General features: G+C 42.6%; 4 protein-coding genes across 7 annotated transcripts; 2 read left to right on the top strand and 2 right to left on the bottom strand.

Moving 5' to 3' along the window:
• Window positions 1-2,097: 2,097 nt before the first annotated feature.
• LOC112990737 (proprotein convertase subtilisin/kexin type 5-like) lies at window positions 2,098-22,853 on the bottom strand. The gene is made up of 13 exons (XM_064511529.1): window positions 21,084-22,853; window positions 20,243-20,647; window positions 18,902-19,095; window positions 17,736-18,033; window positions 17,103-17,582; window positions 12,924-13,400; window positions 11,528-11,663; window positions 10,233-10,321; window positions 8,979-9,042; window positions 7,762-7,850; window positions 6,486-6,598; window positions 5,330-5,486; window positions 2,098-2,425 (listed from the first exon to the last, which is right to left on the bottom strand). The coding sequence occupies exons 5-13, from the start codon at window positions 17,155-17,157 to the stop codon at window positions 2,274-2,276; spliced, it is 1,332 nt and encodes a 443-aa protein (XP_064367599.1). The 5' UTR covers window positions 17,158-17,582; window positions 17,736-18,033; window positions 18,902-19,095; window positions 20,243-20,647; window positions 21,084-22,853; the 3' UTR covers window positions 2,098-2,273.
• Window positions 22,854-24,812: 1,959 nt separating this feature from the next.
• NELFA (negative elongation factor complex member A) lies at window positions 24,813-54,318 on the bottom strand. Of its 2 annotated transcripts, none has more exons than XM_064511528.1 (12): window positions 54,220-54,318; window positions 53,126-53,390; window positions 45,381-45,552; window positions 44,105-44,266; window positions 43,058-43,147; window positions 39,989-40,119; window positions 39,731-39,800; window positions 38,757-38,845; window positions 35,051-35,162; window positions 31,916-32,172; window positions 30,689-30,788; window positions 24,813-29,198 (listed from the first exon to the last, which is right to left on the bottom strand). In XM_064511528.1, exons 2-12 carry the CDS (start codon window positions 53,375-53,377, stop codon window positions 29,014-29,016), a joined length of 1,620 nt encoding a protein of 539 aa, XP_064367598.1. In that variant the 5' UTR covers window positions 53,378-53,390; window positions 54,220-54,318; the 3' UTR covers window positions 24,813-29,013. The 2 variants fall into 2 exon arrangements, with proteins under 2 accessions (XP_064367598.1, XP_025968522.1); XM_026112737.2 differs by lacking the exon at window positions 54,220-54,318 and adding an exon at window positions 53,628-53,803.
• Window positions 54,095-90,179, top strand: LOC112990793 (NELL2-interacting cell ontogeny regulator 1-like). 3 transcript variants are annotated; one of them, XM_064511532.1, is made up of 6 exons: window positions 54,095-54,110; window positions 61,291-61,375; window positions 61,931-62,009; window positions 80,766-80,910; window positions 82,769-82,857; window positions 87,531-90,179. In XM_064511532.1, the coding sequence occupies exons 4-6, from the start codon at window positions 80,787-80,789 to the stop codon at window positions 87,600-87,602; spliced, it is 285 nt and encodes a 94-aa protein (XP_064367602.1). In that variant the 5' UTR covers window positions 54,095-54,110; window positions 61,291-61,375; window positions 61,931-62,009; window positions 80,766-80,786; the 3' UTR covers window positions 87,603-90,179. The 3 variants fall into 3 exon arrangements, with proteins under 3 accessions (XP_064367602.1, XP_064367601.1, XP_064367600.1); XM_064511531.1 differs by lacking the exon at window positions 54,095-54,110 and adding an exon at window positions 54,322-54,443; XM_064511530.1 differs by lacking the exons at window positions 54,095-54,110; window positions 61,291-61,375; window positions 61,931-62,009 and adding an exon at window positions 78,532-78,631.
• A 7,242-nt stretch (window positions 90,180-97,421) lies between these two features.
• NICOL1 (NELL2 interacting cell ontogeny regulator 1) lies at window positions 97,422-111,188 on the top strand. The gene is made up of 4 exons (XM_064511527.1): window positions 97,422-97,551; window positions 97,740-97,897; window positions 103,929-104,017; window positions 107,954-111,188. Exons 2-4 carry the CDS (start codon window positions 97,765-97,767, stop codon window positions 108,017-108,019), a joined length of 288 nt encoding a protein of 95 aa, XP_064367597.1. The 5' UTR covers window positions 97,422-97,551; window positions 97,740-97,764; the 3' UTR covers window positions 108,020-111,188.
• The last annotated feature ends 10,708 nt before the right edge of the window (window positions 111,189-121,896 follow it).

The raw sequence follows: 121,896 nt of genomic DNA, 5'->3' as shown, positions 1-121,896 counted from the left end.
TCTATTTTCCTTGCTTAGTGCTTTTTTTTTTTTTTTTTTTTTTTTTTCCCCCCCCCCCCCCTCTGAGGTCTGGTTTCACTTCAGGTGTGAAATCTGTCTGCCAGGGCCTGATGTTTTGGGGGTTGGTTGTTTTTAGAACATTTCAGAAAAGTGCTTCAACACCATTAGGAAAAAATAACTTGTTTTGTCCACACAAAAAAAACCCACTGTTCTGTCAAGGGAATCTGTGCCCTGTATCAGGATTGGGTCCTTTTGCTGCTATTGTGAAGCTGTGGTTTTTGCCAAGGTAGAGATTTTGTGCCTGCAGACTGAAGAGACAGCATGAGTGGTGACCGGCACGTGGGGATGCTGCCCGCACTGTCCATGCTCTGTCCCGCAGCCCTCAGGGCTGAAGGGCCAAGGAGGGCTGCAGGGGTCAATCCCTGTTGTCCTCCCAGGCGGAGGAGACCCCATGCCAAGGCTGAGTTTCTTCCCAGAGCTGGGAAAACCCCAAGAGCTGTCTTCAAGCATCATTCAAGCAGGTTGGTAAGTGTGAGAAGGACAGGAAGAGTGAGAATAGGCGGGAACCAGGATTTGGCAAGAAACCTGGCTTGGGAGCAGCAGGACAAAAATAAGCTTGAGTGATACTTGCAGGGCAAGGACAGGGCAGTCCTGAGGGAAGGGGTGATGAGGTGGCTGGGCTGGAGCCAGGGTACAGTAGTTAACTGCACTACTCAGGCTGCTGCTGGTGCAGGCTGAAGGGCTACCAGCAGTGTTCCTGCTGACCTCAAGGGATTACGCACCTCCCCTCCTGCCCTTCGTGCTCACAGGGAGGTGAGAGGCAGCAGCTGCTTAACCCCTGCCCCTGGCTGCTGTACCCAGCTGCTGGGCCAGCTGAGCTGGAAGATGACTGAAGTGAGAAGTAACACCTGCCTCCACCTCAGAGCACACAAAGGGGAGGCCTTTAAGAGCATGGAGCTTTCACTAGGAAATACTATTTTTGCTGGTGCTCTCTGAGCTGGTGAAATGCAGCACTGTGGTGAAGCGGCACAACTGGCTGGTCTGTTTGGGGTTGCACAGCACCCAACACATGTATGAATTTCACCTTAGGGGGAGAAGAGAGTCAACAAGATGAGAAAGTTAATAGGTGTCAGGTGCTGACTTCATGGAGCAGCTGAAGTTGACTCTGTTGCAGCTGATGGGTGTTTCTAAGTGCCTGCTATGATGGCAAGACCTCCGGTGGTAATGAAGACAAGGTGCAGAGAGCTAAACATAACAGTCAAAAAGCAGGATAGGGAGAATGTAGCAAAGTAGAGCTTTAAAAAGGAAAGAGTAAACCAGCCTACATGATTTGAAATCATGCCTGCAAAATACTAATCAAATCCATGTAACAGATGGCACAGTCATCTGGACCAGCTACGCTAGAGCATGCTTGGAGGTAGGGGTGGCTGCAGCTCCATGCAGTGAGACCAGGTACAAATTACACCTACTGCTAGAGGAGGCAGAGGGGGCATTGGCTCATGATGAATCAGTTGTCAAGGATAGGATTGGGAGCTTCGTCATGGGCATTTAAGCAATGGTGTTGAGTACACAAGTGTGCAAGGCACACAAGGGGCTTGGCTGAAAACAAAGCAGGTGCCACTTGCCCAAAGCTTTGAGTTGCTTCTGTAGTCATAACTTGAGGCACTGCATTAAAGACTGCAGCGGAAAACAAAAGGGATGTATTTGTCCAAGACTTAACCATTATTTTATGTGCACATATTTTCCCACAGCTGAGAGTAAGGGGAAAAGTTCCTTGACTTACCTGTGCTTAAGGTAATGGTAAAATTTTGAGAATGGTGAAAAAAGAATCTGCATGTTCTTAAAAGGACGTATATTCATATTAGTGCCTGCCGACGTGGAAATGACTTACATTGCAGGAATCCTAATACCTTGCGTAGCTGATCTTCACTCACTCTGAGCTGACTGTTAAAATGGAGAGGGATATGGTATTTATTCTTGAGGAAAAGAGAAAACTATTCATTTGTGAGTAAAGTCAGGAACTGAAGGCAGACACAATTTTGCTATTCAGTCTATTTTAGAGAAGAAATCATCTGGGTTAGCACAAGTAGTCACAACTGATTGTGAAATGATTTATTTGCATTTCTGTGCATGTGTGGTTAGTATAATTAAATATTTTAGCTACAGAGGTTGAAATAGGTTGATTGTGGTTAACATTTTGCCCATATACACACATCCATATTGCCAATACAGAAAAACGAACAGAAAGCTTGCTGATAACATTTCACAGCTTGCTACCAACCAGCGTACACTGGTTCTGTGTGCTCCATCACACCATACGTTGTGTGTTGTCCTGATCCTTTTGGTAACAGCAGAGACTTCAAAGATTTCTTCCTATATTCTTGCCTTCTCTTCAGAATTATCAGAAAGAGGACAAGGATCCCACCTGGAATATAAGGAATGATAATTATTTTCAGATGGGAAGGTAAAATGGCAGGTGATATTTGTTTTAGGACTTCTTGATTGAAATACTATTTTTTGGTTAATGCAGGTGCAGGTTTGTTTTCCTACATCTTGCACACAGAAAAGTTTTGGATAGCTATAATAATTAGTACTCAATTTTGGCATTTCAGCTTTACTCTGAAAGCTGTTGAGAATAGCAGATTTTAATGAAATAATTCAGTTGCTTGCCTTTGTGTTCCTATTTACTATCTACTCTGTTGAACTATTATTTTCCACAAGCCATCTTCATCAATTGCAGGCTAGCTGCATTTGTGCTAGCCTACTGAAGGACCTTGTTGAGAAATTAGTTTGCTCTGTACAGCGCTTATAATGAAGCACCAGAGGTAAATGACCTAGATTAACTTAGAGTCTAGACTGAGATCAGGACTGTCAGAAAAAATTACTTTTAGGTTGGGCATAGGCATGGAAATAATTGGCAAATATCAAGTACTGTGACTTTTTGTGTTGCTTTTTTCTGGCATAAGCCTAATCAGAGAAAATTGATCTCAACAGAATAGCACAAATCTGTCACTGTGATGCAATATGGCCAGACAAATATGTCCAGATTTAGATTGCGTGAGCAGACAGTCTCATGGTAAACAATTGATCTGTTATACCAACCATGAATTTGATCCCTGAACTCTTACAAAATGCTTACTCGCTGGTTCTTGTGAGCATGGGCTGTTTCTTTTACTCCTCTTCTTAGCAAACTCTTTGATATGCAGGCCTTAGCTAAGGAATGTTGTTTCCCGATGCTCAGACTTGTCTATCAGAAATGCTGGTTACGTAGGCTTTTCGTACACCACATGACTTGTGAGAATAACCCCTGTAAGCTCCTACCCTGACAATAGCTGTCTGAGGAAGAACAGTCAACCAGGGTTGCTAAAGCTGCAGCTTCTACAGACTCTCTACTGTCCTTTCTCCTCTTATATATCCATACAGTCCTCGATGTTAAGAGAGGATTTTGAAGACAGCAGCTGATGCTGATTAGTTATGGGAGAAGCAGCTTTGCCCTTGCTCTTCATTGCAGGGGTAACACATCTGTCTCTTATCTCCCCTTTGCCTTTTGACAAGGTTGAGCCTGGCATGGACAATGGATGTTCAGGAGGCAGAGGTAAAGGAGGTGCAGAACGGTTGACGTAAGGCTTAAGCACAGACTCATGAACATGTGTCTTTAATCCCTTAGACTGTCTGGAGGATATGAAAGCCTTGTGTCAGGATAGCTGGTAACAAACAGAAATCCCACAGTAATGCCGCGCGGGTACATGTGCGTGCAAGATCTGTCTTGGTTTAAACATCTTGCTTCCCAGCTTGCACTTCTGCCCTTTTTACCACCCATAGCTGAAACAGTTGCTCATTTGCATCATAACTGTTAGCTTCGGTTGAACCCTCTCCCAAACTTCATTTAAAAACTACAAAACTCTTGGATTCCCCCCCCCCGGCTAAAACTCCAAACGCTGCATATTTGTTGTTTTGGAATCTGTGTTCACCATGGAACCTCGCTGTAGAGAAGCTCATCTGCCTGTTGGCTTCCAGCCTTTTCTCTAATGAACCAACTATAGCAAGTTGCATCTTGGACTGGGGGTGCCCCATGTGCTGAGTCTGTGCTGATGCCCTTCATTCCGTGTGGGAACACTGCTGGTTGCAAGGTGCACCATTGCCTCCGCACAGCCAGCACCCCACAGGCTGACAACACCCGTGCCTACAGGCTCTGCTGTGAGAGTCTGCCATGGACTAGTCCTCTCCCTAGCAAAGCAGCTATTTGCTCCATTCAGGAAGAGTCAGTAAAGAGCAATAATGGAGCACTTCTGTCTTTGCATCTCCTTCTCTCAGGGGACACCAGCAGCTGCCCAAATGCTTGTTCCAGGTGCTGCATGAGCTGCATGTAACACAGAGCAGGAAGAGACCTGCTAGCCTGTACTTTCCAGGTGCCTCATGTTTAAGTATTTGGTAATATCCCAAGTCATCTGGAACATCTCAAGATGTTGCTGTAGCACATTTCCTTTGGCCTCCCCTTTAAAACCTCATCTGTGATAGGTTGTTATCCTGTTTTCCTACTTTGGGGCAGGCAAGATATTCCACATATGCCTTGGGGGCAACCCAATACAAGCTAAGGCTGACATCTTGAGATGCAGGTTTAACCAAAACACTGAGATGCCATGATGCCTAAGTTTACTGCAGCAAAGTAACAGCAGGGCACATTTTAACACACTTGCTCCAGTCGTCGTAGAGCTAGACCTTCACAACAGCCACAGACCCAGCTGATGCATCATACCTTGCTGTGGTGTCTCTGAGCCGCTTTTGAACTGTTGGATCCAATTCCTCAACAGGCCCGAGTCTGAGGGCTCAGCCAGCTCACAGATCATATATTTCTCTACAACAGTGACTGGGGAACAAAGTGCATCACAGACATCACCCACACACCTAAAGTGGTCCAAGTTTCAACTGAGGGAGTTGAAACTATCCGTTTCTATTTGGAGCTGCATGTGCTTTTAAACCGTATTTGACCTGTTAACAATATTACTAAGGTCTGTCTTCAGCATTGTCTTTATATTTGTGACACCACGCATCACTGTGCTTTTGGGCAGTAAGGTAAGGGCATGGGAAAACCTAAGGAAGGCAGTACAACTGAGATTAATTAGAGATCTCCAGCCACTTTCAGGAGAGAATAAATGAAGTCATAATAGATCAAAGATTAAAAGATTGAGCTGTTAGATCATCACTAGAAAAGCAGGTTTCAGGAAATCCAAGGTACACCAGCTAGGGAATACTGCTGGCATGACCAGAGGCACCCTAACTGCAGCGGGGTGGCTCTTCTTACCAGAGCACAGCGATGACTGACACTCACCTGCTGCGAAAGCGGCCAGGAGGATGATCGTCAGAGGGGCCAGGTGACAAGAGTCTCCTGACTTGTAAAGAAACACCTCCATGCAATACTCAGGCTCGGTGCTGCCAGCAGGGCAGAATGCATCAGCAGGGCACTTGACTGGGTTCACATCTGGGCTCTGGCCAAAGGCAGAAGTGAGTGACTCAAACAGGGAAGACTGCAATAAGTTAAGAACTGTCCCTGCACTAAGCATAGTGTGATAAAAGCATCTTTGAGCTGGGGGCATGGCAGATACATGCTGGGAAAGACTGCTTTATGAAGTACCCCCTGCCTTGCTGTCTCAGAGGGGAGATTTTAGGAGTGACTTGAGTTCCCACATGAAGCTCTTGGTGAACCAAAACAAGGCAGCGGCAGGACTAGCGATGGGCTGCTACCACAACAGTCTGGCAACCAGCAACCTTACCGTATCAGCAGTTTTAGGCGCTGGTGCTACTGCTGCTTCTCTTTTCCCCCTCATCCTCCCAAGCCCAGGTGGAGCTACCTGCACGCAGGCTGGGGACCAGAGCTGGGCAATGTTATCCCTCGCTCTAGCAAAGGAGCAGAGCCAGGGCTGTTGCATGCCTGGGCTGTTTGTCCTGCAGAGCTGGGGGCTGTGCCGAGACCAAGGGTTTTAGGTGTGCAGCTGGGCTCCATCACTACCTTCCCCCCACCGGGGCAGAGATTAGCCTTCAAACAGTGCTGACACCATCGCAGGAGAGGGCTGCGGGCACACGGAAGGTGCATAAGCACCTCCAAAAATGGCATTACAGGAAATACCCAGGAGGTAACAGTTCAGCACTGGAAAAGAGAAGAAAACTAACCAAGAAATGGTCAGCCTGTCCACTCCTATGGTGTTATTCAGAGTAGGGTGAAGAGCAGCAGGGCTCCATATAAAGCATGTCCATGCACCAAATAGCCTAATTAATGGATACACCATCCTCTAACTTCGGCCTATTGGGAAACTTCAAGTGCAAAACAAAGACCAATTCCTGGTATCACAATTTTAACCATCTCCCTCTATAAAGTTAAAAAAGGAAACAGATTTAGATGAAAATGGTGTTAATTAAAGTGTATTAACTTGTTACAGGACAGCTATATTTATTAATCTAGACTGTCAAATCAGCTAAGGGAGACTCACGGGACAGTAGTGATTTTCTGGGCACAGGTCACAGCTCTCCTTGCCCTGCTGCAATTGGTATTCTCCTGCCTTGCACAGCTTGCATCTGTTGTCATTGGGACCTTTGAACATACCTGAACAGCAAATAAGCACAAAATTAAAATGCGGGAGCAGACCCTGGAGCCTTTACAATCACATATGGATGATTTGTCTTTGAAAGTCAGGTGGAGAAAGACCATCAAATGCTTCATGTGCATCACAAAAGCTGAGCACGGAATTTGGTCCTTGCTCAGAGGCAAAGGGGGAGGAAGGTGCAGGGGAAGAGGGAAGAAATACTATGTGGTTTTAGATCCAGCAAATACTGCAAGTTTGAGTAGGTACTTTGAGTAGTGTGAGGTGGGTTTAGTACGAGCTGTGGCTCTAAAACAGAGGGAAGGTTGGAGGTCAGCAAGTTATTTCATACTTGCTAATTCTGGATTCAATTTCTAGCTCTTTGAAACTTGCTGAGTGAAGTTTAAAGCACAGTTCAATTCTCACGGCTTCGTAAGGACGATGGGTCACTAAGCCGTGGGTCTCAGAGTGACTAATGTTTTTTTTGCATGTTTAAAACACGACTACAAAAATTCTTTCCAGAGGGGAGGCTCTCCATCGGTGGTTGTGTGGATGGCTGGAGCACTCTGCCGCCTCACTGCCTCACCGTGTGCAGGCTGATGTTATTTAAGACAGCAAAGAAACAAGTCGGTTCCTCATTTTTCCTCGCTGACTCCCCCCTTCACCACTGCTGTTTCCCGGCCTCAGGCTATGCCCTGCCCAGGAGCCGTGGCCGTGCAGAGCGCACACCATCCCCTAGCTCTCCAAGCACCCCTGCAGCACCAACACATCTGGTTTCATCAGCAAAACAAACACCACTGGCAAAAAACCATACTTTTCCTAGAACAGTATCTACCCAGGGCTCCCGACAGCCCCGTCCTGCAGATGGAGGGTGTTCCTCAGAGAAAGGAAGACCTAGCGCAGATGCGGCTGCAGAAGCATTTTGAGTCCATGGTGCCAAACCCTGCAGCCACAGGCAAACAGGCCCTCGGCTGCTGGCGACTCCAGGCCCTGGCCAACTAGGAGGGACCAAAAACCACCAGCACTTCTCCATCACTGATGGCAAGGGTTTGCTCTGCGGATGTCAGTGGGGCGTTCACGTTGGAGGAGTCTCGGACGTAAAGCAGCCCTTCTGCAGGCTCCGGTGTTGAAGCCGTGCGTGCTCAGCTAGGCTCCCGCGGTCCCCGCCCTCCGCTGCACGCGTTACCTGGGAGGCAAGGTGTGCACTCCTCGGATGCCTCGCGAAGAGCCTCCTTCCCACCAGGGCAAGCCAGACACGTGGTGCAGCTGGTGGTGCTTGGGAGAGGAGAGGAGAGACAAAGCAGTACGGCAAGCAGGCCCAAGACCAACCCAACCCACCAAAGCCCACTTATTTATATATGCACTTATTTATCTATGCCCAGGCTGAGGCTCAGTTCTCCGGTGTCTACCAGGAGATAAGCCTCTGCCACTTTGCAGGCATCTATGATGCCTCTCTCCAGTGTGGTTTCTCCCATATTGAATCAGGGTTGAGCACATGATGGCATGTCTGTCCTCTCTTTAGCTGCCTATCTGCATGAAGCTTGGAGGAACTTTGTATCTCTGAAGTTCCTATCTTTTAGCAAATTTGACTGGAAATGGTCAAGGGATACTCAAGTTAGTTAGGAGAGCCGGACACACAATACAGTTGCATAAGCCCTGGAGTATATGGCTTCGTGGCAATTTAACCGTGGTTCAGCAGAGATCCGCTGGGTAACGTGGCACAAGCAAGCTCCAGGTAAGGGCAGGAGCAGGGTACACATTCATGCGTCAACCCATCTACTTGGAATTTAAAATCCGCACCCCTAGAGCAAGCATCCTCACCATGGCAGCATGCAGACCCACCTCTAGGTATTGCCACCGGCTGGGAAGCACCTTCTCCTCCATCGTGAAGGTGACTGCAGCCAGCAGAGTTTAGCTACTGCTTTCTGCACATCCTGACTCAGAATAGACAAACTATTGGCTAAACCTATAACTATAAAACCCAGAGCGACTGCCAGCTAAATCCACATCCAGCATCAGCCTGTTTGTGGCAATTGCCGTGCCACCCAGCAGGGCGGGCAAGGGGGCATTTCTGAGGCTGGCCCGGAGCTGGAACTGCTGCGTGGCACCTGGGCCACCTCTGCATCCAGCCAGCCCCTGCGACAGGTAACAGGGTTGTTGGTGCGACTGATCCCAACACACACACACAGGCTAACGAGCCTAAAAAGTCACTCCTAGCTCATGCAGCGCTATACCTGTTGGCTGTATCTCCCCCGCTGCCCCATCCCCCTCTCCCCAGGGCTCAGCAGCGGTATCTGCTCAGCTGGAAAGTCACGGCGACTTTCTGTTTGCCAGTACAACGGCGCTTTTTAGCTCAACGACTGCTACCAGGAGGAAGACCTGGGTCACATGTGGATTTCTTACTTGCAAAATGATCCGGGCAGGCAAGGCAGGCACAGAGCTGCAGTCTGCTGCGAGCTGAAGTACCCTGAGAAAGAGAAGGGTAGGTTTTCAGGATCTTCCCTCCGTCCTGGCGGGATGGACCAGGCTCGCGCGGCCCCGGGAGCCGCTGAAGGCTGCGCAGTGCCATGCCGGAGGGCAGGCGGGCGCGCGGTTTTGGGAGGGTGCCTAATCCATCGCTGCCCCCGCCACCACGGCGAGGGGACGGGATCAGGGCGTCCGCATTCGGAGCGGAGCTGGAAGCAGTGGGGGCAACAAGATTCACCAAACGCCCTGGAAACCGGCCCGGATTTGGAACACGTGCCGTAGCCCCCGGCTGAGCTGGGAGAAAACAGAGCAACCTCCCTCGCCTTGCCAGCAGAAAGCAACTCATTAATTTATGACTGCATGGTTTACGGGCCCCCTCGTGACTCCTCCGTGGCCCGACAGGCCGTGCCTGAGTTTGCGGAGTTAGGGAAGTGGCATGCTACATCACTGCCACCGAGGAGAGGCTCCGCTGCTGTCTAAACACTCCTTCCTCCCAGACTTAGCTAAATCGTGTCTATCGTTCGCTATCAGCCAAGCAGTTTGGTGGGCGGGTTTTCAAAAGAACAGTTGCGCGTGTGTACGGAGCGCTTCATTTGTGTACGGAATAGCTGCCGTGTCGCATGTGCTAATTAGGCTTTTGCATAAGTAAAGGCTGGTGTGTTTTGAACACGTTGCTGCGCTGTCTGAGAACACAGCGTACGAGGCTGGTGCTGCCTGCAACCAGGCGGGCGAGACAGCTTGCCGAAAACCCGGTCTTTAACGTTTGGGGAGGAAGGAGCATTATGCTCCATCCTCAGGCTACAGAAGACAGACTAAGCAAAAAAAGACGTTTTAACTTGACTTTTCACTATTGAAAATATGGGAAATGCTATTTCCCGCCCTGTAATTTGTGCTGCAACTGAACCTTGGAAAACTTCTTTCCTGACTTTCTGCAATGGGCTTTCGTTGTACCATTAGTACTAGTTTATTGCAAATGGGAACATGACTTGGTGCGAGAGCAGTTCTTTCCTTTTTAATAAAAACGTCAATAACAGAACGGGAAGAGATCTACTATTCTATTTTTGGCCTGAACAAAATAACCTGTTTACTCTTCAGCGCTTTTAAGTCACCTGGTAATTGCATCTGGCTATGGTAAAAGCATCGTTGATTTTGATGAAAATGCATTTGGACTGGACGCAAATCCAAGCCTACCTTTCTGGCACGCGCTGCAGGCTGCAGCCCCGGACTCGTTGGCGTAGGAGCCAGGCGGACAGGGAGAGCACGTGGTGCTCCTCCGAAAACTGGGAGGGAATTGAAAAGACGTTTAGTGCTATTTTAGGTCACTGCAGCTTCTATTCTCTTTAGCTGCTTAAGAGGAGACAGCAGAACATAGCTCTTTGTTCTGCTGCCTGAGCTCCTTCATTTAAAACTACTCTATTTCCAGATTTAGTGGAACAACAGCTAGAACTTGCCTGAATGTTAAAGGTCCAAAGAAAAAAAAGAAGTTTTCCATTTCGTTAATGCCAGCGATGTCCTGTACCCCGTGTGGGCTCTGTGGAAAGTTACAGGTTTCTGATTCTGAAGTTCTAGCCTCAAAAAACGTATTGTAATGAGGTTTTTAAATTTAGTGTTAAAGTCAGGCTCTTAAATCCACACATTGGAAAGATGCTTGATGTTCAGCACCTATTACTGATTTTAAAGAGAGCTGCTCCCTCCCTTGTTGGAAGTCAGGTCAGTTAACAGTCGAAAAAAGGAGCCGGACTATCGGCACTGCTGTGTGAGAGTCCAGACCTCAAATGTCAGGGACTGTGGGAAAGGGGACACAACAACCTAGACCTTGGGGAGGAGAGGGAGAAAAATAGGGAAGGCAGAGAAGGAGGAAAACTATTGCATTTGTCACCAACAGAGCCAAGTCCTCACCAAGAAGTACGTGCGTGTAACAATTTGTTAACATACCACGGGATACTTTGGCAGAAAACAAGGTCACGGTCTTTAATTCCTTTGGAAACCCCAAGGCTGAGGGATATTTGTCAGTTGGAAACGTAGCAAATGCTTTGCTTAAAACAAACCAACGCGGGGTCTGCATGAGCTGGAGCTGCTCACAGCTCAGGGGACACCGGATTCTCCAAATGCCACAAAAACAACCCAACTGGAGCCCTGCACAGTGCGGCCATGTGCCACGGTGATGGCCACCACGTGCACGCTGCACCTGGGCAAGGCGACCCCGGCCCCCTCCCACCCCACCTCTCCTCTGATCCGCGTTTCTAAAGCACCTGGAGGCGTGGGGAGAAATAAGGTATCGGATGAACGGAGGGAAAAACGGGAGGGGAAAGAGCCTGAGCAGCAGGGGAAGTAAAACCTTGTACTTTCCGCCGAGAAACAGCCACGGCAGCCCTTTTCCCGCAGCCCAAGGGAGGAGATTTTGCAGGGAAGCGTTTGGAGGCAGACCACGCGCGATCCACGCTTCCAGCCGCGTCGGCCACCGCGGCAGAGGCTCGGTCGCTCACCTGGCGTAATACCCCTGCGGACAGGGCAGACACGACCGCTGGCCGCTCAGGGGCTGGTAGTGACCCGCCGGGCAGGGGACGCACTCGGCGGGGCCCGCGCAGGAGCCCTGCGGGCAGCACGAGCAGCTCGGGGTGCCTAAATCGGAACAAAAAGGTCGAGATGAGGCCTGCGACACGTCACTTAGCCCCTGATCCGGCCGCTCTGCTCAGAAGTGCTGGTCACGGCAGAGACTGCAGAAGCATTTGTCTTGCTGGAGGAGTTGGGCCCAATCTTAGGGGTGGAAAACCAGAACATTAATGCCAATGATGCTGTCGTGCATCATTAGCAAGCTGAAGAACAGCCGTAAAACAATCTCGAGTTTATCCACGTGGATTTCTGGTAATTACCAAGACTGCTTTTTCCTCTTTTAATCTGAGGCAACAGGAGAGTTTCTCCTTGTTCCTCTCCCAAAAGCATACGCTCTTTTTGATTTCTGATTAATTTAGACTTGTGAAAAGCAGAACTAAAGCAGAAAATACCAGAGCAGACAATCTGCCTTAAACAGAAACAGCCTCTCTCTGAGCACGAGTAACACAGTATTCCCACCGGACACAAGCTCTAGTAGTTTTTGCTCCACAAAACAAGCCTGATCCACACAAAACAAGCCTGATCCACACAGAACAATTGCGTGGGATTTGCTATAACGGCCCACACCAATCCATCATCCCGCTTCTTGCGGGAACCAGCCCCTGGTACTGCAGCAACGGCGCACGAGCAAGAGGAGGAGATCCTGCAATAAGCACCCAGCACACCAGGGCGGTGGGAAGTGCCTCCTGCCCTCTGCAGAGGTGCCCTAAAGCATCCACGCTGGTTATTCCTCTCTTCAAAAGTGCCCTGCAGAGGGGGGAAGTAAGTGGAAAGTGCATTGCTTTTATTTTATTGTTTAAAACCACCTCATGATAACCTCTGAGAAACATAATGCCACGCACTCCTGGCTACAACAGAGTGGTAGTTGGTACCAGCCGGGTGGTTTCTCGAGCCCAGGTGAAAAGGCTGTTTCTACAGCAGCAATTCTCTTTTAACCATTTGAGACAGAGAATTAGAAATTTTTCCTGTATTTCTTGTACATAGTAACAACACCCTCCTGCCAATAAACCAAGCTCCACTCGTGCTACGCTTTGCAGTCGCAGTCCTGCCACTTCTTCATCCTACTGAGGAAACTTTGGGAAGACCGATAAATAACAAGCCCAAAGTCTTTATTTCATGAGCCTTTAACTTCGGAAAGCTATAACAAGTCAATTCCCATTCCTGCTCCCTGCCCAACCCTCCGGGACAAGGACACGCACCCTTTTTACCTCCCTTTACTTTCCGCTTTTGCACGTAACGCAAGGAGCTGGGGTGAGCACGGACTCCTACCGTCGTCGGGAAACGTCCCTGGGGAACAATGTTGGCACGCTGTCACGTTCACCCTGCCGCAGCCCGAGGGCTCCGAGGTGGTGAGGACCGGAGCTGCCGAGGGGACGCCGGGAGAGGCCGTCGCAGCCGGCGGGGAGGACAGGGCGGTGGCAGGCGCTGCGGTGGGCGCGCGGGAGGTGGTCGCGCTTCTGGAAGCGACCGCTGTGGCCTCTGGGGTGGTGGACAGAACCGGAGCTGACGTTCCCACGCCTGGGTCAGCAGACGGTGCTCCCGTGGACGCGGCAAGGTTTGGCGTGGTGGACGCTGCTCCGGCCGAGAGCGTCACAGCAGAAACTGGGGGTGCAGAGGCCGAGGCAGCAGTTGTGCTGGGAGGCACTGGTGTTGAGGCAACAGGGACCTGGGCGGCCATTGCACTGGGAGGCACTGGTGTCACGGCAATAGGGACCTGCGTAGTGCTTGTCTGGCCTAAAGCGATACCTAAGAGAAGAAAAAAAACATTGTTAGTGGCCGAGTTGTTTTCTCCCTTTAATAGAGGTTTCCCACTAGAGCTTTACCAACTGCTTAACTGGCGTTTCCTTGCTTGGTGCCCAGAAAGCCTCCTCTGCCACATCTGACTAGGAGTAATACAGAAACTAGGGAGTCAGCATCACTGGCAGCATCCAAACATCACTGGCACATGAAAGATGTATCAAGGAAATAACTTAGAGGGTTTCTGAGGTTGCAGCTCAGTAGGTACCAGTGTTGAGGACATCCAACTCTCCGAGATAAAAGGTTGTGAGAATGACTCAAAGCACTTGATTTTGCTGGCAGCAGCTGTTTGAGACACATGACAATCTGATCTAGGATGCTTGTCCAGTAGCTACTTGTTTTATCCTATCTCAGTCAAAGGGGTCAGGAAAGAAAAGTCATGGGTTTGGGATTTTTTTTAAGCTGTTCTAGAGATCCATCCAGTGACCAGAAGGGGACCTGCCTGCAGGCCACAGCTTCCTTCGATTCTGTGAAATTCCTCCTCCTGGAAGAGCAGGAGCATTTCTTCTCAGCCAAAGATGTAAAGCTGTAATCTTAAGAGAATTTGGGTTATTACTGCAATTTGAGTTGTTTTGCTATGATCTGTAACAGACTGAAACGTTGCCCGCTGATGAGAGCGAGATCTCCTAGCACGCAACCATGGGGGATGGTTCCCTGTCTCAAGATGGAAGAAAGACCCATAGAACTAAAACTGAAAAGATGGTTTCAATTCAGCAACGCAGTACTAAGCAAAAAACAAAATAGCCAGCTCCTGGTGCAGGAGCTGTCACATCGGCTTGGTTCAGAAAGTCAGGGCAGGGGGTTATTTTACTCTGTGCAATATCTGCAGCTTCTGAAAACATGCAACCTCGTATAGCATCAATACGCAACTATTGCCTTAAATGAGTTTTTTTCCCCCTGCACGCCTTCTTAACACAGTTCTTTTGTCTAAATTTTGTGTCAGTTGCTGGAAGTCAGAAGTCTCAGACGGACAGGTGATGCCCAGTCTCTCTCCTGGAGGTATATTATATTGCACACAACCAGCTGAAAAACAAGCCAAATAGCTCTGAAAGTAAAGGACTGCCTGAATTGCTGGGAATACCGATTTGAATAAAGTAGCAAAGCTGGCGAGAAGTGTAACAGGCTTTGAAGCACGTCGCACAAGAACAACTCCAGGTTGCATCAGGTTTTCTCCTCCGAGCAGCGGGGTGACTCCGGCCGGGCGAGCGCGTGCGCCCAGAGCCGTTTCTCCCCGCGCGGGCAGCGTCTACCTGCCGTCCCAGCCCACGCGCGTGCGCTAGGCCACCGCAGCAAGCGGGCTGGCTGCATTCAAGTGGCCTAGCAGGGAAAATTAGAGGGTTATTTTAAGAAACTGCTCTAGGGGTTTCAAGGGAGATAGCAGCAGGCGTGAGAAGGGTGAGATACAGGAGCAGGGTGAACACCCGGAGAGGCAACACCGTCTAGCAGCTGCGGCACGAGTGCCAGATGGCTGCAAAAACTCGTGTGGCTGCAAAATCTTCCCAAGATAACTTCTCCCTGAGCTCTTACTTCTCTTTCTTGGGCCGTGTCTGCTGTCCGTCCACACGGCGCTGGGCACCACGGATATTAGTGCTCAGCACTCCGGTGGTGTGAACACCACTGCCCCAGAGACTGGGCACCTGCGGGGAGCGGTGGTGGCTCAGCCCGGGGCTCAGATAGGAGATACCTCGTTGGACTCACCTGCCTCAAGGGCTGAGATCAAACTGCTTCCCTTTTCTCATATCTGGCAAGAAGCCGAGTCAGTCCCATTTTTTTATTAAACTAACCTCAAAGCAAACATTAGCAGTAATTCCAGGAAACCACGAGGTTCTCCTGGGCAGCTCTCAGGAGGACCACGATGGTCACAGCGTCCCATCTCCCACGCAGCAGCCAGGCCCCAGCGTCTGCTCAGCTGTCAGCCGAGACCCAGCAGCGGATTTAAATACCTTGGACTGCCCAAAGCTGGCTGAATATGTTTTTAAACAAGATTTTGTTTAGCTGAAAAGTGCCTCTTCATAAGCTTTCATTATTGGTTTATTTGGTTTTGCTGATAAATCATGGGACTGTTAAGATGGACTTTTTTAATGGAAAACATATTTTCATAAAATTTTACTAAAATGGTTACTGAAGGGTTATTTGCAAAACTTCAGTAGTCATCTCAACAACATTTGAGGGCAAATACTTTATAAGTCACTTAAACAAGTTTTGGAAAAAAAGATGTAGTGAGGCTGGGTAAAATTAGTTTTGAGCACTTAGTGAATGTGGGCAATGCTTTGTTTTACTAGTTATAGTATCACAGCTATGAAAAACCAGTACTTAACCTGCTCAGCTACATCTGACTGCATCTCTTCTGCGGTTACACCGTCTGCACCGGGGAGCACCGATTTGGCTTTCTAGAGGCTTTTTTCCTTTTTAAGGGGCACTGTATCAACAAAAATATCTCCATAGACACTTCAGGGATGGGTCTTTTTGCTCTGACTTGGCACAAGATCTTGTTTGAAGAGCCTTGAGGATGCCCCGGGTGGTTACTGAGCTCTTAAACACAGCACGAAACCTCCCTGATTTACAAGACAGGCAGCCCCACCGACTTGAGGCACACGGATGCTGGCTGAGAGCTCACAAAATGCAGAAGTATGACGGACACTCCCTTAATTTCTCTTCCTTTGGTCTTGCACAACGGCACAGTATGCTGTTCTGGAAAAACTAACCATTCAAGGGAAACAACACAGAAACAAGTCAATAGGTACGTATCTAGGTGAAGTTAATCCTTGTGCAACTCAGTAGGTGAATAACTGTCTTCTGAAATGGAGACTTCCCCCAATTTAAGTTTGAGAGCGCGCCACACTGACGTCAGTAGTTTGCTACATGCCCAGGCTGTGCTGGACACGCGTGGCTAAGATAAGGCCCGCCGGGCGATAGCTCCGAGCACCTTCGCCCGGTGCCAGGCAGCGCTCTGAAGCGCAAACCTGCCCGTCCGAGCGAAGCAGCAGGACCGAGGGGCTCGTCCTCGTCCTCCCGCCAGGCAGGCTGCCCCCGGTCGCGGCCGAGCACAAGCAGGCTGCTGCTGGGGACGGAGCAGGACGGCACCGTACCGCAAGGGCTCCCGGCTGCACGTGGCCAGGCGTGTCCTGCAGCGAACGCGACCTGACGGCTCCAGGCCATCGAGTTGGCAGACCCTACGTAGCAGGGTTATTTGCTGGACAAGCGGTACGAGGGGATGAAAAGAGCCAGGAAGGAGTAGATAGAGGCATGATTGCAAAAGCGTTTCAGACATTTTTACATGCCTCACTTTCCCTCATAATCCAAAACGCCTCCAGCAAGGGACCACGTAGCTGGTCATCCTGTTCCTTTGTCTTTCAGGCTATGGAAGGGCCACCGCAACTCCTCTGTCTGCAGCATGATTAGGCTTTTTTTTTTTCTCCTTCTCTCAAAAGCAAGCTTTGATATCTACCATGTTCAGCCCACTTCAAATGCTGCATATCTCTACCTCAGTTTCAACCACGGATTTCCTCTCCTGGGTTCCCCGCTCCCTCGCCCTGCCCTTCCACAGCACCCAGGGATGGGGAAGCCGGGTGGTTTCACCAGCACGTTACGGCTTTACCCAGCCCTGGGGGCTCAGCCAGCGAGGGCGAACGCCGCTGCAGGAGGACTTACCTGTCAGCCACGCCGCGGTTAAGCTCCAACGCAGGAGAGGGGGCCAGGCACTCATTTTTCCCTGAGGAGCAGCACAGCTTGTCAAAAGGCAAGATCAGCGGCTAATCTCCTGGGTCTCACTGCTTATTCCACTCCGTTTTTGTGCCCAACGTTGTCACCTGACTCTGATCATGCGGCTCAGTCAAATCACACACACACCCCAACAAAGACAGATTTATATTCAGAGACTGCGATAGGTCTTGCAGAGAAGTTACTGGCTTTTCCGGAGTGTGGTGCAAACTAAAATACTGGGCAGAAGAAAAACCTAACCCTCTTTTTGCAGCGCACAGAAATACATGCAAGAGAAATCCCCCGGAGGAAGCACAGGGCCGAGTTAGGCGGTGCAGACGAGTTGCACGGAGAGCCTTGTGCCTGGCTGCCAGCCAGTCCCCCATGATCTCATCAAAATACAAGACTTCATTTCTCGACACCCAGGATTTCCTGAAAGGAGAAAAAGAAGAAGAAGAATAACCCAAGAACCACCCACGGTTCAAAGCAGTGCTCGCTTTGACTGCGGCTAACTGTGGTGCAACCAAAAATTCATCCTTGGGGCAGTTCAGAGCACTCCCGATTAGCATTCCCAAAATGTCAAACCTGATAATTCTGGTCACAGCAGCTGGATATAAGTTAATTGATCCTGATGATGATTTGGAGATGGGGGGTGTTGCATTCAATGAGGTCCTATCCCCTTTTCCATGCGTCTTCACTGGTGACTGCTCTCCTTGCTGTCTGTGCCCCAAGGCCAGGTCCTGCTGTTTGCGCCTGCTCGCTCTCCTGGACTCCAGCCCCTCTTGCTTCCCATTTAGATGTTTGCACATCGCTCACAGGGCAACTGCTCCGTCATGAGATCACAACTGTAGGGATTTTGCTGAAAAAGCATTGCCTGCACGATCTGAAAAACGAGTACAAAGCAGTCACCCAGCTTGAAACACTGTGAGCTGACGGTTCGCAGGCTTTAAGCCAAAACCCCGGGTGTCCCTTGCTGCCCCGCAGGCGTGTGTGGCTGCTCGCCCGTGTTGCACAGACGCTGCCCACGCGGGCTGGAGGACGGCACAAGGGAAGGTTTCCCACGAGACCACCATCCCACGTAGCCCAGCACGCGAAGATGCGTAGCCCCCTGCTAGGAGATGCAGGGCCCCCCCAGCAGCCTGCTGGACCCCGTGCAATTGCCTTTTCCAGTGCGGGCAGCTCTGCTGAGCGTTCCTCGTCTTTGCGTCTCCAGCGATAAGTCTGTTGATGCCCTCGCAGGACTAACGCCTGGCGGGAGCTGCGGGGAGAGAGGGCAGCCGCCCTCTTTGCTGCCCCGGCAGAGGCAGCTCTGCCCGCTCCCTCCGGCAGCGGCTGCCTTGCAGCCCAGCTGTGTGATCCCGGCCCCCACCACGGGCAGTGCTTTGGGGACAGGGAGCTGCCCACGGCCAGCGGGTGAGAAGCAGGCAAGTGCTTGCACGTGTCCCCAGAAGGCTTTGCACGACAGGGCTGTGCACACACGTTTCGCTCACCCTCTCTTCACCTTTGATATCCCTGATTTAGGTGGGTCGAAGCTAGCTGGCTTCCAGTGTCAGATATACTCTCAACCTGAATCGCTCACCCCTAGCAAGGAAAATACTAGATATGGATATATATCCCTCAGCCCCAGCAGCTTTGCAGCTCTGTACTAGTAGCTCCTTGTGGAGACACTGCTTTTATGCTCTGGGCAAGGCAGTTTCAGAGGTCTGGCCTTTCCCTGCAGGTAGGCGAGCTTTCAGCGTGACGTTTCTCACCTTGGTTTTATGGGTCTTGCAAGTTTCTACGCTGGGTTTTTGATTCCTTTCCACCTCTGTCTTCATAAGTAACTGTGATCTGGTACACAGACCCACATGTGGCCATCCAGCTCTTCCTTTCCTCTTGAAAAAAGAAAAGCTGCACGTCTGTCAGCTCAGCTGGTGGGATGAAGACCTGCAGTGGTGGGCAACATCTGCAGAAAAAGCATCACAGGATGAAGCAGCTCTTCACTAGCACATGGTAAGTTATCAGTTACAACCAGATGAGCTCAGCATTTAAAACCTGCCAGGGAAGAAACCTTTGTGTACAGATGAAACACTACCAGCAACTATCCTGTAAAATTAGGTTTATTCTACTAAAAAAGAGTAGCTGATGACAGATCAGTACTCTATACTATGAGTCACATAGAGATCCCCTAATTTGTGAAGAGCCCGCCCTCTATCCCCAAAACCCAGGGGAAAGTCACCCCTTGGCCAGCCCAGTACTCGGGAAGGAAAGGGAAATCTCATCTTAATCCCCTTTCCGTGCCATCCAAAGCCTCTCTCCCAGATGAGCTATCTCAGCCCAGCTAGGAGGGGAGGCAGGCTGGTTTCTCTCAGTTGCTTTAAACAACTGGGCGAGTTTGAAATACTCTTCCGACAGAGAAAGTCAGATGCAGCTCCAGTGCCAGGAAGTACAAATAGGTTAATTTATAAACTTCTGGCCTGTCTTGGCTTGTCTCTGTTGAGATTAAATGCTTTTGCTAGCTGGTTCACAGAAAAAAAGCAGCGCGGGTGACTGAATGTGATATCCCAGGCTGGTGCAGGGCTCTCAGTTCTGCTGCTCTTCTCCAGGCTGTGAACCTCATCTCCCCAAACTGTGCAGGCACTGCTCCCCTCCTCGGGCTCCTCAAACCTTTGCTGGCTCCTTCCAGGGCAGAGGCAGCAGCAGTGATGTTTTCTCCCAGGAACGCGGCTTTCCGCATCAAATATGCCAGCAGTTTGTACTGACTCGCACACTGCGCCTAGCCTAGTGAAGCAAGCCACAAGCATTTCAGAAGGGGAGCAGTAAAGTGGTAACTACATGAAGGGCCACCCCATGACTGTGCATCAGTTGGCTGCAAATCACCAGGGAGGTAGACACCCAAGTGACCTATTTCTTTATGAGGAAAGCTGCTCACTTATATAACAAGGGAGCAGAGAGTCTCTCAAACACTGGCCCCTTCTGCAGCTGCCACCACCCCAGCCACTCTGGCTCTTGTTAACTGGGATATGGGGGGCAGAAATCCCAGGTGAGGGCCCATCCACAGTGAGGGTGGTAAAATGGAGAGGAATGCATGAACTGAGAGTGTATCAACATACCTATTGGTCTGAAAATGGTAACGGTCACGGTCACTGGGGGAAGCTCTAAGGTCAAGTCCATTAACTGCCAGCAGGAAACAGCAGTAAATTAAAGGAAGGATCACTTTATTCTTGTATTTTTTTCTTAGGCTCTTCCCTTAATTGTCCACCACTCACTACTGTCACCACTAGGATCCTGGACCGCGCAGTCACTTGCTCTGATACCATATGACTGTCTTGTGGTAGCTTGCTCAGCTTGGAACATAATACGTTGTTCCTGCTGCAGTGGGGGAAATCGTGGTCCTTGGTGCACTGCATTCAGCTTTGAGAAGGTTTTTGAAGGTTACAGCTACAGTCCTTCAGCAGCGTATTCCTGATTTGCACGCTATCACTGGGCTACTACCAGAGTGGGGGCTGCAGGGGTGCCTGCAAGATAATCAGGTATGAAGTTAAAGGGTCAACTGTTTTTGACAAGTGCTTTTATTAAAGAAAACTACATTTCTTCAAGCAATGCAGCTTGCAAGCATATCGCAATGATACCACAACCTGGCTGTGTACACAGGAGGTACCAGCCAGAAGGTACCATTTCCTTCTCTGCAGAGAGAAGAGCACTTAAACATGCCTGAGAGCCATGGAAGGCATTATCGCCATTTTCTAGACTGGGAAGCAATTGGGAATCTGAAACATCCCTTTCAGAAGCAAGGTCCTTTCAGAACCTAGGACACACACTGACCCTGACAGAACAGCACGGGCATTCAGAGTTGAGGAACACAGGCCATTTGGTCAACAATCTGCAAGTCAGCAATGTAAACTCAACCAAGATCTTAAGTAACCATCTTCCAAAACCTCTTTGGTAGCTTACCTGCAAAACGGTTATGAACATAGGCAGCAGATGAGCTTCTCAATCATGAAAATGTTTGCTATAGAAGTATGATCAGACTCCTTGCCAGCTCTTAAGTCTCTAGATCTTGAACTCAATGAGCAGGAAGGCAGCCACTAGGAACTTGCTTCATTTCGGGTGGGGGGAGAAATTCTGCCACACTGTCCTGCTCATAAACAATACTAAACCCAGTTTTGTGCCCAGAAAAGAGCCAAGACACTTCTATACAGGTAAGAACAAACAAAAAGCAAAACCAAAGCTGTCAGGACTCCCAAAAGAACTTACACAAGTCATGATTTTTTTGTGTGTTCTGAGACATTAAAACCTGTACCTGCCCGGATGGCCACATGATGGCACCACAGCTTCAGCGAGTGAGGACACATGACTACGCTTCAGGAAGGCGGCGTGGGAGGGGCAGGAAAAGAAAAGTCTTAACTGGAGAAAATTTCATTTTTTCCAAACTGCACCAGCAAAAGCCTGCAGAGTTGTGCAAATGGAAGAATGAAATCCACAGAAGAGGAGCAGAAGGACTCTAAGTAATAAAAAGTTATAAAAAAATCCTCCTGGAACAGATACCTCAAAACTCTTCTTTTTAAAGATGTGTATCTTTTGAGCTTAGATTTAGAGAGAACTAAAAAAAAGAATAAAGACAGTCAAAAAAGGTGCTGTACTGCAGCAGAGATCTGATGGCTTAAACTAAAGGCATTGACCATACATGAATTGAGTCCAGCAGGTATTGCCCACAATCAGCACAGAACATTTGATTTTTCAATCAGTCCCGATTAGTTAAAAAGGGGTGCTTAAAATACGACATGTAGGATTTTGAAGTGGAACACTGTCAATGTCTCAGTTGTAGTCAGTGTTAAGGATGCAGGTCAAACCTGTCTGGTGCTCTAGGCAGAAAAGAAGAATTAAACACACCCATCAGCTGGCTTGCAGCAGAATACGTAGAAGAAAAACATGATTTAAATGAAATAAAGGGAAGTCTCCTGGTAAAAGGGAGTAAGTATGTTTATGTGAAATGTTTTCCTACTAACCCACTGTGTGCAGCTTTCTCAGACCAGCCACCACCGAGACACCAAGAGTATTACCAAGTTAGAAAGGTCACTTATCAGTAACTGGAGACTCTCCAACACATATTCTCCATATTCTGTTATGCCCTGTGGGGATACAAACCCCTCAACGCGTAAGCTGAAGACTTCCGTTGCTCCAGTAGTAACTGTCAGGGCTTGCCCACAACATGCCTCCTTCATGAAAAACAAGCTGGTATAAAGGGATGGGGCTTTCCCTTTCCCTCAGTGCCCCAGCTCCACTGGATTCAAACCATAATTCAAAATATTAAAAGGACTTTGTAGAAGGGGAGATGCACTTGTCGACAATAGCTCAAGGAATCTCTCGTTACTGGTAAGGTGCCTTGCTTTTTCCTTCAAGTCATTGCTCATCTATGCATCCATACTGTAGGTGGCTTTGAGCCACCCAAAACCCGCACAGAGAACTAACTTCTCTGGCAAGGCTTCTTTACCCAGACTGCTCAGTTATATCACCTAGCATGGCTACAACGGCAGCTACTAGCTTTCCAGGCCTCACATCTGTGAATGCTGAAAGTGTAGCTCTGTGTACCTCCATGTGTGACCACAAAAAAATTAGTGCAGGGAAGATAAGGATCTCCATCTGCTCAACAACTCTCCTACATGAAGAAATGGCCCATTTAAAAAAAACAAAAACAAAAAACAACACAACCCCCCCCCACACACACACACACACAAAAACCACACACAACAAAAAACCCACACATCTTTACTGAAAGTTGAAGAGGAAAAGGGAGTGAAGATGAGGGAGACTGTGGACTTTAGTGACTGATCCATTATTTGGTGTCATTAAAACCAAACATACATGCCACTGATGGTTTGAATCAACCACTCTTAGAGAAACAGCTAACATTATGTAGATGGATTAAAAAAAAAGAGAAAAAGAAAAACACACACTTGAAAAGCATCAAAGGGAATGCACACAATGGATTTGTTTGCTGAATAAACCTGCACCACAGAACCCTTCAAATTCTTGAGGTTGGAGGCACATCCCAAAATGACATGGAGTACTGTGAAGAATCCTTCAAGAACTCTTTACGCTTTTCAAACACACTCAGCAGGCTAAGATACTAAGCTCTATGGACAGAAGATTGTTTTCTGTTGTTCATGAAATTACCAGGAAGAAGCAAGCATATAATTTAATACCAAATGCTATTCAGAAACCATGCTCCGAGACCCAGATGACTGTATCTTCAAGTTCCTCAGAAGAAGGTCTGGTACCATCATGCAAGCGCCTCGAAACAGAGCAGGTTCTGAAAACAAAGTTGCCTCATCTACTGTGGAACAATTATCTTGTCTGCTTCCTGCCTTATTTTCCTTCCCTGCTCTCAGGAGAACCCGCATGTGTGCACCTGACTGTGCATAGGGTGAGAAGAACAAAGTCTGAGACATTTTAGATTCTACCTAACAGCATCAGAAATACTCTGTTCTAAAGCTGTCCTGTGTCTGCCACTAGCTTATCTGAGTCTCAAAGAGGTCAACGTTTGGTCATCATCAGTCATGAGAATTAGTATGAAAACAGCATCACAAACATTCAGCTGCCTCAACCAGCTCAGCCTGTCTGAGATGTCCAGTGACACTGACAGACCCCTAAAACCAGATCAGTCTGACACTGAATAGGCCACTCTGAGAAGACAGGCAACCTGGCACATACCAAAACGTAGTAGTGACTCACTCACCCACTGACCATGGCATGAGGAAGAAACTATTGGCCTACATCCTGAACTGTTCACATCTGAAAAACTTTTGGATGTCATTAAGTCTCTTTGACACAGCAAATGCCCTATGAAACAACAAACACAATGTGCATTTCAACCTACCCTCAGTTTGTCACAAGTGCTCTAATAGAGCAGTTGACCTGGAACACATTCTCTTCCAGGCTATTCAATAAGGTCAATCCTACAGAAAAAACACCCTCCAACTGTCTGGCACTGCACCAGCACAGGCTACTTTAACAGAGCCACGTCATAAGGCTGCACATAAGAAAACTGGAATGAGGCCAGCCACATCAGTCCGTATAATTCGACACTTAGCTAAGTCTTCATGCTTATCATAGGATAAACCAGACTACAGCCACAGAAATGGTGTCTCTGAGCAGGAAAACAGTTTTTGGGGGGGTATCTTCTGCAGCACTAAAATTGAAAGAGGAGGCCACTGCTCAGAATGCAAAGAAATGCTGCAACTCAACCAAAGGCAGCATTGAAAGAATGGGGTTTATTCAACTTTCATACTGCATGTGCCATCTGTGGAAAGGGTGCACAGGCATACCTTCCTTGTACCACCAGGTCTGGACTATGGCTTGAGTGCTTAAGTATACGGACACCCAAACCCCGTGGATGCCTTCTACCCAGGGATAATTAACTGTCAGTGAATCTGCCCAGCAAGCAAGAGCAAGTATTCTGATAACACCTCCTACTCAAAGCTCCTAAACAGCAAAACTGGCATATGCCAACTTTAAAATACATTTACATGAAGTATCAGAAGCATTGCAACATTAATTTAAAATAGGATATACATCATCATGCAATTTGTCCACTTGGTCTCAGGCTACTGGTTCTCATTGCCAAATCAACTGTAAATAAAATATGCAGCAACTCAAGGTTGTTTAAAAAGTATCAGTCCATTTCCTTAGAAAATCTAAATTTTTATTATACATACTGTATTACACTGAAAATACGTACCCAAAGATGGAGTATTTTGAATTTACAACTGTACAAAAAAAACAATTAATAGAAAACATATGGGCTATGCTATAGATGTAACATTTTACAAAATGACATTTCTTGTTAAAGGCACCAGATTCCCAGAGGGCTCTGGCTTAACATTTTTTAGTCTTTTTTCCAGTCAGATCTTACTAGGAAAGTGTGGTTCACTCTTAAACTGTATAATGTCAAAGTCTCAAGGTTCTTTCATCTAGACGAGTGGTCTGTGCTTTGACATGATCTAGTGAGAGAAACTACCAGTTTCATATGGAGGTATCAATCAGCTACTGAAGGCTTCCTCCTCATCACATCCAGCATCCTATGGTATTTAACTGAAAGATTAAATGGCAAAGCTACCAGTGAAAACCAAGTTAACCCACAAAATACTGGCCCAATACTAGACTGTTAACCATACTAAGCCTGGACAGCTTTGTATGGGAATAACTACAGAGCACTACAGTAGGAAAAACCGTTCTGTCTAAAAGGGAGAAGGAATCTACAATCAGAACTCTTGCTCAACATCCCCCTTGGGCTCACCTTCTTTATTAACCTCACCTCACTGTTTCCAGTCCTCACAGCACTCGTGAGTTCAGATGGAGCCTAAAGAAACCCAGCACTTTGCTGTGGGACAAGTTGTTCAAGCAGCTTAGGTATGAACGTATGTGTTCTTTCTCCCCAAAGAATAAAGATTTAGGACAAGATACGGCAAAACACAAGCCACTTTCATTGCTTCTTTCTCCAGTATTCCATACTGGAAAATCAAATAAGCTAATTCTTCATATCTTGCCGAGACTTGCATATCAGATAGGTGTCTCTATTAGCAAGGACAAGAGAAGGTGGGACATACCGCCTTGATGAGGTCCAAAAATGCACTTAGGAAGCTTGGGCTTGCTATTCCCTAGAACTTCAGGCTTGGACAAAGGGAAGGGAAAAGGATGAAAACAAAACTTTAATATGAAATCTCTGAACTACTTCTCTGGTCAGTCTGTTGATATATCAGCAAATCATTCTAGAGTCAAGTCTATGTTCATTTAATTTTGCAGCACATTGAGCCCCACTGTACAGAATCCAGCTAAGTGACTGAATATTTAAGACAAAAAATATCAAGCTCCAGGGCCAGCTTTCATTCTGTATCCTACTACTCCATTGCACTGGAATTTGAATGTTAGTGTTGCCCCTTCTGAATTGTCTGGCACTATCCCTACTCTCAGTCAGGCCACTGGTTCAGTGATTTCATTGTCTGAACTGAAGAGCTCCACATTGTTTTATTTCTTACCAGTATCATTATTTTAAACAATATTGAAAAGGCTTCCCTTTCTTTAGTCATCTTAAAAAAAAAACCTCTCTGGATACAAAGATCAACTTGAAATTATGACCCTCAATACCATAGCATTAAGTCACTTTTAAGAATAAATTATTTTTGCAGCTTTAAATTGTCTCATCCTAATGACCATAACCTAACTGGATTAAAAATATACTAAGCTTGTATTTAAAATTTCAGTTTATTGCATGTGACTATTTTAGACAAAGAGGCCTAGAGACCAACTTTGTCACGCAGCAAATAAGAATAGGTAGCAGTATGGTATAGCTTCCTACGCACTATCTCACTCAAATGACTCAACCGCATTCTAGGAGGACTTCTTGAAGAGTGGAGGGAGAGCTATCTCCATCCCAACGGCACAGATCTGAAATGCAGACCTCCGTCCAACTAGTGGACCAAGTAAATTTAGTGAAGGTCCCCATTAATCTGAAGTGAGCCAAAGAGCCATTACACAGCAACTCCTGATCACTACTGAACTGCACCGAAACTTGAATCAACAATTTGGAATGAGAGTACACGCCCCTCAAGTCAACCAATTCTCTAAAAGTTCTCTTCCTTAAAAGATATATTTGGTACTTGCATCTTATCTAGCAAGCAAGAACAATTAAGACAGAAGTATCATACATGTTTGCTTTACCGAAACGGATCATCATAAAAAGCTGTTTAAAAATCTGAATGCAGACAAGAAAAGGAATGTCACTTTTCTTTAAGCCTTTCTTTAAAAGACGAATACTTTCATATTCTGTTGTTAGCTCTTACCGTGTAACATACTATATCAAATAAGTTATAGCCATTGTGAAACACATTTATAGTGAACTCATTCTAAAAACTAAAACCCACTAATCTTCTTTGCTTGTCAGGCTGATTTTTAACTGTTCAAAGAAAAACTGCAACTGAAATTGCAATTTACGTTGCCTCTGAAACAGGGTAATTAGGTGAAGGAGATTTCCCAGTGTGACAGTTATATGTGGAGTCTAACTCTCACGCTGAGACATGCATGGACATGCACTCCATAACGGTAGCAGCTACCATCAAGTAACTCGCCCACTAGGTGAGTTAAAACATTCTGTATATCTATCTGCTCAAATAAAGTTAAGAAATCTATATTTTTGGTCACATCTTAAAATACTGTAAAACACAGATTTCCTCATTATGTTCTCCCTGTTCTGATGGATAATTAGTTTGAAAAGCTAAAAACAAAAATGCAATAAAAATTCCCAATACAGAAGGCTAAACAATCATCTAAATATCTTTGTTAGTATACAATATACCAATGGGATTTGGTCTGCTTTCTTTTTAGGAAAAAAAGAAACAAAAAACAAGGCAACCCAGCCTCGCATTGTCCTAAGAGTTTCACTTTAACATCAGCCTCTAGTCAGCCCAAGGTACCTCCTCAGTCCCAGACAACCACTATGCTACTCATCTTTGTGTTTCTTCCTTCTGAGCACTGTTCCCTAACAAGTGCAAGTCCACATACAAGCACTGGCAGAAACCAAAGTTTTAATCCAAAGTCTCCATTGAAGGATGAATCCAAGTCTCTAAACGATGAAGCCTGAACTATGTACGTAAGCCCTGTCAATAAATGCAAGCTATACTTGTACAATTAAAGCAGGCTTATACCAGTGGTGTAAACACTGTTAAAGATTAAAACGTGCTTCTACTGGAAGGGGACAAGTATAAGGCACATTTATATGCCAGTATAATTGCAACCACATTAGTGATTATACTGATATAACTACATTGGTAAGAACCACAGCTACACTCATTCAAATTTCTTTTTAGATTAGGACTTGGTTATCAAGCACTTTAAGACTGCTCAACCAAACATACATTAACACTGCCTCAAGACAACAAATCTTTCCAGCCATCTGCATTCAGAGATGTGTCATTCAATCACTACTAGGGCCATTTTTTAAAATAAGCTGCAACTGGTCTTGAGATGTACAAGTTTCATATCCTCTCATGCTGTTCAAAGGGCTTGCTATGCAAGAGCCATAGATCAATTTCTGCCCTAAGACTCATAAGGCAAAGAGCTATCACCTCCAGATAGCTATAAGCCACTGCTACTTTCTTTTTTCTAGCAATCTTAAATTTGATATTTTTTTCTTCAGAAAATTATGATACTCAGTTTCTCTTTATCTCGATTTATGCCAAATATAGGTTAATTCATGCTGGGCATAGACATTCACAATATAGCAAAGTTAACAAAGCTGCTCAGTCCCATCCTATGACCCAAGCATAAATAAGCTAAACATACAGTGGGTACCATTAGACACTAGACATCTACCACCTGCAATATTTAGTTTTACTGCAGCTGAATTATAAAATAACAAAGCACCAAGCTATGGTGCTTTAAGTGTCCATTCTTAAAATAGAACCCATGTAGCCAAAGAAAACATTTTTACAATAAAGATCTGTGCCCTTGTTTAATGGTAAACTGTGAATGATTGCGCAGTAGTCTTTTCCTCAGGTACTTGGAAGTAAACTGCTCCCATCTGTAATCTTTCAGTTGTGATCTCCATTTCTGGCATCTTGAACTGCAGGAAAACAAAACACAGCAACAAAACCCCCCTAAGATTACCTCTCCCTTTTCCCTCTTCCCCGATTTAAAGGAAAAAAAAAAGTGTGAATTTGAAACCTTCTTCTGTGTTCACTGAGCCCACTTAGGTTGAAGAGCCACAACTTCTACTCTGGAGGGTAATAAGAAACGTATACATGAATGCCATTTTGTACAGTTGACATACTCTACGAGCTGGTTGACTCTAAGCGTGATTTGGTCCAGTCTGCTGTTGCTGCATCTCTTAAGAAACATTAGTTATAGGTTTGTACTTCTTGAATCTGGTCCATTCACCAGTAGCATAGTTCATTTCAAAGACTGTATCAACCAACATAGTGGTGCTGCCAGTGCCATCTGCCTTTGGTAAGTCTTCTGTATGCTCACTAAGTTTAATTTGAATGATGTCACCTTGCTCTTGGCAAGGATTCTCTGCAAAAACAAGAATAAAAACAAGTTAAACATGTTTCAGCACTGTGTATTAGAAAAGGTAAAGAGCACTCAATGGAGATTCAATGCCTAATACTGGAGTGGGGGAGATGGGACATGACACAAATCTGATAGCACATATATGTCACTAGTACATCTAGCCACACAAAGACCTTCTTGCTTCTATGCCTCACAGACTGAGTTTTAGCTATACCTAAAGAAAACCAAACCCAAAAAGATGAACCTCAGGGCTGAAATAACTGGAAGAACAACAAAATGGGGAAGAAAGCATGACTGTCATTTCTGTCTGCCTTGAGAAATATAAGAGAAGCTTTTATTCAAATGGAATTTTATAAACCTGAATTAACAAAAAGTTATTTTATTTAGAATATATATCATAATTAAAAGCATCAACAATTTTCAGCAGTTTAGGAAACCCAAACACAGCTTCACTGAAATCCACTCATCCAGAATACTCAATTCCACTCCAGCATGAGTGCTAACTGTTACACTTTAAGCTGACAGTTAGGGAAGCTCAGGTATATCAGAGTTGGCAGTCATTTACCCAACTTTCAGAAGGTGTTGACATTATTACTGTAGGAATATATATCTGCACATATGAAAAACAACATACACACAAACACACACTTTTAAAACCATATTTTACCTTGCTTTACAAAAAATCCTTGTAGATATACAAGTACCTCTTATGTACTAAACACTTTTTTAAAAAAGTATACTAAACTTTTTTTAAAAAATGCAGGAGTCACAGTAACTCTACCTTGGTCATCTTGAATTATTTACTGTATTGATCCAAATACATGAGCAACTCTTAGGCTCCAGCACTCCAGTGATAGAGCCCTCAAATATCAAATTAGAAACCAGAGCTGGTACAGATGACAGAGTTCACTTAAGGACTCCTATGCCCATTCTCATCTTACATCTGATACTCTTCTGGGTAAAACAGCTTTGGTCTATCAAGGCCAATATATGACAGGATCTAGCTATGGGACAGCTTCTCTTCCTGTGATTCACAGCACCTATGGTTATCTGTGGTCTCAGAAACAACAGTTGCTGCATTTCTAATGTTAAGGAGTTAGTGAAGAAGCCCTCTACTATGAACCCTACACCTCAACTTGCCCTGAAAGAATCTGCACTTATTGGTCTCCTAGACAGGACACTAGAACCCAATCAGTCTGTTCACTCTTCTGACTGGCTGCCTTGTTTCTCCTCAGTCCCTAAGTAATGATATTATGTGTGTTCAGTTACACATATACTTTGTACACAGTGACTCCTTTGATGGTGTGTTTGACTTTTATTGGTAACAGGCCCTAAAGATTCCCAATAGTCTTACATTTTAAAGCTTTAATTAAGTACAGTCCAGAGTACTGCTAAAGCAAGAGACTTCCATTCACATATACACACTTAGAAGTGCTAGAACGTATTTCAGAATTAGATATTCAAAAGCAAACTAATTTAGTCTCAATACATACCTCTAGATCCTGCCATGAATCCAAGTATAAGAGCCTTTTCTGGCCTTGTAACTTTGTTTGCAGTCTTGAACATTTCCTGTGCAGCATACATTTGCTCCCTCTGCAATAGATAACAACAAATATGAATTCCACTGGAGAAAATACTGCCAACACATACTGTATTAATACCCAGAGACAAGCATATAGACCTACAAACTTTCCCCTTACCATTATAAAAATATTTTTAACCTCAAGGCTTTCCCTCTTTAACACATATCCCTAACATTTACACAGCAGGGGCAATTAAATTCTGAAACTCAGACCGAAGAAAAAACAAAAAAAAAAACAAAAGAAAACTTCAATAGATTTAATGTTTCTACCAGTTTTGTGTTCTTCGTGACATTAGAGAAAAAAAATCCCCCCCCCCCCGCCAATGCTTCCCATTGCAACCCCGAGTTGCAAGAATTTACAAGGGAGATTTTTTTGATAAATGAAGCAGAGCAACTAAAAAGAAGAGTCACCTGGTTTCTTAAGGTTCAGAACCTGCAAGCCAAGCGTACAGATGTGCTTAACAAAGTCTTTGAATCAGCTGTATTTTGAATTAATTACCTGCTTATTTCAAGCATGTACATATATACAAACATACCAGCAATAAAAAGCTTCAGGACATAAGGAATTACAGTTGAGTGTTTAGTCTCCTCCCCACCCCCAGCCTTTAAGACTTGTGAAAGAAAGGAGGAAAATAAATAAATAAATAAACAAACAAAATAATCAAGGCTTCCACCTTTGGTTAATCTATTGATATCTTCTCTCCTACCACTGTAACGACAAGATCATTTTTAGCAGCTTAGATCATATGCAATTAGCTGGACAACAGCTCTGGTAGAAACATGCCTTTCTCTCATTCTATTTACCTTACCAGATAACCTTAAGAAACACAGTGAAATTATTTGTATTGAGGAACACAACATTTTATGTAACAAGCAGCAGTAAGTACAGACATCTTACAGTAACAGTGGACAACTATAAACTTTGCAATTAGCATTTATAAGACAGTAATGCTAATGAAGCTGCAAAGCATTTTGAATATCTTTCATTATAATTAAGCAGCCTCAACCTCCATGACCAAAAGGTCAGGAATTGCCAAGACACTGAATAAGATAAATAATAAAAAGTTGCGTTTTCATATCTACATCAAAAACAGCATTTGAAACACTCAGACGTCAGAAAGAACCTATTCTTACTTACCGTGAGAGAGAGGCTTTTTTTCGGTGGTGGCTGTTGCTGAGTCTGGGGAGCCACTTGTGGTGCTTGTGCTGCAGGGGAAATGGCAGGAGGTGTGGTAGGCGTTAGGGGCGAGGTAGGTGTAGCTGCGGGTGGATTAGAGTTACTATTGTACATGGGTGTTCTTTGTTTGAACTGCGTAGGAAGAGTTGTGGTAGCGTTTGGAGCTGCAGGCTCTTCAGTCTGTCTGTTAGTCTGCAAGGCCTCCCGTGCAGAGCCGGCTGAAAAAAACAATCAGATAATTTAAAAACATTATTTCCACACAGAGGGATCTATATCACCTATGGCCTCCAAAAAGATCTAGAAATTCCACTTTTCATTTTAGTGGCATAATTCAATATGTCATGTAATATCTATGTGAAAATTTTAAGAAACAAATGCTTTTTCCCCCTCAGCTATCTTTACCAATTATTGGATGATTAAGTGACTTATTGTCCAATACATGTTACACTGTATATCATACTATACAGATTATACTATATATCAAGTTTTATGTTTAAGGGAAATTGGATTTAATTGAAACTGATTTACTTTTTAGCTGATATTGCTATAAACGACTGTACTCTAGCCCTATCAAGGTTACTGTACTTTTACGCAGGAGCCAAGACCACAAAAATATTTCATCAGTTTTTACCTAATGTAGCAGCAGCTTCCAAAGGAAATGGTAATTAAGTCTCAGCCAGTAAGCAAATACTGAAAATACAAATACTTAGATGTAGATAACAGAATTAAATCCAGTCTTCAAAAAAGAAAAGTCACTCATTATTTACACAGTAACTGCTAAGAGGGTTAAAAGCCCACAGTATCAGCAGTTCCAATTTTGACTTTTTTCAGTTGATTTATTCACCTATACCTAATATAGGGAAGCTGTTATTCCAAAACTAAGTGAGGCCAGAGGTTAGGTATTTGATCAAGTTACTATGATATTACAAGTTACCATCTGTCCAGCAAACTGCAGCCACCCAATGCACACTAACAGTCACGTTCTTTTGCGCCTCTTAGACATAGGTACAGTCGCTTAAGCACCTTTCACAAGTCTCATGAGGCTTAAACTAACCTACTCCACTTGACGTTCAGAGTAAACTGGAAGGCAGATACAGACTAGAGCTCAGCTGATGCCTTTTAGATCAGGCTTTAAGAATCTGAGTGAGGTCTATCACTCTCCACAATGTAGGCACAGACATAACACTGGTTTTAACAATATGGCCTGTATCTAGTAAGATGTGAAGTGGGAAACTGAGCACTTAAGATAAACATTCATAACAATTAGCTACCCTTTTTGTGTGAATCTACCTATAATAAAAAGAAACTGCAAAATCAGTAACTTAAAATATTTCCAGTTAACTTCTACTAAATCCATCTGCTAGATGGATTGTTCAGTTTTATATCCCAACAGCTTATTTCAAACACAGCTGATACAAAGACACAGGAGACACACACAAACAGGCCTGCCTTTTTAAAAAGACGAACATCCAAAATCCAGTTCTAACAGTTGTCTACATTTTTAAAACACTGTAGGATTATTCTCAAATTTTACTGTCATCCTCATTTGATTTGAAAAATGAATGTACTACTTTGAAGCTTTGCTCACAAAATACAAAATCAAATCACTACAGATTTACAAATTTGAGCCACGTGATAATGAAATAGTGCAGTCTGCTTTAAATATTATGTTTTATATAAAGCAGGAGCTACCAAATCCTTAGGCAAGCACAACTAATGAACTCAAACACACAGAATGGAGCCTTAAAGGAAGCATTAAGACTATGGCTACAGAGTTACTCATTATAGAGTGAAGGAAGCAACTGTACATGGGAATCAGTATCTCTAAGTTTTATTATTGACTTCCTCTCATCTCAGAGTAAGTGACCTGCATAAAGTAACACGTGTCTTAATTATGCAACTTCATATTGTAGGAAACCAAACCTGCGGATTTTCTGTGTGTGTCTTATGTTAAGAAAACAGCTTGTCCACGAGGAGAGTAAGATATCTCACACCCAGAAGGAAAAATTAAGTTAGAAAAATTAAAGACAATAGAGAATTTTAAACTAGACTTTCTGCTGTTGAACACAATGCCAACGCTCTGAAAAATAATACTAGCAGCTGACAACGCAGATGTGCTCTTGGCTGTGCTCCTTCTGGAGCTGCCAATTTTCTGCCAAAGAGAGATATGCACGGACCTTCAGAGAGATTCTGAATTCCGTTTCAGAGCCAAGTTAGCAATCAGTTTTTGCATATACCTCTTTCTATAGTGACCAACATGCTACATCTCACGTTCACAGAGACAAACGTTACAATACCAAATCTCAACAAACAAGAGTAAAAATAATGAATTAAATTGCAACATTGATTCTCTGTCAACTACCAGCTTTGGTAATGAATCCCAGTCAGGCATGTCTGTTGCAGCAAACTCCTAGGTTCCTTTAAGACTTTACATGCAACAGGGAAAGAAAAAGGTAAAAGCAAGTGTGTTAAATGGTGCAGAAATAAAGAATTTGTATGAACACTCTTTATTTTACTCTTGGAAAATTTTCCAGCATTGAAAGTATGGCACCTTTCAAAATATGCAGGAGGTCAGCTATTATCTGTTGGACCTTTAAAGAAAGGTAAAAAGAAAATGCAAAAGAAAGGGAGTGGTGGATCACAGCCTGGGTGAAATTTAGTATGTACCTGACTGTAGAAACATATCTGACACTTGAAAGCAACCATCTAGCTTGCAAGTGCATGCATATGGATGTGTGTATATGAAGTGTATATTCTACACCTATGCATATTCCTGGTGTTTCTTGAGGGATGAAAAGAAGGCTGGATTTCCTCTAGTAGAGTAAGAAAAACAAACAGAAAGTACCTTTGCTTGCTTGACTTAACTAACAGTCATTTTAAGACCTAAAAAGAACAAGCATTTCCTTTATTTAGACTAAATGGCAGGTCTGGATACCTAAAACCCAAGATCATGGTTCCCTCACACATTTTATAGCCTGTTACGGTCAGTGTGATTAGAGTGGAGGGACAGTATGTTCGTAAATAAGAGCAGAGCTAGACAATAAAGCTGTATAGAATCAGAGGTATTGAGCCCCAATAGCAAAAAAGACTCTTTACCTGGCTGTGTTTCAGAGCTTGGGATATACGAGGAAGATGGCACCACACTAGGGGTAGCAGGTAAATAACTTGTAGAAGGCAGTGCAGGTTCATTGTTCAACGAGCCAAGTTTCTGCAAAACAGCAAAGAAAGCGTTACAGCCATACTGCATGAACTCGTATGCTGTTTTTGCATTTTAAATACAATTTCAACATTAGTTCTGCTAGGATGTTCCTTTTGGGACTTAATTATGGATGACTCTGCTAGGGCAGTTTGCTATCTCAACCTTAACTTACTATACAAACTTCAAATATTATAATGACCCTAGGAAAAAAAAAGCAGCTCTTCCCCACCACCACCCCAATACAGATCAAAGTTGCTTCCAAAGGAACAGACTGAGCCAGGAAAAGGTACCAGTATAATGGAATGTGTACTTCCACAAAGAATCGAGATGCTGTAGTTGCAGCTGCTGAAACTTGCATCCTACCTTGAACATTGTAACTTTCCTACATAGATAAGTTTTAAGACTTTGAAAGCTTTCAGTGATGCTTAGATTTTCTGTAATCCTGGAACAACTTAACAACTTACAGCAAGAGCATTATTTACAGCACACCATGATTCTCTGATATGTGGTACTGACAGATTATTCTCTACAGGCAGCACCTCTTTTAAACAGCATTGTCTGTGTGGACCATACCAGCAAACCAGGAGCCCTTGCAAACACCATAGTCCAGGCTGCAAAATGCAGTGACTTCAAATTGCCCTCAATTCCTTTGTCCCATTTCTCAGCAAGTAGTATGGAGACTGGATCATAAAATTTTTGCAGATGGTACACTTTGAAGAATCGCACTTACTATAAAAATAAGTGATCTTCTGCCTGACTAAGCGTTGCGTTTGCCTCTGCTTCATGATGAGCAGGCAAAAAAATGTGTTCACACATGGGCAAAAGTCCTACAAAAATATCACTTGAAAACATGGCCCAACAGAATGCGAAGGCCCCTAGGACATATGTAAGCAGCAGGCCTAATCAGTGGTAAAAACACAGATGAACTCATCTCCACCCAAACTGGCAGTCAACACTGACCTAAGGGAGAGATGTCATCTAGGCTCAAGCCAAAGGAAATGCCATGTCTTGTACATAGCAATTATGCATGATGATATCGCAAACACAGTGTAAACACAATCGCATTGCATTCTTATGGCAATCTTCACTTTAGTCCAATCCAGCCTTACTAAACATAAGGAGATGAGGGAGGAAAAGTTTAGGGTGAGTAAGTCTAGCAGACAGATCATTAAAGTAGCTTTACCAGACAAAAACACTGGGATTGATATTCCTGTAAAATATATTTCAGATGGAGTCTGCTAAAAAGATACTTTTTTCCTGTCTTTCTGCAGAATGCTAAGGCCTCCACTCCTGACACATGCATGCCAGGATCTGCCCACATGCTGTTTTCAGCATGTGTGCGTCCTAAGTTTCTAGGTCCAAAACCACGAGACCAGTGTCGCATGTGCTTACCATTAGGTTCCATAGGCTTGCCAGCTGACTCATAGGCCTTGTAAACAGAGTGCTCTTTTCTGGCAAGCATCATATATCAATACATGGACTTATAAATGGGTAAAGAGTAATGGTAACTACTTTAAATTTTGGCTAAGTGAAAACACTGAGGATTTGAGATAGATTTCTGTCCTCCTGAGAGGCAAAGGAACAGTAGGTAGAGCAGCCTCAAATTATCTATTAGTACTTCCAAAGTAACTCCAGGCAAACATTTGCTGAATAAAAACAGGCAGTTTCCAAACTCAGAAAGAAGTCAGGACAGGACCCAACATTCCTTTTCTTTTCTTCTTCTTTTTTTTTTTTTTTTTTGTTTTAAAAAAAAGTGCTGAGTGAGATATGGTCTTGCATCATGGTCTTTCCAATAAGTCTTATCTGAAAACATAAACCACCACCACCACCGAATGAATTACCTCTAACAGTATAGCTTTTTCAGTATATCAAGACAACTTTTTGGAAAAGACTGCTAAGAGAAGGAGAGGCCACCTCTGAACCTTACAGGCTTTTTGAAAAACAAACTTATCACCTATGGATATTTTGGACCTTTCAGTGGTAGTGGGACTTGCTGAACTAGTTATTAGACAGATTTGGAGACCTCAGAAGACATGGCCTTCTGGAGTAAGCATCGGTTCCCCTCAGTGAGAAGCTGACAAGGTATCAGATTAAACTGAATGAGAACTGCACTCCAATTACTAACAGTCATTCACCCCAGAGGACCAGACGGGAGCGAGTCCAAAGCAAAAACCATCAAAGACATACAGCTTGAAAGTTTGGTCTTCACCATCAGTTGCTTCACCCTGAGGATCCACTCTAAAGCTGCCCTACCGGCTAACTTGTGCTTCCCTGATACGGCTGAGAAGGAAGTCCCTATCTACAACCTTATGTGCTCCTAATCAGCTCAATGATTCATAGCAAGGTCTCTTTATTTTCGCTCAGTTGTTCAATGGCACAAGCTCAACAGCTATATCTAAACTGTGGACCTCCTCAGAGATGCTGCTGTCATTATGTACCATCCAGGTTTCGTACTTAGGACATCAGGGAGATCTACTATTCGAATAGCTGCAAATATAGCTTCCTCATCCAGTGAGCACTTCTCTATGAAGCGTACATTTCTCCTAGATGGTACTTGGATAAGACTCAGTGTTCAGTCTGTGAAGCCGGGACTCGGGAACGGACACCTAGAGTCAGTAACAATGCCTTTGCCTTCCCAGGGCATTCTCGTTCCTTAGTGCCCCTCCATCACAGTGACAACTAAGTAGTGTTAACAGCTGTACTTTTGAGCTTAGAACAACAAAATGGTTCAACAGGGAGCACCAAAAGGTACCTACACAGACCCCTAAGAGGCATGCTGTCCTTGGACCACCTCTTGTTGTTCAAGTGCACTTTAAGAAAGTTTTGGATACAAACAAAAATATATACAAAGCTTAAGCATAAGGGGTTCTAGTATTTATCTCTGTGCAACACAATAATCATAAATCAGAAAGACTTAACTTTGCCTATTTTAGACCTCTATACAGGTGGACAGAGGAAAGGGGAAGGGAAAGAAAGAAGCAGATGGGGAAAGGGAAGGAGAGAAGGTTATCAGATCTCAAGGAATAATTTGTTTAAATACAAACTTAGATCCACGCATTGCAAATAAAGCAAGCAAACACTTTTTCTAAAGGTTACAAGACAGAAACAGTTGTACTATCTTGTAATCAGGATTACTGAGAAGATGGGGCCACCATGACCCTTATGCCTTTAACCACTCTGGTTGAAAAAGTTTCCAGGACTAACAGACAGTCCTAAAGACAGCAACAATGTCAGAAATAATGACATGGAAAGCAATTTCAGTCACTAAGGAGACACAGACAGAGCGGAACTCTTGAAAATGACCGTCTAGTTTCAGAGCACATTCCTATCTTGTATCTCCGATAAGAGAAAGCAATCCTCAGTTAAGGAAACACCCCACCACAAACTTGTTTTCCTAGAAAAACAGTAGCAAGAAAACAATAAAACACCTTACCTTCATCCTGCACTGAACTTTTTATCTAGTTTAGTGAAAATGTAAAATGGAATTTTGGAATAATTAGAATTTTTACATTAAGAGGCATGTTTCAACAATTTAGAATAAAACATATCATTAAAATGTTTAGAATCAAGTAAAACATGGTTTCTCATCTCATGGTTTCTTACCTGTGTAGACACAAGGCCAGCAGCATAATCTGGAGTAGCATTTTCTACTACTGTTTCTTCTTTGGCTTGCTTTTCCACAACTTCTGTATCTATTGGATAAAAACAGAAGTCAACTCAAGGAAGCTTTCCTAATTACTGAATTAGATTTACTTTAAACAAAAATATAAACCCCACATATTTCGAAGTCTGCTAATATGCTTAGAAAGTATAACTTGAAATGTTAGCAGATGCATTGATTTTCACACAATTTTTTTTAATGTAATCAACCTAATGATATAATGAACCACAAAAAATATACACTCATCAAGATACAATAACTATGTATCAGGCAGTACTGGCTAATTTTGTGATATCAGAAAGTACCAAAAAAAGGCAAGCAAAAAAATTAATTGCAATTATGATTTTGTTCTGAGATGGTATTCAATTTTTGCTAAAACGGTTGTTTTGGGATAAATATACCGCCTAGTGCAGCTTCCTGATACACTTAAATAGAGCACTGTACTGTTGCTTGAATTTAAAGAAGTATAGAAGGTATTATTCACTTGTTAAAATCTCTCAGCCTTAATTTTGGGGGAGAGCTATAAATAATTTTTACAAGATGACTTTAAATTCATTTACTTGGCTACTCAACCAGTAGAAATAAGAACACCAAAATATCTCAGAACAATTTTAGTATTGAAGCTATTCTCACACTTATCTTTGTTATACAAAGCACAAATGGCTAGTTCAAACCTCTTACGCTACTGAGTCAAGTTATTCCCAAGGCAAATGGCAGTATGATTAGCAACACTGAAGGGGGAAAAGAAAAAGAAGAAAAAAGAGGAACTCCTCTCTTAAAGTTGTGGTATTTTGTTTTTTGGGTGCCTTTTTAGCTGAAGATGACAGTTTTATAGTCAGAATAAAATGATGCTATAAACCTAGATCCAATTTGCAGGGTACATCAACAGCCTTTATAAGTACCATTCTATACCAACCTAATGTCTTTCTTCTTCTTTTAGCTTCACGGCCAGCACCTACCATGTCCAACTCAGAGATATCTAGAAGCTAGAAAGAGAGTGCAGAAATCTTAATAACCATTACTGAACTTAGGTAGCAGCTGGTATCTAAGTATTGTCCTTAATTTTTTTCTTAATATATTGACACCTGATTCAAAGCAGCACAAATTCAGTGTAGATCAGGGAGGAGAGCTGAGCTGAGGGAGAATGCAAGAGACGAAGAAAGAGTTCACCTACCTTTACTCCTCTTTCTTTACGCAGAGGTGTTCTTGAAGGAGGAATAGGAGTTCTGTTTCCAGAAGGACTAAATACACTAGGTGCTGAAGTACTTCTGAATGGAGCTTGTTTTGGTATTCCTTTGAGTGGTGCTTAAGGAAGATAAAAAGAGCAACAACTATAATACATGTTTACTTATTTACAAAGAAAAACATTAAGGAGGTCTCTTGGGCTCTTTTCTGTCTTTCTTCTCCCCTTCAACTTCCTAAGTTTCTTATGTGGAACTTCAAGAATATAATAAACGTTCTTCAAAGGTCAGACTGGGTTTTTACCCTTCAAACAAGGACTAAAGAAACTTTCTAGCTAATGCTTGCAACCACAAAGGATAAGTAATTTTTATTATACAGCTGTATGCCTTGAATATTTTCACATACATTTTAAACTAAGTAATCAAGAGAGATGCACCACTATCAAAACATACTTTTCCAACATACCCTGAGGCTTTCCTTACCTTTTTATGATTTTGAATTTGATTACTACCAAGGTTACTCTTCAAACTTCTGAGATCTAGTTACCCAGTAAAAACTGTACTTAATCAAAGATGTTGGGTACAGCTGGTTAAAGTTTCTATAACTGAGTAACACAAACATTCCTGCTAGCTTCCTTCCTTTGAATGAGCATGTGATTTGTGCTTACTGAATAGCCTCAACATACCACAGGCAGCAGGGGGACTGAAAGGGGTCAGAATCAGATCTGTTTGTGGGTGACATGTCAAGGATAGCGTGGAAGAACTAAGATTCACAACGCACTGGTGGAGGACAAATTGTTCTGGTACAAGGTAAGTTTTTGCAGGATGACCAACCTCCCTACCGTTATGAACCACAAACCAAAATCTGCCTACAGCCAGGTGGCAGTGCACACTGGAGCTAAAGATGCAGGAGGGCTCTGGCAGCAATTCATAGCAGAAGGTGACACTGATCCCCTCACCAGTGGTGCCACCACTCTATCACAGTATGGGGAGGCTGATGAACTGCCAGCCTCCAGAGCACCCACAGTGGAAACTTTCTCATCAGCTGAGGTTCAGGAACTCAGAACGCTGCATAGCTTCCACACCGAGATATTTTAGCTACCAGTCAGTCATGGGAGCCACACCTAGACAGTTCATAAGCTGCAGGGTAGCCACCCCAGCTTGTTCCAAAGTATATTGAATCACCACCCTTATTAAAAATAGCATAGGTCTCATTAACATCTCAATTTCTGGTTCCCCCACAAAAATGACTACACTTTGAGCCTCTGAACATAAAGGCGTACATCTTTACCTCCAAGGCATCCAAATCCCCCACTCCCAGCCTTTTAAATAAAAAAAAAAAAAAGAAATGTCTTGAATTTGGGAGAAATGGAGATCAACATCTAAATTTTTTGGTGGATGGGCTGCTACCTCGGATGAAGAAAAAGATCGTATTTGGCCAGCACTGCTATCTTGTGGTTGAGGGAATGAGGGCTCTTGTGACCCACTGGCAGGGTAAATTACTGCCTCACACAGGGGTCTGAAACATTGGAGCCGTTGTTTGCACAAGGAGGATCCAACTTGTTTCTATATTGCAAACAGAAAAATGGCAGCCTCACTACTCAGTGAAAGCTGCTACATCCATAAGAAGCAGTTTTCCTCCTGATTTTAGACTGTTACCCTCTATCTCCCACCTAATGTAAACACTGAAAACAGCATTCTTTCATCAGCTGCTAAAAAAATTAGGAAGACAACTCTATTTAACTATCAGGCCTTTGAGCCTCCCGACAATCTTATCTTTACCCTGCAATTTGAAGATCTACATTTAAGGTCAAACAAGATTCTTGTATACCTTCAAATCTAGAAAACAAGGTTAGATACTCTCCATCCCTCTAAATATCATACTGAAAACATTTTCAGCACTGGACAATCCTCTCTGATCAATGAGTCTAAACTTGAGATATTTACAGCAGCGTAAACCCCTACGGGTCCCATATAAGTAATATTTCTAGAGACCCTCTGGCTTTAAAGGTCAAGTCCAAGGACCAAGTCACTTTCTGCACTGGGACATTTTTAAATTCAAATTACAACTGCACCTTTTGCATTTCACGTGTGAACATGTGGCTAAAAACTTCAAAGCTCAAAACAACGCATGTTAAATAGCATCTACACAAAATATTTCATAGCCTCTAGCCATCATAGTAAATAATCCCATCAAATTTTATACCTCAGCATCATTTTGGTGGTCAGAAAAAAAATTCAGCTGTGCAGTGATTTAAAGTATGTTACTAATTCTGAACCCTTCTCCTGTTCCCAGTCACAAACTTACTTGAAAAATTCAAAGAGTTCAGGAACTTCTGTAAATAGCTGAAACTAATTTTTCAACTCTGTATTAACATTTATACATCTTTGTCATGTCCATTAATAGAAACCACTAATAAGCCTTAACAGCAATGGTCATACTGTCCCACTAAAATACTTTGTTACTTAAGCTTTAGAAAGCAATTAAGACTATCACAATGCTTGGCTGGCTCTTAACTTGTTTGAAACCGTTTGATAGAGATTTACTCATCTGTACTTTTCTTATCTGTTATTTCTAAATGAGCCTCCTCTAAGGAAAGCACAAGTTATTCCATGTACTATACTTCTTATAGTATTCTGCTCCCCACACGCTTTTTCTACGTGAAAATTCTACAGATGTGCGATACTTTCAGTCTACTTCGCAGTATTTAAAAGACCACAGCAGATTACTGTGATCCACTCGCTCTGTTCCCTTTTGGAGAAAGATGTCTTAGTCAGGAGTTATTCCTGGAGTGATGAAAGTTAACCTCTTACCCATGTCTACAGGCATGATCTAGCTGCACGTTTTAGCCTGACGGACCAACTAAGAAAAACCTCTTGTTCTTTTAGACAAGACATGTCAGAAACATTTAAATAGCAGCAGGGAGTGAGGGAGGCAGAGGAGAGAAATCCTTTCCTTCGATCAGAATTAAGTTTTATAAAATCAGACTTTGCAATTTTACTCTTCAACTATGCTATTTTATCAGATTTACTTTCAGGGAAGTAATACAAATGAGTCATACTTGTTGTATCTATTTTTTTGACCAGTCCCCTCCCTTTGGCATGAAAAGGCACTCCTGCAGTCTTCTTGAGCTGCTGTGCAGTTTCTGTTGCTAAAAAGAAAAGAGCTTTAGTTATTACAAAACATGCATTGGAAAAATACAACATATTGCTTCTATGTTAAAAAAAAATTAACTAAAACAGAAAAAGATGGGAATAGCCACAAAATAAATAAATTTTAATCTAAAAATAGATCATTTAGGTTTGGCAAATGCAGTATTTGCGGAAAATGCAAAATCAACATGACTATGTCACTGACAGAATAGCCTGAATTTAAAAAAAAAAAAAGTTATCAAAGTAGACAAATTATCCAAGAAAAAAAAGGAACAATTAAAGAAAACTTCATAAAATATAAAAAGCTACAGGCCTTGTATCACCTACTCATGTCACAAGCAAGAAAGAAGAAGGTGCTGCAACAGAACAGTACAGAGGCACAAAGTATTTTAAGATCACTCAGTTAATGCAGCCACCACCAATTTATATATGTGTATCATATTTTGCCTTTGTCAGTGAAAGCCCTCTTGGCTTTCACCCTCTATAGCCATACTGAGCAAAAGAAAGTATGAATTAGCAGCTCTTGTTCCCTCTTACAAAAACATGATAAAATAAAACTAGGTTCTCCTTTCAGTTTTGTTGCAAGAGCTTCAACCAAAGCTTTCCCTCACAAGTCTTCACAACCAGCTGTTAAACACTGACTGTGACACAAGAGAAACTATCTGTGCTTTAAAAACATATAGCTTTTTGTATGCCTTGAAATCTGGACATCTGAAACCTGGATTTAAATCGAGATTAGCGTTTTAATGTAATCATGGCCAGAATGACTCTCACCTGCTCCTCCACACGACTATGTATCAAAGGGGAGAGGGAGAGGGAAATCAGTCAGCAAAGCCCTTATAACAGAAAATTATAATGTATATTCCTGTATTCTGGAGAAAACAACTGAATATAAGTTTTCCTTTTATAATTTAATCTGTTACTCAATCTTATCAACTAGGTATAATACTACTTACACTTCTGCAAAAGTTCAGCTCGGAGAGTAGCACTTTTAGGTTTCCTTTTCAGCTGGAAGTGTTTCACTGGGGGAGTAAGTGGCCCAGCTAGTGTTGTCAAGGCATTTTTGTTTAAGTACTGGCATTCCAACGGCAACATAGCTGATGTTTCACATTCGCTTACTGCATAAAGAGTTAACACAGTACACATGGGTATAAGCAGCTCTTTGACAGATGATTATAAAACATATTAAAACTAGACTGTATAGCTGTTTTAAAGTTTTAGAGTCTCTGTTTAAATACCAAGAGAGTAATTTAATTTTAATTATTAGGATTAACTAAAATAGAGAAGAAATCAAAGGGTTTTTTTCTCCTTAAACACCAAGTTCCAGAATTACAGGAATCTAATACATGTTATTATTTTCAAAGAGGAGAAAAAGATAAAAAAGATGGAATTCTCAGATTCCATAAAACTTGCACATAAAAAGGAGACTACCAAACGGAAGTCCAAAGTAAGAGAACAATATGCTTCACCTCTAGGCTATTCTATTATTGGTCTACTGCAAACTAACTCCAAGATTGTTTCTGTCCATTAATACCTAAAGGTTTTTTCTAGGCAATTTGCTAAATCAATTCCATTGTAGTAGGAGCCGTTTTTGCATCACTATTTACTACATTATTTGAAGCAGCAACTGTGCAAACACCTGAGCCAGTATTTTTAACTCCTAGGCACTCCACAGTAGGCTGGACATCAGCAACAGAGCTCTCCTCATGTCCATTTTTCCCCGCCACCTCCTACCACTTGTTGGCCAGAGGAAGACTTGCAGCAAACAGAGGCACCCATCTGCACAGCACAGTGGGTAGTACCTCCACACGGACGAGGCTGTCCAGGCAAGGCACTGCGGAAACAGACCCTTGCTGTCTTCTCTAGTACCACAACACTCAAGACACAGCAGTACATGAAGAAAAATTATTAAGTTGTAGTAACTCAGTTATTACCTGTTGATGTTCTACAACGCTATTAAAGCCACACTAACTTGTGTGTTGCTTTTCATAAACATTTAGGATAATACCTGACATAAAAGTTCTGATGATTCATGAAAAAATAATTTAAGAGGTTACCATTCATCAAATATCTCAGTTTACAGTCCCAAATACTCAGTTTACAGATAGCGAGACATGGCCTTACTGCTTGTTCTAATACCAATGCTGTTACAATGGTAAGACTGGCTGTGAAAAAACAAGCTATAAGAAAAGTATCATATTTCTGTAATTTCCAACAACAGAAAAGGCTTACCTTTTTCTCTAAGCTCTCCTAAAATATCTTGAACATTGGGATTCTGTTCTTCAAGATCAAGGTTAAGGGAGCCAGTATCTGGAAAGGATTTTAAAATATCAGCTACCATTAAGACCCAGGGGTCTGAATCCAAGGTAGCGAGCTGGATAATTTCAGTCAGTGCCCCTTTCATCTAACAAAAAAAGAAAAAGAAAATCAGCCAATTGGAAACAGTCTTAAACAGGCTGTAGTTGGAAACTTAAAAATTAAAAAAAAAAAAAAGCACAAACATGCACAATATTTTACTACCAGGGAAGGGAAGAAGGAGACTGCTTCCACATAGTTATACATTAACTCTAGAACTAAGCAAAGAATGAACCAAGATAATTTTTTTTATACTGCTTTAGGTCAACCTAAACCAGGTTTGTTTACAGTTCTTGGCAACTCAGTTTTCTTTTAGCATTGATTTTTTTTTTTTTTTTTTTTTTTTTTTTTTAACAGCCAGGTTCTTGCAGGAGTGTCTCCTTATGTTCTACACCTTGCTTACACTCCCAGTGTATCCCAACTTTATATTAAGTGATCAGGATATCCAAACAAAATAAAAGTTATTTAGAAAGGGAATCTGAATGAAGACATGTCCCTTACTGGGCTACGGAATAAAACAGCAGACAGACCATATTTACATCATGTGAACATAAAATAAGTTCTCAAAATTTTAATTAAATTTAGACTGAAATAAATTGTTTCATGTTGAATCAAACTATATCGTTTGGAAAAATCTACTCATTACAGAAGTACACCCAGCCTTCTAATGTGCCACGAGTAACAAGATTTTTCCATCTGTTCAAAGTTTCTATAGTGAGAAAAAATCATTTAAGTTAAGCATCTATCTTAAAAAGAGGTAGATAACATATAAGATTAGCAAAATGACATTTGTCACAGTAATTTTCTGAATTACTTATCAAGATGCCTGCCTGCTGTTGGCATTAGAAATGAAATCACAGCTACAGTCACCTGATTTTACACAGTGAGTTATGATTTCTTAGTTATTTTATTTCATTCATATGTAGCCAAACCCTGAAATAAAAAGAAAGCGTTCAGTTTTTAAGAAAGCTCTTATGTAAGCATTAAAACTATTAGTCTTATAAAACTAAGATGTTCAAGATGTAACGTGCCTATCAAGCCACAAAACATAACAGAATAAAATTTCGTGGCAAGTATTTAGACATATTCCATCTATTCAGTATTAGCACTAAAGACCTTAAGCAAGTATAAGAAAAATACTTGAATTCTGCCTTCTTGCATCCCGTTGTGCTTACATATCGTGGCACAATGTCTATAGGTTTCCAAACACAGTCAGAAAAACAAAAGATTGATCTTATGCTATATTTCTCTTTATTTAGAACTGGGTTTTTCTTATATGAACATAATTTAATAAGCTTACTCTACTCATGCAATTCTTCTAAGAGATAAAAGTTAAACTTCTGCCATCTCTTTCTCGAGCACTTTTAGACCTCACTATTCTAAGTCAGATAAACATTGACATTTCTCAATTCCGTTCACCCACACGCAGATGTTATTGCCCTGTCACTTTAGTCAGGTATAAAATTGTGTTAGAGGAACAGCCTGTCATTTAGCATTGCTTCTTTTAGTGCTCATGTTCATACACTCACAAAATGAACCAGATCCGTTCATTTGATTGAAAACTAGCATCTCCCTATAGCTTTCAGCCTAATCAGACCCTTGCTGCGGTCACTGCAGTGACACAAGCGCTAGATAAGGACAGGAGGGGAGGCAGAACGAAGAAACACAAGAGTCAACTGACATTTTCAGTGGCATTATTGATTTATTTTGGATTAAAGTGACTACATAACCACGACCACACAGTTTTGACTTGTCATCAAATTCAACCAACGCGCAACACAGAGAATCAATTTCTAAGAGTTTCTGATCTTTGTTGCCCTCTATCACTCATTTCTTTCTCGGAAAGTGTAAGAGAACCCAGATTCCAGAGAACAGAGACACGGACAAATCTACGCCTAAACTACCCATCACAAGTTGCTTCTACTACAGTGCACGAGGGTTGCGTGAATACTATCCAGAGTTCCACGTTCTCCTATCTATTCTACAGGAATTACAGAATAGATTTATACAAAATACCTAAAAATTTAAAACAACATCTAATAAAAGCTGACAAAACTTACACCAGCTTTTATCTGGACACTACCAGTCCAGACAAATGAATAGAATACTTTTCTTTTTTTTTTTTTCCCTCCTTTTTTCCCCATCAAAACAAACTCAGAAAAACAACAATTGAAAGAAAAATATCTCCGGTATTCTCCCCATTTACCCATATCTGCTCCACAAAACTCGCATTTGCACCAGAAGTTCGCAACATGCCTATATCATGTATATTCCTACAGAGTTCTTGCCTGGGCAAATTATATTGACACTGCTTGGAGGGCAGTCAAAGCTCAGGCAACTTACTTATCCCCACAACCCACTGCTTCACAGGGTTTTGGTTCCTTCAGGGAAGGAACAACTTTTTGTCCAGTGCTGAACAAGTAATATTATCACAAGTCCTCGTGAAAGATGGCGAAGGAACAGTCACTGTTATATACAGTCAAGCAAAGCTATGCACTGGGAGCTAACCAAAGACCATGCCTGAATATAGGTTTGCATTGAACAAGCCTGGATTTGAGTTTTTACTCAGGTTTAGCCTTCTTAAGGCAATTTATACATACGCTCCCAGTTCCCTGTTGAATTTATAATTTTTTTTCCAGCTGCCAGATTTATTTTCATTTGTGGTTTGAGCATGCATGAAGTGCAACTCAACATAAAACAAAATCCTACGTACAATTTTACTATTACTTTTCAGAGCCATAATCCCAAGCTCTTAATTGTGTAAGACTGCAACACTGGATCAGTAAGTTGGAGTCCCATCAGCTCCAACCAGAGTCTTGTTGAGCATGAATCTCAAGATCTGATGCAACATGTTCTGGCAGTTCTCTCATCTAAGACTCAAGGATATTAAAGCATTTTTCTCAGCCTGCTGGCACAATAAGGCACAGGGCACAACTAAGAGACACTTAACCAGAAAGGATCAGGCAGGATGGAAGAAGTCTAGGAACAGAGACAAAGGCAGATTGACAATGGTTGTGCAGGAAAAATATAGGCACAGCACCATGGGAAGGCATGAAAAAGGAAACATCACTAGAAATACACAAAATGATAGCTCCAGTGAGACTTCTTGCAAAGAATTCCCATTCATTTGCCTTCTATTATGCCTAAATTAACATAAATGACTAAACCTATATACTAATGCATTCACAGTTGGCTAATAAACCTAATCATGTTTTAATCTTTCAGGGTCCACTAAGAATGTGATATTTAATAGGAATCTATATTACTATAGAGCATTTGCATTACATTAAGCACATGGGAAAGCAGGCAGTATTATTATTATTTATGTGATACAGAATTAGGATGGATCAAATACACTGTTGTGTATGCTTTCTGCAGTTTTTCATGATTAAAATACAAGTGGCCAAGAGTAATATTAAACACACTGTATTACACCACAGAAAAACAAAAAATATTAAGTGGTGGCCAGAAAGAGACATGGCAGCCTGTTCTGAACCAGGAGAAAAGGGAGTATCGTACACACTCTTATTTCTTTGCACTAATATTCCATAATTCGCACTTGTATGAATAGAGAGCTCCCTATTCACATAAGCAAGCATGAAGAAACAGTCTTCACTTTTGCTCTCTTCAGCATAGCTGCAATAATAAGAAGGCAAATCACTCCAGGGATAGGCAGCATCTTTCTCTCAAAATATTTCAGAGCACAGAAGCACACTGTCCTCATTCCAGATTTGATTATAACATCATAGTCTAACCCTAAACAAATAAATGAAATGCTGGCACAAAAATACTGCGCTTGCCTTTGTGAATCAGGTTAACAAGTGTATAATACACAAAGTAAATAGAAGTAACTGTTCTGCCAAATTACCCCTGAAACTCTACTCAGCACTACAGTGAGCTTTAGGCATCATTTCAAATAAGCATGATTATCTAGAAAAGATTTAGCAGATAAAAGGTTGGGGGAGGGAGCAGGGTGATTCAGAAGTTAGCAAATTCTACCTAGAGAACTGCAGCAGGAAAGGATATTTTGCACAACTGTCTGCAAAATACACTTAAGTGTTAAAAAGAAAATGAGAGCCAATTATTCCTATTAGAGGGAATGAACAAGCAGTAATGAGATTCATAGCATGATTAAAAAAAAAAAGCAGGCTCATTACCTATCCCACATGGGTATTATGAGGATTAAGTCACTAGTATCTACACAATATTTGCAGTGTCAAATGAAAAAAAAAAGTAGTATGAAAATACCAGGATATTACATTTTAGAAAAAACATAACACTTAGGGGACTGAGCTTTCAAGAGAACTGATTGAAGATTCACTTGTCTAGACTGAACCCTTCTCAGAGATTTAGGTAGGACCAGCAGCCAATTAAATCCCTTCTAAAGCAAATACCACCATACTTCTTCTGAACTCCACATAACTTCTTATTTAGATGTCTGCCCCCAAAAAGGTTTTCATGCTTTTCTAACCCTTAGTTTAAATGCTATTATTAAGAGAAGTGGGGGAAAAAAAAGAAAAGGATTTTTGAAGAGAAAACAATCAAGTACAACCTGTTACTTAGACAGGGGCATATCATTTAACATGTTACATGGCAAACCAGTAACACAGCCTGCATCTATCATCAAGATTCATAAGCTTCACAAAGCTGGTGCAGTACAGGTTCTAATACTATTAAGTTTTCAAATGCCAGCTCCGTGCTTCTCACACACAATTGATACAGCTGGCACATGACAAGTCAGGAAAAATATACATATGACTTTCCCAACATAAGTACTTTCACAGTGAAGTTAAATAGTTTTCAGAGATCAATAACAGAGTCAAAGTGATTTCTAACTGAAAGATTTCATTTCTGGATAGCCACAGTACTCTATATTGGTGTACTTCCGCTAGCAAAAAGACTATGTCCAGCACTGTATAATACACAGTGCAGAGAACACTGTATAGAAATACAGAACACAGTGCATGGAGAGGGGGAGGAGGTGAAGAACACACACACATACATATGGTGTGTGTATTTACAGAACTGAACACCAGTACAAAACAGTTTTCAGCTTTATGGTTAATAAATGCGTCAAATATCCAATACCAGCTACAGCACCCCAAACCATGAGAACAAGTTATGTAACAAACCTTCATAAACACAACTTTATTTTAGCAAATTCACTACAAGATGAAGAATATCTGATAAGACAACATTCCCTTTAGTTAGCAGTTTTGTTACACTGGCATTTTTTATCATTTATAGGAGGAAGTCTATAATGAAATCAGTCTATAATAAAATAAATCAGACCTATTAGCAAAGTTAAGGGTTTCTATCTCATCTTTTTCTTTAATTTAATAACAACTTCTTTATTGAGAGGAAGGATAAAAGAGATGTCCCTGAAGTAATTAAAATAAATTACAGGTACTTTGCAAAGCACTGAAAAGAGAGTAAAACCCTAGCTCTAGACCAAGCATGCTCTGGGTAAAAGACTGAATTTATGACTGACTTCAAAAACTCTACCGAAGAACTGAAAAATCCCACAACATTCTATTTTTGTTACGGCAGTAGTAGTAAAAGTTTTTATATTTGGAACACAGCTGATCACTTTAACCTCCATATTAAGAGGCACAGCAACCAGCTTGCTCTTCTTCATCGTACACTTCATCTCCACCACTAACAAAAGCGCAAATCAAGTGAAGTGGCCTGTTGCCATCTTACTTAATTTGAATGAGTCTTAAAAAAGTTAAGTGTATTATAAGTCCAGTGAACACTTGTGCAGCATTTCAATCAATTATTTGAGTTCACTTGAATTGCTGCTCCCTCACCACAGAGCTGGCATTTGAGCGTAACTCATGAAGGTCCCTAGGCTTCTCAAAATTCCCTCCTCTTAGGCCTAAAAACACCACTAGTTTGTTAGCTTTCACCAAATATTGCCAGATTCTTCTTCCAAGCTATTTAGATTTTCACACTACTTGAGAAGAATTTTGCATACTTGGAGTTCGTGGGAACTTAGGGGTAGTTCCTCACCCCCCTTTCCCGGCCTTGGTTATTTTGTTTGTACAAAACAAAATTGCATTTGTCACAAATAAGAATGCTTGTGCACTGGACAGGCACAAGGTACAAATACAAAACAGAGGAAACATATGCTGACCAAAAAGTGTCTTTTTAAAAGCAACTGCAGTCCTGTGCAACAGAGTAACAATCATACAGATAATCTGGCAAGCCAGACCCTGTCATACACTAAACTACTGATGAGAAGCTTAGTGTGCAGAAGTAGTGTACAATAATCCAAATTATGCACAGTCTCCCCACACCCTGTCTAGTATAGACTTCCATTAAGTGTAAGCACAGCCTATCCATGAAACGGACTGCTACAAGCACAACTGAGGATACTGCACACAAAAAGCTGAAGCTCAAACTACTCACAATCTCCAAAATTGCTATCAGAAACCAGCACCATACATGCTGGAAGGTGGACAGGAGTTCCTCCAACTTAGCTGGAGAAACTCAATGGTTCCCAATCTTTCTCCAGTTATTACCCCAAACATCAGTAGCTGCCTGCTGGTAAGAACAAGCCAGCTGCAGATGATGCACAGCCCAGAGCCAAGCGAATAAAATCTGCTGGATCTGTGCTGACTCCCTACAAAGTTGGGTCAGAATCCAGCCAGCCAGATTATTAGCTGGGGAAAGGACAGTAAAGGAAAGAACTAGTACCTCCCAGAAAAATAAGAGGAGGCAAGAAACCATGACAACTTTCTCCAGCAAATCCTGGCTACAAGAAGGTGGGGAAAACACTGTCCAGTGCAAACCCCAGACCTTCCATTTTCAAAGTTTCAGCACTTGCTGCTGTCCTTCCTAAATCCAATATATTCAACTCAGGACATCTACACAGCTGCCAGCATTAAGGAGAGTAAAAGGGATCTTGTCCACGTTATTGTTCGCAGCCAATCTTACCTCTGTGGCCTAAACTTAGGGCAAGCGCTGGCTCAGAGAAGCCCTCCCCCCCCCCCCCCCCCATGCACCAAAAGTGTCCCCAAACTCTAGCAAAACATAGCCCTACAGCTACAAGTCTGCCTGGATATGTAAGAAGGGTTTCAGGCTGAAACCCAAGCCCTGCTTTCAAAAAGTCTAGCGTCAACCGGATTCCCTCAGGAGCAGGAAGAGAAGCAGCAGCAACGCTGCCACTCCGCTCCCGCATCAGGGGGAATCCGAGCATTTTTCCTCACGTCGAGGGCCCAAACCTCCAAGCGGGGCCTCAACAGGCTACACTACGGGGGGGGGCAAACAAACAAAAGAAACAAAACAAAAGCCACGCACACAACCAAACTGCCAGGGCGGAGCGGGGATGTCCGTGGGGAAGACGCTCGTTATTTCCCTCCCGCCTCCAGGAAGCGGCCGCGGCTCGCCTCCCCCTCACGGCCGGCGCGGCCCGGCGAGCCCGCGCTAACGGCCGCCGCGGGGGAGGGGAGGGAGGGCAGGGGGCCCCGCAGGCTCCATTTAAAAAAGGGGAGGGGTGGTGCCCCCCTTCTCCCCTCACGCCACCTCCGACCCCCCCCCCCCCCCCGCCACACACACACACACGCACACGCTCCGTTTCGGTTAAGCTTCCCGCGCAACGCCCTGCCCCCCGCCCTCACCTCATCCACTGCCCGGCGGGGCAGGTGCAGCATCCCCAGGAGCAGCTTGAGCTTGACGGCCGAAGAGAGGCCGTGGAAACAGAGGCGGATGTTGTCGATCACCGAAGCCGTGAGCAGCGAGGCAATGCTCGGCGGCGCCCACAGCTCGTCTGTGGAGCCCAGTTTGTTGTGCAGCCACAGGCCAGTGTCGCTTTCCCGCATCGACGCCATCTTGGGAGCGGGGCGAAAAAAGAGGGGATTCTCCACGGGCATTTTATGAAGACACCTAAAGGGAGGAAGGAGGGGGTGAGGACCCCTGCGGGTCGCCGTCTTGTTCGTAACCCAAAATGGCGGCGCCCTGCGAGGGAACCTCGCTCTAGGGAAGGCGGAGATTCTTCCGTAATCTAAAATGGCGGCGCCCAAGTAGAGCAAAACATTGAGGCTCCTCTCATGTCTCGCTCAGATGCAAAATGGCGCCCGCCATGTTTTTTTTCTGCCGTATCGCAAGATGGCGTAGCCTCACCATGCGGAAGGTTTTCCGTCGGCCCTGGCTTGTTGCTCCTCACGCTCTGCCCTAACTTCTCCCAGACTCGCCTCGGCCGCGCAGGACCGAGAAGCAGGACCGGGGCAGCCAGCGCGCCCCGAAGCCAGGCGGAACAGCTGGGAGGCAGCGGCCAGGCCCCGCCCCTCTCCTCGGCGGGCGTCAGCCTCCCCCCCCCCCCCCCCCCCCCCGCCGCCTGCGCTTTCCCGCCTGCCGAGCCGCCACAGCGCGCTGCGCGGCCGTTGCTGAGGGCGGGAGAGGCGCCGAGGGCCCCGCTCGCAGCCCGCCCTGCCTCCCCGGGGCTGGGCCGCCGCTCGGCCCTCGCGACCTAGCGGTTGGCAGGGCCGCAGGTGGCACCACGTCCCCTTCCCTCGGCCTCCATACCCGCCCTCCGCCCGGGCCCGCAGCCCTGGCTCCTCGGAGACACCCTCAGTGCCCCTCTGGCCTCTCCTCGCTGTGTCTTTGGTCAGCCAACATTGAAAAAACCTGTCCCTTTTCCCCACCCTTTTCCATTTTTCCTGCCAGCAGACTGGGTGGCTTATTAGCACTAACAGCAAACTTAAGGCTCACCCACCTCCGTGTGTCCTGGGTCTCTCCTCTTCTCCTCTCCTCTGCGTGCCTGCGGCCTTCCTCCCGTCCAGACCACCCGCAGGGCTTGCCAGCACTGTGGCGGATGATGAAATCTCTGTGTAATGCTATGATTTGACAAAAAGAGAGTTAACTGCCTTTTTTGTTGAGACTCTTGTGCTGGGTGTTTCTGAGATTTAGGAAGTTATCCGTGCATCTGTAATGCTAGTGGTAGGTACTCTGAAATTTGGGGGTTATTATGTGTACACTTGCATTCCCCTGTGATTCAGCTCATGGTTATTTAAATATGAAAAATTAATCAATTACTTAAATCCCAGGAGAGTTGTTCAAGTATGGCACAAAGGGTTCATTTTAGTGTCTTTTCTAATTGAAATGAAAGCACAGGGGTTGTGGTAGGAGTACAAAGCAAATTCACTTGTTCTTTTCCTCTGTTTTAAGCTTTTGAAGGAGAATGTTTTTTTACAGCTTTCTTCCTACACAGGAGGTTACTTACAACCTGGCTTCTCTGTAAGAGCTGAGTAGTTGGTGCTGAGGAGCTTTACATTGACTCAACACTGTGTTGAGGAGTAGTTACTATATTCTTGTTCCCAACACCTGAACTTTGCTTTTACTAATTATACCATGTTGTTTAAAGCAGGCACCAACCTTGCTATGACTTAAGCTAAGCACATGCTTAACTGTAGTGCGAAATCTCACTGAGTTCATTGGAACTATTTGTTTCTTGGCAGGATTTTGGATCGTAGATTATCTAAGGTGGAGGTGGGTTGGAGAAAGTGAATCACAGGATACCCTGTGCTTTTTGCAGCTGATTGTGTTCAAGCAGTAGCTACCACATGGGATTAAACATGGAAACATGAGATGGTATGAGTGTTTTTTAAGCATCAGGGCTGATAAATACTCCACAGCTGCACAATGCAAAGAGTGGCATTGTACAGCCTCTCTCTGCCAGCTCACATGGGCTGAACATTTTCTGAAAAGGTGTCTTTGTTCTGGTAGGCTTGTGTGGGATTAGGTCCCATCTTGCTCAGGTGATGCCAAAGCTGCACGCCGATGGAAGATAAGGGAGTATTAGCACTTACTTTCTTTGTTCTTAAACTCTCTTGGGACATCTATTTCTGGCTACTATAAAGGGTTAAAGCAGTGGGTTGCATGGCTGTTTAGTCTGCTCTGGTGTAATTATTTTTATTTTCTTAGCTGAAGTGTGACGCCCAAAGAGAGTCTCTTCTCTGTACCTGGAATATAAGGTTTTATGTAGTAAATTTGGCTCCAGTCCTACCACCTGCAAATCTATGCCTATCAGCTGCTAACTGACCGGGCATGCAGAGCTTGTGGAGATTAAGACAAAATGCCGGCTATTTATAAGAGCACAGTTTTGTCCTGTCTAGTTACTACAACTTTAACTTTCTGTTTGAATATAGTAAAGCTTTATTGATTTTTAGTTAGATTTAGTGTAGTGTGAGTAGTGATTTTCAGAGTAATACGGCAAATACCAACGTGCTCGTTCCTCAAGGATTCATGAACCTATAGGTTCATGAAGTATACTTGATTTCTCTGAAAATGCTCGATATCCCACATAATGTTGGGTTACACAGATAACTGTCTGCGGACATTTTCTCCTCTGAGGCCCTAATTCAAAGTTTGTAATGCTGAATATCGAATTGTTGAGAAATGTTAAGAGCATGTTACAAGATGGGTCGAGGGGAGACAATCTAGATTCACTTCCCCAACTGCAACAGTATTCAAATAAAAGCAGAAATAGCCAAAGAGTCACATATTCGAATCCACTTTATATTTGTTTTAAGAAAGATAACTCTTCACCTCATACCAAAATCAGTGCTCCAGGGATTTCCTGTCCTGCTGTTTGTTTCACTACCTGTCCAAAAATATATATGCTGGGATGAGCTAGTCCTGCATCAGTGAGGGCAGCCTGCTGTGTTAGCTATCAGACTCAGGATAACTGTGTATATTCAGAAGGACATTACAAAGATAATGCCTAGAGGTTTCCTATTTTAGGGAGAAGCAGCAGCGCATCTCAGCTCGGCACCCAACTAAAGGAGTGGTACATTGATGGGCAGAGGGTTTGGAGAGGTGCTGGCACTGGGCGCTCAGTTAAGAAGCAGCAGCTTTTACTGTGTTTTAGAAAGCACTGAAGCATGTGCTATAAACATAGCATTAGCATTAGCAGTGGCACTAAGTTCCCACTGGCATCCTGCAATTGCAGCTATGACAGTTTCTGAGCCAACAGTGCTTCAGATTATGATTCATGCTATGATGACAGGGGCTGACCCAAGAAGGTAGACAAAGCAGTTGATTGTATAATGTAGTACTATATAGTACACCCAAACCCCCACGCACTATTAAAAGGATTCCATTAAGATTGAATAACTGAGATTTTGAAAACTATAATTAGGTTTGTCTGTGCTGCTTTATTTTTACTTCCCTTTGTGTAACTTGAGCATTCTAAACACTGCAAATGTTTAATGCATTCAGTGCTTCTGTACTTTTTTTTAAAGTGCAATTTTCTAAGTTTTGGAAGCATATTTTATCATGTGGTATCAGGCTGACACCTAAGTTTTCTGCATAGTTAAGACCTTTAGATCTGTCCCTGGAGCTAACAGAGTGACTGGCAGCCAGGCTGCCTTTGTGGCAACCAGCAACAGAAGTATTCTGTCAGTGCGTTTCAGGTGCACACCATTTTAAGGAAACACCGTTTTACTTTCATTACGTATACAATCAAACTATCATTAAGCTGCAATTGGTTCCATAAAATGATATTTATTATCACTTTTAATACCTGTCAATACATTTTAATTTTCGTTCAGTTCATAAAACTCTGCTTGTTATAACTTTTTACGTTTTCCTTTTGTGGGGGTGGTCTCTGGGCAGATTTTACTTGTTAAATACAAGTATGTGATTTTCATAACTCTCTTGCTTTTTTGTGGTCTTTTCCCTACACACAAACAAAATCCTGCATTTTAAAGTTAACCAGTCTTGATAAATGGAGTTTATTTGACCTGTCTTAAAACTCTTTGCTGTAGCAGTGGGATCTGAAGGGTGACTCTCAGAATTTGCTTCAACAAAAGCAGATTATTTGACTTCCTCAAGTCAAGTGCTAAGCTTACTTGTGTTAACCTCTTGCATCTGCTGTGACACAGCCAGTAACCTTCCCTACCAGACAAAGTCTTCTGAAACAGATATGACTATTCTGACAGAAATAAAAACAAAAATACCTCTGTAGCTATGAAAAGTTTACTGGCTGCATCCTCTCTTGTAAGTTTATGTGACATGATGGGCAGTAGCTACTGCAGGGGTGCACCATCTGGTTACCTGTGTCTACGATTATGTTTACATTGTCATCCCAACCCCTTTCTTATGACTTCAGCTACACAATTCTGTGATTTTTTTTTTTTTAATAAACTTCAAAATGGTGTAGTCTTCAAACCTAGAATGATGAAGGCCCATGAAGACAGCCTGTGAGAGGTGGAAATCAAACGGTCATTTCCTTTAAATCTTGTTCTAGAGTAGTTTCACTTGATATGCTACTACTTGTAGGCTCTGACATCTAAGTGGCTAGTGGGGCCTGATAGTTGAAGATTATCATCAGTGATAAAATAACTTCCTTAAAGTCTCTGCAGAGCTGCAACAGTGGCATACCTATGTGCAGTTCCCATCCTTGAGGAAACACAGCCTTCTCTGTTTGGAAGTCTTCTCCTTTTCCTGCATCCCCAGTTGTCACTAGCAGTAGCTCATCAGTATGGAGTTAGTGTGTCAATCCTTAGAGTTTCCATTACTTGGTACATACGGACCACTTTGAAGAAGATGTGGCCCTCCTAGCTAGGAAGGCATAGGGGATGATTAAGGGGACTTCGAAATTTTGGTTTGATCTCTGACAAAGTTTTCAGGGAAGACTGTTTGCCTCTTCATTACCCCCAGGGACATTGTTTGCCAAGACTCATCCATTTCTCTATTCTTTTCTCTCCTTTATTATGTTTGAGAAACTAATTTTTGTCTTCTTTTTATGCATGCAAAACTTAGGAATGTAGGACTGGAAGAGACCTCCTACATCACCATTTATACTCATAAGCAACATTATTACATCAGTCTTTTTATAAACTGTTAAATCCATCTTATAACTAGTTTCTTTTCCCTTTTTACTGAAGTCTGGAAGCTGTTCCAGAATCTCACTGCTCTGCTGAAGGTTTCTACCTTCTGGTTTCCGGACTAAATTATGTCCATTTCTTTGAAAAAAGTGCTCTTTTTCTTTCTGTGCACACTGGATAAGTCATTTAGTTAAAATAGAATTTGTCAGCTACTGTGAAAATTTTTACTCCTAAGTTCTCTGTTTTAATGACTGGGGAAAGTAACTTCCCTCAGTGAGCCTGCCTGCTCCTTTCACTGTAGCCTGGTATGCGGTTTGCCTTATTTGAAATAAGAGCACGCTCTTGGCTTAAACTGGCTCACGCTCAGCCTGAGATTCATTGTGATCCCTTGCTCCTTTTCCGTGGGCTGGTGCTCAGCCAGTCCATCCTAGCCTGTCCTGATGCCTAAGGTTATTCTGCCCTATTGAATTTTGTGAGGTTTCTGTTGGCCTAATCCTCAAATTTATTGAGGTCTCTCTGGATAAAGTTTTGCCATTCATCACGTCAGCCACTCTCCCTAATGTGATGTCTGTAAACTTGCTAAGGATGCATTTCGTGTCATTGCCCAGGCCTCTGATCAGGATGTTGAAGCATATGGGCCATACTATGCTCTTTACCAGCTGAATGTCAACCATTGGTCTCTACCAGTTGAGCCTTGTGGTCCAGCCAATTTTTGGTCCATCTAACAGACTGAGGTCCAGGCTGTATTTCCTCAAAAAAGATGATTTCGTGTGACTGTATAGATTGAAGTGAAAGAGAACTGAAAACTTGTAAATGCTTTGGCATTGATCCCATATTGAGCAGTAGGAGAAAGGTTCAAAAGTCTAGGAGGCCGAGAAAGGACACACTAACATGTCCTGATAAGAATTACGCTATTTAAGTCTTACCATAAAGTTGTATTGTATCATACATACCCTATTGCACTGTTTGAGAGTCCATGTGTGATACAGCTCGATCTTCTGGGTGTGATTTAGGAGATTTAGGTATCCAGGGCTGAAACTCTTTCCAGACTTACGTGTCAGTGGAGAACCTGGATTTCACAGTCTATCTCTGCTTGTTCTGGATCTCAGTCAACATCAACACTGGGAGAGACGCATAACACAGGTAGCCAAATTTACAAGTTCGTAGCTCTGACAGACACAGTTTCCTGCTTTTAATGGTAGCTGCAGGTGCCGTGAACTTTCCACAGTTTCTGCTGACATATTTCTTACACTTACTAACATAGAGAACACTTACTGCAGTATTTGCTTATGTTCTAATTGTTTCCTTTTCCTTCATTTGTTGTTACCTGCTTACATATTTGTGCAGCAGGTTGGGCAGAATTCCAGTGGGATGGCATGTTCTCCTTTTCCTAGGACATTGACATCAGGACCTGAGTACCAGACCCCGCTGAAGCTTAAAGCTTGGCTATGCAGACACAGGTCTGCTGGTATGGGAATGCGTCAGAAGCCGAAACACCAATAAATCAGGCTGTATAAGCAGCTGGTCAGTGTGACAGAGAGGAGGGTCCAGATAGCCAGCAATTTTTTTTTCTTTTTTTCCAGCGAAAGCACCTAGTGGCTTCAGGGTGGTAATTCAGTAAGACATGCCTGGTCTAATGGTCGTTGTTTGGAAGAAGTTCTAATAAAAAGCAGAGGTTTCATTAAAAAAAAAAAGTTTCATTTATGGACGCAAATCATTTTACCATGAAATTACACAAATTTACCCACAATAAATTTCAAATGCAGACAAGCTTTTCAGCTTTACAGAAGAAGCAGACAGTAATTGTCATTAACGTCATTAGCAACTGGCAATGGAATGCATTAGTTCAGATACTGCTTGGAGTACTGGAATCTTTTTTGAAAATACAGATTATAGTGGGGAAAAAAAGGACAGAGATCTCCAAAGAGCATGACAAGATATGCATAACCTAGGAGTGTGGCTGAAATCAAAACATATCTTATAATTTAAGGGATACTGTGAACTTCAACTATATTCACTCACAGAGAAAATGGACTAAAAGCTTTTCAAATTCTTTTTCATGCTGGTGAATTTTCTCCACCCACTTTTATGTTTTTTATAATCACTTTTTCTAGTTTTTTATTTTGTCCTTTTCATTGCTGTGAGAAAAAGCCATATAAACAGGGGGAAATTACTAGCTTTAAACAGTTTTAGCAGTATACAGAGAACAATGAAGATGATTATAAATCCTCTAATCTGTTTCAGTATAAGTTATCTTAGGTTTTATTTGTGAAGGAAGAGTTCCAACTTGGTTTTCCAGAGTCCAAATGGGCATGTTTTATTATGTCATTTCATATAACCATTTGTTTATTTTCATCAACTATAGTAAAGTGTTTCTTGTAAAAGCTTTTACTTTTGAAGTAATACTGTTGTAGTCTACAAGAAAGGTTAGGTTTGTAGGAAGAGGTAATATCTTTTATCACATATAATGGGAAAAAATAAACAAGCTTTTAAGCTCAGAGTCCTTACATTTGGTCTGATTTCATCTATTAAAAGATATTACCTTTCCTTACAAACTATTTTTCAGCACAGATTTTGTCAGCATGGCTAGATGTACTCTAGAAGAGGAGTAATAACTTAAAAAGTTGTAGTTTTTGCAGGCAAGCTCACAGTATTTAGTGTGTGATTGTTTATGAATTATTCAGACATTGCTATTCTCAGTACAAACTGATATTGCATGTGCATTACAAACGCACTGAATTAGCTTTTTAAACAGTTGTACTTCTCTGCGAGTTTTGGATTAGTATTATCTGTTTCACTGTGATGTGTTGCAGATTTTCTTACTTCTACTATTACTGTTTTTATTATCATTTTAGCAAAACTTGTTGTTATTCTAGTAAGTGATGTCCTTATGGACTCAGGTACTTGGAGCTTCAGAAGGCGAAGATTTGATTTGTTTGTGCTATTTGTTTCTGTAGGTATGGTTCCAATTGCCATTGTATTTCACCGACTGTCAACCCCTGATAGAGTGTATTCTCACGGAATCTTCCCAGATTCATACAAGTAAGTGTTAGCCTGATTAACAAAGAGTGAGTTAAAGAGCAGGATAGATGAAAGATGACTAGCAGAGGCAGGTCTTTAACTCTCTTCTCTGGTGATTTTGCTACCCTACCTTTTTCCTCTTCTGAATTTTAACTGGGCTAAACCAAAGAGGAAAATGCTAGAGTTAAAAATAATTTTGCGCTCATCCCAATTTTAAATTATATTAATGAGGAGAATGTTTAAATCCAGCTTAATCTTTTAATCCCTCTTTTACTGGTCAGTGATGTGAATTAACTTGAAGGAAGATGTTTTGAAATGGATCCTATTAATACTTATATAGAAGACTTTTTGATCTACAGACCTGAAAGCCCTTTTCAAAGGACATATTAAGCACTTAGATTTTCAAACTGATGGAGGAGGGGAGTGAGAAGAGCAAAAGAAGGAAGAAAAAAAATGAGGAAAGGGAAAAAGAGTAATTATAAAAATACTTGGATTTCAATACATGTTTTGGAAAATGTTAATGATAGCAATTTCACATATTAAAATCTCTTCAAATCCTACTTCTTTTGAAATCAGTGGGAGACCATCACTGAGTTTGATGGCAAGAAGATCAGGCATAATAGGAAGACACTGAAGACAGGAATGTGGCCACCAGGTATAACTGACTTGCAGGTACTTGTGTTTTATAGGATAACTATTAGTGCATAATTTACTCTGTCCAGATGGAATAGATTGTTTGTACACTGACATAAGGAAAGGCCAGTTGTGGAATTGTATCTTAATTGTATATCAGGTGATATAGAACAAGGAAAATGACTTCACCATGAAACTAGGTACCAGCTTCTTTGCAAACTGCCGAACGCAAAACTGCCAGATACCTTGTAAAGTTATCTATTTAATCCTCACACTTAAAATGCAAGCCTTGACACTGAAATAGAAATAGTCCTAACCTGTAGGCTACACAGAACTTCCTTCTCCACCCTCTTATTTTAATTGCTAAAGAACACAGTAATTGAGGGAATTATGTGGTAAAATGCTGATGCTGTAGGGGCAGGGATAAACCAGTTCTTTGCATATTTGACAACATGGCAGGAAAATGCAGAACAGGGTATAAGCGAGGAAAAGCTGACCCCAGCCAATCGGGGGTGGTGAGGAACATGAAAACAAGGGTGGATTTAGGGTTTTTTTGTTTGTTTTACTGTCATTCACTATTTGCTTTTTCACTGATAAAATGCTCACAGATGAAATGTTAAAGTTCTGGATGATTCGCATACAAACCTTTACAAAATTGGGTCCAGAACAAACCTTTCAGAAGAGCTTGCAGGACTCCAGGGAGGAAGCCCAGAGGGAAGGCAATTCACTTACAGGTACAGTTGACAGGATTGATTGGATCTTTAAGTAAATTCAGTTAAAGCACTTTGGAAAAAGTATTTTTGGCAGCTTTGTGAGGTATGAGGACAGATGAAGGTGGACACAGAAGGAGAAAATGCTCTGTGTAAAACCATAAACATGAAAAACCTTAGCATTCTAGTAGCTGGTTTACAAGTGTGATCCTGTCCTCTTGGCTAATGCACTGGGCTTGCGTTTGACCTTCGACAGCTTGAACTAAAGATTCAGGGTCTGTTGCTGGCAGCTTAAACATCCAATATCCTCTGTGGGTCAATACAGAGAAAGAGCTGTAAGACCAACCCACTGCAGTGCCACAGACCCAGGGTGGATTGTGTCAACTTTACGCACTGGAGAATGGGACACAGATACCCAAATGTGTTAGCTACAGGCATAATTACATCAACATAGTGCTGCAAAGGGAATGATGAGCTAAAATAGCAAAGTGCTTTATATTCATTTACACTTTTCCTATCTATTTCAATGTCTGTGCCACAAATATATTGTTTTTGTAAGTGTGTCTATACACAGAGTTGCAGTAGTTCATTAATATTTGGCAGTAGCTTAGTTAAACTAGTCCAAAATGCTTTGGACTGTTTTACAATTATAGTACTATGGTAAAGCTTTTAGTGAAAAATTTATAGGTATAAGCTAATCCACAATAATTGAGGTTAAACCAATATGTGTGCTAACAGAGAGATTTACAGATTACATTTTTGCTCCATTACAATCTCTGTGTAGATGATGCTGGCAATTTCAGAAACGTGAGTCTTAATACAGTTTTAATCTACAGAGATTCTTTTACGTTTTTTACTGATTTGTTTTACATAATGTGTCTTTAAATTCCACACAAAAATCATATTAAAGCTTTTAAGTCTGCAAAGTCAAGCATTCTGAAGTTAGAAAATGCCAGAATTCATGTTGTTTGCAGAACTTTAATTTGCCTTCTCTTCTGTTTGATTGTAAGGTAGTCATTAATGGGATGAGCCCACTCGGTGCACAGAAAGGATGGTAGTGACTTAATGAGCAGCTAGTCAGTATTTTGTTCTCTCTTTGTTGCTTAATATGGAGCCTTACTACTTACTGTTCAAAGCTTGCTCTAAAGACAGAGTTACTAATCTTTTTATAGACTTCTCAGTGGTATACATCATTCTAGGAGCTGAGAGCTTCTCAATCAGAATTCAGTGTAGTTTGATCACATTAACTACGGAGAAGATAGCATTACAGCTAAGGTTTTCAGGCCTAAAGCAGTTAAAATATATACACTGATCTTTGGATGCCCAGCATGAGATGTTTAGTACTTGGTTTTCCAGAGTACCCTGTATTATATAGCACTCCATATGTTGAAAGCACATCTCACATTGATTCCAATGATGGTTGTGAATGCTCAGCATTTTTACCCATGAAAATGCAAGGTTTGAATTTAGGCTTTCAGCAAAACCCACCATCCAGTTCATGGCCACCCATAAAAAATTTGTTTTTAAGTGACTAAGTTAGCGGTCTGTGTTAAGGACAAAAGTAGAATCCAGTCCTACTGAGCAGCGTGCAAATGCCTTAGCCATCGACCACGCTTTTTTTCCTGCAGTCACTGTGTTGTTCGCTTTCTACCGCAAAGCAGCCGGGATCCTCTGGACAACATCTGATTCATTACACAATCCTGACTCATCCCCATACCACAGTCCATTCTGTATGCCGAGTGTTATCACACTCTAGCTATATACAGCTCTGTAACAAACGACAGGACAGATATGCTGCTGTGCAAATGATAGAAACATTACAGAGAGAAAGAAAAGAAAAAAAGGCCCATTCCTGGGCGTATTAGTGGCCCACCTATTTCCTTGCCTCTCTAACCTGATGTGGCTTCAGTGACTGCTTTAGGCTACCATGTTTGTATTGATGCTGAGGGTATATGCCCTACATTCCCAGAGGATCTCCATTCCCCTTCTAGATCATCCAGCCCTGGTGGGGGGTTGCAAAGGTGCACAAGAGCCAAGAAGCAGAATAGCATATTGCTTTGGATGGCCCATTCTTGGATGACTTTGAACGGTGAGTGGAAGCATGTCAGCTGTGGCAAGGCAAACAGAGGTAAATGTAAACAGAGGTCGTAGGTCTTCATTTTTACCTGCCAGTCAAGCAGTCATTTGTGTCCTCTAACACTAGCGCCTTTGCTTGCATATTGGCAGTCTGCCATCTCCTTGTACAGCCTGCAGAGCTGCCACAGCAAGGCCACTGTAGAGACAGCATTGATCTGTGGCGTAGTATTTCACATGCTACATTTCCTTCAAAGATATGTCCCAAGGCAGCTGGAAGTCTTCAGCAGCAATAAGCAGATCGTAGTCACTTTAGACATGAAATATGCTCTGCTTTTCACTAGAAAGATGGGGTGGTCACCTGGCCAGTAGGAACAGGCCCTGCCATTACTTTGGGGAGATAACATGGCACAAGGCTGGAAGATGGGTAAAAAACCTCTGCCTGGAAGAAAGTCAAAAAAAACTTTCTGAGGTGCCTGGAAGATGAATGCTGAGATAGGGAGAAAGAATTCTGGATGCCAAGAGGGCCAGCAGGATTTATTGTTAGGAAAAGGAGGCCTCATATTTACCTCTGGAAGGGTGTGTCTTGCTGTTTCGCAGTGCTGACCCAGATGGCTAATGGTGTGGTCCTGGCTAGTGAAAGTTTAAGATAACAGAATGCCCTCAACTCTAAGAGACCAGCCACTGTTCCATAAACCATCTCCGTTCCTCAAAGGAGCAAGATTAAGAAAGTTCTTCTCTTTGTGTTCCTAATGGGTGATGGAGCTAACCCTCCTGAAGAAGTGGTCATGCATAGCTGGAGGACATTTTGCCCCAAACCCAGGATTCCTATCAGTAGCCTTGTTGTAGGTCTCCTTCAGCTTCTTGATCTTTATATGGCAGTGATTGTGAGGCTGTGAGTGCCCTTGCTGGGACTGCTAGTGAGTGATCAGTCATAAGCAAGATAGTTCCTAGTGGTGGTCTTACATCTGTGGCCCTCTGGATACTCCTCCAAATGGTAAGAGAGAGCACAGACCTTCTCCAGGGACTCGGGTGCTCTCAGACTCCCCCTTTTTGGAGCATGGTGCAGGAGACCCAGTGTATGGTGGCACCATTAGCATATTAGAGATCTGCAAGTGGAGATAGGGATGTTTTGCATAAGCAGCCATGTGTGAAGTGTAGTGACAGCACACTGTGGCATGTGGGCCTGGTTCAGGCCTGTTGCACTGCTTTGCATCTGGTTGATTGGCTGGGGCTACTCCAGGTGGGGATATGCCAAAGTGCAGTCTGTCCAGGTTACATGAGCAGTATCCTGCAAGGTGATCTCACAGCCAGATACCCTGAGGGCATATCGTCCTGGGGTTCCACTTGTGGGACTCTCTGAGCACCCTGCCAAGTACTCCCCATGCTCAGTCTTCCAAACCATCAGGGGCTCCAGGGCTCAAGGACCAATATGTCAGTATTATAGGGCAGTACAGACCTACCAACACTGCTTCAGTAGTGCTTGGAGAATTCCTGTCCCTTCTGCCATGCAGGCAGACAGCATCTCTCTTTTCATCGTCCACATGCCAGCGGAAGAGGATGAGAACACAGGACCAACATTGAGAAACAGAAGAGAATCAAGTGCTCAGCAGATTTTTGTGCCCCAAGATGAGGCGTACTCAGTGAATATGTATGAGCACTAAATGTAAAGAGTCTTTGGCAAATAGGAGTTGTGAGTAACAGAATATTCTTGTCTTGAGCTCACAAGCTCCCATAAGTCTTTACAGAACATATTTGAAATGAGACTTATCACTTGGGCCAAATTTGTGCAGTGAGTCATAGAAGCAGTAAGAAGCACATCCCCAGTGCAGACAACTCCCCTGTTAGCCTCAAAGTAAAGGATACGCAAACTTCTTAACAGAACAGTCTTGCATTTCTTTTATTAAGATGGGCATTCTTCTGCCTTCTTATTCTCATAGACAGCTAAGCCAACATTTTAAGAAACAAGCAAAGAAAATATCCTTCAGGTCCTTGGCAATCAGCCAGCATAGACAATCTTGACCAAACAGTTAAGATTAAAAGTTATAAGCTACTGATAACAAACCTAGTAATGAAAGTGTCAGGCTACCTTAATTATATGTGTCCATATAATTAGCCAAACAGGAATTATAACATGCAGTAACTTCCTTTTACAAGGTATTAATTCCTGAGATCTTAGATTCCTCAATTTCTCCAGCTTTGTTCCTCCAATCAGTTCAGTGAATCAGAGCTTTAGTTTTAGGTGACCATATGCAACATTACATGTTTTAAATGAGACAGATAAATTATTGATGATTTATTAATGATTATTAATTATCCCCAACAAGACTGAACAAATCTGAAATATACATGCAAAGTTTATAGCACCGGTTTAGAACACGAAGGAATGCTTCTTCCGCTACATGGACTTTCAGCTTGTTTCATTACAGAAAAAGGACACTCACTTCTTTTAATTTCCATTAGTTAGATCTTTCCGGATAATACCTGTTCTCATTTCTGTAACCAAAAGGTGGCAGCATATTGTCTACTTTCCATTTTCATCCATCCTAGCTCTAAGCCCCTAAATAACCTTACTTGCTCGGTTTGTAGGGATGCCAGGAAATCCAGAACAATCATGCTGACTAAGGAGCATTGATGAGATCTAATGTGAATTCAACTGTATATCACCTTTAAATAGAAACATGGGTCTAGATCAAAGACTGGTGATTTTATTCAGTTGTTCAATGACAGCCTGATTGACTTCTGAATGTGTGAAAGGTTAAATTTCAGCTCAGCATGGTGTAACTTCAGGAGGAACACCTACCTAGAATTTAACACTATTATTAACAATGGTGATAGTTAAGAAGCCTGTGCCCATAGTATCTGGCAAATACTATTGATCTGTCAGACTTGCACTAAATTTTGTTCCTACTAACTACTTCTGGTCACTAGGCAAAGTGCTGGTAGGCTTCCAAAGGGACAGAAAAGAGAGGAGAAAGACTTTATGCAGAGAGAATACCAAGGTGAAAATGATATGCCAGTTGAGTTTTGCTGCATAACTGCATCAGTTTAGAGACTTCTGGAAAGATGCCCAGAGACACCAATTTGCCATTTTGCCTGGTAAAGAGATTTGGGGGAGGAGGAAAGTATTCTAAAGCATCACCTGCTCTTAGATCTGCAGGGATACTCCATGCTTGGCTTGATGCCAGTAGTCCCCAGGAAACACAGTGCTACAGAACACCGCAGTGTGTGTCCTTAACCACTCAAGACACGCAGAAGTATATCAAACTGATTCTTACTCTCTACACTGGTTTTCCATAGAGTATCCAGTCAAACTCAGGGTCTCAGTTATCATTTCCCAGCTGCTCCATGGCCTGGACTAGGGACTGTAAATGACAAAGCTCTGGGATGTTGGCCAGAGTTGATAGTACTGTTCCCTAGACACTATGAAGCTTCTTACCACAAGGATAAATAAAGCTTGTATGTGCTGGAGGCAGTCAAGAATTTCAGTTATCTCCACTTTCCAGCGGGAGATTGGATGCACAGTAAAGATAAGAACATGTCTGATAATTATGGTTGACTTTAGGGTCACCTTCAAGCTCCAACTCACCAGATGCCTATACAGAAACCTGCTAAGTATACGCCCCAGCAGCTATCCAGTCTGAGTCCAGAAGCTTTTCTGAAGTTACCTATGATATATTTAGTTTATCTGGCTGCTGCAGTCTGCAAGTATGGGTAGTTGTGAGCAGCAATCCCACAGTTCCACATGGCACTATACCTCCTATCTTTGTTGTCCATAACTAGGGACAAGACTGAAGGGAGAGAGAAAGTCGATTCATAGACACGCTTGGCTAAAGAATTAAGAAGAATGATGTGGAGGCCAGTGCTGGCAAGAGACAGATGTGGGGAAGGTCGCTGAGATAGCTGGGAGTGTGTGATCCTTCGGCTCTATCGTGTGTGTCACTGGAGATGCATTTTTTGGGAATAGCTCACAGACTGAAGACACAACTCTTCCAGATATTAAGGATCATCTCAAATTATTATTCTTCCCTCCATATGTGCCTTTACATGGCCTCATTGCCATGTAAAGGCACATATGGAGGAGGATTCCCAGGCTTTAGGCTAGGTCTGTTGTAAGCAGAAGTGCCTTTGGGGAGGCTGGAGCTTTTTGACATGGTTATTGAATCAAGATGCTACTGTGGAGCACAGCACTGGGTGGTTTGCTGCAGAGTACTTCTGTTGCTGTCTGTTACAAGATTGGATGCTCCTGGTCTGTCAGTCCTCGCAATTTACCTTCATTTTTATTCTGTGCTCAGTTCAGTCACCTTTACATAATGTCAGCATTGGCTCCTGAAGGAGATGATGACAACAGAAGGTGGCACACATAGTGAGCCCCAGGCAGTGCAAGTCTGTTACTCAGAATAAAGCATGTCCCTCGCCAGTCCCACCTTATTTAATGTCTAGCATTGGAGAGACAGGGAGAAGAGACTATAACTTATTATCTTCTGTGTACTTACAAATGCACAGGTGGGAAAATCCTCTGAGAATTGTCCTGTCTTTTACATGCTGTCATCCAAGAGATGAGTTAATATAATTGTGCTATGCCAATATGAGCAGATTTCAAAGCTGCTTGCGTGTTGCTCCCTCTATTTCCCACCTCTTGTTGAACAGCTGGTCTCTAAAACAGAGGAGATATTTCTGTTTGGAGATTTCAAAGCCTGCTTGAAAGATCAGGGACAGAGGACACCTCAATATGTTCTTTCACTCCCCCAGTGTTAGTGCAGCCAGAAAATTGTCTGTATGACCAGTAAATCTCAGACCATTTTAGACCTGGGTCAGACGTTCAGCACAGGCCCTGTTTTGAATGGGAATCTATTTTCCTCTATCCCTTATTTTAAAAGCATCTGTAGTTCACAGCTACACTCAAAACCAACAAGCCTGTGTGTCAAATGGAAATGCCAGCATAATATGGTGTGACATGAACAGCATCCAAACATTTTCTTATGACATTTCTTGCTGGTGCAACAAAGGTATTTTTCAGCATTTGTCTGCCTCAGATGAAGATGGGGTCTTAAGATTATATTTTCTTTATTCTGGGAAGTTGCCATTTCTGCTACCTTTATACTTTCCTCCTCTTTGATGACATTTGCAATGTAATACTGCCTTTCCTGATTAGATAGAAAAGCCAGAATTCACTGATTCAGAAATTTCCCACACCACAACATCCAGTCACCTCTCCACCTAGATAAAAAATGCTAGCAAAAAAGTGCAGCCTGCATGAGGTTTAAATGAGTGATCTCAAGGTAAAAGGTGACTCATAGCAAAATCAGTCTTCAAAGCCCATTTTATGCAAAAGGCAATGTAATCCTCCTAACTAGGTGTTTGGAAAGAGGCAATTTTCACCTGCCTCCAACTTGGAAGGAACTACGTGTCAGTACAGAATCCTACAGCATGAAGATGAGATCTCTAAGTATAATGTGTGCCTTGTGCCCTCAAAGACACTTTTACTTAGATCTAGCTGTAGTCCATAAATAAAAACCTTGTTTTAGTAGTTGCTTTTAGTTAATGGAAAGCAGCAGATTTCTCGATAAGCTAATGACTCCTGACTGTGCTTAATTACAGCCTTTTTGAAAAAAAAAGTACATTTGACAGTTTCTCCAATAAATAAAATAATTGGCTAAGTAAAATAGTCTAACTAAAATATGTGATGATAAAATGGCAAATATTTTCCTTTCTTTAAGAGTTTTTAAATTTCAGAATATGCATATACTTTTCTTTGTTCAGCAAGTCTGAAACAGAAAAGCAGCTCTGTAGATCTAAGTGATAATGAGGAGAGGCAGTCCTACAGTCTGGGATAAAGAGGCCTACACTGCTAATCTGGAGGCACTCCACATTTTCGTCCTCCAGAAGAAGGTACGTATTCCTGTAGAAGCCTGGCTGAAACCAGGAGATCTGCTTCTCAAGGAAGTAAGATCCTGCAGCTGGTCAGCTGATGGGAGGTACCTTGCTTCTCTGGAAGGCAGTGGCTCTTGCTGAGGTCAGAACTCAATTTGAACCAGGAGCTGACAGCTGCAGCCTCTCACAAATACCTCTCTCAAGATGCTGTGGCCCAAGTTCCTGGCCCTGTACCAGCCCAACAGCATGCATGCTGTTCCCATTTGCCTGCTTGCCATCCTGGGTGTCCTGCATTGCTGATCTGTCTTCTAAATCGTGTGTAATGCCCCTCCAGTAACATCAATACAACAGAGCAGTGAATCACATCATGCACATCAAGGAAAAAATGTTAAATACTTCTAGCTTTAAAATTGCAGAACAGATGTTCTTTGTTTTTTACTCAAAACCATTCAAGTTTAAATACAAAAAGAGCTGAGCCAAGTATGAGTGCTTCAGGCTCAAAAAAACATTGGAGCTAATGAGGAATGGTAAGCTTGTTTTGTTCTCACACCAGTGCATCAATTCTGTTTAAAGTGCTTTCCCTAAATTCACTTCTGTGCTGAGACAGTGTATGAAAAACTACAGTTCCAAAGACATCCTTTTGCAAAAGTTATGAGCAAGTGGAGAAGTTAAGTGGGGATCATGATAAAAGTTGGAATTCAGCTTTAAAAACCAAATACACTATAGCCATGTTTATATGCCATGTGTAGTGCATACTTTTTCAAACACTGTACAGAGCCCTGGTACCTCTCTTTTAGAAGGATTCTCATCTGAATATAACTTGAAAACCTTTCTTTGCCTCAATTATATTGTAAAGTTGACATAAATCCACTAGAATTTTTTTTTACTCTTGGAAAATATTTGCTTAAATTTCAATTTTGCCTTTTGCATAATCTCTTTGTATGACAACCACATGCTGTATATGTGAATCCATTAGCCTGTAGTTACTCTGGGTCATATTAGATTATACTGTATCTCTTCAAAGGTGGCTGCCTGTGTTTGCAAAATCAGCATGGCACAAGTGCACCATTACCATAGACATTGCAGGAATCTGTGCTTTGAAAAACAAGAACTTTTAATGCTCACATAATCTCTTTTCCTCCCCCCTCCTGATGCAATTTCCAGAAGATAGTGGGAAAACTAGTTAAAGATACCTGCTTTCTGAGGAAAGGATGCTACTCTTTGAGGCTAAAAATGCAGGATGCCTGCCCAGAGAAGATTCCTTGGCAAGAGAAAAGTATTTATGCAACTGAAAGCTCTATCTTTTTCTTTTCTTTCCTTTCATGGGATGAGGAGATGAGAAGTAGTTTGTGCATGATCACAGATTCAAGCATAGCACTTAAAATAATAAAGATGATACCATGCGATTCCCGCATCCCTGGACACAGGGAGCTCCTCACTGTTGCAGATGCCTCCTCCAGAAGCAATGAGCAAGAATAACTAGGTGGTTACTACTATGTCTTTCCCATATCCCTAAAAATAGGGAGAAAATCTTGGAAAAGAAAAGATGGGCCTCAGTGTGGAAAAGGTAAAGAACCTCTCTTTAGGGCCTTTGCAGCATTCTCAGGGCTTCCTGCTGAAGACTGAAGGTTTAGCTCTGAGCCAGCTGTCACTCAGGGGGAGGTGGGTTGGGCAGATTTTGTCTCTTTTTTTTTCTCCCAGCCCTCCCCTGCCTATAACTTTCTTTTTTCAAAAGCGTATGTTCTTGTCTTACTGTCCCCAAATAGCTAGTATGCACTGATTCAGCACATTCCCAATGCCTGTATTGATTTATTGACTGATCTTGGGGACCTATGCCACTGACTCTCTCTGTAATAGTTGAGTGATTTCTATGTATATTGATTTCTAAAACCGAGAGTGTCTCTCTCTTTTACATTGATTTACATGTTTGTTTATAGTCTCCACTGTTTGGAGCTAGCCATGTTAGAAGCAGCCAGCCAGCTGAGCTGGTGCTAATTCTGGCAGACTGGACAAGCATGTAGTCATTCAGTGACACTCCATGTTGCCCTTTACAAAGCACTCTCTGATCTGTTCTGGCATAGCATGCCATAGACTGTCAACTACAAGGGGATAAGAAGCCGATATGTCTGCGTCAGCCATCTTTCCAGGGAACAATAACGTTTTGGCAGAGGGATAAGGTGGTTGAGAGGGGCACAAACAGCTACTGCTTCTTTGGAGGTCCTCCAAACTTCACTGAGACAGCTGAGGACCCAGACCAAGGGTCAGCATTCATGTACTGCAGCTGAGCTTCAGATCACAGGAAGATTATCGAGGGCTGAGAGAACAAAGGGTGTCAGATGGGGGCAAAGAACTAAGAGACAGAGGCACAGAGAATGAATAATTATAGCATAAGTTGTATAAAAGACAAGAGGAAAAAATGAAAAGAGCAGAGGCAAAGTAAAAGAGGGAAGAGTTTGGTTGACAGATACCTCTTTCATTTTCTCTCAGCTGCCCATACTGTCCTGTGCCTTTCTCTGAGTGCCCAGCAGAATATCTTCTATGATTTCTCTTCTTCACCTTGAAAATTTGGCCGCACTGTAAATAACCTGTTCCTACTTTTAAACATAAACACAAGCTATTAAAATTGTATAAGCATCTGTCCAACTTTCACTCGGGCAGTGCTGAGTTTTGAAACAACTGTTCAGCTGTTTTGGCAGGCAGATTCATCTATCAAACGGACATATTTAAGGCTTTTCGACAGTTCTGGGTTCCAGTAACAGTGAAAGTCCTATTTTTCTTGATTCACTGAAGGTCAAGCTTCTGGAAACAGTAATGAACAAAAGTCACAGTAATGGCACATGTCTAGACAGCACCTTATGCAACGAAATTGTATGAGGGCATCTTGTTCCTCATGATTATTATACCAATCTCATCTGAGAACCTGGAGGAAGGTTTAACAAAATGAGTCTGTCCTCCACATCTCCAGCTAAACTATCTTTTTTTCCCCCTACCCAGCCTACTTTTTTGCATTGCTGCTATGTTAACTCCAGCTCCCCATGTTTGTCTGCATCTTGCATGACCATGCTTACTCTTTTCTCCACAAGGGGAAATTTCTCTCCAATATGACCTCTGTGGTGGCTCCACATGTCCTTCAGACTCCTCAGCAAGATTCAGTTTGTCATCATCTCCTTCACATATCTGTGACCGAGTTATAGAGGTATCTCTGCCCTTCCATGGAAAAGGGTGGGAACACAAGGAGAGTTTTCTTCATATGGATGGACAACTTATTATTTTTTGTCCACAGGAAGAAAAGCATTCCTTTTCCTGGCTCTTCAGTTTCCTAAGATTTTCTGCCCTAACCAGCTTGCAATTTGTAGCACTGTAATTGTGGAAAGGAGAAAAAAACTGTTAAAAGGAGAAGCCATATGTGTCAGCTTGCAAATACCTTGTTTACATGAACTCAGGTTAAAGTTGCTGTTTTCAAGCTTAATGTATAAAGGTACATCCATCTTTAAGCCACTAAATCATAGTGATCTTATTGTCAAAATTGCTGATTATCAATGAGATACAGGGATTGCTGTCACCAAAGTAATTCTGGATCACTCGGGTGGCTGGCTACAAAGGGGTTGTTTCCTAGAGCAAGGAATATATTTGGAGCCCCTGATTATGTTTTTTCTCGATTCTGAAGTGTCCTTGTGTGGACTTTAGGTAATAAACATCTTTTAGGGGAAAAAGGGTCATTGATAAGCTTTGGATTTTAGCAGTCTCCTTCCTTTGATTTCTTCAATTGTCATTTTTCAAGGCAGCCTTTGCAAGGAAACTGGCTAATACTGTGCTGCTTCTCAGCTGAGATATCTTCTCTTTACCTTTCTATGCCACCCATGTTAGCAGAGGCCTCTACACTGTGAAGTCCGGTTCTAGAATGGGAAACCTGGAAAAATAGTAGTTCACTCCTCTCCAGTTCAAAGCACAGCCCATTTATATGTATGCATATTTGTATAGCTGCTGCAAAGTACTCAAGACATCTCTGTGGACTTAACAAACTATTGCAAAAAAGAAGTTGCAACTATTATGTACCTAGAAATAGCTCAACTACAGCTTGGCACATAAGAACTTCTTTCCCCAAAGGTGTATGTGCAGGAGAGCAGATAGGGACAGTGCAGTCCAAGGATAGCACAGCTAACGCTAACCCTTCCTGAAAATTGCCATGGGACTTTTAAATGCCTCTCAGCTCCCAGAGAGAAGCTGAAAGATTTGACCTCAGTTTAGTGTCTCATCTGAAAACCAGTAAGTACTTCTGACAGTGCAGGTTTCCCTGAGAGCTGTGTGGAACAGTCAGCACTGGACACGAGCTCAGTCTTAGTGTTGCATTGAAACTCAAGACTTTTGGGGCCTAGACTGATTTCATTTGTTGGCCATACTCTGACTGATAGGGGACTGCAGGAATTGGAGTCCCTGTGTTACTGACAAGGAAATCATTCCTAAAATTACTAATGGGGAAAATGGAAGAAGGAACAATTTCTTTTGTTTAGCTGCTTACCCAGATATGCAAGACCTGTTCAGGGAACAAAAGGCTTCGTTTCGTAATCTGGTCACTCTGACACTTTCCAAGAGCCTTAAACTGGAAGGGAAAGAACATGAATCTATGAATAGCTCAGATATCAGCGTATGGGACAATGCAGTCAGCGGTAGGTAGTTTGACATTATTATTCATCATGCCTGCCTGAAGGTCTCAATCAACACTCCCGGCCTTGTGGTGCTGCGCCAGCAAGTGAAAACACAGCCTCTGCCCTCGAGTGTTCGCAACCTGGGATTATGACAAGATGACAAGGGGGGAGCTCAGCGAGAGGTGTGAGGCAGTGAGATATTGGTATAACGAGCACATTTGCATACCGGCAGCAGTCACGGCCAGCTTTCTCCCCAGGCACCGCCAGACAGCAGCACCTTGTAGGAATCATGGCAGAGGTAAAGCTTAAAGGGAGATTTGATGGAAGAGAAGGTGGTACCTTTGTGGAGAGATTTTTACCATGATTTAGAGGGCAGGCTGTGAGAAGGCATAAAAGTGTCTGCAGGAGAAGTGACAGAATCTGTTATCTTTAGTGAGGGAAGAAAGTTCTCTGCTGTGACAGAGTATTAGATTTAAGAGGCAAGGAAAGATGAAACAGTGAAGGGGCTTAGAGGTAAAGGCTTGAGCTTCTTTTCTCCCAATTCCACAGAAATATTTATAATATCAAAACATGTGCTACCAAATCAAGATGAAAAATTGAAATCTCCGCAACATGCTTTGATGCTTTTTAGCTGTTGGGGATCACAAAAAAATAAGCCTTTTTGTTCAACTTCATCTTAAAAAGGAGATACACAGTATATTCTGACTAATCACCTCACGAATGATCCCACAGGGCAGCTGGGGAGTCAGGACCTTCTAACTTTCTCCTGCGTGTCACCTTTCATGCTAATGCCGAGTTGGCACAAAGCTATCACTGCGACTTTGGGGACAGCCAGTGAAATCCCCACTGAAGGCTGTTGTGCACGTGCTGCGTGCTCCCTCTCCTGGTGTGTACTCCCAGTTCTGGGGTGTCCTGGTGCCGGGCTTAGGGCTAAGATTTGCACTAGCCAGGCTTTGTGCAAGAGGGAAATAAGACTCGGAAAGATTTTATCAGGGACTGTAAAGTTCTGGTGGGGGTGGACCACAGTATCCCCCAGATAAGAGCTGTTCCTGCTCACAAGTATTTTATTAACTGAGCATTGTATTTATTTTTACTCTCATTAGCTTAGGTTTAAAAAAGGAAATATATTTGAAGCAGAAAGACAGAAACTGTCAAACTGAAAATGTCAAAATGAATTTTTTCAGCCGATTGAAAACTTTTCTTCAATACATTTTTCAAGTAAAGCTATCCTAAAAGTGGGGATTCTTCCTTCTCTGTGAAAAGTTTCCACTTTGGTGAACTGATGTTTTTCAGTTGAGAAAATACTAGGTTTAATAAAGAGAAAAGCTAGTGCTCAACATGGTACAGAATGGGGAGAGATGAGTAAAAAAGAAATGTGGTTAAAGCACCAAAAATAAGGTTGGTCCTAGAGACCACAGGGAAAGTTGATTTAGGTCAGGACCAAACAAAGGAGGTCACAGTAGCTGGTATGAGATGTTTTGAGCAAAGACTTTGGTGGCTGAGAATGGCAGAAAGTCATCGGATTTTAAAAATCTTAATGAATGAGAAGTCAGAAGCCCATTGTGTGGGTCTAGAAGAATGAATTGGAGATAACACCCAAACACCAGGGGCTGGCTGCTTGCTGTTACTACTGTGATAGAGAAAGGACAGGACTGGGGAGAACAGGATAAGATTTACTGGGAAGAGTCAAAAACACAAGTTAAGAAAAGGCATGTATTATATGTATGTAAATGATTATGTGCATATATATGTTATTTATCAAGAAGACAGGCCGGTATTTGAGATTAGATGGCTGAGAATGACCATGAATAAAGCTTCGCATTTGTAATTCGTCTATAGGCAGATACTTAATCAGACCAAATCCTATATTTTTTATCTCTGCAAGAACAATGCTATATCTTTTTTTTTTGCCCAAAAGAACAGTCTCTAAGAAATATTTTCCCTTTCTTTCTCTTTTTGTGATGTATATGAGTGGCAGTACTATAATTAATCCTTTCTTGACGATGCTTATGGATGCTGTAACTTTACATGAATTTCAGAATACACAGGGTTTGCAGCACTGTCAAAGCAAAACTTACACATGGAACAAACTGAAATTTTAGCATCTTATTTGAAAAGTTGAATTAATGGTAGCAAAACGTTCCCTTATACAGGACAGACAGCATTTAGAGCATGTTGAAATGAAAAATGTTAGGCAGCAATTTAGTCATAACTCTGAGTAGGTGCTTCTGCTTATGAAAAAAACGGATTGCATTCCTGACCTTCCTGGACGCTGAGTGCCCCTAACTTTCACCCTGAAAGCATTTAAGGTTCGATCCCTATTGAACTGGCTGAAAGCAGACAGAGAGAAGAGTTCCCTTTAAAGTTCTGTAAATGCTTTTTAGTGCTGCGCCTGCCCCAGTGTTCACATTCACTTGTGAACAAGAACTGATAGTGTCTAATGTGTGATAGGAAATGTATCGGGGAGGGGAGATGAGACCCTTGGACATAGTCTTGCTTTGACAAGGGCACTGCATCGCCTGTGCTACATCACCATATTGCATTCAGTACAAATGCGAGCAGTGTATTGTTATGGAATATAGCTCTTGGCAATTAAAAGGGGAACAGAGGTGCAGGCTGGAAAAGGAGGATGAAGTTTACTCTGAATTCAGACTCAAGTTCCGTCTCAGGCTTTAAGTGCCTGCAGTCTTGCTGCTGCTCCTGCCATCTGACAGCCCTGTGACTGGGATCACAGCGCTGAAGAAACGTCCAGGAAAGCAGGCATGAGTGGTTTACAACCCCTTTAACTCAGAGCCATTCAATGGCAGACCGTGGGCTGAGCAGTTCCTGGCCTTCACCAAAGTCTCGGCTGTGATGTGGCCTGCAGTTCCTGGGTGCAATCCCATAGCTTTCCCTGGTGTCCCATAAAGCAGCTGCAATTTGTCATGGCTATTTTCAGGCATTAGGAAGAAAGTTGCTTGAATCAAGCACCACATCCCTAAGCAGACCTGGGGGAAACCATTCAGTGGACTTCAGGAAAGATGAATCAAATGGCCTGGCATTAACTGAGCATTCAAGCCAAACCTTACCGGGAGCAGGTAAGTCACTGCTGGAAATCACATGTCAAAGCAGATACATCTTTCTTCAGAGCTGGGAGACACAGCCTGTTCCTCTTTAAATCCTAGCTGTGTGCTGCAGTGCTCTGCGTTGTTGCCATGGCAGAAATCTCCCCATAGTAATAACCTCTTTCAGAGAAGGTTAAAAAGAGACAGTGCACATGCTCAGAAATGCTGCACTTGTTCTGTTAGCAGTTTGCAGCGGCCATTTCAAAGAGACCGTCACAAAGAGGAGAGAGAGATCAGGTACTGATATTTTTTCCTTTGTTAGAGGGGGTGACTTTTCTCTTTCACAGAAGTCCATGCACAGATCTGTCGCTATTCCCAGTTGCACTGCAGACAGGGACCACCACTGAAGCCTGTCATGATTATTCCACGCAGACAGCTAATTCTCACAGAATAACTAAGAGGCAGGAGTTAGATGTGATCTGAGGTGACTGCTGCACTCGGAGAGCAATTATTTTGCAGCAGGGCTCACATCTGAAGCTGAGCTGAGGCTGGGGTAAATTATGTGTAAGGTGCCCTAAAAAAAGTTTAACAGCATATCTGTGTTGTTTTACTGAATCTCTGTGGCCCTGAGTCAACTATGGGAGTAGCCTCCACTGCTACTGACCACGAAGGCTTCAGCATCAGGTACTTTAGAAGGAGGCTTGTATTATCTTAATTTACTGTTACATGAAAACTCTGCGGCATCCCATTGCAAAGCCTTGTGCAAAGGTGTCTTTCATTGCAGCTGCTTTGATTGTAGATCACCATTAACTAAAACAGAAAAAACAAGCCACTTGTTATTTTTTAAACCCTTTATTTTAATGATTAGAGAAATAAGAAAAGGATTACATCAGATCACATCACTTCTAAATATTGGGAGGGGTAAAGAACTCAGTTCTGGGATTATAGGAATTACATTACTAGATCTGTTATTTGATGTGGGCCCAAATATGTTTGTGACTGTACACATGTGTCTCTCTTGCCTCTGAACCCTCCTCTCTTACATTTAGGTAGACGTGCACAGGAAGGGAACATGTGTAATGCTATTCCTTCCTTGCGTGAATTGCTGGTTTGCACGTGCAGCAAGTGTTCGTACAGAATTTGCAGCTGCAGATTTGCTGTGTCTGAAACGGTGGCTTTATGGGGGAAACCTTTCCCTTCCTGCCTCCCTTCATTGCCCTTCCAAATGTGAAATATAGGTTGTTTGGGAGAATGCTGTACTCCTACATTCAGCACACTGAATCAATATTCTTATGCAACATCTTTTGTTCAGTATGAACTGACTTAAAAATCGGGAAGAGATGCCTGTTGTCCTGCTTTCCTGGGCTTAGCTGAAGAGAGTCTTCATGTGGATTTTGTCTTTTTGTTACAGCTTAACCTTATTTTATCCTTTCTGTTTCCTCCCTTTGAACATACAGGAAGGGAAGCTAAACTTGGCTGAACTAAGGACCACGCTGTCAGTTTGCCAGGATTCTTAAGGATTGTGATTGATACCTGTAATAGACAGTTGCAGCTTGCACCAGTCCCAGTTTCCCCTTTCTTTTTGATCTGAACAGTTTATGTGTTGAATCAAGAAAATACTTCATTTTGAAACGTGTGTACTCATCAAAACTTCACCTCTGTGAGAAGAGGTGTCACTGGACCAAACTATACCTATCTTCAGGGCAGGGCATGGCATGGCCTGGCTGTGACGTTCAGGAACAAATGGATGGCTTCAGATCTTTGTCTGAAGACAGCGCAGGAAGGGAAACAGAGTCAAAGAGTTTTTATTTAGTTGCCACTAGAAATTCTACCTGTGAATTTGTGGAGGTTTAACAAAAGTCTTTTCCTTCAGCTGCTTTCATAAAGGAGTAAGATTTTATGATCAATGTAGTAAGTAATTAATGACAAAAATTAGCCTTAGTTATGTTCATTAAAAGATGGTACATCAATAGAGAGAGCCAGTGGGTGAAAACCTCATATCTAGATTCAGGGCTATTTCAGCCAGAGAGCAGAGCTCTGTAATCCCTACAGGTTTGATCTCCAGGCGTAACAGTGAACCAGCTTTCCGGATTCATGTGCTGGTCTGGGGTTGCGCAGTAAGACAAAGAATGGAATTACAGATTGGGGTCACAGTTCCTGGCATCCTTGCTTGCAATCCCAGCAAATGAACCCTCAAACTGGTAGGCAGCTGATCTTCCCCTCCATGTCTAGGGACATTCTCTCCAGGTCAGGTTTTCTGTGCGCTGCTGGATAAGTACAGAGAACTTCTGTCCATGTTATAGTTGTGCTGATTTTTTTCTTTTAAAAAAGAACTGTCAATGCTTTAACTTTCACAAACATTAAGTTCTTTGTAACAAAACTTTTCTATCTGCATTGTTTCTCAGTGACTTGTTTGTGTCTCTTGATAAAGGGAGAAGCACCCGTTCCCAAGATGCTGGTGCCCTGCCTCCTGAGAAGAGCTGTCCTTACAGTACCTTTAATTTTTCTGCTTGCACTGCTCCTCATGGAGCCTGTTAGAGCTGATCAAGAAGCGGGAACAGCCATACCAGCTGAAAGTATGTGCCACCATATAGTTCTTTCATACAGCTTTACTGTAGTTTTAATGTTGCATGACTCCAAATCATTGAATGTTGTCCAGATAATTCAGTCTATTCTGGAAACCTCTTGCTCTTGTTGTTTTAAAACTGCAACTTGACAGTATACCTATGGTGTTTTCCTCATGCATCCAAGGCTTTCCACTCTTCTCCCACGGTCTCATGCTTGTTTCTGTCTTGCTTGCACCTGAAATCTGCTGCTGTTGTGCAGCTTTTCTTTTGTCCCTCCCTTATGTTCATTCTTTCTATGCCACAAATCACCCTGCTTGCCTGCTTGCTTTTCAGAGACATTCCTGAGACTTGCTTTTTTTCAATTGACATTGACCTTTCATTACATCTTTCATTCTTGGTGCTGTCTACCATATCAAATTCAGTAATTTTTATTAAAAAAAAAAAACTCAGTGAAGATGCCAGGAAAGCACACCTTGTCAACTCCCGGCCTTGCTGCCTTCAACTATTTAATAGTCCTTCACTGGTCTGTATTGAGTTTAATTTACATCATAACATAATGACAGGTCCTTGCATCAAGCTGTTGATCTGCAAAGTGCTGTCCTCTCCTATTGTCTGATGTATATATCATAACACTAGGGTTGGATGGTGCTACAACAATGGGAGAGGAGGTCTTCTATGCTGCTCAGTGTTTATTTTTTGCCTCTTTTTTTTTTCCCTAGCTAGCTAAAGAATTTGGCAGGCTCCTTTTCTCCAGTAGGCGGGATTGCTGTCTGCTGGTTAGCACACAGATCATGAGCTGGAGGCATGTGCTCCAGCTTATCAGAAGCATATAGTAACCAGTCAAATATCAAGTGTTTGTAAAATAGGCTGACAAGCACCACAGGATTTTCAGACTTCCCTGTAGGTTTTATCCTTTCTTCCTTACCATGCTTCAAAGAGCAAAATAGCCCTACCCTCAGAATTTCTCACATTGCACAATATTTACTAGGAACCTGCCAGAGAGGCACAGGCATTGAGAAGCAAATAAGAGCATATGTACAGCCTGATGATTCTAAGGCATTTTATCATGTCTATATTTGTTCTGTCTCTGTACTGCTATTTGTTATAGAATAGCTTCTTGTTACATGATCAAGGCAAAGCAAGCCTTGTGACCTTCAGTCTGGATTATCTAGATATGAGAATACAGTCTTAAACACTGCAATTAGTCCAGAACGCAGCAGGTTTGCTTATCAGCAATACCCAGTAATGACAGGGCATTGTGTTTATCTGCTTTTCGCCTCACTGGCTTTGGACAAAGCTGTATCAAATTCAAAGCTGCAGCCCAAGTGATCTGTCTTTTGATAATGATCTCAATTGCATTCCATTAGCTTTCTATTTAGAGCTCAAGTTTGTGAGATTAGGAGACAAGACTTTTCTGGGAACAGATCTGTGGTTTCAGAGACCATTTCTGGAAATTAGGTTGAGCATGTGCTCAGGGCTGAATAGCAAAATGGAAGACTCATGTTATGGGTTTAGCATTTCTGTACTTCTGTGAACTGTGACAGAGAAGAGAGATGGTGGAAAGGAGGAAGGGGGAAAAGATATAAAAGGATGAGAGAAATAGCAATAAAGGAGGAAGAAAGGGGGAAGGGAAAATGATTTTTTTTAATGCAGATTTCTTGAAGCATTTCTTTTGTCATTGAGACACTAGGTGGACCATCTTGATGGACTAGCTGTAAAAACCTGTATTGTTCAGGAGTAGATTCATCAGTACTCACCCTCCGTATTCTTGTCTGTAGCTCTTCATCGTGCTCAAAATCCATTTTTATTCCTTCTACTTAATACTTCATGCTGTTTATTCATAATTCTCTACTAAACATTCTCCTAGGCCGTCCCTGTGTTGACTGCCATGCATTTGAGTTCATGCAGAGGGCTCTGCAGGATTTAAAGAAGACAGCATATAATCTAGACACACGGGTAAGGAAGCATTTGACTTCTATTTATCTTTTCAATCTGGAAGAAAATGCTGTAGATAGAAGCAGATAAGCTGGATGGATTTTGCATAAGATGCTGTCAATCAACTGTACTGTCCTGTCTTCAAAGGTGATGTTGGGTAACTTCGTTTCACCACTCAAAGCAGTAGTGTTTGGAATTCTTCTGACTTGGTTTATCAGGGACACTAGGAAGCTTAGGAAAGAGTGAACTGACAATTTTCAGTCCTCTGCCCTTGCCTTGCCCAAGTCAGAGTATGTTATCTAAGGACTACCATTAGCCCTGCCACTCTCATTCCAAATATTGAGTGCACATTTTTTTTTTTTATGTTAGAGTGAGCAAAGTTCAGAACATCATTTATATTAACTGTCCATAAGAACACAGCCAGCTCAAACAAAAACTTACTAAAATAGTATACTCCCCTGCACATGCTTCTACCCCAGTGGAGAGGCTAAGGGAGGAAACATCATCTCGCAGATGATTTTTTTACATTGCTCTGATTCCATAGTAATGAACATACCACAAAGTAGAACAGCATGGAGAAAGAAACTTGATTGGCTTGCAGTTAGTATGGAGAATTTGCCAAGGTTGGTATGTTCCTTCTTTGAGGGAAGTTGAATCTGCCTCTTGCTACTGCAACCTGCAATCTGTGACTAGCTGTATCCCAGCTGCTGTGAGATTTTGGTGTCTCAAGAGGGTTGCTTTTCCCCTCCCTCCCGTGTACCTTTAGCTCAGGTGCTATATCTACACTCTTGCACAGATTTTTCAACAGAAGGCACTCAGACTTTTTTGCTATTCTAATGTATGGTCAAGACTGTCCACAGTTCGAAGCTGGCAAACTGGCATTTTTGAAGACTGGTTTGAGGTAACTCCAAGCAGGGTACATAATACTTAAATGAAAATGCAGCTGTAGATATGAAGATGCCTTGAATTGTGGGTTATTACAAGAAAAAAAAATTCCAGCCGAACCAAACTGGTATGTAACAGATTTATAGTTAAACAAAATTTGTTCAATAAATGCAGGTCAATTTCTGGGCTCCTTCATGAAGAAATCTGGCTAATGAATACATCTGCTGAGTACGGTATACAGACAAAACAAGATGTTAAGACTGCTGAAAAATGGTTCTAGAACAGTTTTTCCTTCTATTACAAAATGTTGAACTTTCTGCTAGAATTTCTAAATCTTGCTTAAAAATGTCTCAACTACTAAAATCCTCTCTGGTTTTCTAGTTGTGGCAATGACTTTTATGACAGCTATAGCTTGCAAACTGAGAGTGAAGCTTTGTAAAATACAGATCTCCAAAGCAGAAAGGTAGCAATGAGGACTGAATTGCTGAGCCCTAAAGATAGCAACTGTATTTGAAGATTATTATTTTTAAAATATAAACAAACAAACAAATAAATAAATAGAAGAAGGATAGGAAAAAGGTTCAGTTGAGAAGAATGTCCTAGAACTGAGTTTTGCAGTTGTAAACTTGACAGCAAGCCTGAAAATGTGGCTCCATGATACAGTCTTGGAACAACAAATCTATCACTTTTTGATTACTTTAAAATGGACTAGGACAGGCTTATTCCAGCCATTAAGCTAGGAATTCTATCTGCATCTTCAAAAGTCGTAGAAATATTTAATAGTTGAAGACTGCTTGGCTTGTGGAACTGCCTTCTACAGTGTTTCAGTTCTTGGTTTTCTTATTTAGCTGTGGTCCGGTTTGATGCAAACTGGGAGTTTTAAGACAATTGCTTTTGGCCACATATATATTTTACATTTGACTATTTTAGACTGGTTTGCTGCTTAGTGGGGCAAATGTTTGTGTCCCCCAAAATACAATGCCCTTTGTTAATATTCCCACTGGAGACACTTATTTCCTTGAAAAGCCCTCTTTTGTTTGTAGGCAGGATTTTTAGAGGATGATTAAGCAGCTCTTAACTGTGTTGGGCGGGGGGAGGGATTCCCGAAGGCTTAGAGAGGAAATTCACATTTAATTCCTTCTGGAAATCTCACCCTGCAGTTCTGCACCAGGGAGACCGTATGCTTTTACTATGTGAACTCAGAGTTTTCACAGTTAATTTGGCCCTGTGTTGATCTGCATGGTGTCTGGAAAAGCAAACTGACTCTAGCATAGGTTACATAACCTTTTATGGGGGCCATAAGCTGTGTCCTTTTCCTTTTACAAGACTAGACATGCTTGCAACCCCCACTGATGTGATGATCACTTACTGCTTGTCAGGCTGGCTGCCTTTTAGTCATGCAGTAAGAGAACGGTCACAGCCCGTCTCTGAGAGGCTGCTTACTACCTGTGCAGATACCACATCTGTTTGCTGCCTTTGCACGCTGCGTTCTGCCCTTTTGTTCCTGCTGGCCCCTCAGAGTGGGCTGCAGGCTGGATTAATTGTTGTAGCAGCAGTAGCCAACTCTGGGCAATCTTTTCTGGGGACACCCGTGTTCCTCCCTCACCTAACCAAAGCGCAGTAGGTGTACTTTAGCAGGTGCAGCCCTGATCATGAACTGGAGTAGAAGCCCTTGTACTGCAGGGAGGGAGCTGCTACCATCAGCCCCATTCATGGAGCCTACAGCCTGCTCCCTACTGCATCTAAAGGCTGCTAAAGACAGAGGCCAGCAGGGAGCAGGCCATAAACCAAATTCTATAAAACAAATCCAGTCCATGGGCTACAAAGTTCACTGTATGTTGGCATGAGAGACAGTTACTTTCAAAATGCCAGTCCATTTTTCAGAGTTACCTGGTGGACATTGTGTTACAAATTTAAAGAGCTCAGGAACTGCACTTTTGGCTGGAGCTGACAAACTTTTGTGCAGATTAAGAATCTGAACCCTGCCCTGAGGTGTTTTTTTAGTGTGTTTAGATCTACTGGGGGATAATAACAAATCTCTGTACAAATGACTCTGTGGTCACACTCACGGAACAGTCAGTAAAGCCAGTTAGTGCCATCCATTTTGTTCTTTATTCCTTTCTAAACTGTCAGTGGTTACTTGGGATGTTCAAAACACATTAACTTAGATGTGCCCATGAAAGTAAAAATAAAGGCTTGGAAATATTATTAAAGTTATATAAGATGGTAGGCAGCCTTGGGGCTTAACTCAGAGCTGTTGGCGTGCTGTCTGCCTCCCTTATTCAAACCATTGCGAATGATGTCAAGGTGACAGTTAGAAGGTGGTGACTGAGCGTCTACTAGATGATTAGCAAAGTCTGATCAGATCTTTCCAGTCTTGCAGGGTAGCTGAAATGATCAAAAGTGATGCCTGATTTAATGTAGTGCCACATGATTTATCAGTGGATAGTGATTTATCAGCTGGAAAAACATCTAACCAATAGCTCTTCATGTACTAAGAAAGTGGTAGGCAGGATGCTTTAGCCTAGCTCTACTCCCAGATGCCTTTAACTGATGTGTGTCAATGGATAACATAGCTTTTAAAACACAGTCTTCAATCACATGGTTATCCCATTTCATATGACAAATACAAGACAGGCAGGTTAAGGATGCATTTCACCGACATTTTGAGTTGGCAGTCTTAATAATGCCCATTTTTGCGTAAGAAAGGGCATTATTCCTTGTTACACCAGTGGAGATTAATTTGGTGAGTGGATTTCCCACAGATAGTGTGTTACATAGCAATAAGGATGAAGTCATCTCTTGGGTCCAACTGATTCCCAGATACAGCTTCACTCAGGACAGACAAACTGACATGACTGTGTATGATAGATGAAGACCTGATGCTGGTGCCAGGCAGCTCTGTGTTCCACCATGCATCTACTGAAGCCACAAGTGCTCCAAACAGCCAGGAGAAGCGAAGTCTGTGTGTGCTAGAGGGGAAGGATTCCTGTATTTCCATTATGCAGCCCTGCTTTTCCTTCCCTTGTTTTCAGCCACATGTAGGCTGAGGAGATGCACGCTGTTCTGTTCATACCCATAGCTCCAGCTCTGGAAAGTTCCTGATCCACCCTGGTTGCTCCAAGAAGCCCCGTGGGGAGGGTAATGAGTTCTTGCTGTTGATGAACAGCAGTTCAGCTGGGGGACCTCTGCTGTCATGGTTTGAACTGTGATTGTTATATCCCAGGTCAATGCCTACTGTCTATTTTAGGCACTAATAGCATATTAATAATAACAGTAGTTAAACAGGAGAAGAAGTTAAAAAACAGGAAATTTATGCCTTGCTTTCTCTGTATAACTTCCAACAGTTAATCCAGCCTGTGATACTCTTGATTCTTTTAAATTTTTGAATCTATTTTTAAATAAAAAGGGAATTTCTAATAGTTTCAGGGTTTTTTTTAAGCCTCTCTCATGAGGCAGCTTGAGCAATTAAAGTAAGATTGTAAGAAAGACAAGTAACTTCAAACAAAAAAAGACAACAGCCAGATACACAGTGAATGTACTAATGTGAATAACACGAATGTGTACTAGACTGAAATTCTCAGTGTCACAAGAAGTATTGCCATGTTAGTATGTCAGTTAATCAGGTAGAAGCTAAATTACTGCACAGCGCAGTAAGCAGTAAGTCTGATTGTTACCTCAAGCCTCCTCTCGTGGAACCAATCCCAAATCTTACAACAAAAGTAAAACAAGCTTTTCTTTGGAAGTTAATTAGTTTTATAGCACTGACACTTGTGTTTTGATGTTGCTTTTGTTCCCCCCTCTTATAGACAGAAACACTGCTTCTTCAGGTGGAAAAAAGAAATCTGTGTGACTGTGTAACTGCAAATCTGATAAACTGAATCCTGGAGGCCAGCCAAGGAGTGTCACCTGTTCAGCGATTTTTAAAAAGCAGCTGTATAAAATACAGCTTTATGGAGTTCATTTTGCAAGCATGTATGCCCCAATGTACTGAGGAAATTGGGGGGTTGTGTCTTATGTGTTTGTTTGTTGTTTTTTTTTTAAAGTCCTCTCTTTTCACATCCACTGGGTTGTCAGTAAAGGATCAGTTCAATAAATCTGTTACTTGGTGTCAGAATGGGGGAAAAATCTACTTGCTTTGATTTTTAAATCAGAGTTGGCCAAGTGTAACCCACAGGATAAATATGGCCAGCAGTGTTCTAGAGACACTTGCAGCTGATTTTTGTGTCTAATGTCAACGTATCTCTGTGGCAACTTACCCAATTATACTGAGAAGGGGACTTGTGGTCTCTGTCGGTTTTGCCTCTTTGTTAAAGATGATGGAAGTCCTTTTTGCTTGTTATGTGTACTGTGACCATATTCAGACATGTTGCAGTTCTGTCAGCTGTAATGAGGTATGCGTCATGAGGAGGTACGTGTGCTGTAGTTGGACCAAAATGGCCTATATCCTAGTGTGGAGTCTTCTGGTATCCTGGGTAAGAGTATCATCCTTTTAATTAAAACCTTGCATTTCTTCCTCTCATCCTCCTCGACAAACCACTTTAAAACCATCAATCTACAAATAGCTCTACCTTAGCAGGTTAAATGGGTTGAATAGAAAAATAGAAAAAGGAGAATAAGACCATGACTAGGCAGCCTTGCCAGTTCCAGCTGTACCAAGATGTTACCACCAGCAGCTGCTCAGGACCACAATGCAGAAGGTTACAAACTCCATGTATTGCCAAGGAGTTTTTTCGTATGAGTGTTCTTTACTTTACTTCAGGTGAAACACAGTGGTTAGGTCAATCAAATTTTGTTCATTCTGTGATATTGTAAGGACTAAACTGTAAACTTTTGAATCTCTCCTTGTAGTTGTCTTTGGAAGCAGCTATTTTGTTTCAGGCATGAAGAAAGAGTTGTGTACCTGAAAGCTGAGCTGATTTTTTCCCCAACACTATCATTTTGTTCTAAGATACTATGCCTACCTACAAGTCTGAATGAAGCTGAACAGTTTGAGTAGATGCTCTTGAGTTTGTTTGACATGATTTGCAGCCTTCTTAGACCACTCCAACCGTCGGGCTGCAGAGTGCTGGCTAACTGGCATGGGGAGTGGAAGGGAGCTGGACATCTGAAGGTCAAAACCTCTTCAGCTGAATTTGGGAGAAGGTGCCTGTCTGCAGCCTCACCTCCCTAACTAAAATGGCAGGACTTTACTGGAAGTGAATTAGAGAGGAGTCACAGAAGCTGCTCTGGCAGTGCAGCTGTAGGTGTGGTAGCAAACAATTGGCAGAGTAGGGGAACACAATAGACTGCCTGAGTGGTTTGCAAAATGAATTTCTGTCCACAGTTAAACCGGGTTTGGAAACCCAATTTCTTCACACTGAGGAGTCCAGCATGCCCTTCTGGATGGGATCAGGACAATAAGCCAGCACAGAAGTTCATTGTGAATGGGAGAGGAAGGAAAAAAATAAAGCAAGCCTTTTCCCTGTGCTTCAGAAAGCCACTCCTTCTCATCCCTTAGGAACAAACAGCTTTACAAAGCCTCTGAATTCTGGGTATCCCCACTGCCTGATGGCAGGACCAGTGCAGAGACCGCTCCACAGGCAGGAGAAAGCACTGCTTTATGAAGGGAAAGAAATGGGACAGCGAACCCCATCACATGCCTACTGCCAGTAAGCTTCGCTGTGCCCAAGGAGGAGCTATGCAATTACTCAGAAATTTGGGTGTCATATGTAGTGTACAAAATCAGTCCTGACCAGAGGAAGATGACTGCTGTACCTAGCTTTCACTCCTTGCCTCTGCTTCTGCCTTGGCTTTTGCTCAGGCCGCTGCCCTGGCTGCCTGTCTGCGCTGACCGTTGGATGTGCTGATCATCACTCCTGTGCCATAGTGACAGCAATTACAGCAGTGCACTCCATAGTAGCACACTTGTGCAGGTCAAAAATGTCAGAGGACGATTGTATGTTGTTGTGCTCGTGGTACTGAGCTGGGAATTGTTCTTATATGTCCTTATGTCTTTGAAGCCCCTGGCACTGTTTTGCCTCTTGTCCCTCTTCATCTTCACATACAGTATTTTCTCTGCACTCTGCAAGCCTGGCATATTTTTAACATGAGAAGAGGAAGTGCAAGGGCTAGAAAGGGTTTGTACAAACAAACTGACTTTCTCTTCCAGTCATCCTTAAAATCTGCCACTGTGCCTCCTACAAGAAGTGCATTTTTTTTCTCAATATCCAAAGGTCACTGCTAAATCCAAACCGTTGTTTTGTATGTATTTAACAGGGCCATCAGAACCTGCATGTGGCCTTCTTACTGTACACCTTGTCCTGTTTTATTCCCTATACTGCATTTTGTAGTGGTCTCTTGCTTTGTGACTGCACTGAAAGCTGTTTGGGGCAAAGATCTTATGTTAATAGCACTGGAAGTTGGCCATCCCACCTTCAGCTGTTGTGAACTTATTAAATAAAAATCAATGTAAAATATGCCTGTCTGTTGCTCTAGTTTCAAACATAATATTTGTTTTTATGTAACAGATGGGTACAAAATGGATCCAGGTTTTCAGTTTGATCTCCATGGAGATATTCCTTAACCTTCTTACTCCAGCTTGCTTTTCTGCCTTGAGCTTTGTAGAGATGGGGAGTGGCAGAAACAGTATTTTTGTGGCCTCTCAGCTCTTGAATTTTAAAAAGTAGTTTAAAACATGAGAAAAAGGGTTCCAGGTGGTGGAGGCCATGTGAAAACAAATAAAAATACCTGCATATATTCTGTTTCTTATGTTGATCTGCCTTTGCTTGTCCTTCCTGGTAGTCAAGGCTGCAGACCTACAGGAGGAACAGTTTGACAATAATAATTTTATATTTACATTAGTCTTCCCTGTGAGGCAGGGTCTGTGATAGATATGACAAATGGGATCCCTCTGGATACTTTTGAGATACCCCATACCAAGGAGTGTTTCCCAAAACTTGACCCTGTATTTCCCAGGATCAGATTTTTGTCATCGTTTGATTTCTGCTCTGAACCATGTACTTGCTGAAAACCTACATAACACATCAGTTTGTCTTCATTAGCTTTGAGCGCCTTTTGTTGTTTAAATCAAAGTATGTGATACTGCACTTTCCTGGTCATTTAAGTTCTGTTTGTCAATAGAGTCTGAAAACGGAACAGCACTGAAAACTCTCTCATTATACTTTATATAGCTTCACTCTTCTTTGAGAGTTCAAATCAACTGGAAAGACTGCTGACTGGTTATGCAAGTTAGACCGTTCCATAGGGTAAGTAGGACAAAGTTTCAAGGGAGGTCAGTACTGGATTTCTTGTTTTTGAGTGGGGGGATCTGAATGCTCTGAGTGTGCTCATTAACAGCTGCACTTTATAATTAGTGTTTGTGCTCTGGCAAACATATGAGCTATGTATAATTGTTAGATGTTTTTTAAGCCCTGATGCTATTTTCATTTAGCTCTTTGAGATTAGAACTTTATTTATACACTTAATCTTGTATTTTATTCCTAAACTCCATAGAACATTTGCCTATGCAAAAATTAATAGGTATCACTGACAAAAATGAAGGAATCACATAATTGGGGTGGTGAAAATACAACAGATTTTTTGCACTGTGAAGTGTGAATTGTTGTATTACAGGAATTTGTGTTGATTGTTAGCTAGAAAGTAGAGGCAAAACACAGCTTCTATTTAGCCTGAAGTGCAAAGAATTTTTAATGCATGCCAATTTGATGTACATAAGGTTATTTATCTAGGGAGCTGTTCTAAGAAATGAGCAGGAAGTGTAGGAGTTTGTATAACAGGATTGTGTCTAGTCCAAATTGATGGAAAGATTTGCTAAGGTAAAGCAATTTCAAATCTGAGCTTACTTTTAAGCAAACCAACATTCATTTAGGCAAACAATACCAAAAAAATTTGTCATTTTTTGTGGCTTCTGCACAGAGCATGGTGAAACTTGGCATATTCCTTTGCATAAATCCACACTGACTTTCAAGTTCCCAGTGATATCAGGTTTAATAAGGTTATAGCTATTTGACTGTCAACCACAGCATAAAATTATGACCGACTGAGAAAGGCCTAAGTAACTGTTTCACTCTGAAACTCTTCAGTTCAGTATAGAGGGCTAGGGAGAGACACAAACTTTGGGACAAAAATCAAAGTTACCAGCACTTGTGAATGTGTATAGTCAAGGCTTTGACTGGACTTTCAAACCTCTGGGTATCGTTGGTTATTTCTCTTCCCCAGTCAAAGAGCAGCCCTTTAAGTCACCCATGCAGTAAATTGGATACACGTGGTTTCTTGCCTGAGCAGCTCTTGCATTCTTCCTCAACTAGGTCTACACTGTAAAAAAGCATCCAGCCTGTGAAAAGTATCTGGTTTCAGCCAACAGCACTTAATATAACTGATGCACAATTCAGTCTTGCATTGAAGAGGGAACTGAACAATGTTTAAATGCATTCGACAGCTGGTATATTGCACATTCAAAGTGTGGTTTGGTTTATATACAATGTAAAATGGAGAGTTTTAACCATGGAGGGTTGAACTATGTCCTTGAAGTCAATAGCTTTTCTTAAACACCATGAGATCTCCCCACCTCCCCTTTCAGTATGCACACACACGCCGTTCAGAGAAGAACTGCCTGCACCTTCTGTTGCTCTGGTTTTGGCAGTCACAGAATAATATCACAGAATAATAATATTCTAAAAAAAAATAGATACCTGCTGAAAATTAAATGTACTCAGAACACATGAAGTCAGAAAGGAATTTTACACACAACTCTCAAGCAAGGAAAAATTACTTGCTTATATCTTCTTAGACAGGGACAAGACTGGTCGTATTAAGGCAAAGAAGCAGGGCAAATAGCTCAGCTTTACTGTCCATGGCATTGAGGCTGTACGTGTGCAAACTGTACACAGCCCTTGCCTATGGTGTAATTTACCCCACATGCGGCACAGTGCTCAGTTGCTAGTTTTGCTGCAGTGCAGTGCAAACCTTAAATAAAAACCAGGAAAGCCATGCTATTTTGCTAGTAGTTCTTACTTTTTCCTTCAAACTAAAAGACAACAACTGACCTTCATTTCACAATAGCTTTCCCATATATCAGAAAGCATTCTAGCCTTTAGGAGGGGTTTAAAGATGCCTGTTACACTTGGCTTCAGTTGTCGATTTTTGGTAAACTGTGAAAGATTTTTAGCCTGGATCCTTTCCCACATCCTACACTATGGTGTAAGAGGCCTCTTGGAGCTGAATAGTTCCTGCGCTAAAGGGGATCTCAGTGTTGAGCTTCTGTCATGCTGCCTGTTTTGAGCCACGTGCCTTTCTTGAAGTGTTGCATGGACCTCGGTGGGGCAGCTGCAGTGTCTTGAACCTTCATAGGCTGACCAGGGTTCAGCTTGTGGTTGGATTCTTGACGAGTTTTCCAGGAAGCTCTAAGATGGAGAACTTGTCAAGCAATGCTGCCAACAGCAAATTTGTCATTTCATGAGAGAGATTTTTTTCCATCACCAGTCCTCTACCTTACTGTTTAAAGAAGATACTGAGCCATCAAACAAAAGTGAGTCATCATCTCATGGCAGGAAGAACAAAATAAGTTTAGAGTAGTTTGATTTTCAGTCTTGCTCAGGGCCTGAGAAGACTGTCAGAAAAAAACCCAATGCGGTTTCTTCTGTTTATGTGCTAAAACATCTGTAGTGCAGCAGCCTGTCACCTCTCAACTCATCTACAAGACTGTAAAATAGTTATTTAAATGAGGATTACAAAGCTGTGGGCCTTGGTAGCTGTCCTGTGGCCAAGTGCCTCTGAATTCCTTTATCAGTGACCCATTCCAAAATGGGAAGGCTCTTCAGCCGTCTTACTTGTTTAGACCAAAAAAAGTTGCCTTTGCCCTGGTAACTGAGAAAGGAGAAATGGAAGTTTTCCAGGGACTTTGGTGGTGCTTTCTTGATACAGTTTAACCTGTTACTTCTTGTCTGATCCATCAGAGATGCACAGAATGATAGTTTCTATGCAACAGCCTTTTATGTCCTTGAAAAAAAATTCATGTCGCCTTCTCTTCTTTACATTATATAACCTCGGTTCTTTCAACTGTTTTTGGAGTGCATGATTTCTAAACCTCTGATCATTTCTCCTGTTGGGGTATCTCCTAGTTCATAGCATTCTTGTACTGCAGTGACCAAAACTAGCTGCAGTACTGCAGGTAAGACCTTGTGCTGAACAGAGTCTAAGTTCTTGCACTCCTTTTTGTACATCCCCATATGTTGCCCTTTTTTGGCAACCACACAATATTGTAGACTTATTTCAGCTTGTGACTCTCCAGCTCCTTTACAGAAGTGCCACTTAAGCTGCTGTTTCCCATTCTGTATATGTACAGTTCATTATTCCTGATGAAGTGTAGCGCCTTGTTCTCCCCGTTATCAAATTTTATTCTGTTTTTAGACCATTTTTTCAACTTGTCTGTATGATTTAGAATTCTAGTCCCCTTCCCCAGCATTGCCTATAACCTCCCAAGCTGGTGTTACAACCACTGTAAATAACCTCTCTGCTTATTCATTATCCAGGTGACTAATGAAATATTGAATAACCCTTGACCCAAGAGACTCTGCAGAACCCTGTGAGATATATCGCTATAGTGACAGTGACCCATTGCTAACTCTCAGGAGAGTTATCTGGCCATTTTTGCTGACCTTAGAATAGATTTTTCAGTTTACTTCTGAGAATGCTGTGTGACACAGTATCAGAACCCTCCTGAAGTCAATTAAATGTGTCTTTTCCCTATCCCCAAGACCTGTTAACATGTCATAGAAGGAAATTAGACTGGTTTGACTTGGTTCTTAACAAATACCTGCTATTTGCTACTCCTCTTCTTGTTGTCTTCTGAGCACTTACAAACTGTTGGTAGGATTATATATTTCCAGAGATTATAGGTAAACTGTTTTTTCTGCCATTTTCCAGTATTTTCTCCCTTTCTTAAAGACAGCCACTGCATTTACCATTTTCCATGGCTGGTATAACTCATATCTTCCCTGAGTTCTTAGTGATAATTGCTGGTGGTGATTGCTTTAGCTGCTTCTTTCAGTATCCTGAAGTAAATCTAGTGACAGCCCTGAGCAAAAAGAGAGCTCTAGATAGACTGAAACCCAGGAAGGTGGCCTGGCACAGACTTACAGGCAGATGTGACCAGAGCAGATTTTTGCTAAGCTGTTCCTACCTAAAATGTTTTCATTTGTATTAGTCATTCTAGTTACCTGCTCACTAGTTGACCTTCTTGTGATGATAGATACGAAAGAGATACTAAGCACTGTGTCTCTTTCTAGGCAACATCTTCATTAGTTTTCCCTTCCACTGAACAGAGAACAAATTCTTCCTGTCTTCCTCTTATTCTGCATATATTTAGAGAATGCTTTCTCACAACTCTTCATGTTTCTCACTATTTGCATCCCATTTTGTGTCTTGGCCTCTCTGAGGCTGTGTCTGTATTCTCTTGCCACTCTATTATCCAAGGAATACTAACCAGATTGTTCTGTCTTTGTGCTTTCTTCTTCTCTTTGAGTTCAGTAAAGGGCTTACAATCATTTTAGCAGGCAATGACTTAGTACTTCGTATTAGACTGGGATTTACTACCCCTACGTAGCCACGTGTACCCATGACCATAATAATGGAGTTCCTCTTCCTTTTATGCATATATATTTAATTAAGGCCTTTAATATTAGTGATTTTAACTAAGTTTACACATTTTCTTCTCTCATTGCAAAAATGTAACTCTCAACACTTGTGACATTTAGGCATAAATACATGATTTTTTTAGGGAGTTACCAGTTGTCTATCCTTACTGATCATCTTCCCAATAAATGTCTAGATGTTTCTGATTTTTTGGAGGAATTTCCTCTTTTGTTAGCAATTAGGTCTGGATTCTCTGTAGAAAAAGAAAATGAAGTATAAATAGGTCCAGACAGCCCTCTGGGATTTACCATGGCCTTCCTCAGATAGCAGATGGACTCCCACAAATCTCTTAGAATTTGTTGATTATTCAAGATAAATTGAGTACTGATACCCATTAGTCACAGTGGTCTGCAATAGTGAATATAATGGCAAAGCAAGCCATGCAAGTGCCTTCATGCTTCTCTCTTCAGCTTTGCTGGAAGTGATAGAACAACACATGGAAATTATCCATGTGGGCTGACTCCAATTCCCTATAAATCATGAACTGCATCTGGGACCACACAGTTATGTCAGTAAGAGGTGTTTGGGACTTTTTTCATGCTTCTTGAAGATCATGGCATTTGAGAAAAAAACCTGTATTATGGCCTGGCTGTGCAAGTGCAATGTCTGATTGTTTTATGTTGGCACTGAGCAATTAAAAAAAGGACATTATCTTAAGCTTAGTAGCATTTCCTAACACGGAAAGAACACCTTCCACCCAATTAGATAGTGAATAGAGAAGGCTCTACTGCAGATCTGTTACAGATGGGAGCAGGTTCAGTGGTGTTGTACTGCCTGGATGCCAGTAGTCCAATTTAGCAGGGACTCCTGTAGTGTTATCACAGTGTTATCACATCCACAGATAGTGGATGGTTGATCAGTCAGAAACTGAGACAAAGACAGTCCATCCTCTGACAGATAAGCTTTGTTGGGTGCAAATGCAACTGTGCAAAGCTAAGCTGTGATAATGTAGACCCAGTATCAAGAGCTCACCAATCCATGCACAGCCATCCTTGGAGTCTTGGCATCCTGGAGTGGCATATTTCAGAGAGACATTCAGCTTCTCTTTCTTCCAAACCCTCTGTTCTGATGCCCTTTTATATTTTTTGCAGTTAAGACTGGCAACACCTCTGCTTACTTCAGTGGTTGCCTTTCCTCCCTGAGATGTCACCTTTCCTTATCTCCTTCGGTCATGTTAGGGACCACACAACAGCACAACAGCAGCTGCTCTTCTCATTGTTGGTACTGTTTTGGGATCTGCCATTGGTTACCTGCATTGACAGTTGCTCATGCTGCAGACTGCTGAGAGCTTTGGGCTTTGAGGAGGGATCTAGACAATTTGCAGCCCATCAAGCTGTTCTTATGCAAGGACAGGGATGCCAATAAGGCTGAAAACATCATTTTTCAACACTGGACTGGTTAGCCCCAGGCAGGATATGGATATGTTTGAGCTTTGCCTGGACACAGCCTGTTAGCAGAATCCCAGATCAAAATTTGAGCCTGAAGTGAGTATTCTTAAAATTTTGCAGTGCATCAGTTTTGATTGGGCTTTTATCATGCCTACCCGGCATGATGCTGTGCAGGACTTACGCTCCCAGCTGGCTCATGTGCATTGCTGTCGTCCACAAGGATTCATTATTGTTGGAGTTGCACTAAGCCTTTAATGGAGTTTGACACAGAGAGCAAGAGGTCAGTGGCAGGTCTTGTTTCTTCCAAGCAAAATTCTGAGTTTTCATTTCATTTGAAACTTCCTGGAACAGAATTTCACTTTAAGTAAATTACAGCTAAAACAAGGGACAGGCGCATATTTCAGCACAGTCCTTCGGGGAATAAAAGAAACAAACACAAACATTGCCTAAGACCCTCTTACTCAGATTGCAGCAACCAGGGTTCACCAAGGAGAGGAGGTGGCCTTCTAGGAGCAGAGGCAATGCATGAGTAAAGCAGTGACCATCACTGCGGTCCCTTTAAATCTTCTCCTCCACTTGGCAGCTCCAATTTTTCAGTGTTGCTATAGCAAATCTCCATGGCAATGACCCTAATCAGGGAAGGGGGAGTTGCAAGAGGGGACGCATGCTCAGTGTGGCTGCGTTGAGTCTCGCCTGCTTGCTGCAGCTATTTCCAAGGGTCTGTCACATAAGCGAAGAGAAAGATCAGGTACTTGGCAAACTGGCCCTTGGGGTGTGTCGCATCTCCAAGTTCATGGCATGCTGCCGCAGTGATGTGTGCATGTGGGTTTGCGTGTACATGTGGATCTGTGCCTATCTTGTCTTGTCTGCTTCCCTGGGGGGAATGGAGTGTGCTGGGAGCAAGCAGCTGATTTTCACTATTTCTCCTCATTTCAGGCTGAGAAGACAGCTTGAATTATTGATGAGAGTAATGGCGTTGCCGTCTGTCTGGAGCGTGATGCGTGTGGCGATCCCGTTCCTTTCGGTGGTTGGCCTACTAAGCGTGAGGCTTGCTGGGGCCAGCCAGGACTCTGGGAGTGTCATTCCAGCAGAAAGTACGTACCCAGCCGTGCTGCACTCATTCCTTCCCACCGCACCGCGTCTTGCTTTCTCTCCTTCAGTTAACCCACCTCATCCACAAAGATCTTAAGCTCCAGGGGGATACTGCATTGCCTCATGTGCGAGGGTGTAATGATGACTTTGTAACCTGTCAGCAAACCACATGAAAGCAGCACTTATAGAAACAGCAAGCAAGCAAAGAATTAGTAGTTACTTAGGAAAAAATAATAACAGCATACTGTAATTTTCATCTGAGCTTATTTGAAAACTCTTTGGTTGTAGGTCTTTTTGTTCTGCTTCTCGAGAGCTGTCTCTCCAGATTTGCCACTATGCATACAAAGTTCTTGCTAGACTGGGTATTGTTAGAAGGAAAATCACATTTATTTCTGCTAAAGCATTGCATTTTGCATATTTGGTTGGAACAAAAGGTCAAGTTCAACTTTCTTGTAACTACTGTGGATTGACACAGGGGAAATTGACCCAAACAGCATATCTGTAAAACATACACAGATTCCCGAAATCATGCTGCTACTCTGCAAAGCGAAATAACAAAATATGACAGACTGGACTGCACACAGCCCTCGGAGCTGGGAGTTCTTGAATTCAGATCACAGCTCTGTATTAACTTCCTCTGTGATTTTGAGCAAGTCTGTAGTTCAACTTTCCTAGCTCTAAAACGAGGCAATAGTACAAAGATATTAGGAGAAGAAGTCAATGTTCTCAAGTCAATGTATTTTGATGAGGAAAAGTGTGAAGTATCCACTCATTAGAAATGTAAAATAGCCTCTGGAGAGAAAAAAAAAAGGAAGGTAACTGCATACAAGCCAACCGCTAGTTACTAGTCACACTTATTTTTTATCACAGCAGTCTTTTTACATAACCACCAAAATCCTTAATCCAAGGTCTGATTTAGTCACTGCATATTATTCTTCCAGAATAGTATTACTACTTTTTAAACAAGCTACCTGTACAGGACTTGAATTCTGAATTACCTTCTTTTTCCATTCTCATTTTATCAGTGGGACAGTGCTAAGTTTGGGTTCTGTTTCATTCTGGTTCTCCTATCACACTCATCTCTGTTCTGTGTGTCTGTTTTCCAGGTGTGCATTAATTAACTTGAATAATTTTTGTGGCAAGTAGTCCATTTTGTCTTCTCAAGGAGAAAATGGTGATTGAGAAATAAATTATACATGCCCTTTGTGTGTCTTGGTTAGCAGAGGTAGGTCAATGAAATACACATTTGGGGAAAAAAGTATAGAGTGGTTCCTCATTCCACTTGTGTAGTGGAAACTCCTGTTCTATCTGTAGAACAGTGTCTTGGCCACAGACTCTCACCCCAGTCTCAAGGTGTTATTAAATCCTTCTGATATCCTGTGGCCAGGTTACTGAGTCCCTGAAGAACCCTTGAGAAAGATTCCTTGGTTTGTCTTGCTTTTGCATGTGAGAATGAGGAATTGAAGGCAGGTCTGAGAGCTTCTGAGGAGAGAGGCTGCTCTGTCCTGAATAGTGGAGGCTGGAAGCTTTATCCTGCTAGCATTGCTATGAATGCTAGAAAGTTATTTCTGCCTGAAACCAGGCCAAGAGGAAGGCTCCCAGCTGAGCATGATTCATTTGTGCTGCTGCAGGGACTGAGTTTTAAAGCAACAAGGAACCCAGGATGCCCCTAATTAGCCGGTTGTTGAGAGTGCTGCATTGCTACTAACTACTCCAAGTGCTTTGCTTTGCTCTGCCCATTAGTGCTATTTCTGATAGTTAACTTGTGGAGCTCCTTCCCTGGGACACTGTGGATGCATGGGATCACAGAACTGATTAAGTAAATTCAAGAAAGAAAAGTCTCAGAAAAGACTGTTAGATACAGAAGCATTTCCTCTGGCTTGGGAACTCTGTAAGCCACGTATTGCAGAGGCCTGGGAGGGTCTTCTAGGGATACATCCTTGCATGTTTGCCATATTCTTGTGCATTTTTGTGGGCATCTGTTGTTGGCAATGGTGGTCATACCTATACCAGGAAAGTAACAGTGCCCGAGGCTGTTCCCTGGCATGGGAACACAATTGTAAATGGCTAGGATGGTCCCTGGCACAGTTCTGTCCATGACAGGAGGCCATTTGCCTATCTAGGAGGCCAAGAGTTTATTCTCACAGAGATGAACTGTTCCATGCCAGCTCTTCTTAAAGCCTGGGAAGGCTCCTGGGCACAGGTTATTTACTATGAGGTATGTAGCTTGTGGAGGGCAAGACACCAGGCCCAATAGACCTTCAATTTGATCTAGTATAGACATTCCTACATCTTGTCCTACAAGACAGCTCCACTGACTATTTCTCACCAAGGAGCTGATAGTACTAGCCCTTTTGGGGGGAAGTGCAACAGCAACACATATGTGCACCTTCCATATTGCAGGTGCTGAAGTCCATACTGTCAGCCCAGGTAAACTGGTGGCTGTATGATCCTAAATGACCCAGGGAGAGAAGGGAGGTGTAGTGCAGGTTCTAGCAGGAGAGATACGATGTACATTGACCATAGTAATTCCAATTTTGTTAAGGATAAGGGAGAAGAGAGGCATTTACTGACCCAGTATGCTCGATTCTGTGGTATTTTGTCCTTGCTGGTTATAGGAGAGGTAAGTGCAAGTGGGGGAGATGCAGGAGTCACAGCAGAGAGGTGTGAGGGAGTCACAGTTCTCTGTGTTACAGAAAGATACTGCCCTGTGGGGTGGCGGTGATATCTGGCTTGGGGTACCATCTCCTACTCTCCACTTTGCTTACAAGCAAATCAAAGAGCCATGCCTAGCTTTTTATGAATAACGCTAATTAGCAGTGATTAATCAGGTCTTTGTACTATATACACAAGCACTTTGCATTTGCAAAAGACTGTTCAAGTATAAAGTGGTGTTACAAATGTTTGCAGAGGATTTTCTTTAAAAGTTCAGTGCAATCCACTAAAGAGATTAAGTAATTTCCCCAACCTCCCATTGCATTTAGAACCCAAATAACCCACTGCAAAAGCTGAAATGTGGAGTTTGAAGAACAGAAGCTGATCAGTCTGGTTTCGTTAACCAAGGTGCATGAAATACAAAGAATAAACGCCGTGTGCATGTGAGGGAAAGTAAATTGGACTTCCACAGTGTTTTCAGCTCCAGTTCTTCACTGACAATGTGGCCAAGAGGCATATTTTAAGCTCCGCTCCCCCACTTCTCCCCCAGCAGACACATACAGTCTTCATGCTGACAGGATCCATTTAAAGAATTATAGCTGACTCTTGATAATTCTCATTATGTTAATCCACAAACCTGTTAAGTCTCCCTATGAATGATAGCCTGTTCCCAGCTGTCAGCGAGGAATTAATAGCACTTTGCTGTACTTTGCTATGATGTGACTTAAGGTTTGATTTCATGATTGCTGTAAGGTGATGTACGTTTATGCTGCCTGTGCCCTTCCCCTCCACAAACCCTGGCCTCCTGTCCTTGCCCCATTTCTTGTCCTGGCCCTAAGATTTGCACCTTCAGCTAGTCCAGGGAGCTGCTCTGGGGAAAAAAAAATCAGTGATCAACTGACCAAGCAACTGCATGGTCAGCCGCAGCGTGAACCAGGGAAGGTGTGGGAACATGTAGCCAAGGACAGGGGGGAGGGTGGGGCTGCACCTATCGACAGCCGCACACCCTTAGATTTGTTTAACCCCCTTGTGAAACCAGACCCTTAGACACAGTTACCTGGGGGGAATGTCCACGGGCATCCTACAGAAAGTGCTGGGAGCATTAAGCGAGGATGAGTCCAGCTAGACAGGCCTAATACTCTTCACTCTGGAAAAGAGACAGCTGAGGCAGGGAGTGATAGAGATCAGCAAAGTCATGAGTGGAATAAAAATAATGAATATAGACTAACTGTATCTTCCAATGCAAAAAGCAGAGGCAGCAAATGAAACCAGAAGATGATAAATTCAGAGCAGACACAATCAGTATTTTGTTTGCACAACGAACAGCTGAGCTGTGGAACTCATTGCCACAGGATGTTGTAGGTGCCAAAAGTTTACGTGGATTCAGGAAACAATGGGTAAATTAATGTAACTGTAGCTATAGACTTTTCGGGGAGTGGGGAAATCCTACTTCTTGCCTAATCTATTTTATTTGGAGAACTGCATTCAAGCTGCTCTGTGCTAGTGTGAGTTGTGAGGTCTGATCCAGAACCCACAGATCAGCGTGGGCAGATACCCTCAGTGCCACCACCACTTTGCTGCAGAAGCTGCTCTGATGTCTGAGCAGCAGCTTTCACTGGGATAGCAGAAGTGCAATACTTGCTTGGCATGGTTGTGCCATTCCACTAGTATCTCCCAGTCCGTATTGGCGTGCTCAGCTGGCGTAAATGCCAGTGAAAGCTCCTGCAGAGCCACGGCCTTCGTGAGGGCCTGGGAAGGCTTCCTGGGTTGCGCTCAGTGTTTGACTGTGAAATTCATTGCTCTCCTCAAAGACACTTTCTCCACATTGCCAGGGGCAGGAGACGTTCATTTGCGACCTTTAGTTTGTTTTTTCTCCTACGAGTTCTGATTTTGAGAACATTTTGGTGACAAGCACTTTGGGGTATGCGGCACTTTCCTGAGGTGGAGCCAGGGTAGGGCGCTTTCCAAGAAGACCACAGCAACGGGAGGGAGCAGGCCACAGTGCCAAGGGAATGACAGATTTGCTGTTAGCACATCAAGGATGCAGGTTTCCTTCTCAGGGCTTTATTCCATGCTCTGAAGTGAAAACAATTAGACTACTGAAACACTGAAAATGGTGGGGGTTTTTTAGTGTGTTTAGAAACATGCTCAAAGCCACCCTGTCACTACTCACCTGAGGCCTGGAGAGAGGGTCTTAGCAAGCGCTGCTGTTCTTATGGAGGTGGGGACTTTGCATTTCCCCACATCCCTGGGATGAAAGCCCTAGCTTGTCTTTTGAATCTGCCCAAGATGTGAGCTGTGTGGAGGGGAGATGGAGGAGGTTGAGTGAGAGAGAAATATCTCCTGGACAGGTCACAGCCCCAGAGAGGCTTGCTGGGGAGTGATGGAGCCAGAAGTATGCTGGCTGTTCCCTTCCATCAGGCCTGGCTCAGAAATGCCTGCTGCCCAGCGGGGAGCCAGGCCTGGGGTCCTGCATCGCTGCCCAGGAGCCCTCCGGCGCCAGGGAGCTCCTTAGCTATCTGAGCAGCAGCTTTGCACCTACTTTGCTCTGTCGGAGCAGCGCAAGTGGCTGCGTTATGACAAGGATTTTAGCGCTTCCCCCAACAGGGGTGCTCTGTGATCAGTGTAACGTTTTCTCTCCTTCTGTTCCCCGTGCATCTCCTCCGGTATCTGCAATTTCTTCCCTTGAAAACCCACACTTCATTAACTCTGTGACTGAACGGCAGCGAGTGAGATCAGTGCAGGGCGAATCCTGGCAGAGCAGGAGCGCTCAGGCCCAAGATAGAAGTGAGCCATTTTAGTTGTCAAGTCCCTTCCTCCTCCTCCTCCTCCTCTTCTCTGCCTTTTCCCTGCCCTGCCCTTTGCGCACACACGCCGGCACCAGCTGCAGAGACAGTGGGACGCTTCGCGTTCCTGGCACAGCGAAAATACAGCAGCAGGTGAAAGGAAGCAAATACAGATCTGGCTCTGTCCCTTGCCAAGCTGTTCTGTAAGGGCTCCTGCGAAAACAGACCTGCCTCTCTGATTTTTGAACCACTGCAAACTGCTATTTTCAGAGTATAGGTTGAGATTTAACTCACGTTTGATTTTAATTTTAAGGCAAGAGCCTAGGGGTTGAAGGCACACAGCACCTGGCAGAATCAAGCCTGGCCTGTGTTCAGAAGAGCACACATAGCAAAATGTTAATGTGCTTTTGCCTGTCTTCCTACATGAAGCAAGCACTTGCACAAGGATAGACACGGCTTTGTCCACAGACAGCCCTAACTTTGTACACATGCATGTGTCGGTGCCCAGTAAAATGGGTTTTCTTCTGGCAGTACGAGATCTCTGAGTACTTCCTCTCTGACAGCGATGCCTTTTTACTGTACCTTTTTCCAGGTCGTCCCTGTGTTGACTGCCATGCGTTTGAGTTCATGCAGAGGGCGTTGCAGGATTTAAAGAAGACGGCGTATAACCTAGACACACGGGTATGTGTTTCTATAGAAATGTTTTTACTTAGCCTTTGTCTCCCAGTAGCCAGGTCTGCTTGTCCGCGTACAGCAGACACGACCTCTCTGCTGACTCACTTCCATTGCAGCAAATAGGATTGCACCAAGTACAGATTATTTTTCACAGGCTGGAGAGGTTCATTAAAGATCATCTAGTCAGACTTCTTGCATAACAGGCCAGAGAATTACCCAGACAGTTCCTGCATCAAATGGAGAAGGAAAGAAGATGTACGAAGGAGAAAAGAATAAGAAAGATGATTTACTCTTTATCTCAAAACATTGCTCTGAGCTGTGGTCTGACCACATTGGACAGGAGCAGAAGGTGAATGGGAGAGCAGGAGAAATGAAAGTAGGGCTGACAGAGAGGAAAGGGAAGTGCATATATTCCTCACTTATGCATCAATATTCTCTATGAAAAAGGAGGAAGCGATTTGCTCAGGTACTTATCACAGCACACAGGGCATTTTATAAATTCACATGCCTGTCTTGAGGTACAGAAGTCCTAATGAACAAAAACTCAGGGTATGGTAAATGCCCTGATTTTAGTAATGCGTACAGATGTGGGTTCATAAATATAGACAAATACTGGCTGGGGTAGGACTTACTCATCTAAAATGCACAGGTGGTCCCCATGCTGTATGAAGGATGCAAGGGGCAGCAGGTCTCTTATGTCTAATAAAGCCCTCATGTGTGTCTTGTACTACTTCTTCTTCCCTAACAGCTCCATAAACACTGGCAGCATGACAGGGAAGCAGCTTTTGCTGAGTGAAGTGAAGCTGCAGTCACATCTCCCAGGTCCTTTAGGTGACTGCTCAGTGCCTTTGGCTAGTGCCATCTCCTTGGTAGGTGAGAAGGGCCCCTTGTTCATCTGAAGTCACACTGTGCTCAAATTGTCATTCACAGCAGAATCAACCAAACAGATGCAAATCAATTATGTGTCCCAAACTGTAACGCAGACGGATGATTATGTTGCTTTGCCTTTGGTTTCCTGTGACCTTGGGCAATCATGTAGGGCCCCACACAGTAAGGCTGGAGTGACTTTAGCTTTCTTGAGCTATCAATAGCAAACTGATTAGGGCAGAACTCTCAGTGCAGCACAGGTTACCTTTACAAAAGATTTTCCTGTGCAGGCACTAGCATAATGCTGAATAACTATTGTTGCGGGCTGTGAATAGAGGGGCATCAGCTGTACAATCACCCCCTGCAGTTGTGCTGGGCTATTCTGGTGCAAAGTGGGGTTTCATCTGTTTGGATTAAGTTGAGCTAAAACGTTTCGTACCTATGCATGATACGGCAAGACCACGTGCAGTCACAGCTGTGTTCATTCCCTGAATGTCACCAGGTTCTTACATGGGAAGTTAAAGGAGGTACCAAACTTCTGCCTAAGCTGCACTGGGCAGATTTTCTGAGTGTAGTAGAGGCATCACGATTCCTTTAAATCCACTGGCAGATATATTCAGACATATCTGTGTTGACTGTTCTGTCTGGAGGGTGGAGTGGGTAGCAGACCCGTCAGAGCAATGCTGTGCTGTACCATGCTCTGAGCAATCAGAGGCAAGGCAGAACTCCACAGCTCCACAGAATAAGCCTCTGTTTCCATAAAGACCTGGAGAGGCCTGAGATGTCAAGGCAGTGATTCAGGGCAGCTCTCAGTACAACAGAACAAGTGGTATAGGAACAGTCCATCACCAAAGCAAATATAAACTGTTATCTGGAACATCACCCACCATTCAACAGCTATAAGAGTTCAATACTGCTACTAACAAAAAGGTAGATTACTGTGCATCTTTTCCTGTCTTTAGATTGAGACTGGACACCTTTCAGGAAGATGCTTTAGTTAAATACAAATTATTGAATGATACAGAGATACTTATGTGAAATGCAGTGGCCAAGGCTCTACAAGTGGCATGTTCTGGCCTTCTATTTGCTGAAAGGTACCACCTGCATATCCTTACCCAAGCGCTGGTGCTTGGCGTATGCTGACCAGCTCTTTGTCTTCTCAAGCTTTATCCCCAAATAACTTCATTCAACAACTCCTGCATATGCAAAGTCCTTGTTACAAAAGCAAACCCCACGGAGGACATGACTTCCTAAGCCAATGCCAAGAGGGCCATGATTAATTTTCATAATTGAGGTTTCTCTTTCACAGTCTTTCAGATTACAATTGAATGCTCCCAAAGCTGCTCTTCCTGCCTGTAGTCATAAGTCATTAGTGATTCCTAGGCAGGGTTTGTGGTAACAATGACAGCTTGTTGGCATTACGATGAAATCCAATAAGCCTGTGTGATGTTAAGAGATGATTCTAGGATCTCTGCTGGGCTCCCAACAATGAGAGCATTCAGTCATCCAGGATTGTATCGTACAAGCGAGGAGCAGTGTTTAATAACACATGCCATTGCAGGAAGCCGATAAGTGCAAGCAGACAAGGAAAGTGAACAAGTCCTCTTTAATGCAAAGGTGGATGTCAGAAGTTTGGGTTGAAAGGGATAGAGGCCTGTGAAGGGAGGGAAACGCAGTTCTGAAAACAGCCTCTGCCCCTGAAAACTTGAAATCTAAGAACAAGAAATGAGTAGAGCAGTAGGGAGCAGGAACTGATGGGGGACAGAAGTAATGGCCATGCTGACACAGCCCACTGCTCAGCAGGGACGTTGTAGCATGGTGGAGCAGGTCCCTACGTAGAAGTGCCCAACTCCTCCTATGGGAACTGGGCGTCTTTGATAATCAAGCCCTTGCTGTTTTTAATTTGTCAGGAGGCATCATGTCAAAGGAACACCAGCTGGCTAAAGACCTTGTTGTTTCACAGAGATTTTTGATTGTGAACAAGTGGTTTTCAAGATTTTATGTTTCGTCCAGTGGAGATGTGAACCCCATTCCTAGTAAATTTAAGCCTATTAACTTTTTTTTCTTAAGAAAATCTTCAAAGTTAATCCACAAACTACTTTGGGGACCACAGACCACAGGTTGAAAATCACAAATTATGCTCAGGAAGAAGTTTCTCTTTAGCCACAATTGTACTTGCTAATGTGAGTTGCTGGCACTAACAATTTGACTGTGAATCTGGCAACAGACAGCTCCTGAAATGATGGGAATTTCAGCCTTTGTTTGTCAAAAGGCGAGACCAGGACTCACAAAATATCTAGGATATTTGACCACAATGAAATAAATGATACTTAAATATCTTTGAGGTTCTGAAATTATTTCCTGGATACAGAGAAAAAAAGTTTGGAAATGCTTTTCTACCAAGACTCTCCAAAACCAAGACTCAGAAATTTTAAATGATGAGCACAGAGAGAGGTTGTTAAGCTGTTGATGGGATTCTGCAGGCATGGCTCCAAATGGAGTTGGCAATAAGGCAACTGTCAATAAATTAACTCAGGTTAAAATAGGAGCCACAAACTCAACTGTAGATGTGCCCTGAGAGGTTATGAGTTTCAGAGAACAAGGTTAGAAAGACAGCTGGATTTAACTCAGAGTTATTCTGGAGAAACAGTAGTGTAACTGAGAGCACAATTGGCCCCTTAGCACATGCTGTCTGGTACAATTAAATTACACAGTACTGAAGACATCACCAACAGGAAGCCATCAATCATTTAGAAAGAATTAAAAGCAGTACAGCTGAAAGTGGAATTTTGCTCAGCATTTATAAAGCACACTTTAATAATTTTGCAAGCCTAGTCCCTACAAGTTAACTATGAAAATGAAAACATTTATACTACAAAAATACTCTCCATGCATCCCAGTTCTAAATATACTTATTTTGTATCGCTTTTTCTGGACGAAAACCAGCACTAATAACTATGATTTTTCACTCAGCAAAGCACCTTGACTACGGCTGTGCTGAGAGATTAGGCCTAATCAATTATATATTCTTTTAAAGTGATAGATTCAGTGCTTTCATTTCATGTTTTTTTGCAGACAGAAACCCTCCTCCTGAGAGCAGAAAAGAGAGGCCTCTGTGATTGCTTTCCTGCAATACACTGAAACGAGCACGGGGATTTGGCCAATGGACACTTATTCATTTTTGAAGTTCTGTTCAATAAATTACAGGAAGATCTAGAGTGCAAGTTGTGCCACACCACAAGGGAAACAATTTTTATCCGAACAGGTACAGCTCAGTTAGGCCGTTCTTGCTTTGATGTGTTTTATCATTACTGTATGTGATATTGCATCTGCTGAAATGTCAAAATAAGGAACAGTGCCAAAGTGTCACTCATCGGTTTTATGTAAGGACAGCATCTCACTTTTCTGATATTTCAAGCCAAATATTGTCCTTAGATTCTCAGGCCAGGCCCTCAGCACATGTAAATCACCATAGATCTGTGAAAGTCAGTGGAGTCTCATCATTTCATACCAGGCAGGAAAAGACATCTGAAGATATTTTTTAAATAGTTCCTTATATATTGAATGTTAGAATGTGGCCCTGACATAAAAAGAAAGCTATTTTGAAATGATGCATAGCTGAAAAGTTACTTACAAGCAGTCATGGTTTTATATAGGAATTAATAGTTGTCATTGACTACTTGGCAGTTCGAGGAAGGTATTTGTCCACAATTGTAGAGATTGTATCAATAGTCCAGTACATAGCAAACACAATAATATACATCACAGCATTAATTTCTTCAGAGCCACACAGTAGCTGTGATCATTTTGGAGGGATTTATTAAATACCTAATGTGATCAGTAACATTTGTAATCACGTGAATACTGCCTGGCAATTGAACTGGTTGTGTCTGCCAAAATCTTCTGGAAAAGTGTCTTTCATTAAGCAAATCACATACTGGGTTGAACCACTCTCACTGGCCTCTACAGAGAGTTTTGGCAAAGAGCCTACAAAATGCTTTCGCACCCAGAAGTCTCCTGCAAACTGTCTGCTGGGAACATTTAAGCTCCACGAAAACAATCCATAACTTTTTCATGAACTTTATACGGGGAAGAAATTCACTCCATAGTCAGGGGTTAAAGTGCTGATGCTGTTAATATCCCTGCTACAATCAGAAGGAGATGAGAAAACAGAACAGTTCAGGCAGTGTAGCAGTAGACAGGATTTGGCCTTGTTACTCTGGGGAAAAAATAGCAGATCCCTTCTCATTGTTTCACTTTGTCCTTTTGGGGAGGGGAAGGGGGGGCCAGGGAAGAAGAGCAGAAAATGGCCCCGATGAAAAATTCCTGTAGACAATAAAAGATTTTTCATAGACTTAAAATATCACACCCAACAAAAGTGGTTTTCAAAGTTATTTTATCCACTTTTGTTAATATGTCTATTTATCTTCCCATAACTGGCTAATATTTTGCTGTCAGGCTGCTCAGTAAGTTATGAGGGTAATCAGTAACATTTTAAAAGCAAACAGGCTAGAAATATTTATTTTATTATCATCCTTATTACACATTTATGTGCATCTCCTGACTTTGCAAACTGGCATGAGAGGAAGATCGCTAAGCTTATTTTAGGGGTTATCAGTCCCTTGAGCTGTGGTCTAGCATCAGGTTCATTCAGTATTTCTCTGTGTGTAGTAGGAAGGATTACAAAAGCAACAAGCCGTAGGAGGCATCATGTAAACTATTTCATGGGTGGTGAACTGGACTCATCTGAGCCCCTGTCACAAGGCAGCCTGTTAAATACCTAGAAAATACCCTTGGAAAAAAAAACAGTAAACTGGAAAGACTTGGCTGCAGTAGAATTTTTGGCTACGTCATGGAGGAACCTTAATTTTGCAGTGCTTTTTATTCATGAGGGGTGAAATGCAGCCCCAAGCTGAATGCAAATGCCAGGTCCGTGTATTACACAAAAGCCTGGCGACAGAATTGGGATTTCAGCGATGCAGCCATGTTGTCTTGGCTTTCTGCACAGGGCCGAGCGGCACCCTGTCTGACATTTCTTCCAACGACCTTTACAGGACAACATTATCTTAGAGTTTATGTGCCTCCCCAGAGAGGGGTGCAGCTCACCAAACATGTACGTCTTGATCTTAAAGGTGACCTGGCCTCCTTCTAGAGCTAGTGGAAAGAAAGAGATGTTTTGGGGCTTTAAGTCACATGTCCTGTTTTAAGATGGTTTCTTTGTGGTAAGATGACTGGCACTTCAGCAGTGCTGAATTCTCTTCATGAACTGTAAAGGGAATCCAAGGCAAGGTGGAGGTCAGCTTTGGTCAGCTGAAACCCCCCACCCCAATGATATCAGCGTAAGGACAGAGACTTTATGATGGATTTGTATGTTTTCAAACCTCCTCTCACCCTTTTTGTCCCACTATGGTGGGCATCAGGAACTGCGACCTACTGCCAAATTATTATTTTGTTTGCAGACATACTAAATATCGCAAAGGAGTTCATTATCATATGCTCTGCCAAAGCTATTTGAAAGGCACGTGGCTCTCAGCAAGGAAAAGCTTCCCTACACCTGCATTTCAAGTAGGAAATCCGCTTTGTCCTTCCTAGTAGTCTAGAAAAGTTCTTTATACGTCATCAGAACCCAATATTTATTGAGGGTGTTCATGCAGCCCTCAAGTGCACATTTCCCCCCACACAAATACATGCCAAATCATGCAGTTTGTATAAAAGAGAAGCAACATGATAGACCAGCTCATCATTTCTAGTAGGATTGCTCTCCACTGTAACACTGGTAACTGCTGGGGAGCGATAGAGGTTCTTACAACAGACCAGGTTTTATTTTAGTTAAGTAGTTAAATAGTAGGTTTGGAGCAACCCCCTTGCAAAACACTAACCTTAGGTTGCTTTCCTCCCACTGAGATCTGAACTTAAGCAATGCACAGATCTTGACTTGGCTTTTTGCAGGAGGTGGAATTCCAACACTGAAACTCTGATTTTTCCAGCACAGCTCAGCTTTTGGGGAGGGCAACATATCTATGGTTTTGTGTTGCTAGTGTGCATGCTTATTCTGCTGGTACCTTAAAGAATCTTCGAAAGGCCTATTAGCAAGCACTATTTTGGGCTGTGTTTTTATTTAGAAAAATGGTTGCTGACAGTTGATATATGCCGTTTATTATGATTAAAACTGGAGTGAATGATGAGTGGATGTTTTCTGATTCCCAAGGGATCAGAGTGACATTGCAAGTTTACACCTGTGATGGTAGCGATTGTGTTATATGTACTCCTCTTTGTCTATAATAATAAAAAGGCAAGATGCATTATTGTATTTGGTGTGCCTTGTTATTGATTTGGAAAGTTGTAGGGCTCATGCAGGCATAAATATCTGCTCTTTAATTAGGTGGAAAATCTACAGGGAAAAAGTGCTATTTTATGTCAGAAAATCAAGAAATCTTGTATTTGGGCTAAATTTATGAATGTATTCTTGATTGCTGAAGTATAAAATCTAACTCACTCTTATTTGAAATTAAAAGAACTATAATGATTTTGTGAGTTTTTTTAAGGACCTCATACTTTGTACTTAGTGGTTTAGATAAAGCCTCTTATAATTAATATGATGGCATGAAGAAAACATTGAGCTAGATATTTTTAATTTATTATTGCTCATGAAGCTAATTTAAAGTCAGAAACTCTTTGATCCTCCATTTACTGGAAGAAACTGTCTATGTTACACAGGGATGGCTGTAATAGCAATAGGCTTTAAGACAGAAGGCTATTTGCTGTCTCTCTGTTTAGGAGGATGGCCATTAGATGTCTGTTTTCCCACAAAACACTTTTAGCACCATTTTGCTGTGGAGCCAAGGCAATTCTCACGACCTTTTGAAACCAAGCTGTGTTTTCTTTTCTTTTGGTGCAATGCTGCTGCAGGCAGCCCTAGGCACATGACATTTGTACACACGGTGGAGTGCAAGCAGTAGGCTGTAAAGATACACAGTCAAGTTCTCGCTAGAGGAGAATTAGCATAGTCACGTGGTGCTGTCTCTGGGTAGGCAAGATGATGGATAAATGCTGGTAATGCATCTTTCCAGCTTCTCACACCTGCACTGATATCTTCTTTGGGTATAACTCTGTGTGTATGCTAAGGTAGTTGCTCTGAGCTAAGTCTCAGGATGACTCAATGAAGACATAGCTAAAATGAATCTCTGGGTTTCATTCTGAAAAATGGGAACACGATTTACCTTGCTCATAATGATTCCTCTGCTACATCAAGATTAAATCTTATCATTGTTAGCTGAATCTGGCTAGTGTATAGGCTGGTGCTTTTTGCCCATGGTTTTGTTAGAATACTTTGGAAGCCCCATGAAATACACTCTCCAGATGGAAATCTCATATTTAGAAATCAGGGGTTTTTTACCCTAAATTGATTTGTAGGTAACTCCTGGGTGACTTGAGCATCCAATATACATTCCCCTTTTTGGTTCGATATTTACAAACTGTGTAGGCTTGTTCCCTAAGGACGGGCCTCCGTGCTGGTACCTATGGACCTATGGGACAAGACCTCTTCCTGCAGCTGGGGGGCTCGTGCAGAGGGCTGGCCTTGGCTGGTTGTTTGCTGCCAGACGGGAGATCTCGCCTGCTGATGGAAAGCGCTTGCAGTGCTGAAGGAGGCTAACAGGAATTCCAGTTTCAGTCAAAGGTAATTTAAAAGGAGTAAGTCCCTGAGGGGGTTGTGCCTTTCCTGAGGCAGACGGAAGCACAAAGTAGAAGGGAACGATTTTTCTTTGCAGCTGGCACAAGGCAAAAACTGCTTTTGACTCCCCCAAGTCAGCTAGTGACCAGCAGACGGGAGGGGGAGACCCTCTCACCTAAAGCAGAGTGCTGCTTCATCGTTCCCGGAGCCAGCTCTTGATGGGAGAGAGGAGACTGGGGCGAAAGCAGAGGGGGAAAGAGACCTGCTGTCTGCAGCCTGGCTGAATTCCTGGTAAATCAGTGCTCCTCACTGAGAAACCAGATCTGCAGCCTCCTAAGGATTTATGTGCTGTGCATGGTAAGCGGAGGCTGCCATTATTCTGAATGAGGGTGGTGCTGTACACAGCCAGCGCAGTGATACCAGGGCCAGGATTCAAAATGCGGAGCACAGAGACGTTGTGCACACCAGTGCAAGAGAAGAGGTTATTTCCCCCACTGTAATCAAGACCAGCATGTGTATTTTCTAAGCATTAAGAAACTTGCTTTTGAGACCTGTGCAATGAAGTGCAGATGGAAGAGGTGGCTGTGAAAAATCCCTGTATTCCTCAGCTGGAGCTGTTCACAACATGGCAAGTTTCAGGGAGGCTTTATGTTATGCCCGTTCCCAAAGAAAATGCAGTGGAGCTGGAAACATCTTGTGCAAATTGGTCCTTGCCAATTCAAAAATTTAGGGAAAATGGATTTGTAGGTGTTGTTTCCAGCCACAGAGAAAGGCAGCACTCACTTAAAGAGTGCTCTTGGCAGCAAAAGTTTACTAGAGGTAGAAAAATCACTTGCAAATATGTACATATGTATAATATATATACGTATTATTTTATAGTTATGTGTGTATATATATGAAAAATATTTAGCCTCATTTTTGCTCCGATAAGCATTCTGAGTAAATAATTTCTGACAGCGACAGCTTGAGCAGGATGGGTTTTTCTGCTAAACTTCTGAAAAGAGACTATGATTTTCCAGTTTCTGATTCTGGTTCTGCCATGAACTGGCCTTGGGGCTCTGAACAGGCACTCAGTCTCTCTGCATCTCCACACAGCCAAAGGAAGGAAAGATTTTTTTTTTCCCTGTATGCTCATGATAATTTGTTGGCTCATATTCACAAAGTGGTTTGAGGAGGGTCAGTGTTGATTATAATTACTGTTGGGCTCTAAATGAGATTAACTGAGTGCCAGAGATGCCAGCTTTGGTTCAGGAAGTCCCTGAACCACAAAATACTAGTGAGTGGCAGAATATTTTGCAGATACAACACTCTATATATGCTCTGTGCTCACCTTCTTCTCTAAGCATCTGTACTGACTGCTGGAGAAGCACACCACACTAGAAGGACTTTTGGTCTGACTTGATGTAGACAAACGTATGTGCTTATGTTATGTTTGCTATCTACAAGACCAAAAAGCAAGCTGAAGTTATTAACTTCCTTCCCCTAAATCCAAAGGGAAAAATACAAGGAGTCTGTTAGAATATCACTTCATCATTCCCACCATTCTCTGAGAACTGACCAGGGAAACCAAAGCACATGGTACCCTTTATAGCTTGTGTGGTACTTGTGCATTCCCACACGAGCAAAGTGAGAATACGAAGAACCAAGTCCTTCCTTCTGTTTCCACAGCACCCACAATCCATTAAGAGCCCACTTGCCTCAAACCTGTCTCACCTCGCTCCATCCCCAGCTGGGTGGCACAGGGAAGATAACTAGATCCGTGAAACATGTAGTTCCAGTTGGCTGCGCAGCTCGAACGTGACAGAGAGGAAAGGCACAAACAAAAGTTGAAACAGAGCAGTCATCTGTGATGGAGCTTCACACAATGAGGAACCCCAAGTAGCTACTCGGTCTGTCTGTGTGTAAACATAGCCCTGCACCTAGTAAATAAATAAGAATTCACACTGATGATGTTCATTAATATCCATTATTAATGCTTCAGCTCACTACATCCATCATTATGTTTTCTATGCAATAGTTCTTTGCAGAAAAGTCTCCAGTAAATGATAGACCTTTTGTTCTGCTTAGCTTGTTTGGATGCTTTGAATTCCATGTGTGTATGCTGCAGTCATTACCAAAGCAGTTTTCTTTACACGATGGCCCAAATTCTACCCTCCTCTGCCTACATGGGGTTCTTCATGAACTCACTGATAACCACAAAAGGTGAATCAGGCCTGTTTCACACTAACACAGTGCTTTGTTCGCTCTGTTTGTTACTGCCTTTGGATTTCTTAAAGTTCCCTTACTGTATTGTAAAAGGCTTTGCAGGGGAGAGCAAGTTACTCTGCCCTATCCCCGGAAGTACAAAACGGTGGACTGTGTTAAAGAATTTTGGTTCTGTAACACATTATTCTTTACTTTGTACTTCTCAATCTGATCAAGAGTTGGCTTCAAGATTAAATGCTATCTATCATTTAAGTACTGACTATGTGAAATAACAAATAGAAGTCTAACCTTTTTGTAGCGGTACAGAAGGTATTTCATCATCTTAAAAACATTAAGGTACTAAAGATAGATGCTGTCTGCAGCATAGGTTGCTGCATATGGCTGTTTTTTCTATCGATAGAGCAACCTGCTTTTACTCCTCCATACATTATAGATGGAGACAGATGATAATTCTAACATTTCTCAAGAGGACAGATTCTCTTTACATCAGAATTCACTCCACATAAATAAATGAAGAAGGTGAGGTAAAACTGTGGATCTGTTTGCAAAGCCATGACAGTGATATTATAAAAAGCCTATCTTCTCTGATGTTTAATTCTTTTCCTTTTTAATTGCTTAAGAAACTGTGACTGTATCTCACTACTCAGGTGTAGGTGGGAGTTAAATGTACGGCATAAACACATTGGTACCTGTTCAGTATAGTATAAGCCTGAAGAAGAATGTGGAAATCACGAATCCTTGAGCTCTGATATAGCTTTGCTGCGCATGTACTGTGGGGGGTACTAGCTACCTAATGTTTCCTTTGACCTCCAAACTCATCAGTGGAGGAATACTATTTGCATATGATGAATGTGGACCACTGTGTCTCACTTGTGGATGTATTAAATGAAAACACATTATTTATAGATGAAAATACTAACGTCATCGCTAAAGTGCTAAGGTACCATGTTCTAGGTGAAATCTTTAGACATTAGAGCCCTGTATGACTTATAGTGTCAAAGTCACAAATAGTGTCTGCCTAATTGTTGCCTGTTTAGCTAATATTTGGATAATTTATATAGGAAATAAAGAAGTGAGTGTTATACATTTAAATAGATTTATAAAATCACCAATTTGATACTCGGCAGCTAATTCTGGTCCAGATCTCTAAAGTATCTTCCTGAATTGTTTTGATGCTCTTTTTATATTGTCTTTCCCTGAACTACATGAGTGAGTCTCAATACCAAGATGAGAAACAGCATGGAAATGTCAAGGTTATTTTATGAACATTCACAAAGGAGGACTAAGGAGAAGGTTATAAACTTCTGTTGAGAGACTAGATTTAGTATATGTGACTTGCGTGACCCCTCATAACATGACCTGCTGTAACTAAATAGAATGCTGTATATCTCCTGCAATGGACCATGTACTCCATGTCCAGTAATGTGTTGAATAACTGTTGAATTTTTGAAACAATTGTGTATGGATTGCAAAGACTCCATTGTGCTTGAATACTATGCCAAAAAATAGAAGTTGCAAAATTTAAACATATTCCTCATTGCAAATAATTAGCTGTTTCCCATACATACAATTACATAATAGAAACAAAAAATTTCACTGTGATAAGTTTGCATTAGTCAGACAAACATTTGTTGAGAAGACCTGGAAGTAAATATAAAGGCCCTCAATTAATTTAACAGGTATTGGATCTTGGCCAGCTCTCTAAGAACAAATGTAAATATGAAACACTCTGGAGAAAAAAATAAGACTAGTAGCTAAAGTCTAGGAAGACAAATACAGGGAACTTGGGAAAAAATACATTTAGTTGGTTTCTATTTGACATGGTCTGATTTATACCATGTCCATTTAAAATTGTCATTAAAATTTTTATTTTTCCTTTTTCACTTTAATGGCATATGAACAAGTTTCTTGTATTGCCTGCTCAAGATTAATTTAGATCTATGGTTTGTTCATGGAAGTCCCCGAGACACTTGAGACACATCAGGCCAGGGCCTTTATCACCAAATTCAGAGTCCGGAATAAGACAGAGTGAAGTTTTCCAGGCTGTGTATGGCAAACAGTTGGCACTTTGGTCATCTATATACTCCTCTCAGTCACTGCCAACCTGGAAAAGGCATCTTGCTGCTTCTGCTTGAGTGACTAACTGGCTCTGTTGAGAACAGCCTCAATTACAAAGTGCTTTTGTGGACTGCACACAAAGCCTGGGAAGATGAGCCACCAAGACCTCGCTTGAGGAATCCAATGACACGGATGCTTGTAATCCTTGCAGGGGAGAAGTTTTGCATGCTGGCTAGTATGGCTTGGCTGTGTAGTGAATACAGAGGACAGAATGCTGTAAATTGGAATAGGTGTAGTGCACAGACATTGATCAAGATATACAGGAGTGGGGTGGTTAAGAAAAATCAAGAAACAGTAATTTCAGTTTTGTATTGATACTGACTGCATTCCGCACATTTTTTGATACACGTAAACATTCCTCAGATGTGGCACAAATTAAATTTGCAAAAGAAAAAGACAAAAAGGGATATCCAGCTGAAGAGAACCAGCCTTTTAATATGCAGTTTGGGGATGTTCAGGATTAAAGAGCAATGATTAGGCAAACATTTTTAAGGAAAGCAGAATGTTTTTTATTCATTCTGATAGCTTTTTGCCCTAGCAGGGAACAAGAGGATTTATGCAGGTCAGCCATCTCCCCCACAATGTGTGAGGGCTGCTTCTTCAGTTTTAATCTTGTTTTCTGACTGCATGTTATTCACTGTAGTTATCAAGCTAGTAGCATATTCTCATCAGTATGTTGCCAAAGAACATTATTTGTTTCTTTTCTTATAAAGCTGCAGGAGCCTAGAAAATGCTTGTTTGTCAGTACTTCACCATAGTGGAGAGTGACTCAGAGCAATGGAGGAATCCATGCTACATTAATGATTGTAGTTCTCACATGCCTGGAAAAGAGTAAGAAAAGTAGTGATTAAAGCATAAAGAATATTTTAAAAATAACCTGAAAACATAATCTTTACTTATCAGTGTATTATTACTAGTTATTAATAGTATTATAGGAACAAATACAAGCTCCACTTCCCTTGGGGTTAGTTAACTTTGGAAGCGTACCGTGAGAGGCAGTATCTGAACCGAAGAGGACCAGGATAGACAGCAGGTAGCAGCGAAAAAGCCTATGAATAGTTTGGTAGTTCAAGAGAAGGTCTTTGTTAGAACCAGGATTAACACAAAAGCCTCAGGATCAACAAGAGGTGTTTGAGGGTTCCCTGAGAAGGAGGGGGGGCAAGGAGGAGCAGGACTCGGGGCTGGATGCATCTGTGAGGCCCTAGGTCTGGCTGGGGACCGCTGGCCGCCCCCCCCCCCCCCCGTGCCCCAGCTGATTATTTACAATAAAAAGTGCAGAGTCCTTACAGGGCAGTGCTGAGAAATGAGTTGTCCCATGGCTGAACCATCACTTCTGAGATCTAAAGCGCTTCCAAAGCGGTCAGTTCTGCAGAGTTCACCCCATGTTTAGGCGCCGGGCGGGATGGCTGGCTGAAGGGGCCGGTGGGGCCAAGACAGCCACGTACCTCAGACAAGCAGCACGCCCCGGGCAGCTGAGGTGGTCTGGGCTTCTTTGTAGTGAGAGAAATGCCTAGGCTGAGCAACACTTACCTTCTTGGGGCCAACAGGCTGTCTGTGCAAGCTGATAAAACACAGCCGCTGTGAGCACAGTGCTGAAAACAGCCACCAACGATGCAGTAAACTCACAGACCACGACGAAGACGCGGTGAGGGCACCATTTTGTGTGCCCCTGCAACGGCCTCTATGAGGGTGTGGACAAAATGGCCGCCAGCAGGCGGCATCTCCGCAGGGGACAGGGGACAGGCACAGCGCAGGGGACAGCTCTGCCGTGCCCACGCAGAGGACCTGGCCGTCTACCCCAGAAGCTGTGGTGGCTGGCCCAGGTGAGAGCCTCTATTCTTTGCTCCGGCCATGAAGATGCCCCCTCTGGAGCACTGGCTGGTGTGCGGTGTCTGGGAGCAGTGGGGCAAAATGGCGGAGGCTTGTCACCAGCCATTCCCCTGGGCACGTCACCTTCTCCGAGATGTTCAGCAGCCTCTAGGCGAGAACTGCCTGTGAGCCCATCCCTCCTAGAGCAAATGCAAATCCAGATATTGTTAAGATATGGAGAAAAAAAAAACCCCACAACTCTGCCTATCTCCTTTGGGTCTGTGACCCAGTACCAGACACGAGGAAAGCGTATGCAACCTTCATATTCTGTGGTAAAAGAGAGCCTTGCCTGCTTTTTGCATGGGGTAATTGGGTTTGGCCCCTCACGAAGGAGCTCCCCCTGCCCTGAGCTGGCTCCCAGCAGCCTTCAAAAGATACCCAGGCCTACAGGAGTTGACAGTAGTTGCTCAAAGCCACCCTTGAGATAGACATATTGCAGTATTTGGAATGATTCCTGCATGATGCTGCTCTGTTGTTTGCAAGGAAGGGGTAGAGCTAAAATGCAACTTGGTACAGTATTATCTCCAAAGCAGGGCTGTGATTAAATCATGTGGGAACTGCCACGTTACGACTTTGTTGGCAGTCACAGAAACTGTTAGATTATTGGTATTGACAAATCCAGGAGTCCACAGTCATGAATACTGTAGGAGAAATGTGGGATTTTTACAAACAACACAAGATGAAATAAATGCATACATTTTGGTTCTCTGAATTTATCATCAGTTTTCAAACTTTAAAATCATGCTAGCTGGAAATTATGCTGATTCTTACTTAAATGCGGATATTCTCATATCATCACATGACTCCAGGAACTGAGATGTCAGGAGAAACACTAAATATTGCAGAAGTTTTGTTAAATATGAAGAGCTGATAACTCCACAGAGTTGAGATTTTTAATGCTTTGCCTTTAGTTGTTACAGCCGATATAGCATGAAAAGTCCTATGCTATTCCAAAAACCCTTGCAGTCTGTAGTCAAAATAGCTCCACTGACTTTCCCAGAGTTCAGCTAATGCTGTATTTGGTGCAGTGAATCAGGCAAAGGATGCATCCACAGCAATTCATGCATTACATTTTGAGGTAGACTTGAAGACAGTTTGTTGAATTGTCTTTTGTTGTGCCTGATAAAGCAAAAGCAGATACCGGATTTGCACACACAGATGGCTTATCAAATGTTTCCTGAGGAAGTGACTGTGGAGCTCAATGGACCCAGTTGTGATCTTAGAATTAATTCAATTTTGAGATGCTTTAACAAGTTTTTGCTTGAAAAGCAAGATAGGATAGCTGTGCATGGGATACTGATGGATAGGTACAAAGGTAGATAGACTGGATAGATAAACTGAATGGATCAGTGAGCCAAGATACAACACTCCAGATCTAATACTCTAGATACATTTTCTGTAACAACTCTTTCAGTTCTGCACATCTGAGGAATCAATGTGTTGCCTTTAGAGTACTAACAATAAATCTTGCAAAGTGCTGCAAGAACAGCTTGCTTAAAACAACGTACATACATGCTTAACGGCTTTGCAGAATTGGACCTCGAGGACTCAGTACTCTTTGAGATTCATCTCTAAGTCAGTTCTGCTCTCTATTGTACGGTGCCATTATTCAAGGCATGACAGTGGTTTCCATTATATATCCATGCATTCGGAATTGCTGAAGATCTGCTGCAGATGGAAATGTAGTGTGCAAAAGATCCAAATGCTATTTTTGTAACAGCATTTCAAGAACAGTTGTGTGGGACTTTACAATATAGGCACTTACAAAAGCAGGAAACTAGAGATACGAATGTGGCTTCCAGCAGCTTGTTCCCACTTAAAGACAGTGGCATAGGACACGTCATTTTATAGTGTCACTGGGCTGCAGATTTAGGCCAGCTAAAGTCACAGAACAGCTCCAGTAGGTCCTCTTTCATGGGATGTCTCACAGAAAAGAGCCAGAAGAACGTGAATGTCAGCTCGGCACTGGGACTTGTTGAGTAGGACTGGTTGAGGAAACCCCTCTTGTGAGTCAGAGGGATTTGTATCCGTCGGCCTCTGTGGCTATCCTCCAGTCCCAGCTGAAAAAGGTAATGCTTTGGCTAGGAAAAGTATGAAGATGATAGCTTTTGAGGGAAAAAAAAGACTATTATATTTCATGTGGCAGTTTTTTCAAAGCATATTGGAAGGGTAGGATAGGAGTTCTAACTTGGATAAATTTGGGAGTGAACCATTTAGACATGAATTTTAACAAGTGAAAAGATGAACAAATGCTACTATACCCAACAACCCAGATTCATCTGTTGAGATTATCTGAGGAAGTGTGAAAGGGCAGGATTTCGGGCTGACTTCCCTCAGACGCAGAATGCAGTGTTGGAAACTGTGGCTGGGAAGCCATGGTGAAGACTTAAACAAAATAGCCCACAGCTCTCTCAGCCTGCAGATTTCTTAGATGGATGTTGCATTCTTTAGAGTCGCCTTGAGCAGGTCCAATTCTAGGACACTGAGAGGATTTTGGATGGAGGAAAAAAGGTCCAAGTAGATTACAGTGGGATTTCAGTTGTTTTAAGCTGATGAATTTTCTTGGAAAGCAAGTACTTTCTATATTATTGCAAGTAAAAGTGGTCGCATTTGTAATTTTGCTAGAATTTAAACCATTTATTTTCTTTTCTATCTAGGAAAGCATGTTAAGGCAAGCATCGTGTTAGGTTCTATTTTGGGATGTTGGGAGCGGTCTTCTCGGATGGGTTAAACCATGCTGTGAATAAGAATCAATACTCTCATTTTGCTTTTAAGATAACTTTAGAAGCAAGTAAGCTCCTTGGTGGAACTAGGTATCTGAAACATTAAGAGCTTCTAACCAAAGCATAGACACGTGACCGCCCCAAAGAGGGGCACTTGTAAGATCATTCAAGAATTTCAACTGCGAAGAGGGACAAGCAAAAAGGTCTCGAGGCTGTGATTTTATAAATTACATTGTCAACCACACACTGATTTATCTTTGTTTCTGCAGTGATTTGTTTTGTCAATGTCTTGTGTACATTTGGACCTCCAAGTCTTTCCTGTACCTGTTGGCTCTCTGCCTACCATGTATGTGCAGGTTTCTAGGCTGAACTTTCACATTTGCTGACAATTATTTTATTTCCACACATCATTAATTTTATGCAGTTCCACA

Source organism: Dromaius novaehollandiae, chromosome 4 (assembly GCF_036370855.1).
Source record: "Dromaius novaehollandiae isolate bDroNov1 chromosome 4, bDroNov1.hap1, whole genome shotgun sequence".
Taxonomy (NCBI): domain Eukaryota; kingdom Metazoa; phylum Chordata; class Aves; order Casuariiformes; family Dromaiidae; genus Dromaius; species Dromaius novaehollandiae.
This window is presented reverse-complemented; position numbering and strand designations above follow the sequence as displayed.

Excerpts from the sequence above, each read along its gene's own strand:
- NELFA (XM_064511528.1), bottom strand. The coding sequence starts at position 53,377 with ATGCCCGTGGAGAATCCCCTCTTTTTTCGCCCCGCTCCCAAGATGGCG. Across the intron at positions 32,173-35,050 it reads AAGCTCTGAAACACAGCCAG|CCGGCTCTGCACGGGAGGCC; the intron begins GTAAAGAGTCTT and ends TGTTTTTTTCAG. Across the intron at positions 30,789-31,915 it reads AAAAAAGCCTCTCTCTCACG|AGGGAGCAAATGTATGCTGC; the intron begins GTAAGTAAGAAT and ends TATCTATTGCAG.
- LOC112990737 (XM_064511529.1), bottom strand. The coding sequence starts at position 17,157 with ATGAGTGCCTGGCCCCCTCTCCTGCGTTGGAGCTTAACCGCGGCGTGG. Across the intron at positions 11,664-12,923 it reads AGGGACGTTTCCCGACGACG|GCACCCCGAGCTGCTCGTGC; the intron begins GTAGGAGTCCGT and ends GTTCCGATTTAG. Across the intron at positions 5,487-6,485 it reads CAGAAAATCACTACTGTCCC|AGCCCAGATGTGAACCCAGT; the intron begins GTGAGTCTCCCT and ends GCCTTTGGCCAG.
- LOC112990793 (XM_064511532.1), top strand. The coding sequence starts at position 80,787 with ATGCTGGTGCCCTGCCTCCTGAGAAGAGCTGTCCTTACAGTACCTTTA. Across the intron at positions 80,911-82,768 it reads AACAGCCATACCAGCTGAAA|GCCGTCCCTGTGTTGACTGC; the intron begins GTATGTGCCACC and ends ACATTCTCCTAG. Across the intron at positions 82,858-87,530 it reads CATATAATCTAGACACACGG|ACAGAAACACTGCTTCTTCA; the intron begins GTAAGGAAGCAT and ends CCCCTCTTATAG.
- NICOL1 (XM_064511527.1), top strand. The coding sequence starts at position 97,765 with ATGAGAGTAATGGCGTTGCCGTCTGTCTGGAGCGTGATGCGTGTGGCG. Across the intron at positions 97,898-103,928 it reads GAGTGTCATTCCAGCAGAAA|GTCGTCCCTGTGTTGACTGC; the intron begins GTACGTACCCAG and ends ACCTTTTTCCAG. Across the intron at positions 104,018-107,953 it reads CGTATAACCTAGACACACGG|ACAGAAACCCTCCTCCTGAG; the intron begins GTATGTGTTTCT and ends GTTTTTTTGCAG.